Raw genomic sequence first — 103,433 nt, forward strand, 5'->3', positions numbered from 1 at the left:
ACATATTGGTATTCAACACTCAAACTATCAGAACATTTATTATATGTGTTTACAATTTTAAATCATTGAATGGCTCTAAATTACACAAATTCTAATAAAACCACATTTATACTTCAAAGATTTAAGGGTTCGAGAAACATAATTATTCTAACAATCGAATAAATGATATATATAAGGCCCTTCAGCAGGTTGCAGATTGCATTTTCATTCGATGCACTGCTGCCGTGCTACCGGTGTTAGTAGCTGCAGTAGAGAACTCAACGTCGGTTCATGCTTTTAAGTTGTAAGTACAAAACATATTTTCGTAGAGTATAAAACATCGCCTAGACTGAACAGATTGGCATGTTTATAAATTCAGTTGGCGACTGTGCCGGAAACGTTTGTCGCCGACATCGTTTTTCTCTGGTCTGGACGATGATTTTTTAATCTGAATTTGTATATATTATATATTAATCATATTAATATAGTAATATGACATTCTAAAATAACACAGAAATGCTTTAGACTTTTTATTTTATAATATGTCTATAGCTGTAGCACAAGTTCAAATAACGTACATTGATAGTAAAGGACTCGCCAAGTGCAATATTATCTTTATTGTTTCCTGCGAGCTCGTATAATTTATCCTGAATGTCATAATATCCAACGTTTGCATATTGCAGCATATTATAAAATATATAGAGTATGATTAAATGTCCGTTTAATGTACTTTTAGCGTTTAAATGCCTGCACTTTAATGAGGTTTAGATAACAATAAACTTGTAATGACATTATTATTTTGTCAATATCTGTGAAAAATTACAGACATCATAATATTATAGTTAATGAATATGATATATATATATATATATATTCATATATATTTAATGTATTACTATTGTGTTTGTAAAAAGGTTCAGTGTTTCAATAGCTAACTTCTTTTAAAATAAAAATCATTAGGAATTATTATTAATTTTTATATTTTTAAGACATACTTGATATTAATTTTAAATTGCTTACCAACATACAGGTGCGTAGTAGTACATGTTATAGAACTATAGAAGTGACACAAGTTAAATAAATAAATTATAAATCATAAACCATAGGTGATCATGCAATAGTACATAGTGTACTCCAACACAGGCTGGTATCTGCAGCTCGAGTGATTCTCATCGTCATCAAGTGTATAAAGGAAATAAAAGTAATAGCAGTTCATTATAAAATGTGAAGTTATATGGCTGTTATTTAATTCAAAATAATTGTGAATGTTGCTTACAAAACTGAGTCCCTTAAAATTTAAATTATAGTTTGGTATCTATATTTTACTGTTCTATAATTAGTATTAATAAATACATAAATATGATATAGATAAAAAGTTATAATTATAAAGATAGAAATGATATTATTTTGTTGTATATAGTTAAAATATTTAACTATACCAACTAAATTCATTATTTGAATTTAAATAAACAGTGTAGGTATACTTATGTATTTAATCATAATTGTGTCATTAAATTCCCAATTTTTTAATATTGATTTTAGTTTCCTATATTTAACTTGAGCTATAAAAAAATTCCTCTTCCTGCTTATGAATATTATATAATTCATTTATTAGGCGAAAAATATATTTAGGTACAACATATTTTTTTACTACTTATATAATATTTATAATGGCTACATTTTCTGAGATCTTAAATAGATGCCTATTTTGTTTGATGCACTAGCCTTCTTACCTATGTATAAGTATATGTGTTCAGTATTATAACTTAATATGAATAAAATTAACAATATATTATACCGTAATACCTTTTTTAATTTAATACAAGGTATTTATTATGATAAAATACCTTAAATATCTATATCATATTTATTATGTGATTTTAATAGAAATATATAGGTAATACTGAAAATTAAAACATATTTCCACTAGCTATTAATATTTTTTAATGGACATTTTTAGTTAGATACTTGATATCAATGCCATTTTGGAATGTTATAGAATTGAAAACTCATTTCTTGTACCCAATTATTGTATGTTAACATTGAACATGATGTTCTTCATATTTCACATGTTATATAATATACTATAATATACCTACCTAACTACTTTAAGTTTCTTTTTTCCAGACAGAAGGGTTTGGAGCAATGACTATATAGCAATATTTTTTTTATTAATTTCATTAGTCATGTGGCTATTTTAAATATAATGTAGTTTTAAAATAGGTAAATGTAGTTTCTTGTTTAAGAAACTATCGCCGTTTGGCATTTACCGTTATAAACTGTTTAGATAATTCAAGTCAATTTTAAAATTATATTGTAAGTACTTAATTATTTTTTAATATTTTATTATTTTTGTAGTGATTGTTTGGGTATTTCTGCGCAATCGTTTTTAGGAACATAAATATTTTCAAAATTAATTCGTATAGTATGTATTATAGGTATATCTACATATTTTTTCCCAATCATGCTCTGTTAGGTACACGTGTTTTAAAATTATCATTAAAGCACATGATGTTCCTTGTCATTAACGAACAGTGCCCGTGACAAGTGGCTCTGGTAGAATCGCATCGCTATAATATCGGAAGGTCAAAATGGCAATAATTATTAAATAACGCAAAAATGTAAATATTTTAGCGGGGTAACACAAACTGGTTTAAAGGAAGACTTGCGAACTGGTTGATATTCAAATAAGTAAAAACAATTTGTAGGAATGTATTCGCTAAAATGTTTTTTCTAATTAAAAAAACAAAAAAAATTATAGTGTTAAATTTTGGTGTCTGAGAATTGAAATGTAACCTATACAACGCCTACGCATATATAAACGTGGGCGTACCTACGTCTTATTTATAAAAGTATTTTTATCAATTTATATTATATTTATATAATATATATCATTACATATTTACGTATAATATATGGATGGCAATTGAATGTACCTATAGGTATATGTATTGATTTATCCAATAGGTATAATATTGTATCAGTACGGCTAGAACTAAGCTGTTTTATTGCTATAATATGATGAATAATGATATTATTATTAATATAACAATTGAATGAAACAATAACTACCTATGTGGCTATGTATAATAAAGTATTATGATTTTCATTAATTGATTTGGTTCGCAATATTGTAATAATTAGAAACGATAATAATATATATATGATTTTAAAACATTTGCGCAACGTCTTTCGCATGTTCCGTTACATAATATTATAATTTATCTTATATGTACTTAACAAATTTAGTAATTTAGTTATTGTACCTACCTATCTGGCTACCTAATATAATAGATAATACATAACCTGTAATATTATAGCATGTGGTTGCACTATATTCACGACCCATTGATCCGTTAAAATTTGAATTGTAAAATAAGTAGGTATATTTCTCGTAAAATTCCTATAGACTTTAGTATAGACGTACCTACGCTATATTCCAAGATCCCTGACGTTTTTCCAATGTATATACAGGCATTAGGCAATGCAGTTGTATTCACAGGTGAAATTAGAAAATCAGTTCACGGGGGGGTTAAAACAACCAAACCCCCCTAGTTGTGTTCAATTACATCTTATTTACCTATTTTATATCGAGTTTTCTTCTGCACTACTGCAGTTTAATATTTTACAATTTTCATTGTGTGACAATATTTTGCGTAATGACTAAGTAAGTTTGTCTAATTGATGAACATTCAAAACATTCAAAAAAATATCTACTGCAGTACAGCTGTATAATAACAATATGTAGGTACCTATTGTATACGACCTACCTAATAACTAGCTGGTATATTTCTATACATTAGATGAACAATATTTTTACTCGAAAACCGCTTTCATCACAACTTATTATGTATCATTTATAAAAACATAGCATTGCAGAACCGAATGCAATTGTATTGTTTTTATTTAGAAGACTTTACGCCACGGTGTAGTAATATATTATTGTCGTTTTAAAAAATTAAATTGTAGATAAATACACCACAGTAGTTTAAAAATAATTGAATCGTTAAATCTAAGAATAAATGTAAATTTACGTGTAACGTGCCGGCCACTGCGTACCTATTATCATATGACTCACGACGCTCGTTATTCTATATAATATAATATTATTGTGTAAAACATGGACACGATGAAGTATAAAATATATTGTAAGAATAATACTTTTATTTGGATACCTATTTATGAGATTAATGATTGCCGTAGAAAATTAATCAACAGTCGAGCTGGGAATATTATAGTAATTAATATAATATAATATAGCTTTTCGTTTATTCGTTTTCATGAATCGAATACGATCGCGTCAATAGTCGGTCCGACGACCGAGCAGTGTATCGGCTCTGTGTGCGTGTGTGAGTGAGTGTGCATAAAGCGCACCTGAAAATGTAAAATGTATATGGAAAAAACAACGAATTTTTATTAGAAATCGTCACGTGTGCATCGGGTGTTGGTGGGGTGTCGACCGGGTAGCCGGCACTCGGCGCCGGGATCCTGCCGCTCATTCTGGCTTCATGCGCCGCAGTTCAAAAATCCAGTGCGAATCCGTATATTATCTCCGTACCTCGCTCGCGTCTCGGATAATTCGATATTTTTTTTCGACGTTTTCCAGTGCGCGTCCATTAAAAATACGACGGTATATCCTAGTGTTTTTGAAGTGTTTTTTTAAATTCATAATTATATTATCGGTTAATTATATTTTATTTTAATATTTTATTGTATAATGTTTCGATGGTTTTATATACCTAACCCATCTACGTTTCGTATACGGACAATACTATTATAGTTGTTTATGTGTTAATATTTATTTTTAATTGTTTCGGAACAGTGTGATTGCAGTTTTTCTTGGACGATGATGAATATTTAAACGTAAGTTAGTTATCAAAATTATATTTTAAAATAAAAGCAAATTATATTTTATGATGACAGAATTAAATTATTAAAAATATATAAAAAAAAAAAAAAAACTAACTTGGTGGTCAATATTGAAATTATTTTTAATTTACTATAGACGAATGATATTTTTATTTTTTACCTAGGAAAATTACACATGCATCTGCTATAATTTACTTTGCATATTATACGATGGATGCAAAAAAATAAAGAAAATGAGGAGAACATTTTTTGTTGACATAAAAATGTATATATATTTTTTATAATATTCTGCTTTTTAAATAAATTATCAGGATGTACACTGTCGTGCAAGATCGTATCCCCCATTTAACCATTAGGTATACAATGTATTTTAATAATAGGACGCCTGTGTACGTGTTTACGCAGTAAAATCGGCAGGTATATGTTTTTAGAAAAGGTCTTTTCTCAGAAAAACGAATGAAGTATACTGAGAGGATCAATTATTATTGTTATGTCGGAAACGAAGGGGCCCAGTAAAATATGGCAAAATTCTTTACGCATCACGTATGCGACTACCATCGCCCGTATTTATCTACAATCGATGCTTATTATACTTGCTTTCGTACAATATAGTATTACGCACCATTAGATCTAACACAAGCAACTGAAAAATGCTAACGTGTTTTATTAAAAGATATTTTCTTGGTATAATATTGCACTTGTATTCATTAAAGAAAAGAAGCTTATTCAACAAATAACAATTTATTCAATTGAACATTCAATATAAAAATAATATTTCTATAAACAATTTTTGAATAAACCAGGTTTCAGTAATAGTTGTAGTAAGTGAAGTTAAAACGAAAAACGGTGGAAACAATCACAGAATTCGTACTATGTTCGTAATATTTTATAGTCGGACTATATTAGAAATACATTATTTTTGAAAATTTTTATTATTTAAAATTACCTATATGGAAAAAACGGAGCAGTTCCTTACAGTTTTTTTTAAGCTAAAGCAGTATCATCTTTAAAGTTATAACGTTAGGTTAAAATAATTTTCGTACCTATACTAACATAATGAATGATGGTATAATTGTTTAGTCTTTTTAATTTCCTTATATATTTTTATTTGAGAATTTTTTGGTTTTAAGTGACCGACTTTAACGACATTTTACTGTGAAGAAAAAGTATTTTTAAATTTGGGTATTTACTGATACTATTTTATACGAAAAAATCTGGGTTTTGCCCTTGTATAAGAGCAAAATATGATCCAAACGCAACCCAAACGCGCAAAAAAAAAATAACGTCTTTATTAATAACCCAAATGTCTAAATAAATTGTTACCTATACAAATGATTAATGATTTGAGTTTAACACTTTTTTTTTTTGTTTTTTTATTGAATATATACAATCTGTAAATTAGTTTTACAATAAGAATATGAGCTAAAATAAGTAAGAAGACATGATTTGCTTGATAAAAGAAGTAACCCAGCGGCTACACTTTTCATGAGTTTAACACTTAAATAATGTTTTAAAATAATAATAATAAAAAAGATTGACTTTTAACTTTTTAAATTCAGTATATTAATATATAATCTACTTCATTTTTCATATAAGTAATAGTATTTTATAGCTCGAAAATTTAACATACAGTTTAGTGTTCATGAATTTTACAGAATCATTAAAATATATTAGTTTAAAAAAAAAACTATTGCTTATTTTAAATATCTATACATATAAAATAGAATATAATTAATATACCAATAATAAAACTAGTTTATTGTGTATATGTTTATACGAAATATATGCAGGTATTAGGTAGTGTCGTTAATTTCCTATTGAATACATTTTAAAATCAAAGTTATATAATAAATTGAGTCCTTCTTTAAAATCAAATTGGAAAATTAAAGCTAAAAGTTATCGTTATCAATTAAAGTATATAATGGGTATATTAATTATACCAGATTACTAACAAGATTTCATTTTTCACTTTTGTAGTGATTTGTACCTTTTCAAGGGGATAGAAGTGCAATTCAATTTTGATTTAAAATCTGTGAAAAATTATGAGTTTTGCGCTTTAAATCACCATACTGAAATATATATATATAAATATGCACAAATTATTTTTTTTGTACCTATTATAAGCTGTAGCTCTAAATTGCAATCTTAAAAATTATAATCTAGTCTTTAAATATTATTTTATCTAAATAATATTATAATGATTGTTATTTTAAATTTTTCGAATCCAATATAAGCTATTCTCATATACTTCTCATACATTAAAATAAAAAAATAATATTTTGTGTTTGTTTAATGTCTCATCATTTCTAAATAATTATGAATAAATAGACGGATAACAACTATAAATATAATAATTGATAAAACAATAATAAGTCCGTAACAATTATTTATATAGGTATAGGTAGGTCAGTTAAATAAAATTGAAAGTTATGTTATGGTTTTCCGTATATTCAAATTGGAAAAAATTAATTATACAAGGAAGTGTTCTAAATGTATAAACGTATTTACGAGCGGTACTCAAACTGACATAAAATAATTCCTTACTTTATATAGAGGACTGACGAACCTTGAATTTATCCAATATATACTAGACGAAATTATCACCGAATGTTGACTCAATAACATAACACTTTACACTTATCAAACTATTAATCAAAACAAATTGCATAATTAACGGTATTTATAATAAGTAATACAATTCCAAACAGCCTGAAAGTTTCAAAATTAATCACATCTCTCCTTCAATTTTTCTTATATCATATTATGTATCTGACGTTTAATTTTTCCGAAATTTAATGGCCAAACTTTATTGTTCGACAATAATAAAAATATAAACGTATTTAACTTTCTTATCAATAGCGTGTTCATGGTCGGCCTCAGAAGAACCACTGTCATCCACAACATTTGTCTAATCCGTTATATCAAAATGTAGTCAAGATATTATTTTATTAAAGGTTCGTTTTATCTCAGATTTATACATCTAGGTTTAGTGAAAGTTACGAGGTTCGTAATTTAAATGTTTATAATTTAAATAGTATAATACGTGTAAATAATATTATTAAACACTTGAAAAAAATTGTTTTAGCGTGTAACAAAATATATATATAGATGTAATGGATTTGTGTAACCGTTTTGATCGTTTTATTAGGTAGGTACAATATAATACGTCTGTTTATAATAATGATCGACGAAAACATAACGTCGACGTCATAAATCCAAAGAGTCATAATATAAATGATATACACACATTAAAGCGAAATAAAAATCATTTCCCAGACGACTCGAAACAGGTTTTCTGTTATTTTCGCATGTGTTAAGTTTAATAACCTCATTTCATAAGTAGCTGGTACCTATATATACCAACAATATAACCAGCTCATTCGGTAAACGTGCGGTTGCCTTTGAATATTGTGTTCGCCGTCTAGTTGGACCTCATGCTGTTATCAGCCGTGGATCTATTCGAAAATTATAATAAAAACCTACTAATTTGTTCCTCATTTTCCTTTTTTTTTGACCTATGCTGTTCTATTATTATTATTATTATTGCATACGTGACTCGAATTCTGTAAATGTGTAAATACAAATTGATATGATATAGTTAGGTAGGTACTCTATAATATATATTATTATATAATAATGGTATACTGAATACCTAATGCTTAGGTACCTGCTATCCGCGAGTATCGTTTTCGACACTCAGCCCGGTGTCCAAAAATGATAAAATATTATAATGTTGTGTATCTACCATAACTGCGTACAACTTTATAACGTATAGGTAATAGCTATAATATAGCGTATCATAAAATACCGGAATACTAATAAATACTAATATATTAATATGAGGAGTGATATTTTTATGTAGCGTCAGACTAAAATTTGTATATTTGTAATTTGTAATTACGTATATACAATATACATATACTTAATAATTAATATTATACAATCTATACATTTTTCCAATTTCCCCAAATGCGAAAAAAAAATATTTATTACCTATGCATAAGATATTGTTTAGTTTGGGTTACATGCAGTTGCATGTGTCTTAGATACCTAAATACCGTAGGTACAGTAAATGGACGTGTATATGGTTCTATGTACCTACTATATGTTAAATATAGTATAGGTGTATCAAAACATAACAAATACACACATGACTATAACGCATGTAAATATACATCGGATACACTTACACCGAAATCGTTGTTTGTGTTTATATTATTATAATAAGAGTAAACGGCGCACGTGGTGAGTATTCACTATATAGTATTAGTATATAGGTATACATAGGTAAAATGTTTATTTCATGATGACCGATGACTATAGTGGTACATAATCAAATAGATACATAGACTAACTCGGCTTAGCCCCAAATGAACATTTTTAGTCTCTCTGGTTAAATCCAAATCATTGCATAAAAAAAACTGTCATGGGTTTAATGTGTAAAATATTTGATAATTGTATAATTGTGCGAGCTTATGTATAAATAGAGGCAAAACATAATCAGGTCAACTATGAGCCAAAACAGATTGAGTTATCTGGCTGTATTATAAATATATATATAGAAATATAAAATTATCTAATACAATTATCGATAAAGATATTTTATAATTATTTGTATCTATAAATAGGTGCAATGGTACATATTTATATATAGTCGCATTCAGTTACAAAATATATAATATTAAACTTGGTTTTTATTTTTTACAATTTATTTTTAATGATAAGGTGGGGGTGGGGGCTGTTTTACACTATAGTTCATTTTCAACTTTTGTTTTACAGCTCTCCCTATAACTATAGTTCTAAACTTCTAACCATAAAGTCACTGGGACACCATAAACTCTAGCGACACTCATGATGGGGAGCTTGCACCACAAGCGTTATTATGAACTTATACTTAACCTACAGTTGGACGTGAGTTTTGCCAATGCACTATTAAGTATATAGGTATAGGTACTACTTAGAACTTATGTAGTCGAATCAACGTTTATTATGATACCCATAGGATTGAAATCGCTTTATTTTTTAAATTGGACATTTTAGTGTTAGAAAAAAAAAATAAGAATTCACTAAAATATTAAGTATAACGCAGTATAAGTTATTGATAAATAAAGTGTTATAAACTAATTAGTAATTACAGTTTCAAGCCGAAAACCTCTAGTTACACCTAACAAACGATTGTAGCAATACGCCTATCGAATAAGTTGATCGCACGTGTTTTACGTAAGGACTATATATCTACGATCTATATCTATAATATATTTTATGTAAATTCTATTTAAACTCGGTCGATTTTCGCTCAACTGCATAAATATGATTATAGAGATACTATATTATAGAGTTGCCATTTATTTCTATATATACAGTTAAATTTAGGTATACAGGTCACTGGATGCGTATCAAAAAAAAACTGAAAATATTTGTAACTACACCGGCTACATACCTAATTATTGAAAAAAAAAAAATATGGATTAGAACTGTGAAGTCTGTTATATTAGCAGTGAAATTATTTATTTTATGGTTAATCATCATTCATCAATCATGCACACTCCTATATTTTTACATAATTGCTTAATTTATTCAAATCATTTCAAATTCTGCAGATATTTGAATTATTTACTGTATAGGTAGAATATATGCAATATATAGGTACTGGCGAGTGCAGTTTATGCAGGATAAAAAAAAAAAAAAAAATACTCAATCTTAAATATTTTGATTTCTCATTTAATTCTATAAGGAGTGATCTGTGTCGATACGAATCTTTTTTTCTCGACCGAAAACCTTCCATTTCTCCTGTACATTGTCGAGCAGATTATAATATTATCATTACGCAGTCGCAGTGCCATCATAATACGTCGACGGATTTTTCGGCGCTAAAACCGCAAAGTCGAGTGTCGACGATAACCGCGACAACAACAGCGGAAAGCCGCCGCGCACGCGACGGCCGCGCGTAATGCGGCAATCGGCAAACCGGCTGTGTAATAACGAACCGACAGCCGCCGCCGTTCATTGGTACCCCACCTGGGCCCGATGGGTATTCGCGACCAATCCTTCTCCTCCGGCAGCGTCGGCGGCGGTGGTGGTAAGAAGGGGTGGGGAGCACATATCTAGTGCGCGTTTATAATAATAGTAATAACTATAATAATAGTATATGTGTTACAGTATAATATATTTATTTACTATTATTTACTTTTGCCACGGACTTTTACTTTCTGCGACGCGGGACCCCGGGGCGCCGGGAGATGCGATTTTCGAGACAACGACGGACGAACCGCTCTCGAGGGTTGACTCGTTGCCAAAACGAGAGACGACACCATAATAATAATATTATACCGTTGCAGTGTACTCGCGGAACGTCAATGTATCAAATCGCCGGGCAAAGAAAACGAAAACCGTAATTCCCGCACACGCGCGACGATAATAATAAAATATTATTTTTATATACTTTTGTTGTCGTGGATAGCGCCGGTCAAATTTAAAACCGCGCGATCATAAATATAGGAGAGATTTCGCTCGCGATTTTTGGCGGGTCGCCCGAGACGATCGTTATCACGCCGTCGAGCGGACAACAATGTGCGCGTGTTCGTATATTATTATTATTATTATTATTATTATTATAACATATACAGCTACTACTGCAACAACTGTCGAGCAAGCACAATAGGCGGAACACAATGCTCGCGATAATATAACGATAATAATAGTAATAATAATAATATAGGCGCGTATACAAAACATAAAACATACCTACTTCCTGCTACAGTATACCATACGCGTCTAATATAACGTAATATATTACGTGCAGTTCCGTTTTTCGCGCGCACACTCGACGACATTATATTATTATTATTATTATTACGATATGACGCGAGACTGCAGCATGCACCGCGCTGCAGCCGGTCCACGCGCGGTCCATTAGCACCAGACATTTCGACCTCCGGGTCTTATTATTTCGGTACGATTATAATATTGCTGCAGCAGTCACTCACTCACTTCGATGCCTGCATACGTGCTCGCGAACCGTTTATATGCAATTTATATAAACACATATTATATAAATAGGTAACAATAGTCAATAGTACGTAAATCATTTTTGTTAAGGGCGGCAAACTTAGAAATTTACCAGCCGGCACTATTAATCATTATATATTATATGTGCTGCTTTATAAGTTAATCATACAATATGTTACATTTGCAATATCTATACAACAGAATACTTGCCTATAAAACCTCTATATAGTCTATACTGCAGGATCTACCATAATACACACACACACACACACACACACACACCTACCACCGAATTATTTTTTTGGCGGGGGCAAGTGTTTCCCCTACTCCCGGAGATCTGCCCCATTGCAGTCCGTATCCTCTACGTATTAAATGCGGTGTTTAAGTTCTGCGGCGATATAGGTAGGTACCTACGTAGTTCGGGAAACTTTTCAAGCCTCACGTATGCATATATATAATATACTGTGCTCCATATAGGTACACTGTAATCTATACAATTATATGTTAATATCTTGACGGGACTAACGGTAACGATAATATATATAATGATATCATTTGACTTTGTTTTAATACGATTAATATATATTAGCTAGAGTGAATTGACCAATAATCAAATTTAGAAGTAATAATATTATCTAAGGTGAGTCTGGGTACGCAGATTTTTTTATATTTGAATTTTAAACCTATATAGTTGGTAGGTGTAATGAATACTTTAAAATGAAAACATAACCAAAACGCAGATTCACTAGATAATAATCTTACTTCACTTTATAATATTAAACATAACAGAATTATAAATGTTAAATCGATTATTTCGAACTTATATCGGTGTTAACTAAATGTATGGCATGCGTTTGTAAGACGTGGATACAACGCAGTGATTGTAAAATATTTTTTCCCATTTTTAACGTTTTAATTTTTAATTTCTTAATGACAAAATGTAATTTTAATTCCTTATTCCGAAGCGGAATAGATTTCGAAATATTTCGATGTATGAAAATAAAATTTTGATTTGGTAGTTTAATTTTATTAGTATTTAAAGTTAAGATATTAGTGGAGTAGTGGAGCAACATTTACTGGGGCATCGCGGAACAGATAAGCTCAGCTAAATTTTAAATACCTACTTGTAATTCATAAATATGTATACTCATCAAAAATACAATTTTTACGCATGGAAGTATACTTATATACAATTATATTCTACTTCGGTATAAGCAATTAAAAGAAAGCAGTAATGCATATTATTGTGACTAAAAAAGTAGTACATTTAAGAAATTATAAAGATAGTAGAAAAATATATTTTTAAGAAAGATGCTTTTTAACAACTTATATAATTATGTAAAAAATATTTTCAAAAACGTTAATAGTTTTTGAAATAATGAGTGTCTTTCGTTAAATGAATCACTCGTGGTACCTATACGTATATATATAAATATATATATCTTACTGCAGTTGGCCGCAGTTTCGTTTCACCGCTCGTCCCGATTTATACATATTACATAAGTATATAAGCAGTATATACCGACATACCGTACGTATATGCTCATAAGACCGGAGGGAGAATTTTTTTCGCGACGGTTTCGTAACGTATCGGCGTCGCCTTCCGGGGCTTTTTCCAAAATCGTTTCCGTTAACATTAAATTCCATCCGTGCGAGGAAAGAAAGAAATCGCCAGTTAATCGAACCGAAAAACAATAATCATATATTCGTTTATATTATATACATATTACAAACCGTATAGACTATAGAGTCAAACCGCTGGCCATAATAATTTAGTGTAAACACTTATAATAAAAGTCGTTCTGTCTGCGTCGGAAATTGCACTGTACCCATACTTTTTCGGTTTGCAATCTAAGAATGTCCCAAGGGTAGAATCCGAATGGGTTTTGTTTTAGGAATAATATAGTATATTTTGATTTAATAAACTATTGAGAAGGCATTGAGATTTTATTGGAGTTGTTTAATATATTTAATGTTTTTTAAACATTTATATCCTTGCTCTTATATATAATACAATATAATATATATATATATTGGTATATTTATATAACATAAATGTAACTAATATATTATCTATATATTTACCAAAATCATAAAGACACAATAAGTTGTTCATATATATACATACGTATTTTGTCGAAACCGGTTCGCGTGTTTTACATAGCCGACTAATTAAAAAGTGTTTGAAATATTTATCGTAAATACAATTTACATCGACCTTAAGTGGCAATAATATCCGTTGTAATTAGTGAGGTAAATATGTATACATTTTGTATCGTTATTATTATTATTGTTATTTTGTATAGGTATATATATTATATTACTGAACGTAGAATAGTTGTGTATATTTTTCATAAATGATAATTTAATTGATTTTAGCACCTTGTTATACACCCGTGATGGATTATATTTTAAGAATGAAATATGATTTATGAAAAAATACACTGCGATTTGCCCCCCGGGACATGCCTATAAGTATATATGAATATATAAACATGCAACCTGTACATAGTTGCTGTATTATATATGCACGTTGTAGCGGCTTTTATACAAAGTTTCATACCTACCTGATAATAGATTGTTTATTTTTTCTCGACATTTAATGTGTTGGTAGATATACTAGATGGGTTCGCATCATCATATTTTATACTTTATGATGCGTATCCATGTTTTTAAAATAATAATTAATAATATTCTCTAAACAGTAAACGCATAACACACATTGCGGCCCTCGTATAAATTGCAGTTCGATAAATCTGACGTCAAAGAGCAAAAATACCTAGTGGCTGTATCTTTAAATGGACTTTTTGCTGTTATCTTTCCCCGGTGAGTCATACAATAAAAAATATAATTACAATTAAAATCGCACATGGAATAAATAATATAAGCAAGGATTATTATAATATTATTATCGCATACACTCGGCGATATAACTATGTATAGTCGTATATGCAAGGACTCAAATTTGAAGAACAGGGGAGTCTGCAGAAATTGTTAAGGGGGCAAACCCAAATGATATTTTGGCACAAACGATGTACCCATTATACGTATTACGTATACATCCATCGATTCATCCACTGTTCCATAATTATTTATTCCAAAATTATGATTTTTTTTTATATACATCCATATTGCGTATTCGTAATAATATCTTTAGGTATGATTCGTCTGCATAAAATCATATATAATATATTAGTAAATCTTTCTATGCATATATATAAAAAGGAATGTTCGTTTGTTTGTTTGTTACTATTTGTTCTCCATAGACTCAAAAGCTACCAAACCGACATATTTTTGATGAAAACATTACGAATAGGTACCAAGTTTAACGGTATTGGATTTAAATCAGAATTTAGACATTCGTTAATCTGTCTCCATTTTTTCGAGATTACATCAAAAATATATTGTTCAGAATTAAGAAGTGGAAAATCATAAAAATTAATGATTGCAATATTGTATTCTGTATTATGTGGGTATACAAACTGAAGCAAATGTAAAACGGTTGAAAAATAGATTAATTGTTTGTTAACCAGGACTAGCTGAGCCTGGTTATACCGCAGTTAGTATAATATATGTATTATAGGATTGTATGAATATTGAATATTATGTAATAGTAGGCAATAACACCATACAACATAGAAGTGGTAGCAAATGTAACGAATTATTTATTCAGCGCATAATGAGTCTTTTACAACATAATATGTGTTATGAAGTATAGGTATACTGATTTGGGTGTGGTGAAACAATCTAAATCGAACAGTCGCAGAGTCATATGCAGAATAATATAGGTACTTTATATCAAACAGCCATACATCAATATTTCCTCGTCAGTTTCGTAAATGTATATACAGTTTATATTTAAGTAGTGTGTGCGCACATGTTTTTTTATTTTTATTTGGTCATGTACAAACTATATAATACAAAATAAATCATTTTGGAAGTTTTTGACTACAATTTATGCGATCTAAGATCCGCCCCGCTCTATTGTTACACGCCGCGGCTGCAGTATGCATATGTATATGGTATGTATTCTCGATACAAAAGTTCACTATTTATGGAGACATATCGTTCACATTAGTTTTATTATCACATGTGGTTAATCTGATGATAAAATATTGCGCTTATTCACTATCGAAATAGACTAATGTTGTCGCGTTAAAAACCCAATATATTACGTACCAAATACTATAATATAATATACTACGACTATATACACACAACCTATAAAACATTCAAAACTTATGCGTTTTGATGGCGCGTTTTGTTAAGTGATTAAAATATTGTTAAAAATCTTCTTTTAGTCAACACGGGAGCGGCAGTACCTGTGTACCAGGTACCTATATATATATATACCTGCAGTATAATGTATCATGTTGTGCAGTTTACCTGCTGCGGCCCACCCACTAATATATATATAGACGACTTATATATGTATACCGGCTATAATTTTACCGACAGATGATCGTCTTGTGTAAATGGTCAAGGTACATAAAAATTTAAAAATTATTAAATCTGTTAAACTTGTGTACTAATCTACCTGTAGGCATACCATTTTGGTTGCTCACGAGTTATAAAATATTTGAATGTTTTTTTATTTAAATTTTTTAGTAGGCAAACGATGCAGATCAAATTAAGTCTGTTGTAAATATCACGTGTGAAATGTGGTAAAATAATAATAAAAAAAATATTTCGGAACAAGTTAATTTTTAAATAAAATAGTAAATGCCTTAAATAGAGTAATACAACGTGCAGGGCATGTTATTATTACCTTGAATACTCATTAATTTTAAATCAGAAAAAATGCAAGTCGTTTGAAAGTTTTTACCTTGAATAATACGTCTTTTTATGACTATCCATTCATTTATCTAAATATTTTTACAACGGCTATTACACATAATATGAAGCACATAACACATAATTCTGTGCTAAACTAATACATATTTAGGACGAAACATTTTCGGTGGTATTTGGTTATTCGAAAACAAAAAGATAATTTTTTATAAATTTTTTTCTTTTAAATTACAAATTCCTAATAATATTGTATTAGACATATATAATATATATTTGATTATGGAAGTATGACATATTAATAATTTGGAATAAATTACAATAATTATTGAAGACTGGATAAATATTTTTTTACAATAAAAACATATTTTTATATTTTCATAATAAGCATTTGAAGTGTTACCAATGGGTAATTGCCTCATGCGTGTTACGTCGATTAATATCAATAATAATTTTACTCATTGTAAAATATACGTTTGTAAAAATTATGAATAAATAAAAACAAATTTAATCCTGAAACTATAAACATTCATAACTATTAAGTAAGGTACCCATATAATAAATGAAATGTTTATGATTTTATATTATTGCAACAATAATTAAGTAAGTATCATAATTTATAATACCGTGTTATTATTTATGTTCATTGCTTTTATAATTTTGTAGAAATCGTTCGGAATAATATAAAACGTCGTACTGTATTCTATATTTAATATAATTTTTAAAGTTGCAAAAGTAGGTATAGTACCTATAGTATAATAATTTTGTCAAACATTGTTCTTTTTTCACATATTATATAACCTAACCTAACCTACCTATATAGTAGTTAAATATTTCCAGCCTGCCATGCTAAGTGAAACTATATAGTTCTAGTCTGCCCCTCGTAATTTAGTTCTGAAAGTAAACTAATTGTACGACATAAAAATGTTGATTAATGCGTGTTATTAGCGCAGGGCTCAATAAGGCCCGACGACACTGTAGCTGTTTAGTAGGTAATCTAGCATCTAGGGATACAATTTTGGACACTTATTAGTTAGTTATTTGTGAGCATACTCAAAAGTATTTTTATTTTTAAACGACGCCGACGAATAATATTTCTTTTACCGACCCCTTGTTAGGTATATATCTCCGCATATTATGTTTCTTTTCTTTCACAATGACGATACACCTCTCATTATAATATACGACATGATGTGAACATATTACATAAATAAATCGTCGGCGGAAAGGAGTATATTATATTGCCTTTGTTTGGCCCGATAACAACTTCATCGCCGCAGTACTTATACGCGTTATTTAGAACAGTTATATATAAGGATAATATAATACGGAGGAACATCACTAGGTATCTATTTGGGGAAAGTCCCGAGGCTAATTGTTTTATAATTCATAATATACATATAACCAAAGGTGTATTATTATCGGCCGATTTTTTATTATTATTACTTTTTTGTAACGAATATTTTCTTCCATATAGCTGGCTGTCGATCTCGAATCACTGTGGAACACACGTGTGCGTGCGAGACAATTTACATGATACTTGCATTAGTGGTAGACTGGTACAGAGGGTCTCAATATTTATGTAGTACATAGGTATTGGGTATATAATTAATAAAAAACGGGAATCCTCTGCACTGGTGTAGTCGTTATTTAAATATATCGCCGAGAAAAAAAAAACATAATATGTATATGTATTATACTATACTGACTTTTTGAGAAATTATACTAAATATTAGCGAACTCTCCCCATTTTTATGATTCACTAAGCTTTGTATTAATTACGATTGTATCAATGGTACATTACAACATACGAAAATGATTAGGTATTAACTTTTATAAAACCTAAATCTACATAAAGTAGGTAATTTTTTTCTTCGTAGTTCGTGTAATCATATGATTAGACATCAACGATTTTATGATGTAAAAATCTATTCCTATTTAACACCGTTTATTGATGAACTTATATTTTTTGCTATTGGACTATTATTATCACCGAATTAGTGAAGTTGAAATCCAAAAGTTAAAATTTTAATTCATTGGTTAATTAAATTTAATCAAATTATTAACTGTACCCCTATTTATACCGCCTGACGTTTGATTATTATATATATATACATATATATATAATTATTACTTATTCTGGTATTAAAAAGTTGAAACTTTTAATACATTTGAACGTTTGAAAAAATAATTTGCATACCTAAGTAAATTAATTAATGATTTTTATTTACTTTACAGTTTACCGCAGATTAAATTTATCGGTTCTCATTTATAATATAATATATATTTATTATATATAGTATACATTATAATGTATAATATTATATAGTGTTTGTTTGAATAATTATTAATTGTAGGTAGTTATAGAATTAAAAATATAACACACAATCGATTATTTGAGTATTAAATATTTCATTATTTTTGCTACAGATGGACCGGTATTTTTTCAACAAGACGAATTACGAACATATATAACCAGGTAATATTTCTCATAAATCCTTTCGATACATTAAGTCCAAGAAAAGAGTGTATTTTTATTTGCGTTAACTGTTGGTTCCTAGCCAATACAGGGAAACTTTTAGAATAAATCTTAGTTTTAAATGATGTTGCTCAACAAGAAGTTATAGAAGAATAGCGGGTCCCTTTTCGAATTTTTTTTATGGGCGTGAAGTATTTTTAATGAATTCCCTTCTGTTACATATGTTTGGCTTGGCTGGTGTGGAAATGTTAACAACATTAAAATAATGGTTTTTGAGAGAAAATTTATGTTACCACGATTGATATTAATTTATTGTTTTATATTACCATTATTAGTGACAGTGTGTACTGTTATATTATATAATGTACTGTTTTAGCGAAGGGAGTGATGGGACTTTGATCTATTTATACTTCATTAGCTTACTGATTATAACAGTGTAAATATAATCAAGTATGGAGATATTAGAAGTAGTATAAAAATAAAATATTAATACGAAATATCTTTTTCAAAAACAAATAATATCATTATCATCATCATTATAAATTTATTTATACATGTGATAGGTATTATTTCGTAAGTTTTTATGCAAATTAATTATTTTGTAATACAAGGTTATTAAGAAAAATAAGAATTTTAAATGTTCAACATTTATGTATTAAAAATGTATAAATGTATAATGGTATGTGATAAATGATAATTAATTAATTTTAATGATGTAGGATATAATCAATACTAGGTAACTGTATATAAAATTATTGTCACATTATTATTATTAATATTTTTAAGTGTGAATGTCTGTTCCAAGTGTGCCTCCAGAAATTTATCGAGAGACGGGCAATGTAAACATTTGATTCAAGAGTATATATTATATTATAGTGCTCTTCAGTATATTATAGAAAATAGAGCTGAGTGTGTATAGATGGTATAGTCAATACGTAATTTTGTTCATAGAACGTTTGAGAAAAATACATTCAGCAATTCAGCATTGCAGAATACAGACTACAGTAGGTATGTAAAGACCAAACAGTATAAGTTTGAACCTATACTGCTAATGTATCTTTCTTAATGATTGCAAATTCCATTTCTCAGTATGAGAAATTATAGAGATAGGTTTTCCAAATAAGAAATTAATGTCTTGACAAACCCCAGTGAAACGGATTGGAATTGATTATTAGTCTTTATCTAATCATGATAAAAAAGAACCTATATAATGATGGATGAAAAATATAAAAACATTATCACGTTTCTGAAATGCAAATAACAAAAATTGTACTTAATAAATCAGTATATATGACAAATGCTAGCAGTACATATTATCGATTGTAATTCAAAGCAGTTTTTTTTTTTGGCGAAGTGTATCTTTATATACTGATGGTAGCAATAATAATTTGAGTCGTGCTAGTAAAAAAGAAGAAGATCTCATATAAATGTACTGCAGTATGCGCTAATGATCAATGGTTCTTAACTGAGACTTACACTAACCATGGTATAAGAACTGTAGTCCATGACACTCATGCCGGAGGTTTGTGGCGCTATTAGTGTTTACGGGCACGAACAATTGGTTACTGTATAAGACAAGATTTATCTTAAATTTTTTTTAAAAACGAAAACCAAAGGTTATTCAAAAGGAAACTGGTACCCGAGGAGTCCGTGGTTTGAAAAAATTCTTTGGAGGTCCGCATACTTCAAAAAAAGTTAAAGAACCACTGGTATAGATGGTGATGATAACTATTCATATTATGGTTTACAGTTGAATCAGTAATATTAATCATACTTATACTGGCACAGTGGCACATACTGATAATATTTTGAACTGGGAAATGTTTTATTTTAGTATTTTTGTTCAGAAGGTGAAATATTCTACTTAAGAATTAAAATCATTCAAATTAACGATCTCGCTTCTAGCTAGAACACGACGTGTGTAGACGTTTGAAAGTAATAAAGTATCCCTGCGACGTGTGCGACAAATTGTTCAACTATAACGGTGATTACTGATTAGACAAAGCACCTGTGGAGTGTGGACGCATACGGGCGAGAGACCGTTTCCTTGTGAGTTGCGACGTGTGCGACAAGTCGTTCGGTCAAAGCAGCACTTTGATGGAACACAGGATGACGCATATACCCTCGGGTGTTCCATCAGTGTCGCTCTAAGTGTTGCTTTAACCGAATGACTTTTCGCACTCGACAGAACTCACAAGGAAATGGTCTCTCGCCCGCCGTATGCGTCCACACTCCACAGGTGCTTTGTCTAATCAGTAATCACCGTAATAGTTGAACAATTTGTCGCACGCGTCGCAGGGATACGTCGCAAAGATACAGTTCTCACCCATATGCGTCCACCGGTGTACTATCAAATTGATGCTTGGAGGAAGCACCGGCGGCATACAAGTGGGAAATCGTAGCACTATACGACGCGTGCAATAAGTCTTTCAATCAAAGCTGAAATTTGACGAATTGATTAGTGGTCGCATACGGGCTAGATTGCAAAAAACACAGTTCAGTGATTGTCAGAATAATAAGTTCACCTGTTAATTTGTGTGTACAATTTGAAAAAATTGAATTTATTCACATAATAAAAACATTTATACCTACAAAAAAAAATATTGGTTGAATTAATTATTAACAGGAGAACATTTTTTCTACAGCAATGAGATTAGTTTATTGCTATTAATTTATATTCAACAAAAAAGTCAACGAAGAATGAAAAATGTACAATATTATGTATTGTAGCAATAAGACACTTTTGGAAATTTGATTTCTATAATATTTACTTTTGATTTACCTACACACTAAGAGTTATAAACATATTTGATATTTATAATATCATACATTTATGTAATAGTCAATTATATAATTCAATTATTGTTTTTATTTGGTTTTCTTATCACTTAAGAATACTTCGTGGTTATTATTGTTCGGACATAGGTAGGTAGTATTGATTTTTTTGTAATATTTAGGTGTTTTTTTTAATCCATTTTAAAAATATTGAATTATATAATTTATTCGGTTACAGTATGATCTACTAATGAGAAACTTTTTTAATTTTAAATTCTTGGGCATGAAAAATGAACGTTTTAAATTATGAACACCAAAATGATTTTGCAAATTCATTTGATGAATTGTCAAAATTTGAGGTCCGTCAAGTCTGGCACCGAGAATGTTTCATTTGGAATAATATAGTCAGCTGCAGGTTGGGCGACGATGTCGATGGATTAATAGCCAGAAACGTCCGCGAGGAGCGTATAGAGGCGAGCTCACGAAGAGTTTCTTATTATAGTTATTAGTTATTACGTATATTACTCTATAAGATGAAGTAAACGATTCCTGTATTTGTTATTTCTTTTATTCAACAGTAATAATTGTTTATTTTCAAACAAATCGCTTTTCATTCGTATGTCAAACACGACCGCGGTTTTAATTTGGCGGAAAACTGTTACGCTCAAAAGCTTATATGTATAAACTATTCGGTGAGATTATTTTCGTACGCTCGCAAAAGTTGAACACTTTGTACGTGGTCAGCTCTTGTTGCCAGACGTGTAATTATTCAGTTTGATAGGTTGGAGTACATCGTAGACGAGTCCCGACAGTGCGTCTGACATGTCTGTGAATTAATCGGATGGTGTTATTTTATTTTTTTCATTTATGATAGATCTGCAGTGCAGTGCGCAGAACTTCCAAGAACTCGGTTAATTATTATTTGCTAGACGTTGGAATATACGAAGAAAACAACAGTGTTCTATATAGTTTAATATATGATATGTTGTGTATATTATGCAAGGTCAAATATTATTTATAAACGTAACATATAATATGTACCTATATATAATATACAGGTACAGTGTGGTTTACGAAGCATTCTTATAGCACCGTATCATTTAATACTAAATTTGTTTTTTTATAATAAATACTTTCAGACCATATTTTCAAACTATTGAGATGATTTTTTGTACTGCTTATTAAAACTGTCCGGCGGAAATGCATAAATAACTTCTGTTTTTCAAATGAGCACCCTCTTTTCTACTGTACATATTTTTGAATGTTTCGATGAACCTAATTCAAAATTCGAACGTGTACTTTTCAGTTATTAAAATCAAGTTATCAAGAATAATAGTCCTTGAAGTCCGTAAGAAAAAAGTGTTGACGTAATGGGATCGAAGCGGCCCATTTTTGGGGAGCAAAAGGCATAAATCCGGTGGTCGTGCGTACACCATCAATTTCGCTGCGCAAAGACAAATTTTGTTGGCATGTGTCCCATTTATAGGCTCAACCCTATCCATTTTAGGCCTCATCTGAATACAAGTCGTAAATTTAGCGGGGGCGTATAATAGTATAATATGTATTACAAAGATAGCCGCACAGTTCAGAGTAGGTAAGTAGGTGTATATAATAATATAATCATACCAATATGTCAATATTATTGCGCCTTTAACGTTAACATTTTGAGAATTTAAAACATTTTTCCAAAAAGTATATTTGAGAGTAACTATAGAATTTTCAGTTGTTGAATATTTATTTTACTCAAAATGTTCCTTTTAAAAGTATCTTTTACAACATTGTTGTTGTGCATGTGATTTGGCGACTTTCTTATTTTAAAATCTGTAAAAAAATAAAACGTTCTTAAAACGTGAATTTATTTTATTTTTTTATTATTATATTCCGCAGACGGACTTCGTAATAATAATGTGTATCTATCATATTATAAATGTTTTACGACGTGTTCTCTGCAAGTTTTCGGCGTCGCCGTATATGTGCCAATGTGCATACAGCTATTATTTTCAATTTAAATATATTATCGTTTTTGTTTCGATTTAGTATAGAGCTATATAGTGTATAAACAAAACGTAAAGTTTTACAAATGCTCTAGGAGTTTTGATATATTATGCAAACACATAATAATATAATTTATTTACGAGTCCTATGATAGGTTAGGTCAAGTATCATATACTTAAATTGGTGATACGAAAAAAATGACGCACATTCAGCGTGTCGGGTGATTCATCAACAAGCATGCGTTCATCACCATTTTTTAATCTAATAAAAAATGTTTCAAATTCTGTTTTGTGGAATTTAAAATATACTTAAAGAATATTTTGTGGTGATACAATCGTCTGTTTTTCAAATGAAAACCTCTCTTGCAGTTAACCGTAAATTATTTGTTGGATATTTTTCATCGAAAATATTGTACCTAACTAATTCAAAATATAAACGATTAGTTTCTCAGTTATTAAATGTTTGAAATGACTTTATTAAAGTACAAAATATAACTAAATGAGATCTAGTATTTACTACACTTGGGCCATTTTTATACACTATAAATATGCATGGATTAATAAAAACTACTATAAGTTTTATTATTACCATAGCTTCCATACCTTACAAAATGAAATTACGTAAAAACTACTCTTTTGAACTTGATTTTGGTACATCGAAATTTTCGGAATACTTAAAAATTATTCTTTAAATAATTTACAGTACTAAAGAGGGGGTTTCATTTGAAAAATGAGAAAAAAAAATTGAAAATATTATGGCCTTTCAACAGCTGAGCTATAATTGTTGTACAAAGAGCTATACTAAGAAAAAAAACATATAGGTATAGCCATATTATATATTTTGAAAATTTCAAAAATCAGATTTCGAATAACTCCATTGTTGAAGACGAATAAAAGACGGCTAGCGTCATTCTCGGTGAATCACAATTTTGGTATATTATGGGTGGTGCTGGTAATTTTCGAAATCTCAGCGTTGAACTGCAGCGAGCGTTATATAATAATTGAAATCACAGTTTAACCCGGTTTTATTTACTTCTTTTGTGATCAAACAACAACGACAATGTATCTCTGGTTTGTATGTCGGTGTTTGCTCGGCGCGTTCCATTAGCGCCGGTATGAGAATTTATTTTCGACCATTTACCATTTATCTTAAAGCCTATTGTCGAGAACGTGCGCCAGGTATTTTATTTTTTTTCGGGACCTGCAGCTCGTGCACATTGCAGCAGTCGAATATAAAATATAATATGGTGCCTATTATACGCTCCTCCGCGTGCGATTGCATTTTATATTATTATAATATATTATAATAAAGGTTGTCGAGGACGTCCGGGACGCGTATATGGAGCACGGGCTCCGGTACGCACATGTTGCATATTATAATATATGGTTATAGCCGAGGATAATTATTTTTCATATATTTTAATAAAGTTTAAAAATATGATATTGTACTACATAATATATAGGCGAACAGTAATAATAATAATAATAATAATAATGTCTGACACATTGTGCGGTTATAACCAATTTTAAACTAATCGAAGGTTATAATAAAACGATCGGTTAACAAATCATGTAATTGGACGGAAACGGAATTAACTGTGAACTTCACGTCACAGAAGTGCGGGCCTCCTGTAATATAATCCAACATCTTATGCATATACCTGTGTAGAATGTAAATTACCCCCAGGCGTTTTAATACTACACACATGGCGCCTCAATCATTTTTTTATTGACGGTATAATCATTATTATTATTATTTTTTTTTTAAATATATATATTCACAAATTACGTAGGTACACAGGTAGGTTATACATGGTCAATATTAGCATTATGAATACGTATCACGTTCGTCATAACACATGTGTCTTCGATTGAACACACTTTATTAACAATGTCGTCGTCTGATATTTAATAACTACTCGAAAAAACGTGTAGACTATAATGAGCTTGGAGAAAAAAATATTTTTTTCCGTTATTTGAAATGGCATTTTTTTCCTCGAAAAAACGTTGATTGTACTGTGTAGTCGTGTTGCCACTCCGATGTTGTTGGTATATTTTAATATTATCGTCGTCGGTAGAGGAATGTTGTGTATCTATATCTTAGCAGTTTATTATATGTTTATATTGTACACCCACCAAAAGAAAAACACTAATCAATAAGATTCGTTCGCAATAATCTGTTTTATGAATTTGTAATAATGTTCTCAACGGTGTATCGATCGTAAACTATAACGAACAAAATGTAAAAACTGACACGGAACACTCAACTGTTGCAGCTAGCTATATGTCTATAGTTGTACTCATACACAAGTTTTAATCGCATTTCGATCAGATAACGTTAAGGAATCAGCCCAAAGGCGAATAGCGCGTAAATTACACGTATCCGATTAATATAAAAAAAAAAAAATTAGTATCGTCCGAGTTTATTTTAGACGATTTCTTATAGGCATGTACTTCTTGCACATTATACTACCTACTTGAGATTGGAAATCCTACCTCCCCGCGATCGGGAATACGATTTCTTACGATAATAATTCCCGACTTCAATATTATTATTATTACTATTATTGAACGGCTCGGCGAATGCGTGATAAAATATTTAATAATGTTCAATAAAAAATTATAATATCAGTTAATAGGCATTATAAATATATCGACGAGGTTTTAATCGGATATGCGAATGAAATGTAGGCGGATGATATAGGAGAATATATTTTACCCACATTGTACCACATAATAATATCCACGGCAGATTTACCTAATTGACTCTGTGTATGGGATCAAGCGTATACATAATACAAGCGACTGGTATTATATTAAGTGTATACGTAAACACTAATTTATTTCAATTATTTATAAATTGCCGACCATTTTAAAGATAATTGCAGGTTATATCAGTATACCGGTTTCGGTAGCGAAATATTACCGCGGTTATAATATCAGACTGAACAGATTTACACACTATAATATTATAATATGCAGTAAGCTGCACATTATACATATTAAGGCAACAAGTAATTTATGCATTTTCTTTAATCTGTATATGATACGAGCGGTTGGCATATATCTACTTTTGGTGTCGTTTCGTGGAGGTATTATACTATGGTTGTCACCTGCAATAGTCTTACGTTATTATATAGTTGACCGATCCGTATCAAACTTCAAATATTAGGAACCGTTTAGCGCACAAATACTTTGATATCTATCCGTATCTCTCGATTGTAAATTGTTGGCATATACCTACCTCTAAATACCAGACGTTCTTGGTAACCGGAACCCTATAAGCTATACCGCTTAGCTAAAATAATTATTGCGTTCGGGAACGACGACTATTCGGAAGGTTGTCTAATCAAATACAATTTTTTTACTGTTATTACGCACGAATATATACCCGGATGGACTTCTGAATCTGACATTTAATTCGTCTTTGTATACGATGAGCACATTAAGTACGGCTTCAAATACCCGCTATAGTTCCGCATTATAAACTGCATATTATACCTGCCAGTAACCCGTAAATTATGAAATAGGTAAACCACAATTAAATATTAATAAATAATAACTGTTAAACAGAATGGCCTGCATTTCGTAAACACATACACGTATTAAAGACACTGCGGCGGCCGTCGAAAGGTCACACGGCACGCTGCAGGTGACTGGCGACCCCGAAGTCACCCCCTTTTTATGTTGTCGTGGTGGAGATTATCGTCGTCCGCCACGTCCACGGCGGTTGTTGGTATAGGATAAATAATTATGTGGGTATTGTAAATAATGCTGCGTCCACGTGGAATGTGGTGAAAACATTTCACACCTCAAACTAGTCTTCCTTAATTATTATATTATCTAATAAAACGAAGAGAGAAATTACACACACACACACACACACACACACACACACACACACACACACACACACACACACACACACACACACACACACACACACACACACANACACACACACACACACACACACACACAAGCACACAAATACGGATAGGGTTACAAAAAAAAAAAAAATACGTATAAAAAATGTGACCCTTCGAGCGCCGCAGCGATGGATGGTCGGATAAAGTCGGCCCAGTTATTATAACTATGTAGGACGAATACCATAAAACGAGATCGGATTCGAAAACAACAGTGCATGCGTATGTTATTAATAGGTAGGCTAATGCGAGGGGAATAGGAAATGCAGGTTGCGTCTCAATATACACTTGAAAAGTTGAAAGAAAAAAAAAAAACAAAAAAACAAAACCGGGTCCTGTCAGTAGACAAAACCGCGCCGACTTTGTATGATCGATTGTGGAGATCTCGTGTACTGATGCGAAACATATTTATTATAAAACCGTGACCGCATCGGAGAATTAATATCGTTTTTATGTGTGTTTTGTGACGCGCGTTGATATGATATCAATAACAATTATTATTGAACAGGATCGTTCTATTTTACGTATCGTCTCCTATGTTATTGGGCACACTTTTAATATATAACGTATTATGATGTGCCTACCTGAGATATTTTCCTCGATATAGAGGGATGATTCGACAATAGTTTATGAAATAGTTGTTCCCTTCGACTTACTGAAACGATTGTTTATTTAAAACGACAAATACCTGAAATTCTGAAACACACTGTGATATTCATCATCCATGTATAATAGCCAATATAGGTACCTAATTAAAGCTTGGTATCTATTAACTTATTTGTATACTTATACACTCGTACTATATTATTAACAGTTAGGTATTTCATTAGAAACGTAAGTATCACACGAAATCGTGTACATAACAATCATACCAGCTTTTATCAAACGTGTAATATTTATTTTAATTTTAAATTATATACCCATTAAAACCGTATTTTTAACAATTGAGAACGTTTGATGATAAAAAATATGAAAAAAATATAAATTATAATGATTCATTACAGTAGTAAATTATATTTGTGAAATATATACATTATAATAAAGTGCAAATGTGTTTAATAAATCTTTTAAGTATCTTGTTATGCAATAAAAATGCTGTATGTTAATAGATAAATGAAAGATTAAATGTCTGGAATGTATTATTTATTTATGTTTTTGAACATTAACTTTTAAATATATGTATAAAAAAATATAAATAAATATTTTATAACTCAAGCATTTTTATTGCCTAAAATTATTAACTGTAAATTTGTGACGAAAAAATGAATGAAAATTTCAAAATATTTTGTTGATTATTATAATTTATAATGTTAATGTAGGTACCTATAATAGGTATGCAAATGCGATGATAACCAAATGATTAGATGTAATAGGTATTAAATTTGTTCGATTTACTTAAAATGTATTTCATTTTTATTTCAATTTATAATATTTTTAATGTCTATCGTTGTATAACAAGACATAGTATCATCATAGACATAATTTTATAAGAATTGTGAACAGATAGTCGACTGCATAAAAGTAAACACTTTGAGTATTACTGTATCATTTTGTTCGTCGATGATTCCGTATAGGTACGTTTAATTAAAAATATTGTTTAATGTTTATAACCGAACAATTCGTCTTGGGTCGACGTCTTCTCTCGCAAACTCGTATCAAAATCATTTTCTGGCGTGTTGAACAAAAAGGTAAATAATTGTTGATCTGCCGAGGTCGGGACATGTAATTTATGAGTTTCAAAGAAGTACAATAGACAAAACAATATGGTTTTTGAACTGAAAGTCATAAAATTGTAGGTAAAAATATATATAAAGATGTTAAAACACTTAGTAAATCAAACTCGATGGGTTTTATTATTACGTATTATGTCGGCAATAAAACAAGATATGCCTATAAGTGCATCATTCTTCTTCCATTTTTTAACGACAAGAAAACGGCCAATTTGGATTTATTACATATACATATATTATTACGGGTATCGTAATATACATAGAAATATCTATATAATATTGTAAATAGGTGTTCGGTTGGCCAACCTGTGCAGTAACGTTGAGTGTCTACTGTCTATATACCTATAAGTGTTTGGATACTAAACGTGTTAAGTGCCAAAAAATAGTATTAAATAGATTTTAGATGACAATCTTAATGTTCACATTTAATGCTTTCCTAGAAAGTGTTAGCGAAATATTACTCTTGAAAGAAAATAGGATGAACAATCATAAAAAAATAATGTTCTTATACTTACATAGTATAGATAGATAACTAAAAATACCTATGTACAATATAATATTATGTGTTTACTCCTATAGTTATATTTACTTCCATAAAGTTACGTAGACATATATATAATACATATACAGATACTGTAGGCAGGGCGAATCACATAAAAATAATTTTTACTCCATTTATCTAAACTTCACTAAATCATTTTTAATAGGTAACTAATATTATTCAATAAACTTTTTTTATAACATTTTATGGTATTTGCGAGTAATTATAATAAAATCAACTGCATATAGGAGTTTATAATACATAGTTGTAATTTTTTTATAGTATGCCTGCTGATATAGCAGGACATAGGGTCTGAGTTGGTTAAATTGTTTTAGTAGGTATATATTTCCAAGCTAAATATTTAAGTCAAAAATATAATTTTCTGATATTTGAAATCGATCGATGTGTTAAATTGTTAAGTACCACAGAGAAAGTTTACTCATTTTAATATTTATAAATTAAATTGTATCTCGTCACTGTATGATTGCGTCCTTTAGTTTTAAATCGTTGATGTATTAGCAAGTAGCAACTATTTTTAATATTTACTGTTATTTAATGATTACTGTTCACATGTATTCTAAACTAATTGGTTATATGAAAATTAACTTTACAGTAAGATCGTCAAATTGTTTTTTTTTGTGGAGGATAACATTTGTACGATCATTATTTCGAGTATAATTCTATTTGCTTAATTTGATAGGTATTAAATGTTGAGTAACTTCGTAATCAAACTCATTATACCTGCTAGGTTCCATTTATAGACTATAGGATCTAAAACATTTCAATGATTTTATTTCAATACAATAACGCATAATATAATATAAATTATAATAATTTGAATTTGAATTGTAGAATATAAAAATTACGTATTTAGATATTAATTGTTCTTTGTGAGTATATGTTATACAACATAGTACATAATAATATTATTCATTATTCTGAAAAAATCTGTGAAATACTAGCTGGTCACTTATTGCAGATATTAAAGTAATGTTTAAATGTTAAATTCAAATTCTTAAAAAAAATAACCTTTAAAAATATTACGATTGACATTATGTTATAACACTTATGAATTAAGTCTTTTAAAATTAACTTAACTTTTGGTACATATAAACATACTTAGGTACACTTATTTCACTTCAATAAGACAAAAAAAGAATTAAGAAAAATGTTTATCGTCCTCTTTGTAACTCTGTCAACCGCATTAAAGTCGCTACCTATATAATATTACATGTGCACTATCACAATATTTTAATGTAGTATTTTTTTAACCATATGAAAAATATAGTCAGTATTATAAATATTTATTTTTAACTCATAGTTATTAAGCAACTGCAGTAGTTATGTGTTGACACCTCAACGATGTCAAAATAACAAACAACGTCACTACTTTATATACTAAAGAATAATAACCTTATCCTGTACAATAATTCTATCAGCTTCCCAGAACCAAGTGTGGTATCGATTAAACCATCTCCGATAGTCGGCACATTATGTATTTTGTTTCATGTTTAATTTCAGTTAACACCTTATTCGCCGCGACATCTATATTTAATTATAACACTTTTTCGTGTACTTGAAACGCTCGCCTAAAACGTTATAAATTCAAAACATAACGCGGTGTTATTTTTTCATAGTCGACGATGCCTCATAAGTATATATATTATATTCGATTTAAAAAACTAACGATTTCAGTATGTTAACACTTTGTTAGTTAACGACAACTGGGAACCATTGAATATATAATCAAAAACATAAATGTATTATGTACCATTAGCCATTGGGATAGTAATAATAATATGATTTTTATTCAATAAAAATATCGAATAAAATGGTCTGGAATCTCTAGTAATATTAAGGTAATTTGTTTTAAAACGAAATAAAGATAACATTTCAGGAAAATCTGCTATGGAGACTAATAAGTAATAGAAATTTATGAAGAATTATGGCGAGAAAAGCATACAACGCTCGCTATGAGTATTTAAAGAGTGAGGGAGTTCAAAACATCGTTATAAGAACCACGGGGAGGTCTATATGGGTATTGCATTTAAACGAAACGCAAACAATTATTTTAACAAGATTCTAATGTGAGTACTCAAATAGTCGAGGCAATAACGCCCTCCCAGCGGGTTCTGTTCGCGGTGTCGTCCACGTTAGCCGTCGAACACTTAGTAGTACAATAAACTATTATAGGGTAGCCTGGCGTGGAGCGGTGGTTGGTTTCAGTCACAAAGAACGTGTCCTGAAGTCAAGCATCGAACGGTGCCACCAGTGCTCGGGAGGGTGACCACCCCGATTCTAGTGACAAATCTTCGACACATACGAGTATATACACACGTGTTCTAAGTGCGCCCACCCTCGCGGTTAAAAACCTGCTAAGAATAACCTCCCAGTGCCCTTATATATTATGTTGTCGCGGTTTAATTGATAAAAAAAAAAAAAAAAAACAAAAATACAGTATCATAACTTTTTTTAATGATAGACATATTATAACCGTACGGGCACAAATATTATGTGTCTGAGTCCAGAGTTCCAGACGAGAGTCGTTTTATTTCGCAGCCAGTTCAAATAAACAAATCGGCGCGCGACGTTTAATACCGCGAGAGTGAACGAGACGTGGTCATTGATTTGAAGTACTCAATAACACCAAGTATTATTACAGATTCCTTTGAACTATTGCGCGCGCGCGCGCGCGCGTGTGTGTGTGTGTGTGTGTGTGTGTGTGTGTGTGTGTGTGCATTTTTCGTATTTATTTTTATTTTGTTTGCGGACTTGAAATGTTTTCCGGCCTCGCGCTATAGTTGTACGAGTGACACGCGCGTAACTGCACTTACTGCATCGTCGGGCGCACGCACTGCACGCGACGTCATTAATCGTCCAATCTACGTGATTTATAACGACGAGTCGGAACCGCGATGCATTGAAACCGGATAAGAGGGAAAACAGAATGCAGAAGCACTATGCAGTAAAACGCATTTGAATTACCATGTACGAGTCTGATGTTGTAGAATATTTATTATGCACATTGTACAAATAGCAGTATTACGTCGGTTTGTGATAATTATTTTTACGACAAAATAAACTATTCCTCTTTTTGAGGAGTGAGCTGTGTCGCTTAAAATATTATGCCGTGATAATAGTGCTTTGATGCATAGCGATTTATCGATAAAAAATATATTACATACGCAATGTTTACTGCAACTCGTACCTATCCATACGTTAGATCTAGATTACATACTATATGTAAAGTTAAATCAAACAAATATGAAACTAAATACTATTGATGAAATATCCACATCATAATATTGTTCGTAACGTGTTGAGACACTGCGATGTTTGTACTTTGATCGCTAAAAAGATATCTGATTTAATCTGCATAGTGCATATTTTATTAAAAATTACACTCCCGGATAGTACAACCACAGATTTTTCCCATAATCTAACGTTTCGAATTATATTTATTCTTTGGTGCAATCATTATCAACGACTTATGTCTTATAATGTAATATATAACCATATATTAATTTATACTTCTAGATAATCCTGCGAGGCGTAACTAGTGACAAATTAAATGCCCTTAAACCCAGTTTTAAGCTCACATAATCCTGATAGGCACTGTGAAAATTTCAAGTCGCTATAGCTTTCATAGTTTTGGCTGTTCGTTGATTACGAAACAGTGTCAGTGAGTCGCAGTCAGTAACAACTTCTTATTTTATATTATTATATGATAAATATGTTATAATGGTCCGTATGGCGTTTGTATAATAAACAATAACGATATATTATATGCAAAACTCAATATCCATTTTGTGAGTACTTTATTCAGTCATTTAATTTGGCTGCGTTAAATGCAGCTGATACTTTTAGTTACAGAACTATACATCTCTGTATATTGGAAAATTATAATTTCGTATCGCGGTAAATAAATAATATAAAAATAATTAAAATATTCTTATTGAATTAAATACACCGCGAAGAAGTCGATTTGTAGTGAAATATTTTTCATATAATACAATATAACAATATGACAACAACAATCGCCGAACGAATAAATTAGATCTACACTGGTATGTGCTGTCGGCGTCTGCAGTGTACGTATATAGGTACTATACTCAAGTTCAATAATTATACCAGCTTTATGACGTTTATACGACATTGTACAAGTAGGTATATACGGCGAATGTTTTATATTTACGCATAATTAATTTGTGTACAACGAACCATAAATGTGTATATATGTGTATTATTATTATGCATGAAAAAAATTGTCTGTGTGGTCCCGTATGTGTTGCAGTTTATAAACGTATACGTATATCCTATATATATATATACATAGGCGTATATAATAATATAATATGTATTAAAGTTGAGATGTCAAGCTGCACGCGTGATATTAACACCTACTTAATAATAATCGTGTATGTGCCAACCGACAAAGAATGCGTGTATACGTGATTATTATTTTAATAACTACTATTGCTGTGTATATATATATATAGATGTTAATCGTTATTTTTGTTTATAGCGCCGACCGACAGCAATACAATACCTAATGTTACAATGTAATATTGTGTTTTTTTCCGAGCAACGGTTGTGTTCGATCTCAGAACACTTTTAAAAATCCGCAGTTATACACCCGTTTTTCTCGACGTTTCCGAATGGTACCTACTGCAGATCAACAGAGGTGTATATTATTATGCATATGTCATTGTTGCCAACACCCCCTTTGAATTTATTCAAATGTCCTGATTTTTTAAAAAAAATTTTCTCATAAATATTTGAAAACAATGTTTTCAGGTATTTAATATACCGTTTGAAGCAACCATTTGTTGTGGTAAAAAAAAACTTTTTAAATAAAGACCCCCGTTGTTCCTGTAAATTGTAAAGCAAACGATTTCTTTGAAAAATTCGATGTAACTAGTTTAAAATTCAAACGAGTAGTTTCCTTGTTATTAAACTGCAGATGTAGTTAAGGATAATAATCCTTAATAACAGTCTTATTTCAGAGTATATAAAATAGATGTAATATATTTAGTAAAGTATATACTTATTAATTATTATAGGTACTTTGACAATTTTCACAAGTTATAAAATGCTAATATATTATAATATTATAACATTATAATTACTGTAATTTTCAAAATATCATCATAGGCACCATAATTTATCTTCTAACCTATATTTTAAAAGTTTAATAATCCAGAAACTAGTCGTTCGTATTTCAATTTATATAGATACATCAACATGTTTATAAAAAAAATCATATACATATAACAATTCAGAGCTAAAAAATGTGGTTCTCGATTAAAAAGAAAAAAAACAGTAGTTTGTATCGCCAGAGGACACTCGTCGAATGGCATAAAATGTGTATTTGAAAATATGGTCTTTAAGTATACTTAAAAAATCCAAAAATCAGAATCTGAATAAATTCAGAAGGGGTGGGGGTGAGCATGCCCCGCCGAATCGTCGTCGTATACCTAATAATATGGCATATTAGTATAACGCCAACGTGATATTATTATTAAACGTAAATCGTCTGACAAGGACGGACTACTATCGCGCATTTATAACACACATAATATTATTATATTATGCTCTCATCATCAAACGAACCGCGGCGCCGGGTGGGCATTAACGGTATTATTATTATTTTATACTCTATCGTTCGATAAACCTACTTACCGGCTGCATAATAATAATAATAATAATACACAATATTATTATTTATTAGGCGCCCAACTCTGACCGTCACGTCAGTCATCTGCAGACCGGCTGCAGGAGCACTGCTCGTCCGCGACGATGATCGATGGTCATGGATCGGTTTCGCAACGTCAGCCTCGCGTGTTATTGTACACGTGTTATTGTTGTTATACACAGCGAAATTACAACAATAATAAAAATAATATCGTGCTGTAATATTATTATACAGAATGTGCACCGGTTGCATCCGTATACACAGAGGTGGGTGTATAAATAATAATAAATTGCACTCTAGCGGTGCAACTGCATCGTCGTTTGGCGCCAGCTAAATACAAATGAGTAGCAGATTATTGCTCACACGCACACACGCCCTTGTTTTGATTCCACAGCCCATAATAGTGCGAATATTATATATTATTATTATTATGTTATTACAACAATATTATTACAAGCGTACCCATATAGCTACTATATATTCATACGGCGGCGGCGGCGTCATTGGGATGATATTATGCAAATTAATAATATTACATTGCGCGGCGACACGTAATACATAATATCGTCTATATATAGATGTGTCTGTGTGTGTGTGTGTGTGTGTGTGTGTGTGGGTGGGTGTGCGTGTCTCGCCGTTTTGAATCACCGTGGTATATACATAGTAATAATAACATAATATTATTGTACTGACCGCCCCGAGATATTGGTCGTCGTCAGTGGCTAAGCGTGAATCGCGATCCGTGTTTTTGCACTCTGGCATATTTTAAGCACATTATATTATCACGAGCTACGAACGCGTTTGCTTTTTTCGCGAGATGTGTATCGGCGAAGTAAAAAATTATAATAAATTGAATTATACGATATAAAATATTAATAATGTATATATGTATACGTTAAAATAATATATTGTACAAATTCAATTTTACTATAATTTTTCATTATTTTAAAATAATGTATTTACAATGCACACAAACGCGGAGGTATATAATGAGTAAGCCTGATGGCAGATTTGACAATGACATTTATAATATTAAGAATATAGGAAGGCTTCCGGCGGTGCCTTGCACCTGACAAGTTTAACTTATTATTATTATTATGCTTTTACCAGTCCCCCGGGCAATAGCCTTTTTAACCTTGTATTATATTAAGTACACGAAAAATACGTTAACCTGTACGCGATATAACGTCCTGTCTAATAGTTTGACATCAAATCCTCTTGCTCTCCCTCTTTGATACCGGTATTATCTGACACGGTGCACCGTGTAAGAGATGGACATTATACAATTAGATACGGCCTCACGTGACAATAAGTATTTTTTCGGACGCCTAAAGTGTAGTATAATCACGTCGCAGTAGTAATTATGGCCAGAGTACCTGCAGGCCCAGTGGAGCTTTGCCGGTCCAAAACTCCTGCAGAAATGCATACTCAAACAACTGTCTGCAGACGATTGTTCGTGCGACACGTCATCTGCAGACTAGTTTTGGGATTGGTTCTCCTACAGACCAAACAATCCTCGTAATCGGTTGGGGACTTGAGGTCAGGGACACTGACATACTGCATGTGATGTGACACTGCATACATTTACCGTGCACAGTCCGAAACCCGTTTCAACAGAGCTCCGAGTCCGTGATCCAGGCACCTTGGCGTGTCCACAGCGGTTCAATCACGGATCAGTCTACGACTATTCCCTGCAATAATTAATTGTTGGAACAGACTCTGCAATATTATTGTTGAAAATAACACCAAACACTGCAGGCAGAAATATAACATACGTATATCATAATAGGTATTATTGGTATGCGACAGTGCAATATTTTATAGAAATGAGCAGAACTCAAATATTATTCACTGCCATTACATAATATACAAATTTCAGTCTATTAGGACGTATCTCAAGCGCAAGTGACAAGAGGGTGTAAGTTTTATTATATTATGCACCCTCGAGGGTCCTCCTGCAGATCGACCGGCAATCTTGATCATCAAAACGAACCGGTGGTCGGTTATCGATATTTTGTGTACCCACGTTCTTAGAAAAAAAACCCGCAGAGACGCATTCACGCGGGTTGATGAAATTTTCCAACTCTTTATATTTTCGTACGTATAGGTACATAATTGTTTATGACGAGTAGCCGCGATAACCGCTGTCACGCGAGTGAGATTGTCTGATTGATATCCCTGCTTGTCGTGTTTAAATGTATATTATTTTTATAATCGTTTGGCGTTTCGAGTTATACGTCTTCAACCGTCATAAATGCTCGGCCATGTCTGAGAAATGACATATTTTGGAGAGGAATCCTTTTTAGTACAGAAACATAATGGGATATTAATAATAATATATTGTTCGAACGATGTGTAAAACGTGAAAACATATACAGATATATATATATATATTTTAGTGAATAGTTTAAACGGTAGAAAATATATTATAAACTTTTGGAAAGTAAATTTAAAACGACATTGTTCCTATACGTATAAACTATATACTAAATAGGAATAATACCGTTTTAAGGTAGGTACCTACTTATATATAAGAGTATATATAAGAATATGTGTTTTATTATTTTCACATCATAACTTAGGAGTGTTTTGTATTAAAATATATATATGTTATGTATGTCTAAAATGGTATGGGGTAACCGTTAAACGGACAGCTCGGCTTATTTATTTTATTGGTTCTTTATTTACGTAAAAGTATATTGACGCAAATGGATATCACCGGGTCTGTATAATAAACTTTTTATTAAACAACTTTTATGAATAATAATAAAAAAAAATCCATTGTTTCTGTTGTCATGATAATATTATTCTTGACCATGATCGTTGATTTCATAGTATTATTATCTACTTTAATTTAAAAATATATATATGATACTCCAATAAACTATATTTATTCACTTATTAAAAATTTCTAATATTTATGAGGAGATTAAATTATGTACCAATTAAACGGGCTTTTATGAGTTTTGTATTATATGTTACGTAATTATAAATTAATAATATTGATGTCCTACAGTCTTTATATAGGTAAACATAGGTCATAGATTATATTTAACGACAGTTAAAGTGAATTGCGTATATAGTAATATGATTTGATAATCACGATGACGAGCTTAGTTTATTCTACATTTATACAATAATATTATATAATATAAGACGTATTATATGACTATAGACACTAATTCACACTATTGAAAAAAACCAATTTAGAAAATCTTATATTTATAATTAAATAAATATAACACTTAATTATTTGAACTTGTAAATATGATCAATAAAATATGTCAAGACCATAGTATAAATATAGAACTCGTATACTGATGTTTAAATGTTTTTTATGTGTCAGTTTTAATGATTAAAAAAGAAAATTATTGTGTTTATTATTTTTAATTCAAAATGTTGGAACGGCTTACAATATTGAAAGGTGATTTTGGTTTTATGTTGTGTTTTTTTCTTTATATGGAAGCATATCAAAGGATACTTAAAAACTCGTAAATTGGGCCTAAATTACTGTGTATATATAGTAGTAGGTATGTCAATGCACGATCAGATTAGGACTTCCTCAATGAGACCCCTGCAGGTGAAAATGTGAGAAAACGCCTAGTCTGGGGGATGAAAAAACCGGTCGAAAACAGCGTGTGTGTTCAATAAAAATTGTGTCGAACACAACCTTAATCTTTTTTAGCTAAGATATTTAATTCAAGATAGGTAGGACCACACACGTTAAAGCGACGAATTAACATGATAATAACACCATTTACGATAAAAAAAATACTAGTCTGTCGTTTTTTCATATTATTTATTCAGCATTGTTCTTGGGCGTTAAGGTAATTTATATCCAAGGAATTCACGTTTTGTTTTTTTTTTTGTTTCTCCCCGAGGAGCAATTTGTACAATAATTTATAGGGCATTGAAGTCTCCGACCGGGACGAGCACGTGTATAGTAAAATTAAGCGGTAACATCGCGCATGTTTGTGTGTGTGTGGTTGAGCACAATATTATCTTCACAATATATGTCAACTGCAGTTTAGTTGAAATCGTAACGATATCAGTCTTCAGCAATACACGAGACCTACCGATACCTACGCCATTTATACACTCACATATATATATATATATATATAGTCACAATAATATATATATACCGATATATATGTATTATTGTATAATGTGTTTTGAAAAAATGTAACAACCCCACAATATTAGCTAATAGGTTTAGAGTGTTTAGACTAAAAAATTATGCAGGAAGTTGTTTTCAGATTTTTGAGATTGGGTGTTTCCACATACACAATACGAGTAGGTAGGTATTATATTTGAAATACATCATTTACCTATGCCTAACACGATTATTATAATACCTATAATAATATATAACAGTATTGTCGCGGTGTAATATATTATGAAATCTGCCCTTTCCAACAAGGGCACGTATAACAATACATGTTTAAACGCATATGCTGCAGATGACTTCCTCTTAAGCACAATAATTATAATTTACAATACGGGTACCCATTATATATTGGGTAGATATTAATAATAATTATTATTTATTACTACCTATAGTTTACTCGTCCGACTGCAGTCTGGCTGCTGCAGTGGCTTTTAAATGTTGATAATAATGCACACAGCCAGCAACTTATTTTACTGCAGTTTAAATAATTATAGGCATAGGCTGCAAATATCTTAGTATATCGACGATTCTTTTAAATGCAAAATTGCAGTTTGACAACTCAAGTGTAATGGCTTATTTGCATATGCTAATAATAAGTGACGAGACTTAATGGTTTTACTTTAACATATATCATCTTGAGTGATAAGACGCGTTAAATTCTGTTTAAAACTGTAATTTTAAAATAATACATTTGTATGAGTATGTAGTAAGTATACAATTGTTTTACCGACTACAGCTTATACCTACCTATATAACGACTTCACTAATACGTCCTGAAATAAATGTATTGTTTTACCAATAGCTTTACAAATTTACAATGCTTTGCATAGGAGCAATTATGCTATTCAAAGTTTATACTTGTGCCTAACATTGGTTTTAATATTGTTTTAATAATATTATTTTTATATTCTTGTATCGTTTTAATGTTCCGGCTCGACCCTCAGCTAGGTATATGTAATACCAAACCTAACATTTTAAAACTTTCGACTATTTTTCAAATCATTCAATTTGTTCACTACGAAAATAAGTTTTTAAAGAAGATGTACATTTTAAGTGGTCAAATCTCTCGTATTATTCTGACTAAGACTAATGGTTTTGGAAAATCATTCAATATATTTTATTATGTTCACACAATATATTTTGAAATACCTACGCACTGGCACTGTCCTTCTGATCGATTATAGGTACATTTTTATAAAACTGACGATGTAAATCGATGTGTTTTCTTTGAATGTCCTTGCGAGTTTGGCATAATTTTCGTAAACATGTAGGTTCGTTTAATTGATTATGTAAAATAATATTTATTTATTATTTATTGTAAGGGAACTATACGTTTATATGCTGTTTAGTTATTTGCTTATAATATATGAATGAAATTTATACGTCCATAGATTTATATAAGATAAATATAATAATAATAATAACAACGCTTATTATATTAATAATACAATTACCCATACTATTGAATTTTTTTGTTATGTTGACGTGGGAAAAATTTCAAAAATATAAATGATGCAAATATGTTTTGAAAATATCGTTATTATCAATATCATCAGAATATGTCTAATATTAATTGTTTTTTTATTATTATTATTCAACTCCTTGTTGGTGGAAATAAATTAAATACGGAAAAGAAAATGTTTCTCGATAATCATCATGCATACATATCACATATGTATGGTATGACATGAAAACAAATTGACATAGCTATTACCTGTTGTATATTATGTTTTTATTTATTAAATCAAGGTTTTCCATTCGAATAACATCATAAATAAACATAGAAAAAAACATGTAAAATGCATTTGCAGAAAATAAATTGTGCATTAAAATGCTGTAGGTACATGTGCATAAGGATCACGGAATTATAATTTATGTCACAATCATAGAAAATAGACGATAGAAGTTTTTAAATGCACTATACTGTGGTTTAGAGATTGATTGCATTCGAATGAGTAATGAAAAAAAAAAACGTCGAGGTTAATGCTTATTTAATGTGTAACAGTAGCATTCGATTATATTAATAATTGTATTTATGGAAGGTAAACAAGAAGCTGTTATATTAAATCAAAATTTAGTTAAATTAATTGAATTATTGCGTGTTAATAATTATTATTGTACACACTCTGTCAGTTAACCGGAGTAAAATGAGACGGTGTTTTTTTTGAAAAATATTTATACCAATACATATACCTGTATATTCCTACGTGTGTATAACTATTTTAATATCGGAGTCGAAAATAAAAAAATAATTTATTATAGTTACCAAACCACGCATATATATATATATAAATAGATACATCGGTGTAATAATATGTTAATATTCAAATAATAATAATAATAATAATCGATTCCGGACGAATAATATTTGGCACCTTTAATTTTAATTTTCGTCTCGGGCTAATAAACAGGTCCGCGATGTTCAACAAATTTATTATTGTCGGATAAATCAATCTATAGCCGACGCCACGATATGCCCACGCCTTCGGGGAAAATGTCGTGTATAGCAATCGATTTCAAAATTCAAACACCACACTATGCTGGCTGCAGTACTTGGGTACATGTATATATGCATAGGTGCCCATAGGTTCCTATAAATAATATATATATATGTGTGTGCGCGCGTGTACCCGTATATAACGGAATACGAACGTAATATTTCATATTGATTTAATGCCGGCCCGGAAAATTTTTGCATATACCAATTTATTTTACTTAATGCAATTTCCCACGTTTATACCTATTATATAATATGTACATACATGTATACCTAGAGCGTATAAATAACAACGACAACAATATAATATAATAAACCCGTGCGTTTATAGATATTGTTTTCTCTTGTAATATGCCGGGTACATCGTAGGTACATAATGCTTTACTCACTGACGGAACAATTTATAAACGGCACCGATAAGTATACACTTTATTTATCGGTGTAAACATGAAATTTTTCATCGCGAGACTTCTATACCTATACTCAGCTGTATAGCCGTGATTTATAGCTGGGTGTTGTGCTTTGTAAATATTATAACCACGTGGTGTCGGGGCTATTATTGTCTCATTTTACCGCATATCATAATGTCATTATGTAGAACAATCGTACACACAGGGTGATTCACCAAGCGCCCCTATTTTTCATATAATCATATTATATAATCTAATTAAATAATTTATCTAATTGCAGTTATCCATAGTATTTGATTTTCGGAATTTTTAAATACATATATTCAAAGATCACTTTTGTAAGTTTTTAGATTTTTTGTGATTACTTCTTTCGGTTCGCGGAGGCCTGTAGAGATACAAAATTCTGTGTTTTTTTTTCAATCAAGTATACCCGCCTTTTCTTCTGTAAATTATTTTGTGAACCATTTTTCTGAAAATATTAAGATATTAGATAAGTTTAGGTACTAAGGATGCCTATGCTAATAAAGGTCCTAGTAATGGGTTTGGAAAATATGGGGCCCATGGTAATTTGAAAATGTTATAATGATTAAAATTAATCAATAAATGTGTATAATTCATAACTATGATTCAAGTTTAATAAATATACTACATACGATATTATACACCTTCTTTGGATTGTTGTAAAAATATTTGTATGGACCATTATGCTTGTACAAACATTTAAAATTTCAAGCATCTAAAAATTAGGTGCATCAACGCTTTAAAAAAAAAATATCCACTAAATAATTTACAATTAAAAGGGCGGGGGAGATGGTTCTCATTTGAAAAACCGAAATTATTGTATCGCCACAGGACACTCCTTGAGTAGTACAGCAAATGCGACGATTTGAATAAATTTAATATTAAATGTTATAAAATTGGAGCGAGTATGGTTGGGTGAATCACCCTGTATGTGTAGGAACAGCGCGTTATCCGTTTTCCGACCGACGATTGGACGAATGATCCGCTCGTAAAGAACCAATGCAAGACAACGTTTATAATATGCGATAAAATATAGGTTACAATAACTAGCTAGACGTGTGGTTGAAATGGTATCGGTGGTTGCTGGGTGGTTCGTCGGTGGCAAGGTTGCAGTAATAAGCGTTATAAAATAATACGTTTTGCCTTTCAGTCGAGCGTGTTTAGCTGACAAGGTTAGATCGACGTGGTGGCGAATGATTTATGCGATTGTAATTATATTATTGCGTCTGACTTTGCTACATGTTTTATCTATTACAATATTATTACATTATCGCGAATCAGTAAACTAAAATAATATCTAATCGTAGCACATTATAAGACTCTCTATCCATAGCCGGCCTGGTCAGAGGATTTCAATATTTACACTGCAATTTGTGGGTCTTGTGAGGTGTAGATACGGAAAAATCGGGGGGTTTAGGGACGGTACACCTGTAATTTATTCATCGTCCACAAACAATTAACATCAATTTCAATCGCAATGTTCAAGTAATAATTTTAAATTTACGATTCCGTTTTCAAATATACTTGTGTTTTAGAAATCCTAACACACTTATTATAATAGCCGAAAGTCTACCGAAAGTGTAATAAATTTAAAAAAAATATTGACATCGTAATATTATAAATTATAATATTATGTACTGCATGTCTGCATGTACTGCTGCAAATGTACATGAGCAACGTTAATTTTATACGAAATAATATTTTTCGTTTCATATTTTGTTCAGATTTTGAAACTTACCATGTAGGTAATTATTATATATCTACGAAAAGCGAAAACGCGTCGAAATTAAATTGCTCGGCTACTTCAAAAGTCCGAATTCGTTGTGTTATTATGTTCTCACGCATTTTAATATTTAAAAATATAATCGATAAATCTTATTGTGAATTATCATTTATATCAATGGTGTTAAACTGTTAAATAAATGATTAATTTTAAGTATTAGCTTAGGCGACTGACAATGATAGTTAAAAGTGAGGTTTTTTTTTAAATGTATGCATAGTACAGGAGGTGTATAATTTGTATGACGTGTTTGATGGCGATAATTATATGATTATTATAACTCCTAAGAACTGTTATTTTCTCCAATAAGCTGTTTAGGAAATATAATATGTTATTTTGTATAAGTGTTAAAAACTATAATCTCCAGAATAGGTTAGGTGGGTACTTACTGCCTACCTATATTTATTGAGAACTCGTGTTTACCATAAAACACGAATAATCAAAAAATACATTTAATAATTGACACTAACTGTTCAGTTAATTATAGCGCGTGTTTCGACACAGATGTTTATTATAAAAAAAACTTTCTTTTTATCATTTGTTTGTCGGGTTTTAACATTATAGTTATGGGTAGGTAGGTATATGTATATTATATTATAATATTATACTCTTAGAAAGCGTTCGGGTTACCAAAATTCAAAAACGCATTATTTATCATATGCACACGATCGCAATAAAAATAAATATACATATTAACAAGATCAATTGTTCCGAGCGATTTACATAATCGACACGAGTATTTAAATTAAAACCGTGCATCGATAAATATATATAGGTATTAGTATTATGGCGCACGCGGTTTAACAGCAAAACGAATTCAAATCCAAACACTATAATAATATTATAATATGCACTTGGTTATAACTTGCGCGCACGCACATAATATATAATATACCACCTGTATAATAATATAATACAATAAATATCTTGTAATCGTTACACACACACACACACACACACACACACACACACACGCACGCACGCACGCACGCATATATATATGAGGTCAGAGACTCGGAAGACGACGGAGGTTTCCTTTGACCGGGCCAAAGAGCGGCTCGTCCTTGATTTTGGGAATACGGTCGCCGAGGACACGTGCCTGCGTGCTGTCGTTGCAGCGGGCGGACGATGTGTACAGTTAGATAAGGACAACATTATTGTTATGTCTTACTCGCGGCGAGAGAGACGTATAATATTATTATATAACAACATAATATATAATATGTAATGATATGCGTGTAAATTATGTGTATAGAAATTAAAGAGAGAGAGAGAGAGAGAGAGAGAGAGAGAGAGAGAGAGAGAGAGTGATGTGGACGTCGTCGGCCAGTCCGTCGTGACGTACCTATTATATATATATTATATAGGCGTAGGGTGATCAAATATATATTTTTTTTTTGGGGGGGGGGGGCTGAAGTCCCTTATTACATACTTTTTAACTTCCACCTATTGGTCGTATAATAAATTAAATATCATAGCCTCCGGGTGATTAAGATGGTGTTTGAACATCAATAAAGATATTACTATTCATATTACGTTCTGACGTGATGATAATAATAATATGATACATGATTATGATAAATAATTAGAAAATTGATGATATTAGTATTATCGCCATTCGCCACGACTTCGATACAACAAGGTACCCGCAGAACGACATACTAGGTAACAATAAATATTATTTTTAAACTCCGTACATTATAATAAGTCAATAGTATTTTTTAAATTAAGATGATTAAAATTCTGGGGGAACTGTAATATTCGCTCTAGGGTGCGCCGCCGCTCAAGCCTCCCGTAGATAGGCCATGATTATACATCCTACATTCCTACACCAATATTGGTGGATTTCCGTACTATGTAAAAAAATATCGTAGTTACAAACATATTATAACAGCGCAACATAATAATTATTTATTTAAATCTTTTAGTCCGCAGCGTACGGTGACGACGTCATCAGGACGTAGTAGGGGCGTGCAGGAAATGATACTTATTTAGCCGTTGAACCGGTCGAGCCCTTATTCGCACAGATACTCGCGCCCGGGCTGCCATTACTGCTGATATAGGTAGGTGAGTGCTTGGTAATTGTTGCTCGGCACTGATATCGTATAATCGCACTCCCGATGCGATCACTTTGGCCTTACGAATAAAATAATTAGAGCCGGTTTATGCAGTCGCCGGCGGTCTATTATCATAAGGATAATAGTAATTAATGATATGCACACACGTGGTCGCGAGCACTGCAACACCAGCATTATACAAACGAATATGATATTAATGTGTACACCTATAAATCTATTTATATACGCCGGGGCATGCGAATTCGTTTCACGTGCATTTGCATACTGTGATGTGTACAGACGTCGAGTGATGGTATTGTGATATGCAGTCTGCAATTGCATCAGTCGACGTCATCGCGGTTGTCGAAAACAAAACATGTTGCGCACTAGAATGCGGAACCGAAGCACTTAACGATTCCCGAAACGTTTCGATGTAATGGCCGTCGTGTTACCCAATCGTATTGATGGCAGCAACGATTTTATAGAAGTTAAATTTGGTTAAATTTAGAGTTTGGATATTCGAAATGTCCCACACCATTTCATCTGCGTGCAATAATAACGAACAGCCGTCCATTTTATCGCCCGAACGGAATCGTAGAGTTTATTGTCTGCGATCGATTTTAGAAAAACTATGGAGGAAGTGCTGAACTATATGGAAAAAAACAAACGGACCGATATGCGGTGTAATTTTATCGTTCTTAATTTATTTTATAACTAGACAATTTATTGTTTTCGAAAAACCATAATATTCTAAAAGAAATTCGGTTCGCACGAATACTGTCAAGATTATTTGTTCAGTTTTCGTCTCCATTCGTTTCTCCCAAAGTTCTCGAAAGCCACTTCGACCGAGGCGATCGATAAATTATGTGCGGTCTAAAGTTTATAGTTTATGTTCAATGTCTAGTCTAGAAATAGGTACATGTAATGTATAGTGGCAGCGTTTTCGTTCCGAGTCGTTTTTGGAGAAATATTATCATTGTAGACTTCAGCTCAGTTCGAAATCTAAAACGATTTATAATAATATTACATCGAGTTCAAACGATTTAAACGCTTACCGTTTTATTATTTCCCACCCCCCTCCCCTTCAAATTTGAATCAGCCGAGAAGACCATATTAACATGTTTTGCATAATATAAATAAAGATTTGACATATTTAAATGCAGTTCAACGTTAAATGGTACGTGATGCATCCTGTACAATCTAATCGAACTTATTCTATATGGAGTATAAATTACTGTAAACTCGTTTTTCATAAGCACCTACTTAATGTAAATTCAATTGTAGGCAGGTACACACACACACACACACACACGAATGTATATTTTTATACACAATGTATACGAACTTATCCAGTTCTTGAGATAGAATTAATTTCGCCCAGACTGCAGAGATTATATTAAATATATATCGATGCTCATTCTATATCACTGAGGCGGAAACTGTTAAGTGTACGTAGTAAAATGTATAATAACGCATAGCGGAGTTATATAAGTATAACAACTCAAGCAAGCATTTAATGTATATGTATATATTATTTATATAATAATATAAAGCAGACAGCAGTCGCGGGGGTCTGCGAATTGATTTTATAATTTTGCACAGAGAAAAAAAATCCTTAATCTGTGTGTGATGTTGATCCAGCAATAAATAAATATTTGATCGGACCGCGAAAAAAAAACAATAATATTTTGACCTGAAGGTGTGCGGCGGCAATTTGCAGCATATATTATTATGCACTATGCAGACAACATATTTACCTCGTCGTTACAATCATAAAATAATACTCTTGATTCATTTTATTGTGACGTTGGACACTCGTTACTTATTATATACGGATATTTACTCTAATGTAGGAAAGTGGCAATTAAAATCTTCGCAGTGAGGGTAAAAAAGCGAATTGGATTTAGTATTTTTTTCTTTGAGGGGGGAGGGTTAATGCAGTCAAATTTCTATTAGGTACTTTCGTAACAATCGAGAAAAACCAAAGCAAAAAAACACTGAAAAGCGGGAATATTTTATTTGCAATTTATACGTATGTAATAAATACATTGGTATTACTATAGGTATAGATAATAGAGGCGTAGGTAAGATTTGACAACTATATCAATTACTATACAGCAGATCGAGTTCCCCGGTGTTCTTTTATTTTTATAATTCAGTATCATGCAGAGCGAAATGTACAAGGCGTATTAATATTCGTGTATATATGGTTTATTTTATACTATTCGTCGGCCCGTTTTTTATATCTCAGCTTTTTTTCTTTTTACTCTCCAAATATTATCATAACCGAAGACATTAGGCTAAGTTATTAGTCATTACTGTTTTACAAAATTATAAGTTATAACGTACGTTACTGTAAGAGAAATAATAATATGAATAAATTGACGTATTATAAAAAATATTATGCTTAATCCGTGAAAAATATATGTGAACAAAATACTAAGCGTCATTAGTCTATTGTTTGCGCGTGGGCGCCGTGTGGATATGTCTATCGGGTTTGTACGATTATTATATTTTCATGTGGACAGTTGTTGTGTCTATATTAATAGTACGCCAATGTTAAGTAAGCTCTTAATTCATACGGATTACGGACACGTCTTTATACTAAATAATAGCCTATTCAGCGAAATCCTGACGGTGGAATTCTTTATGGATTCTGAATAAATTACATATTTTATTTTTTATTTAAACACACACACACATGCACACACAATCGAGTACAAAACATTTAACTTTTTGTGTTACCATTTACCGCGGAAAACTCGACATTTCTTAGGTGATATTATTGTTGTAAGTACCTATGCATATTATATACATAGGTACCTACACTCCAAACAATTCACATTTGTAATATCGTTTCTCTGGGTTTGCTGTAAAGTTTAACGATGTATAAAATAAACAATAATATAATATAGTAGGTAGGCGGATAGGTGGTTTTGTATAATAATAATATTATATTTCGTTAAAAATTATGGTTTACTCCTCGGCGTTCTGCTTATTGTTTCGGGCCTAGAACGAAAATTAACATATTTACCCTATAATCATGTCGATTCGAAATTGCCTAATCATGAATAGGCTTATTCGTATTGTACCGTTATACTTGCATCTAATTTGATTACTTGAAAAATAAATTTTTAAAAAATTTTTAATTAGACGTATTACGTTGTTAATGCTTATAGCTGCGACAAGACAAGAATTTCGAACACAATAATAAGCACTATAAAAAAAATATATTATTGCGCCTACGACGTCTGTTTTACTCGTTTAGTATTATCGACGACTACCTGTCGAACTAAATCTGAATTTATGGGTTTGTATTATTGTAAATTCGAATTTATAGCACGGTTTCAAAATATGATCCCCTTCACGAACCCCGAGACATTCGTGCCTGGTACAATTTTGAAATGTAAAACAATTACATCATTATCTTACGCTTATATTACAGTTGCAGTATTGCCCACTCGCGTATAGGTATTAATATCGCGGTGTTCGCCGGTTTTGGGCCAACTTAAATGATATTCGGGTAGGGCAGGTTTCATAAAATGAATTCCAGTCGGTTATAATTGTATTGGGTCAGCCGTGTCAGGTCGTCCGTGTGAATAAAATATGATTATATTTGAATATTTCCTTTGCACTGAGACATCATATATTTATTATTTTGCTTTTAATATTGCACGACAGTTTGTTATTTTTAATTAAAACAACATGTTGTAATAATGTTTTCTCCGTATCAGCGTTTCTTATTCAGTGTATACAAAATGTCATCGAATCAAACTTTATAATTTGAATATCTATATGCGATAAATGTGCGTATTATTAACATATTATATTCTAATTTTTAAGTTAGACTATTTATATGCATTTATATAGTTATTGGATCGTTATAAAATACGAGAAAAAAAAATCTCAATAAGTTAAATGTTTAAGAATAATTTAACCGTGTCATATAATTTATGGCTATACAGTACATACAGCAATGGCTTACAAAGCATAAACACGTTTTAATGATTTGTATTTTTTTTTTTAAATTTAATTATTATTATTAAACTATGTATTTTTTTTATATTTTATCATTATTGTTAAAAATAATCCTAAACGAAATTCAATAGGTTGCTGTAGATACACATTTGATTGTAATTTAAATTTAGTCGACAGCAGGGTTGGCTTTCTTAGAACTCTGTAGCGCACCTATACTATTATATTTGTAAATTTAAATCTCGGCATTCGTAGATTTATTTAAATTTCTATTTTATAGAAAAAATAATCAACAAGTTTGAAATCTTCACACAAAATATCCTGTACATTAAGTCGAATACCACAGTTTCTGATTGATGATAATATTATTACTGGTTGGTTATATACGCTTATATAATATGTATAATTTACAATTATAGTTTGCTTCATTATAGATATATATGTGTTTGACTTTTTAATATTATTTCATACTTTAATGGCTTTAGATAGGTCGCTTATTATGGTACAACATACGCACACAAATATAACGAGGGAGTGCGTGTGTATTGAGAACGATATTTAAGTGCGTAAGCAAATACGTTTTTAAATGTTGTAATATTAAAAGGAATTTCAATCATACATATTACATATCTATATAAAAATTATTAATTAAATGGATAACAAATTGCACACAGATCTATAATTATGTCGTATTAAGTAATGTTTGTTGTATGTATTTATATTGAATAATAAATTATTCAACAAATATTATAATGTGTCAAATGTCAAAATTAGATTCGTGTCGAGTATGTTTACGTATATAATTACAAATGTACAATCTCAAGCGTTTATATATATATAAGGATTATTTTAATATATTATAATCATACGAAGAGTTTTAGCGAAAGTGTAATCCAATCTAATAAATGTTAAATGCATTATTTTAAAGTTACTTACACAGTTACATAGATGCGTCTGGATAACAGTTTAATATATATTATTGTATCAGATGTATATACACGCTTATTGCGTACAAATGATATAAATATGTTATTACTATAAATTATACTGCGGAATTTCAATACCGCAGCGTATTTGTACTGTATAGGAAAACAAAAGTTGCCATTTTAATTTTGTTTCGAGACCAAAAGTTTATTATACCCCGATACGTGATGTATATTGCATCAGAGAGGATATCAGGAAGTCTATATAGTGAGATAATCTTTCGGTGGCCGGAAACGATGATGTAATCAGTTGTAACGTCTTGTCTTAACGAAAGATATATTATTGTATATTATACTTACGACCACTTTAAGTGCACGGAATGCTAAAACCCAGTTGAAGTACGGCTTTTAGAGGATTGCGAGTCAAAGACGTCAATCAATGTGTTCATTGGTTATTCGGATTTAGTCAATTTAAATTTGGTCGTTTTAATGTACAACTTTCGAATTGCATTATTAATGTGTGCACAGACAATAATATTATGTCTGTTCGAAATGTATCGACTGCAACCAATGATTTCAATCTGATTAAATTGATATTATTTTGTCTTGTCGATTGCCATTTCGTGTATATATATAATACGAGTAAAGCGACACAACAATATCGTACCATTTAATTTTGCTGTCAGATAAGACAACGAAACCGTTTAAGATTTGTTCGCTTGTTTGACGCTATTGTATTGTCTGTCTGTACATATATCAAATTATTTAGTTGAATTTAAAACTTGTACCTTAATGGTTTTTAGCTATTGTTTTCGAGTCTAAAATTGCACAAGTAGTATACCTACGCAGTATACTCAGTATAAATATATATTATTTCAATATTTTGTATGCTATTCAATAATGTCACATCGACTTGGTGTGTAGTAAGTATTCGGCGTTTTCGTGGAAATCGGCGTATGGTAAAATTACTCATGTCCAGCATATATTAATGGAACCGTAAAATAAAATAAAATTTATTGAATAAATCACATTATCGACTTTTCGTAGAGTGGCAGACAGGAATATTGTAGCGAAATTATATTCAGTACATTAAGCAGATAGTTTACGTATACTATTCAAATATATGCATAAAAATGACAATAAATATTATTTATTATTGTTACAGTTATTCATATTTGCAACTTCGTGGTAGGTTTTATTTGTATAGCGTCGGTGTCATACATATAAAACATTTTAAAAAATAGGTAGAATCAACACCTAACACTGCAACAGCCCGCATCTAATAATGAATTTTAAAATTTTAAGTATTTCGTTAAGTGGACGACGATGACAATTTCTTGACGTGAACAGTTTTGGTACGGAACCAAACGGCCACGTAATGAAAATATCTAATAAACTATAATATATAATGTGATAAAATATAGATAGTGGATGTGCGACTCATTATTATTTATATTCGAGATATACATAATGTTATAGTGCGAGGTATAATAGATGTCACCAGAAACCGCGTGTTTTCGATTATATGCAAATTCCACCGATAAAACTATGTATATAGTCTCAATTAACGACCACTCGTACAATCAACGTGGCCATATAGGTTTTTCTACTTCGAATTTGCGGGAAAAATAAATCGAAAATTAAAACTTATTTTTGTTGCATAATATTGCACGTGGGAAATAAAATACCCGGGCGGAATATTTCAGTACGCACCGTAGTAGGATATATGAATCCAAAACTGGTTTAAAGCGATCGCGGGGTATAAAAAAAGAAAACATCAAAAACTTCAGTCTGTTGAGCACCTAATAACTAATACCTATAATTAGGGCAGAGGTCCTTATGAGTATTATGTATTTGAATGTTATATATTGTGTGCATTTAAATGTTTCGGCAATAAACTATGGCAGCATAGGAGTAGTATTGTTAAAAAAGAATCTCCTTGCTGTCGGTTAAACAGGAAAAAAAGAGTAATGCAGAGGACAAAAAACAGTCAAAAGGCACAAACAGCGCTGTAAACATAATATGTGCGGTGTGCACTTGAAACCCCTAAATCATATGCACTATAAAAACTGAAAACAAACAGTTTTTTATTTCTAAAAAAAAATTCTCTGCCCAGCCTCCTTAGCCTCCCCTCTCTCCCCATATAAACGCCTATTATAGTTATAATATCACACGAATCGAATTCATGTAAACAAGCGATTTTATTCGCGTGGAGACATGAAGTACCTGTACATTATATAGGTATCAAAACCATAGGAGTACCTACAGTAACAACGTCTTGGGTGTTTCAAATTTCCTATCTGTACGACGACGATGACGTTGCCGGCGGGGTCTGATTTCAAGTCACTATAAAATGTACTGGCGAAATTTGACTGTCTTTTTTTTAAATTTATACTGTCAACGCAATTTATTATAATGTCATGACTCGCGCCCTGCAGCTACATATGGACGGCTATATGCGTCTCCTGTACGTCTCACGTTTGACTATTTGTATGTGTATATACGTGTGTGTGTGTGTGTCTGTGTGTGATACTGTGATGACTAATGTGTGTGTATGTGTGTGTGTGTGTGTGTGTGTGTGTGTGTGTATGTGTGTGTGTGTGTGCGATGTACATACGCGATTTATATTTTATTATGTGAACGAATCGAAGCTATAATATTGATATAAGCGTAATTCGAGCTAATGGTCGGCGGAGGATGACGGCGGACACGCGCACTCTATTATAATAATATACTTGTACGTACCTATTACCCGGCGCATAATATTATGTATATTATGTTATTATATTTAACATGTATAATATATTACGTATATATATATGTATGTACGCGAGAGATACTCCGGACGATAATATTGCGTACAAATGTACAATAGTAATTTATGGACGGTCTCGGCAACAGAATACGCGTAAAATATATCGCAGGTATATAATATTTAATGTACCCGCCTAATGTACCTACCTATATAATATTGGTTAGCCTATACCTTGCGATAGCAGAGCCGTTGTATGTGTGTCGGTTTCGTCTGACCGACAAACTCGTTCTGGTCGCGTCGCGGGTTCGGGTATTACAAAATCGGATTTCGATCGGTTATTATTCGGTATACAATATATAATAAAAAATATGAGCGGGAGGTGTAGTGCAATATTATAATGATCGTCCAATAAAAATTAAAATCGTATAATACCATCCTGCAGGCTGCTGGTAATAACGATTGTACGGACATTTCACATATTATGTATTATTACGACGACTATTATAGCTCGTGTGTCAAAAGATACTCGTTCGGGGATTAGATAAAAAAAAAAAAGTGAGTACCAATAAATATTAAACGCAGTGTTAGGCCTCCGATGAGATGATACTGCAGCGCTTTCTAACCGTATATGTAGTACGTATTTAAGTCGAATTATTTCATATTTATCAAGTATTTTGAGATTCACAGTGACAATTGAGATTTTTTGGGGGGTTTTTTTTTAATGGTTGTTATTGGTAACTGCAGATTATTTATTTATTTATTTATTACAAATATATACGGTTTCCCCTTTACATGAAAGTAACAGCACAACAACGAGACGTATAATAGTAGGACATTAAATAACTTAAATATTATATGCGCCTATTACGATAACAGATAATAAAACATTATTTATTCATCAATCAGAGAGATCTCAAAAAAGTTTAGGGAGTACATCAAAAAAATAAACCAAGTGCTATCACTAATCCGCGACCTGTAGTTGCCCATCCAGATCGAATTATTTCACAAAGCCTGGTACATTTTCTGGACGATTTTCCTGTAATCTGAGGTACACTAAAACTGAGATACACCAGTCACCAGCTATGTTCGCACAAGGGTTATTCAGGTAGTAACGTATAGTACCTATATAACATTAGTATACAGTGTGATTCACTAAGTATAGGTACTCAAGCGCTTTTTTTATTTTCAATAATACGCGGTTATATTTAAAATCTGATTGTTGGAATTTTTTACCACACCTATTTAAAGACCATGTTTTCAATTTTTATAATATTCCCATTTTCTGTTATAAATTACTTTTGGATAATTTTTCTTAACATTTTGAAGCGTCAAAATCAAAATTTGAACGAGTAACTGTTATTACTGTTATTAGTTATTGAGTTATTTAACTTTGTGTAGGCATCTACTAATGATAATGGGTTTGATTATGCGGACTTTGATGAGTTGCATATTAATCTATCAACATTTAATTTAGAATTTCGAATTTGTATAAATGGTCTAAGTGTTTACTTACTGTTATGAGTATGGTAAATTCTAGATCCGATATGACATCTATTTAATGCTTTTATAATTTTATTAACCTTTTTTAAAGGTTATAATATTATCGTTACTATAAACATTTGAATAACTGAGGGATTACTTGTTCGAGTTTTGAACTATAAGTTCATATACAAATGTTCAAAAAAATATCCACTAAATAATTTACAGTAAAAAAGTGGGGTTCTCATTTGAAAAATTGAAGTTTGTATCCCCACACTAAGGAATGTAATTACTTAGTCCAAAAAAAAGCTCAAGAATTTATGGCCTTTAAGTAGGTAGGTGTATTTAAAAATTCAATTCATCAGTTTTTAAATAATCGCGTATTATTGAAAAGAAAAAATGAGCATGCTTAGTAATGATCATGCTTAGTGAATCACTAAGATGAATCACCACAAGACACTCCCTAAGTAGTACAAAAAAATGTCAAGAATTTAAAAATAATACTGTCTTAGAGCATATTTAAAAATTCCAAAAATCAGAGTTTGAATACATTTTATATTAATTGAAATACAATCGGGACGAGTATGCTCGCGGTGAATCGCCCTATACATATATAGGTATATCTACATTCTACATAGATGCTCGTGTGGACACTCGAACTTGAAACGTTTTAGTAAAAAGTTATATCTAAAACGAATACAAATAATAACTGTTCGCTGTTTATTTTTATCGAATCGGGTGTGAAAGATTGTCGAACATAATAACATAATTATTTATTTGATATCGCGAGTACCTATACCTACGATGTACCTACGATGGTTAACAATATTTACGTATCAGTAGCCGACAATCGGCATACATGGATGCTCGCAGCGAGTTGTAAATATTATAATTGCATGTACTCATAATATATAAACAACGTGTAAGACTTGAATATAAAACTCATTCTTATACGTACTTTTTTTTTTTTTACAACCTGACCTAACGCCGGTGCCAAAATAAATCGATAAAAAAAAATGCATGAACATTTATTATATTTTATGTTTAAAATATTTGCATAGCGTTTTATTACTGTAGTAGTAGTAGAGTATTAGTAGTAGTAGTAGTAATAGTAGTAGTAGTAGTAGTAGTAGTAGTAGTAGTACTGCCGTAGTACTATAATATGTACGTTAACGATGAAACATTAGATTTGTGATCGGTTTCGAATGTTCTCTCTATCCTTGCCCTACCCATACAATTTTTATGTATCGATTTGATCTGATTAAGTCTTGCGATTACCGACTGTAAGTTCTATTTTTACCTTTTTGTAGTTTCAATATGTGTTCATCGATATTTATATATTCAATTTGACAACCACACCTATAATAATACGACACGCGTAATCCTTACCTCGCAGGTATAGGTACGTAGGTACTAGGTACTCGCAGTCGACGAATTATTCTCATTTTCAGCACGACGCCACAACACTTGATTATAGTGCAGCCGACTAGGATATAGTATCGTGGAGTAGGTAGTACCTATAAAATACTGTTTCAAGTGGTCGTCTCTACGGTTTCTGTCCATGCCGAAATGGTCTTATTTAACTCTCACGCGATACACATTGTACGGACCTAACATTGTAATGTCTTAGAAAAAAAAATATACACATTTAATATTATTTACGATTACTTTTAAGCCGTACGAATAACCGTGAAAACCCAAATGTACATTCAAATAAAACTTTTCCTCGTTCGAAATATTACCAGTAAGTGCCAGTGTAGTCACCCGATGCACAGGCGTACACAACACGAATAATAATTATGACCATCTTCTATGCCAGCGGTTGTTAAACTTTTGAAGTACGGGGACCTCCGACGAAAGAGTTTTTTTCAAACCTCAAACGCTCTCAGGTACCAATTTTCTTTTGAATAATCTTTGGTTTTTGTTTTTACAAATTGTTTTACGATGGTGAATAATCGTGTTATATCGCAACCAATGGCCGGAAACACTGATAGCACCTGCATGAATTTCGTGGACCACGTGTTCTTTACCATTTTTCTATAAGTCACAGTCCAGAATCACTTATCATTGGCGCATACTGTACGTCCATATATGTAGTATGAAACGTCATACGCTAACCGTGGTATGAGAACTTTGGTCCACGACACTCGCGCCGGTGGTTTACGGCGCTATCAGTGTTTCCGGTCATCGGCGATTGGTTACGATATGACACGAAATTTATTTTACTTTTTTTTTTTTATAAAAACTAGATCTACTTCCTACTTTACTGCCGCCATCACTTTTTTTAAACTTTCAGGCACGTATTTAGGAGGGGGGGGGGGTGTCCTCTGTGTCCCGGGGAAGTCGCAAATTTATATTGACATATTCTGCTTGTGTATTAATTCTATACAGAAATAAATACATTTAAATTATTATTGTAACCTTCTAAAATTATTACAGCTCAAAAATGCGCACTGTTTTCATAAATTAGCCGGAAAAAAATATCAATAATTATAAAAAATATTTAAAGTCAACTGCCTATAAACGAAGAAATTTGTTTTGGGTCAGCGTTATTGACAATTGAATCAGAAATGACAGGATTTCGACATGATATTTTCCTCCAAATTTTGTTCTCGAATGTTCTCGAGCTTCTCTCTGCCTGTTTGGTCGTCGTCCAAGCCTCGCAACCATACGCGAGAGTTGGTCAGTGGACTTTTTAATTATAATATAATATGTATATAGGTGTACGTATATTATACGATGGACGGTGCCACGTCAATAATGTCATAAGTATGGTTAAGGATGGTACTCTTAATATGTTATTTCCATGTTTTGTATACATTTCTGCATTATATTATACGCATAATAAAGTAATGTATACACACATGTTTCAAAGTATAGGTATATACCCACATATATATATACCGTTTTATTTATTTTTATCTTCGTTATTATTACATTACATATTATGCCATATAGGTTTATATATGTATACATATATACTTCCATTCATGTTTTCGATTTACGGATATATGTATGTAAGTGTAGGTATATATAAATAAAAAACTGGTTTACATTACAATCGATCCAGAGATAACACGCATCAAATACGTGGTAGCCTTATTTTACATTATATATTTTTCTTTCACTTACCTATATATATATTACATTCATATTTTCCACATAACCGCTTTAAAAAAAATGCAAATTTCTTATATAAATGCAATAATTGACTCGTATTATTCTTGTAAACGAAAAAAAAAGCGACACAATAATATTATTGTATTAACTAATATTTGTGTGTTTTTTATTATTCTGCTACTACTGCAGCAGTATATGTCATATCATATCAGAGAACATATTATTATTATTATAGTAATATTACATACCTAGCAAGACTTCAACATTATTATTTTGGACCGCGGTGCTGATTTAATACAATTTTTCCTTCTACGCGCAGTATTATTATAATATTATAGTGTTGTGGTGGAATACCAACGTGTTTTTGGCTACGGGAAAAAACGATAAAATCGAAATAAAAAAATAAAAGGATACGGCAAACGACATCGTGGCGTTGTGTGTGGCATTCCTCGTGTTCGGTCGATTTATACGGGTCGTTTGATAACGGGGATGCTGCTTTCTGTATACCTATATGACATATGTATGTGAATTATAGCATTATAATATTATATTATCACGCACCGCGATGCATCCGCGTCCAAGACAACAATTAAAAACGGACATGGTTTTTTAAATTTATTTTTCTCGTGATAAAATAAGTCGGATGACATATTGTTATTACGATTATTTGTGGCAACGTGATTTCGACACAACAAAATATTTAAAAAAACGTAGGCATATATACAATATATAGGTATTTCGAAATCTAATATAAATAATAACGTTACGTGGCTTTACACCGTCTATTACATTGTAATAATATTGTGTGCAGCAGCTATTTGAGCGTTCGAAAAACACATCATTTGTAGAGCCATTAGTTATCTGTTATATACCATGGTAGCTGCTATGCGCTGGTACGTCAGTGGTCGATTCGTGTACGATTATTATATTATATTATTATAATATGTACGCTTTAAATATAAATAGGTTTATAACCAACCGACCAATGAATCAACTTGATAATATATAAATTCTTAATAGGAAATGTATTATTCATTCTCGTATAGTATATAGTATATGTATTGCAGCAATAAGTAATAACGTACTTTTAGGTGTATCGCGTGTATATGAAATATTATCTATTTTGTGTACATATAATGTAATATAATTTTAGAAAATCTCTCGTGGAGTTATAATTTGGTCATCGCGGAAGTCGTATTTTATGTCTCTCGTACGGGACGACGATGAAAATCGATTTTAAGAGTAATCGCGTTTCTAATATTTATTATTATAATACACAATTGGCTGGATGAGATAAAAATATTTTACTGTACACGTATCAATTTGTTATTTTGTTCTCTCATATTTTTACGTGGTTTTCGTCATTTTTATTTTCACAGTGGAACGATTTGCGGTTTAATGATTTTACTGTTATTTTGCAGATAAAACAAATAAGAGTATTTCAGACTAAAATGATGTATGACTTCGTTGTTTAAGTGCAACTTATATTTTGTAGCAGAGCTGATTTTATTTATAGTATTACGTTTAAAATTTATATTTGCGAGTTATAGATGTATACCTATATATAGCTCTAAGTATATAATGTTGTATAATAATGTTAAGATCTATATAAAACACATTTTGAATACGATTTTGCACCTTGAACGTACACGGTGAAAAATAAATGCAAACCAAGCAGATAACTCTCTCTATTTAATATATATGCATATATATGTCGTTGATTAATAGTAAAATATGTTACTACACATACGAATTATAACCTTCTTATAATATCTTTTTTTCAAATTTTGTTACAACTATTTTACATAAAATGAATGGCAATATTTACATAACCGTATTTCACCACAATCCTGTATAATATGTAGGACTTGATTAATTAGACACATTATTATACTATCGCAGTGAAACGGTTTACGAAAAAAGAATCCTAGCTATAGTACAAAAAATGTATTTCATTAGTTATTTAGGCATGGTTAATAATTCTTTTCTAAAATTTAGGCATACGCATATACCTAATATATTTTATATAAATTATATTCATTGCAGTCAGTAATGTTCTTCATTAACAATATGTATATGATTATAATATAGTTTAAATTACCTACACCGGTGGGTTATAATAAATTAAAGGACGTGGGTATCGTAGGCTGCAGTATTATTCAAATATTCAAATTTATTACATAGTCACTATACTAGGTGGATTGATTTAGGTTTGAATGCATATTATTAAGACTAATCCTGTATGCACCGAGCCACGTTTTGAAAACACATTTTAATTGCTCATTCTGAATTCCTGCAATTGTAATTAGGGAAGAAAACTATATAGCTCGATGGTATATGATAATAAGACTCATCCGATACTTTCGATAACGAACAATAGTGTTTGTTTTTTTTTCGTTCGTTTCGTTTTTTAATTGTTGTTATTATAAAATGCATTATAAAACAGTATCTACAGCCGCCTCAACCTTTCACTGTCTGTAAAATACCTATACATAGTTAAAATGCAAATGAAACGTTCGCTATAATTTCTTCTTACCCCGTCGCCCCTTCTGCCACCCCGTTATCATAGCACATTATATTTATATACGAGTGTTAATAAATTGTAGAAAAAAAAAAACCTGTCGATACCAAATCGTGATAAATAATAATTGTTTCGTACTTAATTGAAAAATAAAACTGTTCCAGGTGCCGCCATGGGACTGTCAGTGGCGGGAGACGGGCCTTCGTAGATTTTACGCTGCGAAGGACACCGTCGATTCAGCCAAAGGCATCGCGAAGACTATGCTAATTGACCGGTTACAAAGCTTAATTGCGGTAAGTTTTTTGGTTCATTAAATCAATCCGATATATTTTTAGCTGTGATCTCGAATGAGTTTTCTCGTTTCAAGCACGATAAATTCATAAATGTACCAGGTATACATACTCGAAACATTTTTTTTTTTTTTAATTCGATAGTTATTATTGCAGCAATAACGCGCAAAGAAAATGCTTCGACGTCTAGACAATATAATATAATAATAATATATATAGTTCCTACCTAATTGATTTAAGAGCTACACGGCAATTATTAATTTCTTCGCTCTCCAAAAGTTACGACCAAAAGCGGTATCGATTAATATGTTGATCAAAGTAATTATTATTCGGAATCGACAAACACTAAATATAGGTATACGTATATTAGTGGTTGTAATCTGGAGTGAATGTCAGTGTTCTTGAAAAAGTTGGTGCGGTCTGGTTAGTGTTGTTTCCCTCAAGAGCTCCTTTCATGGCCAGATCATACATTGGATTGGTTAAAGCGGTGGAACATTTTTAGTTTATTTTTTAACACGATAAAATAAATGCGTGTTTCATAAATTAATTTTATTACAATATTACCATCAATTCTATATATAAATAAATACAAAAAGGTGAAAAATTCGTATCGCATAGGTTTTGAAAACGTTTCATCTAATAAATCATAAAAGCTTATTATGATTTACTATAATATGGTCAAACATACATTTTTCAACATAGTATATCATTTTCTTAGTGCCCATAGTACCTATACATAACTACCTCGTACCATAGATATATTTAATCAAAAGTTATTAGATAATTATAGTTGTATAGATAATAGATATCAGTTTTTTCCCCATCCTACAATCCAACCTACAAACCAATAAACTTCACTCGTTAAAATCGTATTTAAAAATAAGTTTTAGCTTTGTTTTTTAATTTTAAAATATCAATATAACATTGTTCTGCACGCTATTACATTGACCACCAACCGTACTTTAATAATAATTAATAAAGCAACCCGATACAAAGGAAAACACAGGGCTAAGACGTACGCAGAAGCAACTGTAGACAACTCGAATAATTTAAATACTGAACCTATTTCAATTATTACATCTCAATTTGTTACGCAACTAAATTCCCTCGTCACCCCATTAATTTCGCTTTTATCAACTCTCTTAAATACATTGCTTTCCTAGAATACCCTATCCTCTTAAATACGCCTTCGATAGATCGAAAAATACCGACACGGTTCTTCATATCTATACCTTTTATATTATATTTATTTACCAATAACTATTGAATTTATGTTAATAATATTAACCGTTCGGCATTATTAGGTTATTTTAATTTTAACTGGATTATGTTATATTACTATACCTACATATTACTAGCTGTCATCTGTATCATGCATATTGTATTTTTTTTATGTTCACTATTAATTCCTTACTATATTGTATATTGTGATTGTCAAAATATCGTAGTTGAGTGCTAAAATTTCTAAAATAAAAAAATAAAAAACTAATAAAGTAAGTATGTGAGTGCGAACGATTTGAAAGTTACCATACTCCATATTACATTATGCCTACGGTCAAAATACTCACATAGACAGTGCGTGCCTTTTTTAAATGTCAATGCCTATCGGTTTTCAATGAATTTAATTTAGGCCATTCACTTAGTAATAAATATTTTATTATATTATACCAATTCCATAGTTAATTATTTAAAAAAAAAACTTTCTGAACTAATTCATAATATGCAAAAGATATAATAATATATTCATATCATTTCACATCAAAGACAGATAGATCAGATCAAAGATAATATGATGGTATTATTTATTATTTATTTTACAGTTTATATAAATAGAAGGTATTTGTATATACAATATTATCCAACAAAAATATTTCCACAAACGTTAATATACTTTTTGAAAAGAGGAGTGTTCCCCTTTTCTAAGAATCACCATGTGGCCTGCAGTGTGTACCTTTATAATATAGAAATAATTTTGAAAATAAAAAAACGACTAACGCTAAACGTTGACGATCGGTGTTAATTTTTCGGTGTTGTACTATTCCCTGCCTATAAATTATACAGTCTTATACTGCTAAGCCGTACTTGGGAATTTCGGGCATTAGTATACATTTTTTGTGAATTAATATTTTAAACGCTATTATATTTTCTACTATAAACAATGACCATATATTATACCGTTCCTTATGTGCTGCAGGACGAAACCCGTTCGGTCGGTATGGACTATATAATATATACGCATATAGGTAGGTATATAACATTGTGTGTGTATATATATATAATAACATATTATCTATTTGCGTACATATTATATGGGACTATGTATATAGGAGTGCCGGGACGCGCGATGCTCGGAAAACACCCCACCGAGGTGCCTCCAAATATATTTTATTATTATACGTCCGCAAATTGTTCGACATGTACAAAACCTATGTTTTCTAAAAGAACATATTATACCGCAGTCGCTTGTGGAATATTGCCAAATTCATAAGCGACCATATAAAACGTTTCACATTAATAATAATGTAATATACGCCTATCGGTAAAGGTATATTCGCACGCAATATTATATCACATCGAGCGCTATGTGCCGCCGCTCAAGCGATTTTCATCGACACAAATTGTAATAGACTCGTACATGCCCGTATAACCATATGCCCACCTGTTGTCTAAACCTACCTACTATAATATATTGATGTGAATAATAAATTCACGGCTCATTATTAATTCGCACTTTGGCGGTAACAGGCTTGCGAATTCGAATGGTACATTATTCAAGCACGTGCGGCAGCGGTATAATCATACAGGGTGATTCATCGAGTATGCTCGACCCCGTTTTTCAATTGATAACGAATTTATTCGAATTCTGATTTTTGAAACTAAGAAATATACCTACCCAGGGGTAGTTTTCAAATTTTTTTCTCGTCTGTGGATAAAATAAGTTTCCCGTGGCGATACATAAACCTTTTTTTTTCAAATGTATTCAAAACGATTATACTGTTATTCTTTTAAATACATTTTTCGTCAGCTGACATTTCAAACATTTATTGAATGTATATATAATATTAATACATCTAAATCGAAATTTGAACGAGTGCACCATGGTTTTTGTGATATTTAACAATGTGCATTTGGTCTACGATAATGGATTTGGAAGATAACGGAGTTATGATGATGTGGACATTTTAGTATGTAATTAATATTAATCTGTTCATATTAAACTATATAAGTATATTATAATGAATACTAAATCCAATATTACATCTTTTTGTAAATCCATTTTTAAGGGCTTAATCATTACTATCCACTTACATATTTTATTAACTTAAAAACTGTAGTCCCCTATTATAACCATATCATTTTTCAAATTCTTTTATCCTTTTAAATACAGTTTTTCAAACTCTTTAATGAAACTTTTACTAGAGATTATTTTATACCATTTAATATTAACAGTTAAATATTTTGTGGCGACACAAAAAATATTAAATTGTAAGTCAGAATAGTTTTTTGAAAATTATTATACGCACTGCAACTAAATCAAAATTCTTACCGAGTAGTTTCTGAGTTAATAAATTGTATGTTTTACATAAAATATTTAGGCTCGTTTGAATCAAATTTTTGATCACATTTCAATTTTCTAAATGAAACATTCTCATAACAATTGAGCACTTACGATAAAAAATAAGTGTTAGCACCGACACAGGACGTAATATAGTTTCTTAAAAGGCATACAAATATTTTGAAAATATATCATACGCCTTTAGTAGGCATACCTGCCTACTTACACAATTCCGAGCACCAGAATTTGATTAATTTGACCAGGCACTAAAGTTGTACACGGGGTAAGCGTGCCTGAACCATCCTGTATATTATAATAGTGGCACGCGTGTGAGTGTGACGCAGCGTTTTAATACATTACAGTCATTATACGATTTTTTCATCGCGCTGGTCAGAAGCTGCTGTCGGGTGATACAAGGCATATTTACTATACAACGCGTATATTATAATATGCGAGTATGCGCACAATAAAAATAATATGTCGTATGCCTACGTTATATACCTATATAGATAAGATATGGAGATTGTGAGAGCGAGAGAGAGAGAGAGAGAGAAACACACACACACACACACGATCACGTGTTGTAAATGTTTGGCTGCAGTTTTTGGACGACATCCAAGAGCCGCGCGGATTCTTCTACTAACAGGTGGCTGAGAAGACAACGAAAAAAGAATTCGTATACATTTTTTTTTTTTGTTTTATTATTTTCGTTTGTGTCACAATTCCTTTTCGCCACTACCTGACTATACATTATAAACATATATTATAATAATATTATATACGACGACGGGTAATATCGACCACCGCGTGGACGACCCTCTCGCCTGCGGTGACGCACCGAGAACACGTTTCAGACTCATCGGGAAAACGACTCGCATAATATAATACATCAAAACATTTTCTAGATATCTATGGTATAAACGGTATGAACCGCGACACAAACTTCCTCGCCACCACCTCCGCCTTCGTTGTACGGCACATTATACGACTTGAACGACGAAACTATCGGCACTTTGCGAGCACGAGGTCGGTTGGGATATATCATATAGATATAATATTATGCTCACGAGTCCATACGACCATACTACAAGAGAATCCGCCGAGGGTTTGCCGGTGTCGTCGTAATGATGATGATAATAATATTATTATAAGTCTTGTCGCGCCCACTAATTTTCCCGGGTGTGTGATACGCATCGCGTCCTCCTCAAAACACGCGTTTGTTTTATTTAGTACAAAGAACAGATCTGTATCAGCTGCCCACCTCCCCTCCCCTGAACGTCGATTCGTACGAATATAATAGCGCTCGTTGGTAACTATATATAATACATACCATTATTGTTGTTTCTATACATATACTACCTATATGTGTGTATAATATAACGTACGAATCGCGGTGGTGTACGACCCGCCAAAATTCAAAACCCAAATACGTTTCAATCGGCCCGTGGGTTCGTTCGTATACCGGTTACCTCCTCGTAATATTAATAATAGTCCCCGCTATAATGAGTGCACTGCAGAGTATATTATCGAATATTATAGCTATTTTATTATTTCTAGCAGAACCGCACAGTACCCATAATATATATAATGCAGGATTAATGGCGATACACCAGTGATGGCGATATTAATTAATATAGCCCCCGTTTTGCTCTAGGATATTTAGAATTTATTCTAAATTCGATTTTTCATGCAATATTTTCGAATTCCTAGAATTATTTAAACTATTTGAGAAGCATCCTGTGGCAGTTTAAATTTCTTTTTTTCTAAGAAGAAGAAAAACCACCCTTTTTTTACTGTAAATCATTAAAACCAGTTGATTTTTTTTTAAATGTTTACTCGTTCAAATTGAAAAACGAACTAGTAGATTCTGTAGTATTATAAACCTGATAATATATACGCAGTACAAATGTAGTCCTTAATTAATGGTTTTACATAAAATATAAATTAGATATAATGATTAGTCTCAGCGGCGTACACACGAGGGATGTTCTACCACCCTTGACTTTTTTTCACTACTAGGTATTTATACGTATGTTAATTTATTTTTTAACCATTACCCCTCAAATAGGCCCCATTGAACATTTCTGTGTAAGCCATAAAATATCATAATATATAGTTGTACTAATTATATTCAGACTATATTTACGAATTAAAAATTGTTAGTTAATTATTAACTATTGCAATATTCAAATCTTCCTAATGGCCCATATCTTCTAAACTTCGTATTATGATGTAGATTAATATATATATCTTTAATAGGTAGTTGAAATTGAATAACACGACTATAGAAACTATTATATATAATCGTTTAAAATTTCGATTTATATGCAATATTAATTATTGTTTTTACAAAAAAATTTTTTCCTAATACATTATATAGAGATTTCGAATTAAAAATGGAGGTATTCTCATATTTTAGATAAAATATTTGTGTCACCATAAAATGCTCCTTAAATTAGGTAAATACAAATCCAAGTATTTGGAAATATGATCCGTATAAGTACAACAATTTTAGTTAAACATCCTAAAATTCCAAAAATTAAAATTAAAAAGAATTTTGTATAGAATAAAAAATGAAGGTGCAGAGCATGTTTGGTAAAATCACTCTGTATATTTTTATTTTCGCCAGTGTTATTTTTAGTGTTATTTTTCTATTATAATATATAGTGGCGGATAAACTCGTTTGCTGGTCGTTTTGGAAACAATTCAATCCATGATATTTTTTTTGCTCCTTTTTAATAAGTATAATATTATATTCAAAAAAACACGCGAATAATTTAAAATCGTGTTCAAGCCGATCACGCGTAAAAGCATAATTTATGGATTGATATCGTGTATATGGTAAATACTATGTACGTATATATATATATATATATAAAGTTGATTATATATATAGTATACTGAATAAAGAAGTTCTAAAAATAAACACGTCATCGACTATTTATTAAATATTATATTACACTATTACGGGACGCGCGTATTACCCATAATTTGTAATTCAATATTTTTTTAAAACCTTAAATATAATTGTAATATTATTGTGCCTGCCACCGAAAAGAATAAAAATTAAAGGAAATATCAGTGAGAAATATATTTTTAATACCATTAATCATGCATTTTTAGTTTATCAACAAGTTTATCTAAATTTAAATAAGATACGCATTTGTGCTTCATTAGTAATACTAATAGGCCTATTAACCTGAAAACACGGATTATATGCACGTACGAAAAGAAAAGTCATTTACTCACTCGTATTATGTTTATTTTTATATTCGAATGATTTATAATTATTGTTTGAACAAATAGGTATACGAGTAGGTACAACGAGAAATAATTGACCTATTCTTATAATCGTAAAGTACAAAACAAGTAGTTTCTTTCAAGTATAATAGTGGCAATAAAAATCTATACCTATAAAGGCAATAAAAATCTAAATTATTGTTTATAAATTAATAACACGCTTCAGACTGCGTGCGCACGAAACCAGAGCAAAATGAATATCATAATAATACAATATTATTATTATTTATTTATTTTCTATGATTTACTGTCGTAAAATATTATTACTAATATTGATAACGCTTTCGGATAAATGATACAACACGCCTAATCTAACCTACATAATATGTCTACAGGTACTATGTGTGTGTATGCGTGTAGGTATTAAAGTATTTAAATCATTATTGTCTGTATCGTACAAAGAATTTCAATGATGTAAAGTATTGCGATAATTCGTAATTTTGTACACGGTTGTACCATATTATATAGATACGGTGTGCGCATGCGCGTATTGGTACCTTCAGGATTAATTTTTTTCCATCATTATTAATTGGTCTTGGCTGGTTTTTATTTGACTGCACCGCGCACACATAGTTTCTGTCAACTCAATGATTCGGGGACAATGTAAAAAACCTAAAAAATCGTACATAACAGTATACATTTCAAACGTTGTTTTTACTTTCAAAACGATATACATTTCGAAGGCGGCACAACTTTTATTGTTCTGTAATACTCGATTTCTTCTGTGTATAATATATATATTCTTCAAACAATATCGTGTCGAGTCGTCCAGTCTAGGAGCTGCAGCCTAGGATGTACGCATACACATACACCGGACAATAGACAAGTCTATCGAGATTGAAAAATTCAAAGTAAAAAGTTTTTTATAAAGTTTTTTTATCATCATAGACATAAAAATATAATACCGCTTATTCCAGTGTATACGTCATAAATCATTTTCGTCACAAGACTATATCGGCAAAACTTAAACTATTCAATTTTGACGAGATATATATAATATTTCTTTTATTGATGGGTACAAAATTGTACTTCCGTTTTCAATTAATGGTATATTTATTTAAATTGTTCACTTATAGAAATCCAAAGTTAATACTTGAAGTATAGACAAACCATTATACTTTTCAATGCAATGAAATAATGTTACAATCGATAAATATACTTATAAACAATCAATCATTATATTGTATAGTTATACTACTGTTCGAATTTCGTTGTACCACATGTTGAATCGACAGTTTTGCATTTTATAACAATTTTCGATTTTACATATTTATTTGCGAGTGCCTAGAATGAGTCAGCCATTCTATAAATACTATGTATGATTATAATAGGTCGATGTCATTTCAACAGGATTTCGTGATTGCATTGAATGATTAATATACGAAATACGCACTTATACATTTGTTTTTTTTATAAAGTTCTCTATAAACGAACAAATCCAATCATATATACATATTACATATTATACAGTATAACTGCTGTGTGTTAATATTGTAACCTCGAAAAATATTATGTACAAGCATAGAAAATATACGATAAGTGTTGATTTAACTCTTAGTAACATTGTTGACAGTGAAGTTGACAAGTTGTTAAATTATACGAATTCTGTATCTGATTTTATTACACAAACCATACGATGTATTATTATTATTATCCATGACTTCTAGTTACATGAAGTCACTATTTAAATTAAATGTTGTCGATATAAGACCTATTATATTATAATAATGTCATAACTTAAAAATAACATATTGTATAATTTAATTATCTTATAGGGCTTGAATAATTGTCGAAGAAATATTGAGTTTAAATCCATGTGCGTTAGTTTTGTTGCGTTCTAGGACTTCATCGTGCCTAACCTTAAATTCGACTACACACAGTTTACCCGGTTTTATAAAAAATTTCATTCAGTTCAAGCGAAAAAGAAAATTGACTATTATTATACCTACGCGACGGGTTTTCTTTTTTAATGTGATCTCGTGAAACTTTATATACTGGTAGAAAACGTTTGTAAGACATGAGATACATTTCAAAGATCCCATATCAGATTATAATATATATTTTGAAGCAAAGATGAAGTAGTTTATTATTTCGACTGTAATATTACTATACATAATATAATCAATGAGTGTGGTGCATATAAGTCTTTTAACGGTATGTGTTTAAAATAATAATATGTAAAACATAATATAATATTATTACTTCAAGGTATAAATATTATATTGAATTTCTACATTTATGAGTACAAAATTTATTTGAATATAATATTATAGAATGGTCGTATATGTATGTAACAGGTTTCGAAATTCGGAAAAAAATACGAATACACTCGATTATTTTTGTAAACGTAAATTTAAGAATAATCGTAATAACATTTTTTTTTTTTTTAAACAAAGATTTATAATAATAAAATTATCGGACGCATCTAATATTACGTTACATACAAGTGTCTATGTATAAATATATGATATATATAGTGGGTACAAAAACGAATATAATATAATATAGTCGTTAAATCGTATTAGGTATATATCTATACCTATTATAATATATATTATATACTTAATAGTATATAAATATAATATTTACCTACTTCAGAGTTCAGACGGTCTTTCACACAGTATATACAGAGTGATGCAGACTCCCTTTTTACATCGATGAGAAATTCATTTTGATTTTTGGAATTTTTAAATACGCTTAAAGACCATTAAATTTAAACATTTTTGAAATATTTTGTTCTATTTAGGTATCCATAAAAAATGTCCAGTAAGGATACAGACTTCTATTTTTTCAATTGAGAACCTCCTTTTTTACTGTAAATTATTTAGTAGATAATATTTTTGAAAATATTGATGCTCTTAACGAAATCAAAATTTGAACAAGTAGTTTTTCACTTATTCTCATGTTTATACCAAGGATAAAAGATTCCCTAGAAATTGTTTTACGGAAGTACACAACAGATGTACTTAATATCGGATCCTGTATTTATTGCACTCAGACCGTTTTTACAAATTTTAAATATTTATTGATTAATAATGTTAATTACTAAGATTTTGAAATCAGCATAGCCCCATATCTTCTAAACCCATTATCTTGGACGTATTATATTCTCCCTACACAGCTGAAAGTTCTTTCCCCTTGAGTTGCACATCAAATATCAAGAGCTTGAAAATATATGGTCTTTAAGTTTAGGCCAAAACCATAATTTTAATAACTGCACAGTATCGAAGAAAAAAAAAGGGGGTGACCATGGTTGATGAATCGTCCTGTATATAATATGCCACCTATGTTTTATTCGTGCGTTTTAAATCCAGGTTTATTACGAACCGAACGTTTACCAAGTGCAAGTCGTATACCTTCGAATTTAAATACACATAATATCATATACAAACACACACACACACACACACACACACACACACACACACACACTCACATAATATACGAGTGCGTAAGAAAACCTTGGTTGGCCTGTTACAACTTGGAGGAGATATTATTACTATATATTATATTATGTTCGCGCGCCGAGCTGCCAGACGCGCTCTCGAATATCCACGTGGCGAGAGATTATGATGGTTACCTATATATAGGTATCTGGTACAAGCGGTAGGTATACATCATACGCGCGAGAGATTATAATTTTAAATCCACTCGTAAATCAGAATAAGCGCGAAAATTTCTACCCATTTCCCGTGCCCTTTCATTTCGTCTTCGGTGCCGGATTTTTTTCTTCTTTTTTTTTTTTTTTTTTTTTTTTCAGTTTTCGTAATCAAATTTATTACGTAGGTATAGGTGCACATCGCGCGACTCGATTCGAACATAATATACTTCTATATTTAGATACACCTAGGTGATTTATCATCCGCGCGACTTAATATTAAATAATTGCTGACATTATACATATTATTATTATTCGTGCAATGTGGTACGAAACGTAAAACTGCACATCGCACGACACGCGCACCCGCTCGCTGTTAATGACGTAGTTATATGTCTAACACGCGTTAGTTATTGCTACAACGACGACAGCTATATCAACGGCAGGGTGTTATATTGTGAAATAGGGATTATGGGAGATTACGCATTATAATATGCCTACCGACGCCTATTGGGCACGTGAATATCGCCATCGGTTATTGTGACGATTTCTTTTTTTATAAAACGACTACCACGATACGCGACAGTTGTACAAATAAAAACATATTACCCAGATCGTGTGGTTTTTTTTTCCGCTGAAGTTATGCGGACATCGTCGCTTTACAAAATATATAATATACAGTATTGTATACCCGATGATTGAATAATCGTTCGATTGTCGGGAAAACAACAAGGCGAGTCGGCGACTTTTTGACAAAAATCGTGCAGATTCAGATGCACTGCAGGTTAACACCTTATACGTATGTATGGGTACCTATTGATTACCTTCACAACAGCAGCTGAATATTATACAGGGTGATTTACCGAGCATGCGCCCCCCCCCGTATTTTCTTCAATAATGCAGAAATCAGATTTTTGGAATTTTTAAGTATAACATTTACCTACTTGAACTAAAGTAACCATGAGTGTTACGTCCCGATAAGGAACTTTGAAAAGGGCCAATCGTCCCGGAATCAAACTACAATAGTGTATAATATGTTAACATATTGTCATTTTGTTTTTTATTTAACATTTCTAGTTGTAAAAAAATAATGTTTTGATTAATAATAAAATGGTATAGTTGATTATTTTATCGACTGAAATCTATTTTTAAAAATATTTTCCAGGCTAGGTAACGGCAATATTTTAATTGAATAGTATATTGGTTGTTTTCCTGCTCGCCTCTACACATTTTGAGATCAATTATCACTAATCGATAATTTTGTCGATTACTCATTTAGATCTGCATCGTTGATTTAGTTTTTTCCTTACAAACGTATGTCGTATAGTGCTGACCATGTTTGTCTCGGTTTAAGTAAAGTAAAATTAGGCGACAGACAACCATAACTTACAGACTATATTGACAAATTTTTGAAATTTTTGTACTACAGAAAGTGTGCCTTAAATTTCTGTTTTTAAAATGACCACCCCATTATTACAGTAAATTATTTATAGAAGATAATTTTTCTGAAAATTTTGACATAGCTATCAAAATAAAAATTTGAACGAGTATTTGTAAGTTGTCCAACTTCGTGTATTCAGGATAATAGATTTGAAAAATATTGGGACTATATAGTGATTTACAACTTAAGTAATTTATATTGATCGATCAATATTTATAATTTATGGAAACTTTTCGAATATCAGAAATACTATATTCAATATTCCATCTAATTTATACTTTTGTAAAACCATATTAAAGACTATTATAATCTTTAATACGAACACATTATAATAACCGAAAAACTACTCGTTAGAATTTGGAATTAGTCGAATCATATACATCATAATTTAAAAAAAATGTATCCACGAAATAGTGGTCAGTAAAAATGGATTGTTTTCATTTGAAAAACAGAAGTTGACTTCTTCACAAGGCATTCATTAAGTACTAAGTAGTATACAAAAACTCAAGAATCTGAAAATATTATCTTTTATGAGTGTGTATTAAAAAACTCTAAAAATACGATTAATAAAATATATTTGTATTTGTAAAGATAATTTTTTTATTTATTTAAGTTTCGATTAAAAATTTAAGATTGCCTAATATTTATAATTTATAAACTATATCGGGAGAAAAACAAAAATCTTCGTGTAACATGATATTATCTGCTAGTTTCAAGAGAAATAGATCACTAATTACTCATTAACCTATTTATATATATATATATATTTAGTTTTTCCATATCGATCTCGGCTTTAGTGCACTTAAAATTTTTGGGCAGCTAAATATACCAAATACGAAATTCTTATATTGATGATATTTATTATTTTCAACTGGTAGGGCTATGAAAATACTTGTGGGGGGGGGCACGCATCCAAGCCTCTCATATAGTGGCGCCTATGGGCTGGGGTAACCAATATTGAAATATTATAAAAATTGATTATTTATTATACATTTCTAATAAATAAAATAAAATATGCAAAGCCATCAGCTGCAGTATATCATCAGCTGAGTCCATGTAGGTGTATTGGAAAAACTCCAATTGTTGGAAATGTCTAAATGTCGATGGAAAAAATTATCGTCTTTTATTTTGTAAATAAATCAATTTGTGATATTACAGACGAACCTAATAGTAAGCTACCTGCTTTACATAGGTCATAACCATTAATATGGTAGATGGTTGGTTCGAGAGTTGAAGGTTTTTATTTTAGCGTATAATATATTCTAGGAACTCACCCCGTGGTGGCCATGCCTCACAAAAGTAAATAAAAGAAGAACTCGTTTTGTTTTCGCGATAGTACATTTGATTTATTGAATGTTTAATAAAGTTTTAATATTATCGTTTACATTTATGAAATAAAGGTGTGATAGGAAATTAAGGATGTAGTTAAAAAGTCATAAATATGGAATTTTATTGGCTAGTGTCATAAAATATATATTATAATCCTATACAACTTCATTATTCCGATAGTACCTATTTGAGTTTACACTGGTACTCGGATAGCGGTAGATAGCTCTATTTTTTTTTATAGGTTTATTTTTTAAGCCTCTTGGCATGTGGATAATAATAATGTTAAGGATTTCACATTATTATAATGAACTGTTTTTCTGGATTACATCTGCAGTATAATAATATATCCAAGGTAAAATAAAAAACTAAAAATACACTGTAAGCTGTGTTGATAAAGGTTAGGAAAAATGATTTTCTAGAAGACGCATAGTACCTATATTGAAATTTATTTTTATACAATATTAGTTTTACAATTATATACCTATGGCATGTGAAAACTGTTTGAACTATAACTCATTCGTTATACAATTTTATAGGATCTGTTTAAGTTCACATAAAATATTATTTTTTATACGCGTTTTACCGTCATATTTTATTATTATTATTATTTATGTATTTAATTTCTAATGAAAACTTGTAAGAAAACAACTTGACTGAACAAACACAAAATAATAACAACTATATAATATGAAATACAAATAATTATTGTACAAAAACATATTTATAATATTTAAAAAAAAAAGGTTAAACCTCTATTACATAATCCACGAGGAACGTGCAATACCTATAATAATATACGGTCGCAGAGTTGATACCACAAATTTACAAATTCAAATATTTTAAATATCAACTGTTGCCGGGCCTAATATTAATGATTATATTTTATTTTATTTCAGGTGCTTATCACATTAATTGGCGTTTTGCTTGCAAATTCGGCTTCAGAACCTATATTACCCACGGATTGGTCGAACGAAACGCATCGTCAGAGCAACAACAAAAGTCTGAACAAAAACTCTCAAGACTGGTAAACAATTTTTATTTTGTAATAAAAAAAAAAAGCAGTCGTCGTTAAGTATCTCTGCACATTACCATCATACTAATACTACATAATGTACTTATGTACAGCCATTTATTTAAATTATCGTTTATTTTTGCCATATAGTCTTTATATTATTATAGCCAGGTAGCGTATATTCGCCCATACTATATATACTGTGCTCGACGACTATACAGCTACAGCCGCAGCAACCGGGCCCGCGTAGACCGAAAAACGATGTCGCGTAAATCACCGGTTAATATTATTATAATATTATTACCGTTTTATATATTTATCCGCTTTTAACGAAGCTGCTTTGCATAACCCGTATGGGACGTCATATAGATAGGTACTCGACTTGTACTCTTGTATAATACCGGTAGACTAGTTTCGGTTCGTTCGAGTATTTTCTTTTTCTTCGAAATCGAAATGTTGATGCGAGTGGGTATGTGTGTGTGTGTGTGTGTGTGTGTGTGTGTGTGTGTGTGTAATCCACGTGAAACGATCGTTTTGGACGGTCGAAATTGCAGGCCTATACACTCACTCCACATATATTATATATTATAATATAGCCGCGCTCGACGCAAATAATATACTAAAATATTGTAATATTGGACGTAATAATACGCAGTGAGGCCTAGAAAATCTCGAGATTTTTACGAGACAGTAAAGCGTTTTTAAATCGCGACCGAGCTCGTTAGACATTTGCATAAAGTCATTCAAAAAACCGTCTGCGTTGTAATTTTTCGGTTATATTATTTTTCTCTCTCGACGCGCTTACATTTTTGTAACCCCCTCGTCGTATTATATTTACGTACGGACATAATCCGCGGCCGAGGACAACCACTATTCGTCGTCGTTTATCGGTTATAGGTACGCGAGAGAGAACCGGCTCTAATATGTTTCATTAATAAATAATACACTTAATATAATGGTACCTATATATATATATATATATATGTTGTGTTGTACACGACATTGTCACACGTACTGCCGTGTAGACACAATATTATCGTTATTTTAAACCCCTCGACCGACGGTTTTCAGGTTAGGCGTAGAAGAGGCGTCGATAGAAGAAGAGGTAGCCGACCACCATTGGCTGTCTAGTCGTAAGAGCCAAGAATATCTGGTCGCTGTCGGTGGTCAGGAAGACTGTTGTCCGTCACAGATGGAAATGATCGAACCGAACGGCGGAAGCAACCCGGACGGGCTGTACGTTGAGCTTTTCAGGTAATTATTTTAAATTGTCACATTGTGATACTGAACGCGTCTCGCATGGGCTCTTAATACCTATGTATTACCCGACAAATAGACGCCGAGCTTTCAGTAAATATTATAATATAAGTGCGTCGGTAAAACGAAGATAAGTGAAACTCTCGAGACTTAATCACTGGTCTCGTCACTTATAATATCGAACACACAATGTAACATCTTATGTCGAGTTGTATAAAAAAAAAAAAAACATTTATACAATAGGATGATGAAATATTTCATTTCGGTCCTTGACATCGCAACACTACTCCGATACAGCCCTTATTTGTGTGCGTGCGCTATGATATTATATTATAACAGTTAAAAAGTATGTTGTATATTGCTTTAACTTGTGCGCAGTTTACTTTGAGTGCGATAAAATATAATTTAATTACTTAAAAATGAAAACAGTAAAATAGAGACTAGCATTATACGTACATAGTGCATACAAGTAACCAAACCTATATAATATGAGAGTGTTGTATGTGATATTAAAAATTTGGATCTTCACAAACGTGGAGCGGACGAACCATAAATTAATATTAATTTACAAATGGCGATGTTTCGGGAAATTCACTCAAAAATTTGGAATGATACATACTACGAATGCATTGTTAGTAGAAAAACTGTTGATTTGTTTTCAGGGGACATCATCCGGACGAACTACCTAGGACTGTATCAGAAATTTCATACGATCGGTAATTACCGATATTATTATATGAAAAAAAAAATGCTTTAATTTTTAGATAATTTAAAATTCAAAACGATATAATTTTATCTTTGTTTTGATAGTTTAAAATGATTTCAACTTCAATACACATTTTTTGTCACATACAAACTAAGCATTATTTTTAGATTTTCCAATTTTCGCATGACTTTTAATAGTAGATAATTTCTGAAAATTTAGATTCAATTTTATCAAGTAAATTTGCTTTTTGTCATAGATAGTTAAAAAATGAATTAGTTTCATTTTGGTTTAAAATAATTAAATATGTTCTCACAATAATTGTATTATTTAAAACAACAAGAAAAACCTTCATCTATACAATTATCATACTTTGACTACTTTGACCGAGTCAGTGCTAAAATGTATAAACGTATTATTTTACTAAGTACTTATAATACTACGCATTCGATAATTCATTTAAAGAAGCGTCTATTGTGGATATTTTGCTGTCCTAATTTTGTAAACAGTTAGAAAATTCACGAGTACCTCACATGATTATGGCATATTTATAATGTATAAATCTTAAATAATTGTTTATTAACTTTAGTGAAGGTGTTTTAAGACAATGACTAGGTGTAACTATGGGTATTTAGTTTTAAGATGCATACATATAGAATTTAACATTTTGAAAATTATTCATCTTTTAATTCTAGTAATTAGCAGTCAATACGCTAGACTTTAAGTACATTTTTTATTTCTATGCTTTACAATTGTCGGTTATCTATGGGTACTTCTAAGTTCAGTTTAATCTAGTCACTCGTATAATTATTTTGCTGGTCATCTTCGGGATATATTTTTTTATTTTTAAATAATTATTTGATATAATAAATTATTAGTGTCTATAATTTTAGTTGCCTGATGACTGATTAACTTTGTAGTGCTTTTAACATTTTTCCATCGAAAATGTTTTTATTCTCCTATACTATATAATATTATGTATCTGTGGTACGGTGAGGATGATTGAGAAACATACCGTAATTTCATTTCATTTTTGACCGTGCATAATGTATATTATTATATAATAGTATTAATGCATAATAGGTAGTATATGTTTAATAGAATGCATGGTATTTTGTAAATTTTATAATTCTGATATTATAATAATGATGAATTAATTGTTACCCATTTTTTTTTTTTGTTCCGGCAGTAGGTTTACGGTTATAATAATATTATGTTTTGAGAGTGAATAATAAATACACGAGTATGTACGATAAAGCTTATATCGGTACAAAGCAGGGCTTACGATTGATTTACATAAATAGTAAATACCATCATATTATATACTGAATACTGATATATTCGATGTACTTATGTAGTTATATTAAGTTATGTGTGTACCTCAGTTGTACCTACTATTAAATAAAGACGTTTTCATCGCATACTTCGTTAAACTGTTTAACGCTTCAAACAAATATTATACCATTACAGAAGTACATAATATTATGTGCTACACAGATAGCGAACAAATTATGTATATTTGTTTTTTTCGTGTTTTTTCAATTGCTCGGCCATTGCGATACTCTCCAAATTTATTTACAGTCATTATTACCTGTTACAGAATATCTAACATAATATATACTTATGCCATATTATAATAGGTTTATAGATTAAGCGGCAGGAACGTCGTCTCTTAAGTACCCATACGAGCGGTCGATACTGCGCGCTCGTAATTAGTTATCTACAAATTGATTTCGGACGCAGTGAATGCGTTTAACACGATATTATACATAATATATTAGTATATGAGCCATCGATAAACGTATACATTATATTAATACGAGCTAATGCATTAAAATATAAACGTCGGCAGAGGAAAACTTAAAAAAACTAAAAAAATAGAATCGAAATATTTCAAAACCAAAAACCGCGACTAGCGTCGTTTACATTTTAAGCGTATATTATAGACAGGCCGGGTTCTAGGAATAAGCACTGAAGATTAAAGCCTACACAGGACGTAGACCTATAAACTAATTAGTTTATAGGTATCTGCTACAAAACCACGGTTGACCGCGGATTTAGGTGTTTGTGTATTCAAATATCGAATTATAAAATATGTTTACAAAATACGAATTATCTTCTTTTTTTTTTTTTTTGATTAAGCCGTTTATGGTAGGCACTAATGCCTAATGGTAGATTAGATAATATTAATATCCGCATTCCGCACATTAAACCGTGTAGTTCTCATACTGCAGAAGTCGGTTTAATTGAAATTGTCAGACTACTAATGCAGCAGTACCGTCGATGGGACATGAAGTTTTAAATTGTACATCCGTCTTTCAAATAAAATAAATCCTTTATAATGTGGTACCTACCGAGTCTTAGGTTTTTAATTTCTGATTCTTTCCTCGTTGTGCATACAATTTAATATTTATGTCCAATAAGTCAAATAATATGGTGCAGTATAAAGTATTATTATTATTATGACCGGGTTTCGTTTTTCTGACTGAAATTAGTTTGCACATAGTTATAAACACAAATTAAATATTTAAAAAAATAGTTAATAGTAAATACATATAGATAAATAAATTGCGGCACTAAATTATTTGCAGTCTACCACGGGCACTGTACAGGTATCAATGCTCATTAGACGATTGAAACCAAAATATTCAAAAGCATTTTAAATTTAAACTCTGTGTTTTGTTTTAAATGATTTGAAAAAAATTAAAAATCCTAGTTTTTCAACTGCAGTCAGTTACATTATATACAATATTATTCATATAAGTCCTCAATTAGCTAGGAGGAAAATGAATCGACTGGATAATAGTGCTTTTAAAAAAACAGCCCTCTGACTCAACTTAAACTTTTTAACTACCCGGTGGGTGGACAGTATTGGTGCCTGCCTTCGGATTCTCATCCGAGAAAACTATAATACATACGTAATGATATCGTCTCGAACTCATGCCTATACAGTTACGTCCGCCTAACCGTTCCGGTTCTCCGATGACCAATATGTGGGTACTTCCTCTCCTGCACGGTCCGCAGCGTCAGACGTAAAGTCATCAGCTGTCCGGCTCATTACTTTTTTTTTCTTCCATAATAATATTACAGGTATAAGGTACCAACTTGGGGACGGGTTCGAGTCGATAATGTTTCGCCGTGCACACACCACATATTGTGCGCTAGAAAAATAAACATAAATAACGTGCACGGACACGACGACGTGTTTGAATATAATTTTAATACGCGTGCCGTGTACGTGCTGCTAGCTTTTCGTTATTATTATTATTATTATTCCATAGGTGAATAGTGTATATGCGATTAGGTTTATATTTAACACAACGATTGCCTGAAATAAAATATTATATTATAGGTATACTTATTGCACGTTATCCCGGTGGCACTGGCAGCGTACGGGTTTTCGGATTTGTATGTACCTGTCCTACGCACACGATTTGTCCGTTACCTGCACACCACGGATATTATAGGCATTCTTCTGAAATCACTGATATGTACCTATTATAACCTATTATGTACAATCGTTTCTACTAGTGAACGCGAAACAAGAATCTATAATGTTTGAAAAAAAAAATATAAAAACCTAAAGACTATGACACCGAACCGAATGGCTTATAAATTATAATTTACTATACATATTCATTACACAATAGTTTAATTTTTTTTAAAAGTGAGCACTTGTTTTCTCGGAAAAGACGTACATTAATGTTGTTAGAAATATATTTTTTGTTTTACATATTTTGCATTCATTACTACAAAACACAATTTTTAAAAACAAATTATGTTTTTTTTTTATTGTTGTCATCGATTTTTAAGCTTTGTACTTTTTTTTAAATGACAGCATACATTTTACACTCCGTATTCCTCAGCAGAATATTTTGCAGGGCTTCTGTACCTATATACAGAAATCGAATTTCGACCGAATAGTTACTATTAATATTATGGATAATATAAGCAATTCACATACAGAGTAACTTATTTGAAGTGTCGATGAGCTGAGTGGAGCTCGGAAATCAGTGGTCCACTACTCATCTTAATAGCTTTAAATACGGTGTTAAAAAATAAGCAAACACAATTTAATGATTATAAATAGAGAATTATAAATTAACTCACAATGGCTTCAAACGACGTGATACGTTAAAAAATAATATATTTCCAAAAACGTTGATAGACTATTTGAGAAAATTTGCGTTTACCTTTAACACGATCTAGGTGTCTATACATATCCGCGTATACGTCGTGTGCTTCAAAGAAGTGGGCATGGCACGCGTGGAGATTATAATTTATTTTTGATCTACAAAAATCACGAAAATCTACACAAACGCGAGTTCGCTTCGCGTGTGGCGTGTATCTCTTATAGACATATATATATATACGCGTACATACAGGTACCTATCGGCGAGGCTTGTACCCGCCGTGTTCTCACAATATATATGTATATAGTAACACTATACGCATATATACAGTTGCCACATCATATATTACACTCGAAACGGGGTGGATGGGTTAGGTGGGGTTATGCACATAACGTCGAAAGATTTGTACGACGACACGCGCGTTTCTTCGTACCCTGCACCATGTCGACCCACCTCGCCCTGGCAGACGTGTCGCGGACGCTGTTTAAACCGGCGACACCCATATAATAATAATAATAATAATGATATGTAAGTACACACACGACCGTATGCAAATATTATAACATATTATCTCCGTTGTTGTTATTATTATTATTATTATTTTAATACGCACACGCTTGGCCGACTGTCGTGCTCGCCGATCGAGGAGCGAAATAATGCAATACTATGATTATTATATATTATATTGTAGGTATATAGAGGTATGACCGTCGTGGCCGCCACGCTGTGCGCGAAAACGTGTAAGCAAACGCATACCGAACGTATTAAATTATTATATTATATCATATTATTATTATCACCGTCATCGTCGGATGGTCGTTTTATTATTTTGTTGGTGAGCACTGCTGCACTGGTCGGTTAGTCTGCACTAGTCTCGACGACGAGTTTTGCCGACGACGTTCTTAAAAAATATCGTCGACCGTCGTCTCAAGGCAATAATATCGGACGGACTGCACCGCAGAGCATCGAACGTCAAGATGGGTTTGTTCGGCAACGATAAAACTGCAACGACACTGAGCTCTAAATGGTTACTTTTATATATATATATGTGTGTCACGGACAAAAGTCCGTTACATATTATATACCTATATTATGCTTTTTGGATTGCAGAAATCCGGTGTTGTTGTTGTAACTTTATTATATACGAGTGCTCGTATCGTGTTTGAAATACATAAATTGTAATTTTTTCTGAATTTATCAACAAAAAACATATAGCTTCCCAAGCACGAAAATTCGTTCATGCGTCAAAAAACGTATATAAACGCATGAAACTTTTGTTTTGCATTTTTATATTTTGAATATACGTTTTTCCATTATTTTATGTATATATCAGAATGGATAAAGTTTGATAAACTATTCCACTAAAAAGAAAAAAAAACTCAATAGATATTATTTATTTTGCGTCGTTGTATTATTTTTATTACGTATTATATTATGTTGTTTTCACCTATATATATATACATAAAATATGTACCAGATAAAAGCGGCGACGGCTTCACAACGGCTTGAAAAACGACATTTTCCTCGGAACAGTACTGTACTCGTCTTACTTCGCAGGTTTTTGTTTTTTTTTTTTTTATTGTTAAAAGACCATCGGCTTACAAATTATTTGATTAATTACATATTATATTTTTCTTTTTTTCTTATTATTCTAAATGGTTTAAAAAATGTTGGTTTGAACTTTGCCGGCTGCAACGCACTTCACGATGTCCAATATTGATTGAGGATGATTATGATTGCGAAGTATATTTCAACTAATGATTCAGGCAGGTTCGTATTTGTTCTGATGTTGTTATATTATTATATTCGGCGTTCAGTGACAAATGAGATTGATGGTGCCTTGGACATGGTGGGCTGTGCATATCGGGTGTTTTTCCTTGGCCATAAAGAAAGTTTGGCAGATTTGGCAGTGTGTCCGATTCTGAGTCTCGTTAAGATAACTCCAAATTGTCTGCGTATTTCGATGGGAAATGTCTAACTTTCAGTGTTATGTTCTAAAATGTGATTCAGTTTAGTCGGGTAAGATGTCTATTTCCGGTGCCATATCATTGGTTGGCATTTATTTATATTATTATCATTCGCATGTCCCAGAACGAAGTGATTTGTGTTAACGATGATAGTGCGGGGAGTTGATTGCGGTTTTAGCTGCGAGATCATTGAGCTCATTTTCAATTATGTTAGAGTGTCCGGGAATCCAGAAGAGTCTGATTTTGTATAGTTATTGTTGTTTTGTAGTTTGTACATTTTGCACGTTTGTCGTCGTGACCGGTCAAAAATCTCTACTCTTTTCCACGGTTATATTATAGTGTCAGACTTCTGAAACGAAAAAAAAATAATAATTATTGGAGATTTTAACCGATCTGGCGGTGGGACACGACCGAAGTTTCTAGTGGTATAAAATACGTATCATTTTCGGTCGTATCGTTATGCGATATCAGCTACCGCAATTAAAAACACTAATAAAACTACCTATAACCTTATTATTTGTAATTTATTGCTTTATATATATACCTACCTAGTTACATTTCCTGCCTATACAGTGAGGTATTATATTATATATAGGTTTCTATTGGAAATAAAATCACCATACTAATCGCACAAGACTGTGCGTAATGCAAATATTGCGAAGAAAACCGTCTTAGCTCGCAGGCCGCCGGGGCGGTTATTTTTAATTGATTGCGAAATAGTAATATTATGCAGAAAATATAATAATTATTACTCGACAAACTGCCACCGCGGACGATATTATATATTATTATCCTGCAGCGAGCGTGAAAGTTCATCGTGCAGGAGATATCGCGTAGTTTTATCAGATCTATTCGTTTTCCATTATTATATATATGATACGGTCGTCCGACGCGAGACGTATAAATTACCTGATTTGTATAATATAATATGCTAATATTTTAACATTTTTAATTCATATACCTATACCTCTATTATACATGTTTGTACCTATATAACGTTATTACTATTTTTAAATCTAATTATTTAAATTATGTTTTTAATACCTGCATATAGTATATTCTAAGAACGACGTCGTGGCGTTTCACCGGCCACACATAACGGAATTATAAATTCATCCGCGAGAGACCAAAGGTTTTTTTTGATTTTCTTCGCAATTCATTATAAGGGAAATATTCAACAATAATATTATTGGAAATTGATTTTTCGTACCACATTACTTTTGACGAATCTCGCCTATAAAAGTGACTGCGCCGTGAACTGCGATTTTCGAAAAAAAAAAAAATGCTACTTCGATTGGCCGAATCTTGCGGTTAGTAATAGAGGTTACCACAATGTTATACCTTAGCATATTGCACATTTGCACGTACCAGAAAGTAGAATCCTGTAGCAGGCTGAGATCTTACTCAAGTCATTTGCTCATGCTAAACCAGTTACCACTTACCATTCTATCCATCACCAGTACAATCAGTTGAATCACTTCAACACATTAAAAAAAATTACCATAAATTTCCAAATAATTTTTTGGCCAAAATCACGCTACATCATCTGCACGCCTCGAGACTATTACAGTTACACGACATCTGTAGCAGTGACACCAGATCGATATTTGTCAATATTATTTCGGTCTCACGAGTTTTCACTTTAGGGTCGTATAGCGAATAAAAATATATTTTATGTCTTATTCTAAACGGTGGGAATCATTATAGGTACATAATAATGTGTTACGAATTTGAAAGTTACAAAGTAAATATACTCAACCAGTTATTAGCACGTAACGTATTAATAATATATTCTTAGTTATTCTTGGAGTTCAAACACGAATACCTATACATGATATTATTATTACAAAAGTGTCTATCATTTTTATATTATTAAAAAAAAAAAAATGTTTTCAGCGTATATGTTAATATATTTTGCGTGTAAGCAATATTTCTCATATAATAATAATATATTATTTTTATTTTTCCGCCTTAGCATATACCCATAGCCATATTAATTTAATATAAAATATAAATGTGTACGTCACAGCTGTACAATGTCAAATGTTTAAAATACTAAATAATAATTTTTCATTTAGATTACACAATACGCAACACACACGTAACGTACGCGTGCATAAAAAACAATAAATAATAAAATATTATTTTTATTCACTATTCTATATCGATTTTTTTTTTCAAACGGTCAGAGGGGAAAATTAAATCAATATGCGTTATTATAATTTATTTATAATCGAAACGTAGGTATATATTATGTGCTTGTAATATTTATGTATATACCTACCTATCTTATGTTGCATCGTTAATTATATTTGTCTAGTATTTTGAAACATTTTTGTTTTCATTAAAATATGTAGGTAGATGCACGCAATAACATAATTTAATAAATAATTGCGCGATCGAGGAGTGTGCAGCACAAATTGTGGACACTGAACGATTGAATTTTCTATACGACCGATTTCACGAAATGCTTATGAATAAGTGAGTTCCAGCCGAGTCGTACATCTTACTCAATGTCCAACGGTATTATATTCATAAACAAATAGAACATTATTATTAATAATTTATGGCCATATAGCTCACGTTGAACGCATATTTTCTCGATTCGTATAATATGTGTACGTACACATAATGATGTATGAATTTATGGTATATCGCATAAATGCGTTTTTCCTTTTGTGTATGAATAATATTGATATAATTTATTGTTCTTATATTATTATATAGGTATACCTATACTCGTTCGGTTTTGCTGAAACGGAAAAGTGAGACTTTAACTGTTGACTTATTTATTTTTGAAATTACTGCAGTTGGACATGAAATTAAATTAGTACTCGTGTGGTACATCAATTTAAATAAAATGCAATTAAAACACCAGCCTTATTTATTACAGTGTTTCACAACGTTTATCATTCCATGTGTACATGGTTATTAAACCGGATCAGAAACCAGTATCGAGATGTTTCCATCAATGCTATTTTTCGGTAAAACGTCAAAGTTTTGATATTTATCTCAACTGGGTTGGTTTTTCTGCATCGTAATGGCTCGAAACTATTTTGTCATTATTTTTCCAGTGTTACCTGCAACACAGCAGATACGGTGGATTATGCGTTTGAATAGTAATATTATTAAAATAAAATCACAAGATAGTATCTACTACATAATTTCCGACACCGCGGTACAAAATAATCCGTGATGGTAATAATAATAATAATAATAATTTGATTCTCTTATATAATATCTTCTTATTACGATATTACTCCGGCCATAAAATCTAAAATAAATAATTTACAGGATGATTCACCCGAATCGCTTCGGTTTAATAATACATTTATTCAAATTTTGATTTTTGGGATTCTCAAGTACCGTACGTCCGTACCTATGCATAATACTTAGATTTTTTTATTACTTTGAAGGAATGCACATGGACATGTCCTGTCTTTTATGGAAATACTGGCTTTATTTTAAAAATGGAAATCACTCCTCTTCCTGGAAATTATTAAGCTGATAATTTTTTTTCAAAACTTTGTTGTTATATACATAATAGATTTACAAGGAGCTTTTTCAACTTTCTGTACAAAGAATGATAAAAGGTTTAGAAGATATTACGGGGATGATAATTATATATTTATAGTGACTAGGTACTAATCAATTTTACTTTATCTATTGACATTTATAATTTGTGAAAATTGTCCCGATATAATCATCAATATATACTACATTAAATATTATATTAAATTTCTCAAATTGTAGTGAAACAGTTTTTAAGGATTATCATCCTTAGTCTATTATACGGCTTACTAATTCAGAGACAACCCTTTTAAATGGTGATTTAAATACATCGAAATATTAAAGAATGTTATCGGCTTAATGATTTATGGAAAATGTGGTAAAAAATATCTAAATACTTTAATATGACGTGGCGCCCTTAAGTATACACTTAAATATTACTAAGATCATAATTTAAATGAATCAAAGGAAAAAAGGGGGCGAAGAGCGTGCTCGGTGGATCACTCTGTATAATATATGACCACGCGATTGAATTACGGTGGACGGTTTTCGACGATCAACTCGCGCGAGCTCGACGACGAACACGATTTATCTAAATCCACGTGGTACCCGTGTCCGATTCGATTTTCATTTGTCACAATTATTCACGATCGAACGCCTATACCTTGTTAACCACGGCATTGGTATAATATTATGTTTAATAACACTACTTACCGATACACTGCGGCCGGCTTGTACAACAGTCGAGTGACGTGTACAAATGTGTGTACACCGGTGTCCGACACGGGATTTCTGAAAGTCCCATCCTCGCTGTCGAAGTCGCGCTGACCATTAATAGTTATTCAATGATATTGTAGTTATCGAAAGTCAAATGTATTTTATTGCTATCAGTCGTTGACACCATTCGGCGCTTTTCGGTTTCCGGTTATGCTTTAACCGGTTTCGAAATATATGTGTATACGAACGTTTTATTTTAGTTTATCTTTATTATTTCTCCGATCGCCGCCGCCACTATGTATGCTCGCACACACACACACACACACACACACACACACATTACATGTGTACGGATGGAAGGTATAACTCCGACTATAAACGAAATTCGGTTCATTTTTATTATCAATCAATAAAAATATAGAATAATATATTTTAATTTTCCATTTGCAATTCATTTCGAATTGTAAAATTTGTATACAGAGTGTTTCACCAAGCACGATCGTTCACGTTATCTTCTACAATAACGCTGTTTTTCAAAACATAACTTTTTGAAATTTATAAATGTGTTTAAAGACTGTTTTAAAATTTTTGAGGTTTTTAAAAACTACCTAAAGGTTGTCCTGTAGAAACGCAAACTTTTTCTTTTCAAATGACAGTCCCTTCATCTTTTTTTACTATGAAAACTTTTAAACAGATATTTTTGTTTGAACATATTTTTGATTTACTTAATTCAAAATTTGTAAGAGTATTTTTTCTGTTATTGAAATGATTAGACTAAGGAAAATGGTTTTACAAAAACAGTTCAAAATAGGGTTTTTATATACGTATATGTTTAAAAATCATGTTTTGAATTATTAAACAAAAAAAGAGGGTGAGAATGGTTGGTGGATCACCTTATATAATATTATACAGCTGTACGTCTTACAATGGCAGGGTCATTTTGTTGTTGTCCCTGAATCGTTGTCTGAGAAGCGTTTCAAAAGCTTCGTTTCTATTATGCGGGAGTCGGACAGAACATACCTAAATAGGTATTCATATTGTTCATGTCCATAGTACTATAGTATCGTAAACCAGTGGCACAACAAAGATTTTCTTTTTTTGGGGGGGGGGGGTCCAGTTTAGAAATGTGTAGTATATTTTCTTTAATTAACACGCATTAAACTAAATCAAACATAATTATATAAATTATAACATCTAATTGTACACAATACATATTAGTTACTTATTTTATCAGTTTTAGGTTGATAAAATAAATAAATGTTATATTGATAAAAAAAAGAAGAAAGAGGAGTGTGTCACTGCCTTCAACATGAAAATTATAATAACCTACCTATATTATATAACATCACAACTCACAATTTCCTACAAATTATATCGTGAGCAAAAATGATCTGGACATCCACAATTCTTATGCGCTGCAGAGCTGAGTAAAACGAGAATATTAATATAATTTATAACTGATTTGATGCATCTACTATCTATTACAATATGACTGCAGTCGCGTTTATGTAATACCGTTCGTTACCTGGTTACCTACTCATAAACCGGCTTCCACCATCGCACGATAAATATTGCATTTTTTACGCTTATAAAATCTAACTCGATCTTATGATAATAAATATTGTGATTTACCCACACGTACGTAATATATATATATATACATTCAAAACTTCAAAACATATGTGCATCACTCGTAAATGAACACACTAAAAGTTCACAATAATCTTTTTGTTATGATTTTTTTTGTTTTGTTTTGTTTTTCATTCGTACCTCAGTAATCTAATAAAACTTGTTTGTATTAAAAACGAATCAACCGTGTACCTACGACTAATAAATCAGACCTCGTGGAGCGTAGAGAAAATGATTTTAGCGTGGGAAAAACATGGTCATTTTTGAGATGATAATCGTGATGATCGGAGTGGTTTTTTTTGTAACCACTGCATTATAATAATTTTAATAATATTATATTATGTGTGTTTGTCGGAGGCGCTCTGTTTTGAAATCCGATCAATTACCGCACGACAAAAATCGAATCGTCTGCGAGTGACTTATTTTATCGATCGTCGTATATTTGAATCATTAATCGTTTTGGTCGAAAAATCGTGATTTTCTCCAATGTACACTCACGCGCACGGCACAAAACCAGCATGTCGGGAATCGGCGAACATAGGTAACATTATATTTTGTTTTTGCAAAATCTCACCGTGTTCACGAATTATAATTAATGAAATCAATTGACGCGAAGGACGTACGATATAAAATATATTCAGAGTTCGGCTAACAGCGCGATAGTATTAGTCCACTCTTGGTTTTAGGTAAACATATATAATATAATTCTATACATTATATTCTACCTACACGAGTGTAGAGTAACGTGTAATAATAATAATTAATATGATAATAGTTGTTTTCCGATTATCCGTCATAGGATCATGACACACGAGGTCTGCAACATATATTTTAACGCGTTGATTCATCGGGTGATTCTATAATATTATATGAATATAGGTACAGGCTAACTTTAGACTTATTTTTTTACTGTGAAATTAATGATGTTTATTGCAAATCATTAAGTGAATGATCTTTTTGAAAATGTCGTTGTTTCTAAATCGAAATACAAACGAGTGGTTTTTTAGTTAGTAATGTGCATTTATATACTATTATAAAGATAATAATCCTCAACAACGGTTTTAAAAATATAGAATAGAACGTAATATTGGATCAAGTATATTTTATTATACCCATTACTAGGAAATTTTTACGAATAATTATAAAATGTGAATAGGTAGATCAATATAAATATCATATACTCAAGTCTTCACGCAATCGTAGCCACTGTAAACCCAATACCATTAACACATCATTTTAGTAGTAGGTGCATCATCAATTTATAAACAACTCGAAAACTACTCTTTCGAATTTCTACATTAACATTTTCAAAAAAATCATCTGATTAACAAACTATCAGATGAAATGAACTCGTGATTCTCGTTTGAAAAAATATAAGACTGCATCGTCACAGGACACTCGCCTTGAATGGTGCATACAATCTTAACAATTGAAAATATTCTTGGAAGTTTAAAAAAAATGTATTTTTAGTAGAAGGAATGGGGAATCAGGGCTTACCTATACTTGGTGGATTATCCTGTGTACAAATAATATTGTTCTACATATATAGATACCACGGACAATTATTGGCGGCTTGCAGGACGTGCAGGTATTGCACTCGCGTGAGACAATCGCTGTACATTATTGTAGTATATAATAATATTATCATAATATTGCATATTATATTATTATATTTTATACGCACGGCGGCGGCGTAAACAAACGCAAACGATACGCTCTTGCTGTAATTATATTATATAAATCGCATTTTTATTCAATGAAATGTTTTACTGCTTTTCTGCAATTACAATCGCACACGAAGCGGCGCGACTGCATAATATAATATTATCGATTTTCGTTATCTTCCACGCGAGTTAATAGTTGACAAAATATTATATTACACTCTTATATGCTTGCCTACCATGGCATATAGAAATATACGACTGTAGACGAGGACCGAGAGGCCTATATACAATCGTATAGAATCTCTGTATACGGCGGCAAAGAATATGTATAGGTATGTATACCGGGTGATTCGTTTAACGCTAGAGTGTATAACCATCGAAGTAGTTTTGAAGATATTTTAGTTACGAAATTTTAATAGTCTTTAAAAACATTTTTCTATTCAAAAATGAAAAATTGTATTTCTAGGTATTTTTTTAAATTTTGTTTACATCATCGTCATCATTGTAATAAACTAAATAATAATCATAAACTTCTTAACATAAATATTATGTTTTTAGGCTGGGTGTATGGATTACTTGATTTTCTGACTCCAACTGATTTTGCGCAACGTTTTTCTTCGTCACAGTTACTTATTAGTTATTAACATATTTATGATTCATAGATTTTTTTTTATAAGTGGACAACTTCGAGCATGTGGCTTGCATGTTTTTTTTTTTACTTTTTCAATGACCTCATGCATTTTTAATTCCTTATCCCAAAGAAGAATATTTTTTGGAGTTCTTGATGAATAAAAATCGAATTTTGGATGAGTAGTTCATGATTGATCATGAGCCTTATAACTTTAAATACCTATATAATATACTTGCCCAAAAAAATATTTTTTGAAATAAAGAGTGTCTTAGTTAAATGTATCACCCGGTATACATAAATTCCGACACTAAAACAAACGACGGACGAGGACGACAACGACGACGATATCTCGTTTTGAATTTTTCGTTTTATTGCATTGCATTTCCGAAAACGTTTTGAACCATCGAGGAGGCTTTCTATATTATATTTTATTATAAACGCACACGTCATGGCGAGTGGACGAACAAAAAACTAAAAATCGTTTTTATCCTACCAAATACGAATCGTTTGTAATAATAATAATATATCCTTATGTGATAACTGATAACAGAAGGCGTCCGGGAATAGGAGCGTTTTCCTTCCGGTTCTACATTGTTATGGTCGGAGCTTAGATAGGATTTCCGTGTCTCTATGCAACATGGCAAATATTTTTACTTTAAGCACTTCGTTTTTTTTGTGAAATATAAGAATTTTAAAGTTGTAATATTCTACATAGGTACTACAGATAATGTTCTTGACTTTAAATTTGATAATACAGATAAACTCACTCTTTTATGAAAATCCATAGTGCGAGATCGAAGGGTCTGCTTACTCAATATTTAAATATAGTCATTGCTCGTAAGTCAGAGAGACGAAATTTACAGTTTTGCTGACAACCACTCATCTGGACATTTTCCTCACGGATCTATACATTATTTATAGAAATATAAAATTATGGTTGTCTTCAGCCTGCAATTATAAAAAAATATTATTGTTAATTTTTATACAGGCCAATTGACGGATTCCTATCATTTGCAACTGTGACAAGTGTTCGTTCGTATAGTGTCGCGTATCATCCCCTATGATAATATTATTTATAATATAGACAAGCATTTGTAGGGGTAGAGTTGAGCATGTCACCGGCCATCGGATACATTGACATGTGGAGGTGGGCCGAGAATAATAAACGGAGGGCGCGGGATATAGGATCACTTGCTGTAGCGTACTTTAGGTATATTATTGGTGTTTGAGATTCTTCCCGAAACCCAGGATTCTATTTCACGTAAGGAAACATTGACTTAAATGAAATCTCATTTACAATGTTTATCCATAGGCACTGGTATTCATTTTTTGAATTTTGAATTATAATGTTTAGTCATACTCATACACAAGTCGTGGAGCGGTCGAGTTGCACTCTATTCCTATGTAAGTGAATTGCTCACATGACAGAGGCTTTGCATTGTGCAGATGTAATGCAATATTGAAGTGGTGTGATATATTATCGTATATCACCGCAGTCATAATGATATAAATATTGCTTAAGTTGGGATTCTGGGATGTATAAGGTCTAAAATCTGTTGATGGACAAAACGTCAATAGTAGACTTGTTTCACTGGACAAAGTAATAAAACGCGTCCAGTTCATCTTGGCACCGAGCAACCGTTACGATTTTCGTAAAACAGTGGTCCGAAAACTAATTATAATTAAAAAATACGGTAATCAAGTTAAAATAGTATAAAAAAGTTAACAACGTTTTTAAAACACTATGTAAAAAAAAAAAATCGTAACGGTTGCTTAGCGCCAAGATGAACTGGACACGGTCTGTACGTAACCAATTCATCGGGGAGCTTAGAACAGGAATAATATATCAGTTACCCTCGAAATTAATTTTTCTATATACAAATCCCCCCCTCCCCAAAAAAAAACTATCTAGAGTAAAATTCACTATTTGTCTTCAATCCATACATCTATAATATACCAGTTGCCCTCAACATAATATATATGTATTATAATATATACACGACCACAATTCCACACCTGGCGTATTAATAGGGGAGGTGAAGTAAATATGTGGCGGTGGCGTGACGTGGCTATTGTGTTGGTATTAAATAATGAAAATAAAAGAATAAATACAATATTTTCAATAATAATAATAAGCGAGATAAATATTGTAATTTGTCAACAACAAGAATTGTATAAGCGTCTACAATTACCCATCACCCTGGCAAAATTCCCCTCTTTGTACCAGGTGCGCCATTATTATACGTTGAAGGCTGCAAATTGGTTTATTCGGTTGAGGGAAAATGATATACATTTTGTAAAATATCCCTAAAACAGCCGACGAGGGAAACGGGGCACCCCCCCCCCCCAAAAAAAAAAACGCTCGTCGTTTTAGGCGCATAACCAGGGGTTTCTAGGGAGTGGGGTGTTACGACACCCACCCCCCTTGGCTTACGCCAACGACGTCGGCCGTCAATCTCTGATATTATTGTTGTTGTTGTTGTTATTGTTGTTGTTATATCGTCATAATAATATATTATAAACGTTCATTGTTACAGTGACGGGGCCGACAAGCAGAGGTTCTACGAGGTGTCGTGCAAGCCGGGCGTCGAGGGCAAGCCCTGCTTGTTCATGGAGCGCAAGCTGCACGGGCACTCGACGTGCGTGCAGCGGTACTCGTATTCGTACGCGATCGTGCGCGAGGAGAACGCCCGGCACCACCACGGCGTCGGCGGCGGCGGCGGACAGTACAACAACAACGGCGGCAAGCAGACGTTCCAGTCGCTGTTCCCGAACGACAACAACGTTTGGAAATTGGATTACATAAAGGTGCGCAGCGGGTGCGCGTGCATGGTGCAGTCGCCCAAGAAAAAGCAACAAAAGCAGAGGCGGAAGAACGGCGGCGGCGGAGGCGGCGGAGGCGGGCCGGGGGGCACCAGCGGTGGCGGCAAGAGCAGGTCGCAACAGTGAGCGATGACCAAGACGACGCCGACGACGACAACGACGACATTACAGGCGGCGGCGGCGGCGGCGGCGGTGATGACGCCACTGCTCCGTCGAGCACGGTGTGTTCCGCGAGTCCTATTCAATAGACGACGACGACCCTTTTTTCGTGTGTCGCCGTCGTGTTCCCTCTTCGCGCGCCTACGCACAATAATTATAATAATAATATAATGTAATATTACGTATACGCACGTTATGAATTAAATTTATTAAATATTTTACCTAATATTATTGTCGTGTACGCCGACACGCCTCTCATCCGTTTCCGACTCGACGACGATTGTTTTTTTTTTTTCATCCACCCATACATTTTTAGATATTATTTTTGTTTTTCTTTTGTACAATATTATAAATTGTTATGATATTATGCAAAACAAAAAAAAAAAAAAACCACAAGCGATATTTTTCTACTCGATTTTGTTTTTTTTTTTTTTTTATCGCTTTTAGTTTGTTTTTTAATCCAACGAAACACACGTGCGCACGTCATGCCGCGCGAGTCTTCTTCTTCTTCTTCTACTTCTCCTCCTCCTCCTCCTCCTCGATTTTTTCATTCAATCTCGCCCTAAATAATACGCTCACCGCCGCACTAGCGCTTTCACGTAGACACCACCGCATACACTCGCGATTTATAAAGACGTTAATAATAAAAAAAAAAAAAATAAGAAAAAAATAGCATTAATTTATACGTCGCCACGAACCATTTTATTAATATAATATATATATATATATTTTTTTAATCAAATTTTATAATTCAATATAATATAAAACAATATACATATAATACACGACTATATTATATTATAATAATATATTATATATTATAGTGTAGCGAACGGTTATAATAATAATATATAAAATATAATATTATACTGTTTATAGTCATTCGAATGTTACCTTAGGCTTATGAATAGGTAATATTGTTAAGTAATTACGACTGCTTCTCAACGATAGGTAGGTAGGTATGTAGGTAGGTAGGTAGGTATATACATACTATATAATATAATAAGTGCATATTATAATATTAAAAAAAATAATAATAAATGTTTTTTTTGTCTTATATTATATACATACTCGTTACCTCGATCTATAATTATCATCTTCGGGATGAATTACAACATGTTAATTTTTTTTTTTTATCAAACAAAAGCGCTGCGTTTTACTACTTATTATACATACACACACACACACACACTCGTAATCTCCCCTTATAACTTAATATGCTTCCAAATTAATATTATATTATATATTATTATCCTCTTCTTCGGCACCCGCATTATTAACTTATTATTTATTTTTTTATCATTATTTTTTTTTCCTTCATCATTCTGTTGTACATCATAACAAATAATATTATAATATATGTGTTTTTCAATCTTTACAAGTGTACGTTAAAATTTATGGTATGGATATATAATATATATATTGACATATTGTATGTGTATATTTATTTATTTTTTGTTAATATTATACTACCGTGTTGATATAGTAGGTATATGTACATTGGTACCATTTGTACATAGGTACACATACGTATTAATTCACTACAATATTATTGTACATTTTATGTTGTTTATTTATTTACTACTTTTAATTACATATATATTATATACACACACGCCACATACATACTATTATTATGTATAACTATTATAATAATTTAATTATCGAATATTTTTTTATTTGTATTTTTTTGTTTTTTTTGTCAACTTAAATTTTGGCCCGTTTCATTTATTATTATAAACTAACGACCCATTAAGCTGTTTTTGCCACACATAATTGCATCATTTTAAACGTTACATAACATAATATAGCCGATAGAAGTTGCATAACCAATGTCAAACGCACACACACAAGTGCTCGCGTGCGCGCGCACATACTTAAATACCTAATATTAATATATCTTTATACAAATGTTTTTATATTCGAGTTTGTATCCAGACAACTGTGTATACCTACCTGTATAGGTATAATAAACAGCACACAATAATAAAATATGTCTTACTACGTAGTGGAATAGTTTATATGTATAATTATTATTATATAATAATATCACTGGGTCTTCTGCTCCTGTCATATTATTATTATTATTAGGAATTCGTTCAGAATCTCGACAAATCAAAACCTCGATAGTTCAAAACCCAGACGAATTTTCATTTAAAATACAAAAATGTATTTTAAACAACATTATCATTATTATTAACTTAGGCAAATAATAGTGCCCAAATTCATACAACAATAATACACAATATTATATTGTCGACGTATATAAATATCAATAATAACAGTATATAGTTATAACGAATCGCTTCGTAATATTAGTGGACATTTGGGTTGCTTTGACCCTCCCCCTAAATAAAACTCCTGCAACCCAGCCAAATATTTCTTCTAATCTTAACCTCGTCGCAGTATAGTTTATTAGTATAATGATGTAGTTATTGTAATATTATTCACGACTTTACGCGTTAATTTATAATATTTAAACCATATTTTCGACAATGTCTATTTTATAACAAGTTTTTGATTTGTCGGGAATTTAATCCCAAGGCCCAAATTGTTATTACTTATTGTATTTCCGATGGTTTTGCAACGATTCATTTCACGACAATATTTGCTTGTACGGTTCAATTGACATAATATACTTATGTTATATTGTATAATGTTCCGAATGTCGTACACGATTCGCTGCGAACGGTTTGAATTGTCAATAAGAATAGCATACGACATTCGAGAGTGTGCTTATTATTATACCTAATATAATATAATATATTATTCTATCACTGTCCGATTTTTTTTTTTTTTTGTCTAATGTATAAACTCGTATGGAAACGACGAGAGAAAAGATTAACAACAATTATTTTACTGTCACAATTATCGACATTATATTGTTAGACGGCGTTTTATATATGCATTTAAACCGACATTTGTGTGTCGTCCATAGAGTTTAGATGGCTAGGAGCAAAACACAATTTAAATTTTGTCAGAATGTGAAAAAATATGCCCGAAAGCGCCTTCGCGGATGCTATATCGGCAATAATATTGTACATTTTTTTAAACAGAGTCCGATTTATGTATACATATAAAATGTATATGTATATAATTATAAATATATGCACAATTTAGATTATTGTTTGATGATCAAAACATTTTAACGCACTTTTTTTATAAATTAATAAAGAAGAAATTATACCTATATGATTAATTGTTTGATTTTTATTTTCAAAGTATCGTTACCAAATGGTTCGTTACTAGTCGGTGGAACAACCGTATGTGTACCTGTATGTATACATACCATATACCTATACCGATGTAGGTACCACACGCAGTCATGCTACAGAGCACATAATTCAGATATCATTAATGGACAATGATTTCAATACAACCTGTACAATTAATAGTTAGTTCTCGAAGGTAGTGAAATTTGTGAGAATTTCAACCTTCTACATCATATCACTTGATCCGCACTGCACTAAAATGATGTCCATTTTTCTCCAAACATTAAATTATTTAGCCGATATTTTACCTAATTTATATCTTATTTGTATTCAACCTAACTTGACAAAAAGATGATAAAATAATTATAAGAAAGCATAATGTTGTTAATTCAAAGAACATTTTTCAGTTAATATAATATGATTTGCAAATACATTTATTATATTATACTCAATTCCTTATTGGAGAAAAGTGGTCTGGAGATTTTTATTATTATTTTTTTTTTAGTGGAAAATGGCCGATGAAAAATGGCTACGGTAAAGTCGTATTTTGTTTAGGTTATTTAATTAATAAACCATGTTAAACTTACGTTTTCTACTCGATTTCATGACGTTTATACTTAGATATAATACGACGTGAACGTTATTTATTTAAATAATTACCATAAATACAGAGTTTACAAGACTTTCGCCACTCATCTATGTACTTTAAAGTTCAAGTGATGAATTCATTCTACGGACACGCACGTCATGAAAAACCGTGGTTGCAAGTAAAATTGTATAACTACTGCGTTATAAATTATAATAATATAATATTATGTACATTATAATTTATAGTCACACAATCGCAATCGAGTGTGAAGTACATGGTTTACCTACGTGTTGTCAAACAGACGATATATTTTATTTTAATCATTCGGGAAGTGACATTATTGACGTCACGTTTTCGTGATTAAAATCATAATAGATACTATTTATAGTACTATGTATCACGGAAATATGAGTTAATGATTTTTCAATAATTTATTTTTAGTTAATCGCTTAGCGCAAATACAACTATTTTACAAGCGGAAAAAAATGTTATTAGTTATTCTTATTACCTATACCAATATTTTATCAACAATCTCATTGGGTTTTTTTCTCGTCCCGGAAGAATATAAAGCGGCGGGTAATCTGCTTACTGCCGACTTAATATAATAATATATTATATATTTATAAGTAGGTATACGAAAAAAAAAAACATTCCGCATCTATTACTACCGGTGGGATTAAATTTAAATACACGCACTAACCGTTTAATGCGCGGGTTAGGTTAGGTTCCACAGCTGGGAATTCAAAATTTCAAAATTATCTAAAATACTTCTATATTTTTAGTTTTTAGGCCAAGAGCAGTATAACATGATGCATTAAATAAAATAATACTATTTCAAATGTATTTAATGATAGGTACCTATAAAATATGTTCTATGCGGCTTCCTTTGTTAACATACGACCAACTACACACAGTCGGAAACTCGGAACTCAAATTCATTCCATATGCATTTCCGTTTGAAATTGTAATTGACTCCGACAATTGTTTAGCTTCTCCGTAGTTGACGATAATGGTGGTGCACTAGCTGGTACACTATATCTTTAAAATATATCCAAAATAAGTGGTCACTTAATAGTTAATGGCGATGACGAGGATGAGAAGGACGATGCGACCTAGGAAGCCAGACGCAAAGCATCAGGTGATTAATTTATAATAATCCGGTTAATTATTCAGCATTACAAGCTAAAGTCGTAACATTTTAGAAAACCGAGCTTTATTAAAAGTATCAAGTAATAATATATAATGTCAACATACGATTATCGTATTTCGTATATCCATGTACAATCGCGAATCCGCGATACATATTAATGGATGATTAATTTTTAAGCACTTATGTATTATTACAATTATATTACCGTTCTGTGTGCAGGTTAGTTCACTACAAGCATCACACACTATTATTTTTCCCTATGAATGTGCATTTATTCAAAATTTTATTTTTGGAATTTTCATAGGAATTATCAAATGTCAAATTTTCGATTATTTAGATTTGTATAACATTTAAGGAGTGCGTTCTGTAATGGCGATGCAAACTTTTGATTATTTTTTTTTTAAAAGGGAGATCGCCTTATTACTCAATGAGTTCTTCATCAGATCAATGTTTAGAAAATGTTAATACTTTCTGGTCGAAATTAAAACGAGCAGTTTGTGATTTATGAATCAATGTACGTATTTTAAGGATAATAAAAATAATAAAACATATATTACTATAAGGAAATAATATTCGTTTATTGTATTTGGATAGTTTTCGGATAAGACTTTATATTTTAGGTGTAAAATCTTTAAATATTAGAAAATACATGGTCCTAACAAAAATATACATTATAAATGAAAACCGTTTATAAGCTCTATCATATGTAAAAATAATATATGTATTCTATAGAATACTTAATACATATATGTATTATAGTTTAAAGCTAAAAAAAAACTGCCTATTAGGCATTAGCCATTCGGACTGTGATTTTACGGCGAGATAAAATCGGGCGAAAACCCGACGAAGAGAAACGAAAAGGAAATCGTATTTTATAGATTTCACTACTGTACAGCAGTGGCACCGAGTTTTAGTCCATACATTATAATATTAAGCATAATAATTTTATTGGTACCACATATCTAGGGTAGCTAGATATAAAATACATAAATACGGGATTAATTATTACTGCTCTATTGCCAATTTTATTATACTTAAGAGCAAGGACATTCCTGTATACAATTATAAATCGAATAATATAAGACAGTAGTCCAAAATAAGATGATAATCATTATTTATAAGATCACTATAGGCACGAACGCCACTAAGATAATCATCAAGATATTATAGTTACAAAAATAGATCCGATAGAGGTAATATTAAAAACTTTATCTTGATGATAATAATATGCATATATTATAGGTACCTCAGTACTTCAGTAATACATTTAAATTTTCATTTATTGATTAATAGTGTATTATATTTGGCTACTCATAATGTTATAAGTACATAAGTTTTTGAATTCTTACTTTGACTAATAACTTAAGCAAGACGTATAATTTTTCATATAATAACAAATATAATTCTGTTTTGCAAAGATCCTTATATTTTTGAATCAGACCCTGTCCACACGAAAACGTATGGATCTATTTCATAATATTATTTCCAAACAATCTATCCAAATTTTTTTTTTAAGTTTTTAATTTTTTTTTGTTTCCAGTATATAGGTAATAAAACCGTAAAAGTACAGATGATATACAACGGACGAAGTTCAAAAGATACAAAATGCAATAATACTAAGAACTGCCGTCTGCTCAGAAGTCATTATAGGTACTCGTCGAACCGATAATAGTACGAAAGGTTCGACTCATCATCTTCGCGGGTCGCTCCCAATAAGTGTCCAACGTCGTCACATAATATGAAACGACTAACGCCACACGAATGATTGCGTGCAGGATACCGTCGTCATCTTACCGCCACTCGTAAATATCAAGGAAACGTGCTTAACCGAGATGTACCATGGTCCATCGTGACGATCGATTTTGATCTTAATCGTAGGTCTGAAAGTAGACGGTTTGGCCGTGAATAAATTGAATATAATATCATATATGTAACGATCGTATCGATCGACGATTACGCACTCGAAAATGTATATTTAAAAATACATAATATGTCATATCGAATCGTCGCGAGACACGAGTGTAGTACATAATATAATATATTATAATATATACTTGTTATTTATAATATATGTATCATATACCTATCATGTAAAAGTATCACCTAAAGGTAAATAATATTTACGCGAGTGTGTAGGTACTGGTCTTCTTCAAAACGGTAATATAACACGATATTAAAGTATAAACCTCGACCGTTTTATTTTTTATTGCTCTGTGTACAGCATAATATGTACTTATTACTGGTTATACTATAATATTATTATAAATAATGTAGACGGCGATTTTTTTTTAATTTTACGACAGAAGTTAACGATAATTGCCGCATTGCCGGCACACATACACACACATAATATATATAATAATATAATATTATTGCCAAACGCGATGTTAAACGTTTTATTTTATTTCGTTTTTTTACAATTCAAAACTGGCGTCCTATAAAAATATAAATATAAATTTAGATTAAAAAACAAAATAATAATATGTCGAAGCGCGAAACCGCGTTTTGGCGCAAAGACGTGTGTCCGGTCGAGCCGGGGTGAAAATAAAATATTACCAGTAGTTTTAATTCGTAAATTATTATATTATTTATCATATACGTATAGAATAACATTACGATTTCGTGCTATTCGTTTGGTCGCCGTAAATGCGTAAATAGCGATAAATATTTTTTTTCCTCACAAATTTACCGCGTACCGGTTGACCAATATAATAATATAACGATTACCTGCTTATATTTACTAAGACATTTTAATATTTCGAACGTAAGATATTTTACGCCTCGAAGTCGAGTTCTGTCGAATGGCACGGCGTTTTTGCACGCAACACGTCGTACACGATGACAAGTTTTTCTGGGTTTTAGTGGTTCGTATTTAAAGTGACGTATCCGCAGTGGTGTATTGGTAAATATATTTATGGGTATACGCACTAATAAAATATGTATAATCTACCAAAAAAAAATTTTCTCGCTTCGCTCGTAGTCAATAATCATTACAATAATATTAGGTGACTTAATCTCTTATATTATATTATTTTTATTTTATTTCTTTATTAAATTTTCAGTATTTTTACTAATATAATAATATTAAAATTAACACTGATCATCAATGGAACCGACTAGTATTCATTCTTCTTTGTCAAACGATACTACGATAAGTACAATAAGTCGTAAACTCGAATAGCAAGATTCAAGAAGGAAAATACCCATTATTGCAGTAACAATAATTTATAAATAAATCTATAAATAAACACCATAAACCATTTAATTGGC

At 31.3% G+C, this 103,433-nt stretch overlaps 1 protein-coding gene and 1 long non-coding RNA gene across 2 annotated transcripts; one reads left to right on the forward strand and one right to left on the reverse strand.

The window, feature by feature from the left end:
* The first annotated feature begins 19,075 nt into the window (after nt 1–19,075).
* LOC111037649 lies at nt 19,076–95,585 on the forward strand. Its single transcript, XM_022320332.1, has 5 exons — nt 19,076–19,123; nt 61,658–61,786; nt 75,904–76,031; nt 77,091–77,273; nt 94,768–95,585. The coding sequence occupies exons 2-5, from the start codon at nt 61,754–61,756 to the stop codon at nt 95,177–95,179; spliced, it is 756 nt and encodes a 251-aa protein (XP_022176024.1). The 5' UTR covers nt 19,076–19,123; nt 61,658–61,753; the 3' UTR covers nt 95,180–95,585.
* On the reverse strand, nt 86,946–88,507 carry LOC111037650. Its single transcript, XR_002604899.1, has 2 exons — nt 88,304–88,507; nt 86,946–87,159 (listed from the first exon to the last, which is right to left on the reverse strand). It is a non-coding gene; the product is annotated as an uncharacterized LOC111037650 (long non-coding RNA).
* Nucleotides 95,586–103,433: the final 7,848 nt, after the last annotated feature.

Source organism: Myzus persicae, unplaced genomic scaffold, assembly GCF_001856785.1.
Source record: "Myzus persicae strain clone G006 unplaced genomic scaffold, MPER_G0061.0, whole genome shotgun sequence".
In the NCBI taxonomy this organism is placed as follows: Eukaryota; Metazoa; Arthropoda; class Insecta; order Hemiptera; family Aphididae; genus Myzus; species Myzus persicae.

Bases quoted from the DNA above. Each gene is read 5' to 3' on its own strand.
- LOC111037649 (XM_022320332.1), top strand. From the start codon at position 61,754: ATGCTAATTGACCGGTTACAAAGCTTAATTGCG. The intron at 61,787-75,903 runs GTAAGTTTTTTG...ATTTTATTTCAG, and splicing joins GGTTACAAAGCTTAATTGCG to GTGCTTATCACATTAATTGG. The intron at 77,274-94,767 runs GTAATTATTTTA...TCATTGTTACAG, and splicing joins CTGTACGTTGAGCTTTTCAG to TGACGGGGCCGACAAGCAGA.